General features: G+C 41.5%; 7 protein-coding genes across 8 annotated transcripts; 3 read left to right on the forward strand and 4 right to left on the reverse strand.

The window, feature by feature from the left end:
* The first annotated feature begins 9,994 nt into the window (after window positions 1–9,994).
* On the forward strand, window positions 9,995–11,819 carry LOC306960288 (keratin, type I cytoskeletal 13-like). Its single transcript, XM_079552667.1, has 7 exons — window positions 9,995–10,458; window positions 10,530–10,612; window positions 10,682–10,838; window positions 10,918–11,079; window positions 11,166–11,291; window positions 11,383–11,597; window positions 11,675–11,819. Exons 1-7 carry the CDS (start codon window positions 10,033–10,035, stop codon window positions 11,793–11,795), a joined length of 1,290 nt encoding a protein of 429 aa, XP_079408793.1. The 5' UTR covers window positions 9,995–10,032; the 3' UTR covers window positions 11,796–11,819.
* A 7,186-nt stretch (window positions 11,820–19,005) lies between these two features.
* LOC306960287 (keratin, type I cytoskeletal 13-like) lies at window positions 19,006–20,848 on the forward strand. Its single transcript, XM_079552666.1, has 7 exons — window positions 19,006–19,493; window positions 19,566–19,648; window positions 19,718–19,874; window positions 19,955–20,116; window positions 20,203–20,328; window positions 20,416–20,630; window positions 20,708–20,848. The coding sequence occupies exons 1-7, from the start codon at window positions 19,044–19,046 to the stop codon at window positions 20,817–20,819; spliced, it is 1,305 nt and encodes a 434-aa protein (XP_079408792.1). The 5' UTR covers window positions 19,006–19,043; the 3' UTR covers window positions 20,820–20,848.
* A 3,121-nt stretch (window positions 20,849–23,969) lies between these two features.
* On the forward strand, window positions 23,970–29,891 carry LOC306960286 (keratin, type I cytoskeletal 50 kDa-like). Of its 2 annotated transcripts, XM_079552665.1 has the most exons (8): window positions 23,970–24,225; window positions 28,292–28,515; window positions 28,588–28,670; window positions 28,740–28,896; window positions 28,976–29,137; window positions 29,224–29,349; window positions 29,437–29,651; window positions 29,729–29,891. In XM_079552665.1, exons 1-8 carry the CDS (start codon window positions 24,009–24,011, stop codon window positions 29,844–29,846), a joined length of 1,302 nt encoding a protein of 433 aa, XP_079408791.1. In that variant the 5' UTR covers window positions 23,970–24,008; the 3' UTR covers window positions 29,847–29,891. The 2 variants fall into 2 exon arrangements, with proteins under 2 accessions (XP_079408791.1, XP_079408790.1); XM_079552664.1 differs by lacking the exons at window positions 28,292–28,515; window positions 28,588–28,670; window positions 28,740–28,896; ... (2 more) ...; window positions 29,437–29,651; window positions 29,729–29,891 and adding exons at window positions 24,540–24,622; window positions 24,692–24,848; window positions 24,929–25,090; ... (1 more) ...; window positions 25,390–25,604; window positions 25,682–25,838 and having other exon boundaries at window positions 23,970–24,467.
* A 23,554-nt stretch (window positions 29,892–53,445) lies between these two features.
* Window positions 53,446–80,156, reverse strand: LOC306960489 (uncharacterized protein). The gene is made up of 14 exons (XM_079552919.1): window positions 79,599–80,156; window positions 79,445–79,527; window positions 79,219–79,375; window positions 78,972–79,133; window positions 78,768–78,893; window positions 78,457–78,674; window positions 78,309–78,385; window positions 54,804–55,405; window positions 54,649–54,731; window positions 54,420–54,576; window positions 54,177–54,338; window positions 53,973–54,098; window positions 53,662–53,879; window positions 53,446–53,590 (listed from the first exon to the last, which is right to left on the reverse strand). Exons 1-14 carry the CDS (start codon window positions 80,109–80,111, stop codon window positions 53,530–53,532), a joined length of 2,745 nt encoding a protein of 914 aa, XP_079409045.1. The 5' UTR covers window positions 80,112–80,156; the 3' UTR covers window positions 53,446–53,529.
* Window positions 64,942–68,101, reverse strand: LOC306960285 (keratin, type I cytoskeletal 50 kDa-like). Its single transcript, XM_079552663.1, has 7 exons — window positions 67,535–68,101; window positions 67,381–67,463; window positions 67,155–67,311; window positions 65,677–65,838; window positions 65,478–65,603; window positions 65,167–65,384; window positions 64,942–65,095 (listed from the first exon to the last, which is right to left on the reverse strand). The coding sequence occupies exons 1-7, from the start codon at window positions 68,027–68,029 to the stop codon at window positions 64,996–64,998; spliced, it is 1,341 nt and encodes a 446-aa protein (XP_079408789.1). The 5' UTR covers window positions 68,030–68,101; the 3' UTR covers window positions 64,942–64,995.
* Window positions 80,157–96,213: 16,057 nt separating the features above from the next.
* On the reverse strand, window positions 96,214–98,188 carry LOC306960284 (keratin, type I cytoskeletal 13-like). Its single transcript, XM_079552662.1, has 7 exons — window positions 97,604–98,188; window positions 97,450–97,532; window positions 97,224–97,380; window positions 96,977–97,138; window positions 96,773–96,898; window positions 96,462–96,679; window positions 96,214–96,390 (listed from the first exon to the last, which is right to left on the reverse strand). Exons 1-7 carry the CDS (start codon window positions 98,132–98,134, stop codon window positions 96,279–96,281), a joined length of 1,389 nt encoding a protein of 462 aa, XP_079408788.1. The 5' UTR covers window positions 98,135–98,188; the 3' UTR covers window positions 96,214–96,278.
* Window positions 98,189–103,161: 4,973 nt separating this feature from the next.
* Window positions 103,162–106,712, reverse strand: LOC306961076 (keratin, type I cytoskeletal 50 kDa-like; the record flags this gene model as incomplete). The annotated part of the gene is made up of 8 exons (XM_079553687.1): window positions 106,336–106,712; window positions 106,019–106,101; window positions 105,741–105,897; window positions 105,058–105,219; window positions 104,849–104,974; window positions 103,697–103,917; window positions 103,592–103,602; window positions 103,162–103,259 (listed from the first exon to the last, which is right to left on the reverse strand). The coding sequence occupies exons 1-8, from the start codon at window positions 106,672–106,674 to the stop codon at window positions 103,162–103,164; spliced, it is 1,197 nt and encodes a 398-aa protein (XP_079409813.1). The 5' UTR covers window positions 106,675–106,712.
* Between the last annotated feature and the right edge of the window lie 12,343 nt (window positions 106,713–119,055).

The raw sequence follows: 119,055 nt of genomic DNA on the forward strand, positions 1-119,055 counted from the left end.
CTGAGTTGCCGGACAACATCTTCTACGGTGGCTTTTTCAGATGAAATGAACACACCTGTAAAACTATTAAATGCATTCCTCCCTTGCACCACTGCATGTTCCTCAGAAAGTCTGGTCTGGTGATTTTTCATATTATACTGAGTTGCCGGACAAGATCTTCAGCGGTGGCTTATTCCGATGAAATGAACACACCTTTAAAACTATTAGATGCATTCCTTCCTTGCACCACTGCATCTTCCTCCACCTATAAAAGTCGCGTGTCCACTGGTCCACATCAGTCTCCTCCAGACGTTGGCCTTGTCACCACATGGCTGTTGCCTTGTCATCGGACCTGTGTAGTTTCAGCGCGCGAAGGAGCATCATGTCCTCCTCCACTGGGACCCTGGGTTTGTGGGCCCAAAGCAAAACCCCCAGTGTGTACGGAGGAGCAGGGGGGTATGGGACCCGTGTGTCCCGGGCCTCAACATCTGCTTCGCGAGTGGAGGACGTCCTCACCAGTCCCAAGGAGACCATGAAGAGCCTCAATGACCGCCTGGCCTTCTACCTGGGGCAGGTAGCCTACACTCGGGTGATACACATTTAGGGACAACACACACTACTTAACATTGGTGAACGTAGTAAAGTGTCTGAAAGTCCAGTCAGTCCTGAGTATCATGTGGTTGTATCGGTCTCATCGGGATACAAATTAGGTATATTATTATTATTGTTATCATTGTTATTATTATTATTATTATTATTATTATTATTATTATTATTATTATTATTATTATTATTATTATTATTATTATCATTATCATTATTATTATTATTAATTAATTAATTAATTAATTAATTTTATTTTTTTCTTCTGAGTGAAGTTTACTGGCCTATAGTCTAGCGGGGTCTGTAATAACCTCCAATGTGAAAATATACATATGATCCTATTTAAAGCCAAATGAAAATGGTAGATCAGCAATACGCAAATGATAAAGACTTAAAACATTTTTATTGACAATTAAGTAAATCAAAGGTAATTGAAAACGCAAACCAATAATTTGTCACTGAATGAATTCATATAAGATGTAGCCTTGGATTTTAGCAGAGTAACGGCCTATAACTATATATTTTCTCAGCACAATCTTTAAACAGCCAACAGAGTTATATATATATATATATATATATATATATATATATGGCTCTTGAGATAGGCCTAGCGTCAAAGGCATACACAAACATAGCAGCCTAACTTTACATTTTCATCAACATTTGTCGCTTATGTAGGCCTACTCATTTTCATCTTGAAGCCAAGATGTTGTAAGTATTGGAATAACTGGTGCTTTTCCATTGAGAGTCTCTTGGTAAAGGTGATAATGGCGCCATCGTGTGGTTGTTTTTACAGGTGCGCGCTCTGGAATCTTCAAACAGAAAGCTGGAGTTACAGATCCGGGAGCACTGTGAAAAGATGGGTCTCTCGTACCATGAAGCAAGGGACTACACTGCTTACTTGACCCTCATTGCTGATCTGAGAAACAAGGTTCACAAATTCTAATTTGTATAGTGTACTTATAATGACATTTATCCTATAGTCTAAGAACATGCTATTATAGGCACTTAACAGACTGTTTCCTCGCAGATTTCCAACCAACAGCTGGAAAATCAGAGCATAATATTTCGGATGAACGATGTTCAGCTGTCAGCAGACAACTTTAAACTCCAGTAGGTTCTCTCACTGAAGAGTTTAAATAGACCATCAATTTAAATCTTACACACAGTTTTAGTTACTTCTGGCTAACTTGATGTTATAGTAGCCTCTGTGTCTTTACCCTAGACTGTAGATCTTTACAGAATTATATAGATTCAAACATTGATATTTACACTAAAAAATAGTGTACCAACAATTGTTGAACAGCAGCAGTGAAATAGAGGGTATGCACATGATGTAAAGTTTTGTAGGAACTATTTTAGAACAAACAGTGAGTAAAAACCCTGTAAAGCATGTTGCTGTGTACAGGGTCGATAAAGAGATGAACCAGCGGAGCTCAATGGTGGCGGATGTGTCCCATCTGTGTAAAGTCCGGGATGGCCTCGATCTGACCAGGTCTGGCCTCGAGCTGCAGATCCAGGGTCTGAAAGAGGAGCTGGTCTATATGAAGAAAAGCCACGAGGAGGCGAGTATCACTAACTGTCATTTGGCCCTGGGAGCCAGCTTAAGTTTGTCTGGAGAAGTTCTCATACCTGGCAAGATACTTTTATGCAACAAAAACCTTTAAAAAACAATTTATGCTTCAGAGATGAGATAGAAATGGAGAGAAAATCATTAAAGTTTTGTCCGTACTTTATCACATTAACTCAAAGGTTTGCAGATTGTGCCCAACATGTTCAGAACAAAAATAAGAGGGATCTAAAATGTGAGTCATCAATTGTTTGGTAAGCTGCTTAGAAAGGGCTGAAGAGCCACTGGAAGTATCTCCCGAGCAACTGGAGATCTCTGTATATAGTAAAAAAGTGCCATCTAGTGGTGTATTTCAAAACTACAATAGAATTATGTTGTATATTGCAGGAGATGCGTCTGCTACGTGAGCAACAAGGCGGGTCTGTGAATGTGGAGGTGGACAGTGCTCAGTGCATGGACTTGACAAAAGCCCTGAGTGAAGTGAGGCTGCAGTATGAGAGGCTGATGGAGAAGAACAAGTCCGAACTGCAAAGATGGTTTCTGACAAAGGTCAGGCAACAAAGCAAAAAATAATAAGAGGGATTATGTGCAAATAAATACGCTTTTGTGTTGTAGGTTGACACCTTCAACATAGTGAGCACAACCACCACAGTGGAAGAAAAGAGTTTTCACACCGAACTCTCAGAGCTGAAGAAGACCTACCAGAGTTATGAAATATCACGAGAAAGCCTTCTTAGCGAGGTAAAGACCTTATTGTTTTCTATTGCGGGCTCCGCTAGCGGCATTTTCAAATCAAATGGAAGCTCAGGATAAGATCCACAGCCAAACTATTACAGAAATACACACAATTGTTTAAGTAAGTGATAAAAATAAAATCCCGTCTCCAACATAGTGTTTTTAATGCCAAAGCAAGTAAGCGCACATACTGTAACTAAATGGCATAGCACTTTTCTACCTTCATCATAGGGTCTCTGTAATACTGGGACCTGAGCTTTCTGGACAATTCTACTTTCGAAAAGTAAGTTTTCCCCTCTGGTTATGATAAGATCCCAAAGATAATATTGAATCCCACTGTTAAGATGGGACACCGGCAGCAGACCCTGGAGGAGGTGCAGAGGCGCTTCGGTGTGCAGCTCACGCAGTTACAGATGAACATCGATGCTCTGGAGGCGGAGCTTCAGCAGCTCAGGGTCTCCATGGAGACGCAGAGGGTTGAATACACCGCTCTGCTTGACCTGAAGATGAGACTGGAGCTGGAGATCGAGGAGTACAGGAGGCTGCTCGGGTTAGAGCTGGAGAAGCAGTGAGAGAATTTTTTATTTCTACATTTCAATTGAGAGCTTTACCGTGATTGCCAAATTAAATCAGGCTGCTTAACACGGTAGCGCAGCGGTTAGTGCTCACGCTTCACAGCTAGAAGGTCCGGGTTAGATTCCCACCAGGGAAGGGGCCTTTCTCTGTGGAGTTTGCATGTTCTCCCTGTGTCTGCGTGTGTTTCCTCCAGGTACTCCGGTTCCCCCTACCACTAAAAAACATGTACAATAGGCCAGGATGAATGAGGGTTGAGAGTGCGCATGGGGGCCCAAGGCTACAATCTGGTGTGGCTTGTTGACATGCATGAGACCCATACATGTATATGCTCATTAACATACACTGTCCCGACCAAATAAACCAATAAATAAAATAAATAAAGATTCTATTCCTTTGGTAGCACTTTATTTTCAACAGAGTAGCCATATTTCATAGCGACATGATGGAAATGCCATACATAACAGTGAAATAAAATTGTAATCATGTGAATTCCATGGAAACAGGACACACTGTGTTTCATGGTAATACGCCTAATCATAACCCCGCTCTAACCCAGATGAAAATACGTCATCCATCCCATTACCTTGTTATTGCTGTGCTATTATTCAAAGTGCAACAATGCCTTTTATTTCTTTGTATTATTTGTATTTAGTATCGTTTTCAGCATTTTAGAGAGTAAAGAAAGTTTTATAATTAGTACAATTTGAGAAAGTTAACCATTTGGTAAAAGATGTTTTTATTGTAGGTTTTTTATGCAAGATGTACTTTTTAGAGTAGTTTTACCGTACTTTTTACTTCTACTTGAGTAATATGCTTCACGTGACACATACAATAGATGTAGTTTGTGTTTCATGTACTTCATTCTTCAGAATTCTTTTGTTGTATATTTGTTGGGCTTTTCTTTTTGAAATAATAGGATTTTTACATAATTTCATGTTTTGTTTCTCATAATTTATGCCATTATACTGAATCACTCAAACAGTTACTCAGTTCTCACAGTATTTTACTATTACTTGAGTAATTATTTGGGTCACTATTTTTCACTTCTCCTTGAGTAAAATGATTTCAAAGTAAAGTTACTCTTACTTGAGTAAATGTTTTAGCTCTATCCGCCTCTGGGTGGAACACAAAGTAATGAGGACAAAGTAATGAGGACAAAGTAATGAGGACACTGGTTGGATAGTGAGAGTCCTTGTAATGAAAATACTTTCTCTCTTCTCAGGGTGGTCATTATCAGCAAAGTGGAAGAAAAAGTGGACGGTATGGATTATTAATGTTGACATTGTGCTGTACTGACCTTCAGATCCTTCTGTACTTTTATTTCTTCTGTCCACAGAGCATAAGCCCCACATCGAGAGACGCACCAGGACCATCATTGAGGAGATTGTTGATGGAGTGGTCGTCAAGCATAAAGTTGATACACAGGTTGAAGACATACAGTAATAAACCAATACTTTGCTGTTTTTGCAAGTTTTTAACATAACATTACTCAAAACAAGATTATTTTAGAGAGCGACACAATGGAAGTGGCTCTCTGCTGCAATAATAAAGCTGTCCACTGGAGATTTTTTCTGGTCTGTGTTTTATTTGTTTAATCAGTTTTTTTTTTTTTAGCAAAATGTATGACATTTCAGTTTCATCCATAACAGTTGTTATCCAGACTTTTTAAATATTTTTTTTAATTTGAGCATACATTTTGCTCAAAAGGGGTGGGCCAAAGCAAGAAGCTTATGAGCGCCTACTCAATATGATAAAACATTTCATTTCACAATAGTACAATCAATGTAAAAGGGAACAAAAACAACAACAAGGAACAAGGATGAAGTGCACAGTCTGGTCATGGTTGGCGAGATGGCATTTACGTTAGGGGCTAGATGCAAGTTTGCCATTTTATACTCACAACTGTCATCTCAGGCCATATGTGTAACTGCACCTTTTATATTAAGCTCGTGCATGATGGCACTTCGGACCAAATTAACCACCTTTTTGAGTTACAGTTCATGATTTTAGAGGCAGTTGTGGTGAACAGGTCTGAGCTCATTCTACACATTAGGACATGACTGGAACATGTAGGGGGAGGAAAATACATATATATTTTTTTACATCTTTAAACTCTGTATAGTGCCTTTAAGTTTATGTCTGAAATTACATGTCTGTCATGTACTACACACCTTCCCCAAACAAGTATTACTAATTACAGCAATAACAATTCTATGTAATGAAGTCATGATCACTCTCGACCCCTGAAGCTTCAGTTTCCACAGCAATAATAAGAAAATAAGTTCACACGTTTGGTCATGCATTTAGCCGCATCATTTTGTGATTAGTCTCATTGACTGAAAATAAGAACTTGTTGCCTTTCAGAACAGCTTATTAACACAGACCAAACTCACAACCATTGTTTGAACTGTTCATATAATTAACAGAATGAAACACTATTACAAGAACGGTCTTGTTTCATGTAAGATCCCTACAAAGAAAGTAACAAAAGGTTACTAAATACTGATCTGGTTGCTCCACTTGTCATTACCATGCTCAACACCATACTAATCTATGCATTTTTGTTTTATTTTATGTTTTGTTTTATAATATGTACAGTGTATGATGTAAGCCCTTGTTTGTAGATTGTTTGTAGATTGATTGAAAAAGAGAGGTTTTCATCAGTTTTGGAATATGGCTTTAACATAAGTGGGGCGACATTGCTTTCCGGATGCGCTGTACGTAACAAATGGACCTCCAGGTGTCACTGTTGCGTGGTTCTAGAAGTTACAAACTGCGCACTGCTGTTGCAAGGTTTGGTGGAAAAAGCATTATGACACAGCAGCTACACATTAAAACCACTTCTATTCAGTGAAAGTGTGTGGAAGTTCTTTGTGATTCAGTTCATAATGAAGTCCAAGTGAAATAGAAATACGTTTTAAATTGTGGGCCACAAAACAAAGCCACCTACCCGATGATGATGATGATAACCAGGGGTCTCCAATCTTTTCAATATAAATATTCATCGTAAATAAACTCTTGGTTGGTTATATTGAAAGTGCAATTTGCAGCTTGGCGTGTGTTAAAATGATGCGATGCTTTATAACCCGCAGCCACTCATGTAGCTTTGGCTGAAAGTGAGGTTGCAATCTGATTATATGACCGCTGGAGTTTTATTTTATTGTAAGCGAATTAGCCACACTTTAATGATCTGTGAAACCACAAGCTGGAAGCCTGGATGCTACAAGATCTGCTGTTTGACAGACAGCAATTGGCTCAGCTGCATATTAATGCTTTTTATAACTTTTAACCCAAGGCCATTGCATTTCTGTGTGTGGATTCAAAATGATGAATGCACTTTTTCCTCATTTCTACTTCTCTGTAAATTATGACAAAACATCTTGCCCGACTAGCAATCCATATTCTTGTCCAAAGTCTTAAAGTCAGCGATGTTAGGACATATGTTGGAGCGCGACCTCATTGGGTTAAAATAAAAAATAAAAATAACGTGCCCCCTTCCTGTAGATTGGGCTCTAGACGGCCGCCTGATTTGTCTATGCCCTGGGCTGGAGACCCACTGCTGCTTTGCCATAGGTTGGAGATTCATGCTGTAGGCTTCGCTTGAAAAGTTTGTACTTTTCCTCTGAAAGTGAAGTTTCTTTTTTGGGTGAGGCTCAACGTGAACTTGTCAAGTGAATGCAACTTGTCAAACCTCTTTCTGGTCCAAGATTACACAACATTTGGAATGTACCTAAATGAGAAATTAATTACTGTTTATGAATCAAACTTTAGCAAGCACCTTCAATTCACTTTCTTGACAACTGTTCAAGACCAGACTTGAAACTGCAGATTTATTCATATGTATCATGGCCCAGAATCAAAGGCACATCAAATATTGCCTGTATTATTCACTGTGTTGACTGAACATTGGGCTGTATGCGGTTTTAACAAATTCTCTTCCTGGTGTCAAACCTCATGCCTTCTTGTAAAGGTCATGTGAGATCAGCGTTTCAAGATCTGCTGCTCTTTGCTCAGAATTAAATAAGTCCGCTTTTCTGAAGAAACAGAGTTATACGTTTTTTAAGTAAATATATCAAAGAAAACAAAATAAAATGGTATGTTATTTCAGGTGAAGGAATGTATAATGGCACAATGCTGCAGGGTGCGGCCTCTACCTCCAGGATATAACAGCAATAGAAACCAGTCTGGGCTTGAACTTACTCACACAAAGAAGTTGGAACGTTTTCAAAAATGCTGCCCTCCATTGAGTCATGACAGGTAGAACTCTCGTTAATTCTTTACGAGTGAAGAAGAGGCATTGTCTTAACTTGAGCTCATGTTGTGCATGACAGAGAAAGTAGATACGCCCAGATAAAACATCCCTGGGACATTTCTCAAGGCAGGACCGACCCATCTCAAAACACACTCTTCCTGTTTTAGTGCCTGCGAGGCACTTCGAACTTGGACCTGAAAGTGCTCTGCTCTAAATGAAAAGTAGATAGTGCGTGTGACACAGTTAAACTGTCAGGAGGATTTATATAGATTTTGCTTTGGCAAAAGCTCAGCAAATTCAGATGTTGCCTGCTGCACCCCACACTTGTGCAAGTCATTAGTCATGTAAAGCATATGTGAAACTACAGAATAGCCCAACATCATGATTTCAGTGGCAATCACTGGATTATCATCGAAATGTCAAGTATGCTGCATATTCAACTCAGTGATGTTGTCTGAATAAAAACTCAAATGTTTGATATGGCCTCATACACTAAAACAGTTAGAAAAGGCTTAAAAACAGTACCATCAGCAATAATTTTTCATCATTATGGAACTGATTTCTATTTAGATTTGGTAGATTTATAACTAACTAAAAAGTGTGATCGTGGCCCGACAGCAGCCACACCTTAATACTGCACATACCAGTTCTGGAGGGATAGGATTACAAAGTTAATCTGAAACTTATTAAACAATTTATAAACCTTATAGTAGAAATAAAATCTAAATGTTAATAAAACCCAGTAGCAACTTGCAGTTTGACTTGGGTTAAAATAATGCAATACTTTACAATCCGCTGCCACTATATAAACACATTTTACTTACTTACTAACTGTCAAAGTGACGTTGCAATCTGATTAATTGACCGCTGGGGTTTTGTCTTTGTTTTGTTTCAAATTAATGAACTTTTTTGATCCGTGAAACCAAACCAAAAGGCTGGAAGCCTGAATGCATGATCTGCAGGAGCTGTTTGACTGACAGCAATTGGCGCAGCGGCTCATTAATGCTTTTTATAATTTTTAACCCAAGGCCATTGAATTTGGGTGTACTCTGGCAAACGATGACTGACTTTCTCTTATTTCAACCTCTCTGGAAGTTATGACAACACATCTTCCAAAAAGTAAAAAAAAAAAAAGGAAAGAAAATGTTTTCTGTTTCCTGCGTGACTCTGAGTCCCCTATTCTTTAAATGATCGACACTCACTTGTACTTAAAATGTACTGTGCATTCATTTTGAGTGAGCAGCGGATGTGAAAAATGTATCTCATGGAAGAACCAGATATGCTTCATACTCCACTGCTGCGGTTTCAGTGCGTGAGCCAGGACCACATTGCAAATGTGTGGGACAGATCTTGCAACAACCTAATGGAAAACAGATTAAGGAAAGCTAATCTGTTGTTATTTTTGACACAATTATATGAATACTTGTTTATTTAAAGCACTCTTAATAGAAGTTACAACATTGCATTTGGCAGTTGTGTAATGAAAAATGTTTTTTTGAAAGAAAAACATTTACAAGCACCACTACTCTTTTTCGTGTTTTTAATTGATTAATAGTTGCACGGAAACAAATATAAGCAAAAAAAAAGTTGTTTCTCAAAGGGGATTGCATTTTTGTAAGCATATTAGACAAACACAGTCAACTCAGTGTAGTGTGTTTTACTGTGTTTGGGAAAAGTGTGAAAACTGTGAACAGAAATTATATACAAACAGGCAATCAAACAATGCGAGGAAGAGACCAGAACCAGGTTTGAATCACTGTACGAAACCTAAAATAACATACTTGACCTTTGTAAAACAGGTGTGGCTGTGACTGCAGTATCAGAACACTAAGTGCATCAGTCACTAAAAACATGTGCAATAGGTGAATCCTCTAGCCAGGTGATTCTGACCATCATCCTGCCGCCCACTGCTCTTTACATGTCATCCCAGTGGCGTCATAGGATGGGTCAAATGCAGAGGACAAATTTTGTTGCACAGTTGTTGTATAATGACAAATAAAGCACCTTTACCTTAACCTGAAGTACATGAACAAGATGGGAAGTAGTGTTGAAAGTGGAGTGTAGAGTTACGGGTAAGTGCATTGCTGCTGGGAATTGTAAAACAAAATAAAAAAATACAGTACAAAAAACCTGCTTGGGTGGGTTGGACACAGCCCGAGTATTGGCTAGTGCCCCTCCCCAAAAGTGGTTCTACCAGCTCCAGCCCACAAAGGAGGCAGCTTTGAAGGAGAGCGTATAAAAAGGACAGAGGCGACACTGTCAGCATCAGTCACAGTCTACTCTTCAAGACAGGCAGATCTCTGAGCAACATTCAGCAATGGCATCATCCTTCAAACAGTCCTTTTCCATGAGCAGTGGCAGGTCAGGGAGCGGGGGCGGCTATGCCAGAAGTGTCAGTGGTACACCAGGTAGTTTGAGAGTGTCCACCGCAAGTCGCAACTTCAGTGCAGGAGGTGGTGGCAGCTATGGTGGAAGCTATGGCGGAGGCTTTGGAAGTGGTGCTGGGGGTGCATATGGCGGTGGATTCGGCGGTGGAGATAACATGCAAATCAGCACCAACGAGAAAGCCACCATGCAGAACCTGAACGACCGTCTGGCCAGCTACTTAGACAAGGTACGCAAACTGGAAAGCGCCAATGCTGAACTGGAGCTCAAGATCCGCCAGTTCTTGGAGGGGAAAACCTCTCCTGATGCCCGAGACTACACTGCATATTATGCTACCATCGCCGATTTGCAGGGAAAGGTATGTGTCATCAAAATTATACAAATTATTTCTCGGATTTTTTTTTACTGAAACATTCAAACTTATTGCAGATCCAGGATGCCACTCGTATCAACGGAGGCATCTATCTGGCCATTGACAACGCAAAACTGGCAGCAGACGACTTCAGAACAAAGTAAGTTGGAGCCTTTGATATTTAAGCCGATCTACATTCGAGCATGAACAAACAGTTTTATTTTTCCAGATATGAGAACGAGCTTGCCATGCGCCAGTCAGTGGAGGCAGACATCGCAGGGTTGAAGAGGATGCTGGATGAACTGACCTTAGCCAGATCTGACCTTGAAATGCAGATTGAGGGTCTCAAGGAGGAGCTGATCTTCCTCAAGAAGAACCATGAAGAGGTGCGTAGAAAACATCCTGTGTGTGTTAATATAGATTGATCACTTAAAAAATAATTTATTTTGCTTTATGGATGTGCAGGAAATGTTAGCCATGAGGGGTCAAGTGGGAGGACAGGTGAACGTGGAGGTTGATTCTCAACCTCAGCAGGACCTCTGCGCCATCATGGCTGAAATCCGTGACCAGTACGAAGCTGCGGCTGCCAAAAACCAGAAAGAACTTGAACTGTGGTTCAAGAACAAAGTAAGATTTTAGCTGCAATATTTCTATCCTATGCAATGGTGTAGATTATGAAATATGACCATGCTCTGAACTGTGCTCTATAACAGACAGAAGAACTTAATAAAGAAGTAGTATCGACCGAGCAAACCATACAATCATCCAAATCAGAAATTTCCGAACTTCGTCGCACACTTCAAGGCCTGGAGATTGAACTTCAGTCACAACTCAGCATGGTAAATTCAATGTTTGTGTTGAATGTACAGTAGTATATAAAAAGTAGTTGACCAGCTCTTATTTTATTCTAATGTTTCTTTCTTTGTTTAGAAATCGGCCCTTGAGACAACTTTAGCAGAAACAGAAGGACGGTACTCCATGCAGCTCTCGAGTATGCAGAATATGGTGACCTCTCTGGAAGCTCAGCTCACAGACCTGCGCGCCAGCATCGAGCAACAAACCCAGGAGTACAACATGCTGCTGGACATCAAGACCAGACTCGAGATGGAAATCGCAGAGTACAGAAGGCTGTTGGATGGAGAGGGGTGAGAATAATCAGATTGGTTTATGGGCTTTGGTTGCAAATAAAATATCTGACTATATTTTTCATTCACTTCTGCAGCGGTGGCTCTTCTTCTTCTTCTTCTTCAACGTCCGTCAAGTACATCGTGGTTCAAGAGGAAGTTGTGGATGGCAAAGTGGTTTCATCATCAACTTCATCAACATCCAAAATCACAAGCTAAAGCTAAATGCAGTACACAGCACATGCAAATGTCAAATAAAGTTCAGTGCTGAAAATCTGGTTGTTCTTGATTATTTCAGTGACAGTCTGCAGCCAAAAATGATGACATGAAAAGTTAATTGTAAGAAATGTTTTTCAAAAGCAATCATGATTAAAGGATTGAAGCTATAACAAGATTAAGACCAAAATCTAGACGGGGTGCCTGGGAGTTCCTCTGTGGTCGTCCCTGGCTCCTAACAAATTGTCCCTATATACAGTATAATAATGTAACACGTATAGTGTGTTGATCGGTGTTACAGGTCTGAAGAAGTTCGTGGATAAAGTAGCACACGGAGAGGCTCTTCAGGAAACTTTATTTGAAGACATGTAATATTATTAATTTAACAGCCAGTAACAATTGACAGTGAGTTTTCTATGTGGACTCATATCCCTCTGCCAAGAATAAGATAGTTCCTGACAAGTAGTACCAACACAGTAATAAAGGCAATGACAGATTAATATTAGATAAATTGGGGAAAATAAATAATCTTACAACAACAGCACCATGAATAAACTACTACTATACACGGCATTCCAAATTATTATGCAAATGATATTTTTCTAAGATTTTCAAAATTATCCACTCAAATGCAATTTCAAGCCTTTAACTGTTCGAAGATACTATAATGTGATTGAATAATATAAACAACACAAAATCTACTGTTCCAAATTATTATGCAACTCATCGTTTCAATACATTTTAATGCTTGTAATTAACTGAAAATTGTCATTTGTTGAATTTGTAGCATTAGGAGGTCATATTTACTGATATCAAAAGCTATTTCAATCAAAAATATCTTTCAAGGTCAAGATATATTTTAACATAGGAGCCCTTGTGTGATAGCAGGAAATCCATTAAACTTGTGAGTTTTTGTAGAGTTTCTGCTTGGATTTGTTTGCAAGATGTTAGAATAGCCTCCCAGAGCTGCCGTTTGGATGAAAACTGCCTCCCACCCTCATAGATGTTTTGCTTGTTGATGCTCCAAAGGTTCTCAATAGGGTTGAGGTCAGGATGGGGTCCACATCATGAGTTTCTCTCCTTTTATGCCCATAGCAGCCAGTGATGCTATTCTTTACAGTTTGACATGGTGCGTTGTCATGCAAGAAGATGATTTTGTTAGGGAAAAGCACGGCTCTTCTTTTTGTACCATAGAAGACAGTGGTCAGTCAGAAACTCATGATTCCAGACCAAAACATGACTCTGCCACCTCCTTGCTGATGTCACAGCCTTGTTGGGACATGGTGGCCATTCACCAACTATCCACGACAAGACTGTTTGAAAATGAGTCTTCATGTATTTCTGGGCCACTGCAGCCGTTTCTGCTCGATAGCAACCAGCAACTTCAAATACCTGTTTGCTGCTTTGTAGCAGCTGTTCTATTAATCTGATGTATTTGTCTGGCAGAAACTGTCCTCATTGTGCCTTTATTTGCACAAACCCGTGTGTGCTCTGAATCAGCCACAAATCTCTTAACAGTACAGTGATTACGCTTTTCATACCTAGTCCAAGACATTCAGCTATTTCAAGTTTTTCATCAGCAGGGAGATAGTTTTTCTTTCCCATATTGCTTGAAAATGGTGGTCTGCTTAATGTAGAACGTCCTTTTTCCTTAACTGGGTTTACCTGACAACTAATCATCACAGGCGTCTGAGATTGATATCAATGATTCAAAGAGCACTGAGACACAACACCATCCATGAGTTTCATTGAAAAACTTTTTTACCTTTATAACACTGAAATACAATTTGCATAATAATTTGGAATGCAGTGTATTAATTGCTGTAATGAATTAAATGTTTAGATAGTCTACTGTGCATTTTTATTGGCTGTTACTGACTGGTGCTGGTTGTATCACGTTTCCACTGCTCATCAGTGTTGGGGAGAAATTGTATGTAGATACGCTCGTCTCAGAAGATGGTGAAAGACAGTTGTGCTTTTATATGCACTGAGACTTGGCTCAACTGTACTGTATCGGACAGTGGAATCCAGCTTGAGGGGCTTTCCTGCTGCAGAGCGGACAGAGTGATCTCCGAGGGAAGTAAGACCCGCGGCGGTGGACTCTGTGTCCACAGCAATGATGCCTGGTGCCGTGATGTCGCTGTGGTCTGTTACTGCCAGCATACAGGCCACTGGTTAGAGTCACTAAACCAGTTCGGAAACAGATTCAAGTACGGGGGAAAGACTCCTAGAAACTCGTTGTATGAAACTTTCATACAATGAACAGGCCCAAGGATATACTACCTAAGTGTGGCCAGGAGAGCGCAGAACATCTCAGCACATCACATGACGCATGGTGCACATGCACATTGTTGAATGAAGCTGAAATAAAATGATTGAGTACTGCAAAGTCTTCCTTTGATTTTAGGAAAATGTCTGTATTCTAAATACACTCAAAGGAAAGAGTAACTGTACCTGAATATAGTTATTCAAAATGAGTATTCTAAATACAGGTACAAGTATTAAATCAGTATACTACCCAACCCTCATCAACAGAACATCCTGGAAGAATTGATGCCATGCTATATCAATGAGCCAAATCAGCATTGTCAGTACACATGCGCGGTAATGTTCCGGTCAAAGTTCACAACTACCCACAGTGTCAACAAAGCCTATTCAAACCATACTATCATAGTTGAACAACCAGCTGCTTAGTGACTATTACGTCGCTTAGTAAGTTGTTTTACGGCGATATACCAGGTTTGCATTCATCCTCCATTGCAGTGCGAATGTCCACGTGGGCTTAAGGGGCCTGTCACAATTGTCGCATTGTCCGCAGCGAGTTTGTCCCCCATTTTTTCTGCGCCAAAATTTGAAATTGCCATCAGCCCCAACGATCGCAAAGTAGATTTTAAGAAATCGCAGTCATGGTCACAATAGAGTACGGGCTGCGACTGGATGCGGTTGATTTGGATAGTGTCCAAATGCGAGCGGTGCAAGGTAGAACGCGAATGGTGAGAGGCTGGTGAACGAATGTTTCACGGGCCACAGACACAGATTGTGGACAGTGGTGCGGACTAGAGAGAACTTATTTTCGGGCTTGGACGGATCAGCGCGTTTACAAATGAAAGTTGTGTAAAATTAAAATGGGCCTGTTTAGTTGAGCGACTTAGTGTTTGTTTTTCTGGAAAAAAATCAATAAATAAACTGAGCCTGCGGTGCACGATGTTGGCCGCCCCACACATGGCTGGAGGCATTAGCGCATCACTGCTTTTACGCACCAAGCTCAGCAAGACCCTGAGCTCAGGCCCTGCTCAGGGGAAGTGATCAGCTTCTGTCTGACTTATTCCTGACAGAGCCTTCGAGGGAACATTTACAAGTTATGACGAATAAAGGACAGACGTCCACAATCAATAATGATCACTTTTTAATAAAAAAAAATAAAAAAACGAATCATCATTATCGCAAATAAATACTCTTGGCTTTAAAGAAATAGCCTATAGATACTGCCTGTGATTTGATTGAAAAAACTAATTAACAACTCCAAGCCCTCCACGCGCTCATCCAGCGGACTCCACGCGCTGGTCTAAGGACGTCACTTGCTTCAGTACGCAGCACAGGCCACAGTCAAATCGGGGATGGAAACTAGCAGGAAACAGCTCAGCTGCTGTTTGTCAGAGGTTTTTAATATGGACTCTTCAAAAGGGCAGCACCGTAGTACAGGGGTTAGCGCTCGTGCTTCACAGCTACAAGGTCCTGGGTTCGATTTCCACCAGGACGGGGCCTTTCTGTGTGGAGTTTGCATGTTCTCCCCGTGTCTGCGTAGGTTTCCTCCGGGTACTCCGGTTTCCCCTACCACTAAAAACATGTACAATAGGCCAGGATGAATGTGAGTGTGTTGGAGTGTGCGCATGGGGGACGACGGATGGAAATTAGCCCAAGGCTACAATCCGGTGTGGCTTGTTTACATGCATGAGACCCATGTATGTTCATTAACATGCACTGTCCCGACCAAACATAAACCAAACCAAAAGCAGAGGATATTGATCCAGTAGGAAAACACGCGCGCACTTTGGAGACGCGCGGGGACGAGCGGCAGGTGAACAGCGAACATACGGCTCATGTCTCCTCATGTAACCATCATCAACACGCCGTCCCCGCGGATTTCGTAAGGATTAAGGACTTTAAATGGACGTGGGACAGACTATTGGAGCCTTTTTAATTTGTGGAGCCTTTTGTTTGGACAGCGGTTGTGAACTGCAAGTCGAGCCAAGGGAAACCTTTGTAAATGAGCCGGATATAAATTCTTGTAAACGTTTAGAACACCACATTGGTTCACAAACTGCATTATATTGTTCTGCGTGAAGGTTTGCAGGTACCTCTCCCACGTATTCATTTCTTTACTTCACTTAGTCGAGATAAATACGACATTTCCCTGCATCAAATTTTTCGCACTGCCTTTGTTTGCATAATCACGAGGACCCGTGCGCTAAGTTTGCTCCACGCTCTAGACCAAACTGAGGAAGAGGAAACAGTGTCTAGCCATATATCTACAGCAGCAATCGCACAAGACTAATAGTGGCGCTCACCAGTGTCTCATCAGTGACTCACCAGTGTCTCACCATCTGCGCGACTGAGACGATTTATCTCTCACCATTCTCACGACCGTAGCGGCCATTCAGTCGCAATCGAGCGCCACTGAATTTTGTGCATGCATGACATTCAGCTGCGCCACATTATCCAACTGACTGCGATCCACACCTTTTCATGCGGTCAATAGCGGTCGCTCGTGCAGATGCTCGTGCGCCAAAAGTGAGTGTTCGCACGACATTCATATTTTGAGGCCGCAAATGATCGCATAGTGTCCGTACACCAATTGTGACAGGCCCCTAATCAGTCTATGGAAGAGTTTTGCCCTATTCTCGAGCACAATAAAGGAACCTCACAGCGTTGTATATAACGTATGTGTATAACCCTTGAACGCCTCAGCCTCTCCTCTGGTGCTGCTTTACTTTGTGATCATGAGGAGAAAAAAGAACTGACAGCTCCTGTAGATATTGGATTATTAAACAAACGGACATTTCACAAGGATTTCAGCTGCATCAGAGCAGGTCGGTTAGATGTTTGTCTGTTTTTGTAAACTTTTATCATAATGCTAAACTGTTAGCTGCTAATTGTTGCTGCTCTTCTGCTTCAAACATTTGTGACCAGTCACTAGAACCATGGACACAAGTGGGGGCATTTTGAGATTTTCACAGATTGTTAGTGTAGTCTCCAAGCTTTCTAACAATGTGTAACACATGGAGCTCTGATAATATTTGACCATTTTGTAGACACTTGAATTTAGGACTTCATCGAAGGTTGAAGTGAGTAAACGGCTTTCAAAGAAAGAGCAGTTCTCACCACTCTCTGCAGCTGAGGTGACAATAGGGCTCATTTACATCTCATTTAGGTAAGCCATACCCCATAAATAAATGTCTCTTGTCTTGCACAAATGAAGTTGGTTGGATAGTGGATATTCCTCTCACAAACACACGCACACACACACACACACACACACACACACACACACACACACACACACACACACACACACACACACACACACACACACACACACACACACACACACACACACACACACACACACACACACACACACACACACACACACTAGTGATGCGTGGGTTCACATGCGGTCTCCGCGGCGCTGTACGCACATTCATTGTACACAGCCACGACTTATCATCTTTACAGCTGTTTTTTTTTTTACATAAATATGCGTCGGATTTTCACAAAACAAGCAGCATTTTGCAGCTTGTGATCCAATGTCTCCTATTTTCCACATAATGTGTGTCTCTGTGTGAGTTTGCGTTACGTCCTCGAGAGAGAGAGAGAGAGAGAGAGAGAGAGAGAGAGAGAGAGAGAGAGAGAGAGAGAGAGAGAGAGAGAGAGAGGTATACACGCCAGTCCCGTTCATTTTTGCACGGAATTAAAGTCCGTGGGGAAAAGAAAGCACTTTACCAACGTGCACTACATCACAAGAGAAAAGAAGCAAGCCGAAATATGACACAGAGGGCTGAAGGAGCACAGAACAGAGTGGCACTACGCAGGCCCAGGGTTGAGGCGTGTTGGGGGTGTGCTATGAGGTGAGGGAGGTGCGCTGCCGGCCCTCTTCTGCTGTTAGCGAGTGTGGCGCACATGGGGGTACACATGGGTGCACATGGTGGCACACATGGTGGCGCATCTAGTGGCACTTGATGGGAATGCAACGGCAAAATGGGATTGCTGAGAGTAGCTTTAACATCTTATGTTAGGATTTTTTATTTTTTTTTGTTAACGTATATTTAGGGGGAAAAAAGTCATACATGAATCTAACTCTCTGCAGTTAAGCAAAAGCTAAAAATATGACTTGTTGGACACATCTGCTAAAACAACTCCATAATAAGCTCTGTCAGGATAAACATTTTTCCGTTTTTGATGTTACTTCTGCCACAATGACATAAATACTTATTCATTTAAAGAAACAAAAGATAAGTTACAACATTGCATTTGGAAGTTGTGTAACCCTTGGGGACGCCTAATAAATGATGGCAAGAAGCGAACAAGTATCAGCTCGTTCTAGATTTGACTTGATTCAAATGTTAAACAAATGTTGTTGTGCCAAGAAAAAAAACTAAAAATGTTTTATGAAGGAAAAACATTTACAAGCATTCTTTTTTGTGTTTTGATTGATTAATAGTTGCATGGAAACAAATACAGTAACAAAATAATGTTTCTCAAAGCGTTTTTATGAGTACAAATAAAAGTCAACTCAGTGTAGTGTGTTTTACTGTGTTTGAGAAAAGTGTGAAAACTGTGAACAGACATAATCAAGCAATGTGAAGAAGAGACCAGAATCAGGTTTGAATCACTGTGTGAAACCCAAAATGACCTTTGTGAAACAGGTGTGGCTATGACTGCAGTGTCAGGACATGAACGAGATGGGGAGTTAAAAGTGGAGTGGAGTAATAACCAGGTTATGAGTAAGTGCTTTGCTGAAGCGGCTTGTAAAAAAATAAATAAGAATAATCAAGAATAACAGTGAGAAATCATGGGTGGGATACAGCCAAAGTATTGGCTAGTGCCCCTCCCCAAAAGTGGGTCTACCAGCACCAGCCCACAAAGGAGGCAGTTTTGAAGGAGAGCGTATAAAAATGACAGAGGAGACACTGTCAGCATCAGTCACCGTCTACTCTTCGAGACAGGCAGATCTTTGAGCAACATTCAGCAATGGCATCATTCTACAGAAAGTCCTTTTCCGTCAGCGGTGGCAGGGCAGGGGGCGGCTATGGCTCTAGTGCCAGTGTCAGTGGTTTAGGCAGTGGTTTGAGAGTGTCCACCGCGAAGAGCACCTTCAGTTCAGGAGGTGGCAGCTATGGTGGTTTTAGTGGAGGTTACGCCGGAGGTTTTGCAGCTGGGGGTGGAGGTGGATTTGGCGGTGGAGCTGGGGGTGGAGGTGGATTTGGCGGTGGAGATGGCATGCAAATCAGCACCAACGAGAAAGCCGCCATGCAGAACCTGAACGACCGTCTGGCCAGCTACTTAGAGAAGGTACGCAAACTGGAAAGTGCCAATGCTGAACTGGAGCTCAAGATCCGCCAGTTCTTGGAGGGGAAAACCTCTCCTGATGCCCGAGACTACTCTGCATATTTTGCTACCATCGCCGATTTGCAGGGAAGGGTATGTGTCATCAAAATTATACAAATTATTTCTAGGATTTTCTTCTTGCTGAAAAATCCAAACTTATTGCAGATCCAGGATGCCATTTGTGTCAATGGAGGCATCTATCTGGCCATTGACAACGCAAAACTGGCAGCAGACGACTTCAGAACTAAGTAAGTAGGAACCTTTGGTATTTAAGCCGATCTACATTCGAGCATGAACAAATGGTTTTATTTTTCCAGATATGAGAACGAGCTTGCCATGCGCCAGTCAGTGGAGGCAGACATCGCAGGGTTGAAGAGGATGCTGGATGAAATGACCATGGCCAGATCTGACCTTGAAATGCAGATTGAGGGTCTCAAGGAGGAGCTGATCTTCCTCAAGAAGAACCACGAAGAGGTGCGTAGAAAACATCCTGTGTGTCTTTAATATAGATGGATCCCTTAAAAGTGTATTTATTTTGCTTTATGGATGTGCAGGAAATGTTAGCCATGAGGGGTCAAGTGGGAGGACAGGTGAACGTGGAGGTTGATTCTCAACCTCAGCAGGACCTCTGCGCCGTCATGGAAGAAATCCGTAACCAGTACGAAGCTGCAGCTGCCAAAAGCCAGAAAGAACTTCAAGTGTGGTTCCAGGCCAAAGTAAGACTTTAGCTGCAATATTTCTATCCTATGCAATGGTGTAGATTATGAAAAATGACCATGCTCTGAACTGTGCTCTATAACAGACAGAAGAACTTAATAAAGAAGTAGTATCGACCGAGCAAACCCTACAAACGTCCAAATCAGAAATTTCCGAACTTCGTCGCACACTTCAAGGCCTGGAGATTGAACTTCAGTCACAACTCAGCATGGTAAATTCAATGTTTGTGTTGAATGTACAGTAGTATATAGCAGTTGACCAGCTCTTATTTTATTCTAATGATTCTTTCTTTGTTTAGAAATCGGCCCTTGAGGGAACTTTAGCAGAAACAGAAGGACGGTACTCCATGCAGCTCTCGGGTATGCAGAATATGGTGACCTCTCTGGAAGCTCAGCTCACAGACCTGCGCGGCAGCATCGAGCAACAAACCCAGGAGTACAACATGCTGCTGGACATCAAGACCAGACTCGAGTTGGAAATCGCAGAGTACAGAAGGCTGTTGGATGGAGAGGGGTGAGAATAATCAGATTGGTTTATGGGCTTTGGTTGCAAATCAAATATCTGACTATATTTTTCTGTCACTTCTGCAGCGGTGGCTCTTCTTCTTCTTCTTCTTCTTCTTCAAAGGTCGTCAAGTACATCATGGTTCAAGAGGAAGTTGTGGATGGCCAAGTGGTTTCATCAACCACAACCACAAGCTAAAGCTAAATGCAGTACACAGCACATGCAAATGTCAAATAAAGTTCAGTGCTGAAAATCTGGTTGTTCTTGATTATTTAAGTGACAGTCTGCCGCCAAAAATAATGACATGAAAAGTTAATTGTAACAAATGTAAAAAAAAACAGTCAGAATAACTAACGTACAGTATATTATGCGTAATGGTCAATTTTTTATCATAAGAGGCCAGTTGTTTAAAGGTAAACTGAATTACATGAGTTCAGTGGTGTAATTCTCCATAATGTAAATGCCAGTGACATGAGCAGATTGTGCATATAATCCATAGTTTTTTCCTTGTTGGTTCCTTTTACATTGTAAAATGTGAAATGCAATTGCTATTTTGATTTGGAGGTAGGTGCTAATAAAAACCTTTGCTTCAACACACCTCTTTTGAGCAGAATGTATACTGCTCAAATAAACTAAACTAAACTAATTGGACTTTGGTTTTCAGATTGGATGAAATCTTGAAAATGGGTTGTTCAAAAGGGAAAGAAAGATTCTGAAATCGGATTATTGCACTGACCCTGAATGTTTTTAATGTCTTAGGGAGACTATTTACATCTGTCCAGGGACTACGGATGAAAAAAAGCCTTTTGGCTAATTCTGGTACATTTACAGGAATGCTAAGGAGTGTACAGTGTCCCTGTCAAATAAATGAATAGATTAGATCATGTAATCCAATCCTAGTTTTAATCTGGATCAAACCTTCACTTTGTGTTGTTCAAAATATTTCAGTTAGATCTGGATAACTTTGATCCAAAACACAGTGTTATTTTGATCCCAATAGGGGTAGGATTTCAGGGTGGATTTTTGGAAGAAAATGTTTAGATTTAAAAATGGTCAAATAATAATTTTCTATCAATTCGCATATATACTTTTATTTATATATATATATAAAAAAAATGTTTTATTTATATTTAAATAAAAACATAGCATATAGCAGAGCCCAATCTTGTGTTTCTAAACCTTGACTGCAGACCAGTTGGGGTGCACTCTGTGGTGCAGTAAGTGGCTGGACAGGGTCTGGACAGACTCCCATGGCAATGTTTTGCAACCATGATCAAAACATACCACAGCTGAAGCAAGATATTAAACTTAATATCAAGTCACAGCACCCCCTTGTGTAAAAAGCAACCAAACAAGTAGGACGACCAACTACTGTCTCCCCTACATTATCATTATTATTTTTTTTTTTTACAACAATAAGTTATTTTTGAAGGGTTGACCCACAAGGATTGGGGCCCTTACCTTACCAGCTTACCTTTGCCTAAATCTTCTACTAAATGAAAATGACAAACAATATCAGCATAAATGACCTCATCATACAGTGGGAACCAGATGTTTAAAGACACATTTGCATTTTTTTTCTCATTGTCTGACTTTTACTTTTTTAGGTAAAAAAAAAAGTTCTAAATTATTTCTATTTGTCAAATGCCAGAAGAATGAGAGATAAGAATTTACTACACCGTTTTATTTTACTTTTTACAAAACCAAAAGTTAGCATACATTTAATTCATATTTGGTAGCATTGCCTTTAAACTGTATAACTTGGGTCAAACGTTTTGGATTTCCTTCCACAAGCTTCTCACAATAGTTGGAATTTTGGTCCAAACATTCCTCCAAACAGAACTGGTGTAACTGAGCCAAATTTGTAGGCCACCTTACGTGCATATGCCTTTTCAGCTTTTTCAACTGGATTGAGAGCAGGACATTGTGATAGCCACTTCAAGACACTGACTTTGTTATCGTTATAACTTTGTAACCAGTATTGGCCATATGCTTTGGGTCATTGACCTTCTGACCCATCTGCACCCAAGCTTTAACTGCCTGGCTGATGTCTTCAGATGTTGCTCCAATATTTCCACATAGTTTTCTTTCTTCATGATGTCATCTGTTTTGTTAAGGGCACCAGTCCCTCCCACAGCTAAACAACCCCACAGCATGATGGGTGCAAATGCGCATTGTTAGATGAAGCTGAAATGAAGTACTGCAAAGTCTTCCTTTCATTCTAGGAAAATGTCTGTATTCTAAATACACTCAAAGGAAAGAGTAACTGTACTTGAATATAGTTATTCAAAATTAGTATTCTAAATGCAGGTATAAGTATTAAATTACTAAATAGTTATTACCCGTCAAAAACAAGGAAATTTATTGCAACAGTGTGTCCCATGTGTGGATCAGTTTGACACAGTTTGGTTGGTTGTCCCTATTATTTGGATTTTGGGTGTTAATATATATTTAGGGAAAAAAATCATACGTGAATCTTTCTCTCTGCAGTAAAGCACAAGCTAAAATATGACTTGTTGGACACATCTGCTAAAACAACTCCAAAATAAGCTGTGACAGGATTAACATCTTTCCTTTTTTGATGTTTCTTCTACTACAGTGACATAAATACTTATTTATTTAAAGAACTCTTAATAGACGTTACAACATTGCATTTGGCAGTTGTGTAACCCTTGGGGACGCCTAAAAAACGATGGCAAGAAGCGAACAAGTATCAGCTTGTTCTAGATTTGACTTGATGGAAATGTTAAACAAAATGTCGTGCCAAGAAAAAAATATTTTGTTTCATGAAGGAAAAACATTTACAAGCATCACTACCCCTTGTTTGTGTTTTGATTGATTAATAGTTGCACAGAAACAAATACAAGTGACAAAATAATGTTTCTTAAAGCATTTTAATAAGTACAAATAAAACATTAGACAAATAAAGTAACCTCAGTGTACTGTGTTTTATTGTGTTTGAGAGAAGTGTGAAAACTGTGAACAAACATAATCAAGCAATGTGAAGAAGAGACCAGAATCAGGTTTGAATCACTGTGTGAAACCCAAAATGACCTTTGTGAAACAGGTGTGGCTATGACTGCAGTGTCAGGACATGAACGAGATGGGGAGTTATGTTAAAAGTGGAGGGTAGTAATAACCAGGTTATGGGTAAGTGCTTTGCTGAAGGGGCTTGTAAAAAAAGAAATAAAAAATCCAGTGAGAAATCATGGGTGGGACACAGCCCGAGTATTGGTTAGTGCCGCTCCCCAAAAGTGGTTCTACCAGCACCAGCCCACAAAGGAGGCAGTTTTGAAGGAGAGCGTATAAAAATGACAGAGGAGACACTGTCAGCATCAGTCACCGTCTACTCTTCAAGACAGGCAGATCTCTGAGCAACATTCAGCAATGGCATCATCCTTCAAACAGTCCTTTTCCATGAGCAGTGGCAGGTCAGGGAGCGGGGGCGGCTATGCCAGAAGTGTCAGTGGTACACCAGGTAGTTTGAGAGTGTCCACCGTTAGTCGCAACTTCAGTGCAGGAGGAGGTGGTGGCAGCTATGGTGGAAGCTATGGCGGAGGCTTTGGAAGTGGTGCTGGCAGTGGTTTTGGCAGTGGATTTGGTGGTGGAGCTGGGGGTGGAAGTGGATTTGGCGGTGGAGATGGCATGCAAATCAGCACCAACGAGAAAGCCACCATGCAGAACCTGAACGACCGTCTGGCCAGCTACTTAGAGAAGGTACGCAAACTGGAAAGCGCCAATGCTGAACTGGAGCTCAAGATCCGCCAGTTCTTGGAGGGGAAAACCTCTCCTGATGCCCGAGACTACACTGCATATTATGCTACCATCGCCGATTTGCAGGGAAAGGTATGTGTCATCAAAATTATACAAATTATTTCTAGTATTTTCTTCTTGCTAAAACATCCAAACTTATTGCAGATCCAGGATGCCATTTGTGTCAACGGAGGCATCTATCTGGCCATTGACAATGCAAAACTGGCAGCAGACGACTTCAGAACTAAGTAAGTAGGAACCTTTGGTATTTAAGCCGATCTACATTCGAGCATGAACAAATGGTTTTATTTTTCCAGATATGAGAACGAGCTTGCCATGCGCCAGTCAGTGGAGGCAGACATCGCAGGGTTGAAGAGGATGCTGGATGAAATGACCATGGCCAGATCTGACCTTGAAATGCAGATTGAGGGTCTCAAGGAGGAGCTGATCTTCCTCAAGAAGAACCATGAAGAGGTGCGTAGAAAACATCCTGTGTGTCTTTAATATAGATGGATCCCTTAAAAGTGTATTTATTTTGCTTTATGGATGTGCAGGAAATGTTAGCCATGAGGGGTCAAGTGGGAGGACAGGTGAACGTGGAGGTTGATTCTCAACCTCAGCAGGACCTCTGCGCCGTCATGGAAGAAATCCGTAACCAGTACGAAGCTGCAGCTGCCAAAAGCCAGAAAGAACTTCAAGTGTGGTTCCAGGCCAAAGTAAGACTTTAGCTGCAATATTTCTATCCTATGCAATGGTGTAGATTATGAAAAATGACCATGCTCTGAACTGTGCTCTATAACAGACAGAAGAACTTAATAAAGAAGTAGTATCGACCGAGCAAACCCTACAAACGTCCAAATCAGAAATTTCCGAACTTCGTCGCACACTTCAAGGCCTGGAGATTGAACTTCAGTCACAACTCAGCATGGTAAATTCAATGTTTGTGTTGAATGTACAGTGGTATATAGCAGTTGACCAGCTCTTATTTTATTCTAATGATTCTTTCTTTGTTTAGAAATCGGCCCTTGAGGGAACTTTAGCAGAAACAGAAGGACGGTACTCCATGCAGCTCTCGGGTATGCAGAATATGGTGACCTCTCTGGAAGCTCAGCTCACAGACCTGCGCGGCAGCATCGAGCAACAAACCCAGGAGTACAACATGCTGCTGGACATCAAGACCAGACTCGAGTTGGAAATCGCAGAGTACAGAAGGCTGTTGGATGGAGAGGGGTGAGAATAATCAGATTGGTTTATGGGCTTTGGTTGCAAATCAAATATCTGACTATATTTTTCTGTCACTTCTGCAGCGGTGGCTCTTCTTCTTCTTCTTCTTCTTCTTCAAAGCTCGTCAAGTACATCGTGGTTCAAGAGGAAGTTGTGGATGGCAAAGTGGTTTCATCATCTTCATCAACTTCCACAACCACAAGCTAAAGCTAAATGCAGTACACAGCACATGCAAATGTCAAATAAAGTTCAGTGCTGAAAATCAGGTTGTTCTTGATTATTTAAGTGACAGTCTGCAGCCAAAAATAATATCACCGCAGAAGCAAGATATTAAACTTAATATCAAGTCACAGCACCCCCTTGTGTAAAAAGCAACCAAACAAGTAGGACGACCAACTACTGTCTCCCCTACATTATCATTATTTTTTTTTTTTTTTACAACAATAAGTTATTTTTGAAGGGCTTGACCCACAAGGATTGGGGCCCTTACCTTACCAGCTTACCTTTGGCTAAATCTTCTACTAAATGAAAATGACAAACAATATCAGCATAAATGACCTCATCATACAGTGGGAACCAGATGTTTAAATACGCTTCATAAAAAGACATATTTGTATTTTTTTTTCTCATTGTCTGACTTTTACTTTTTTAGGTCAAATAGAATTTTCTAAATTATTTCTATTTGTCAAATGCCAGAAGAATGAGAGATAAGAATTTACTACACCGTTTTATATTACTTTTTACAAAACCAAAAGTTAGCATACATTTAATTCATATTTGGTAGCATTGCCATTAAACTGTATAACTTGGGTCAAACGTTTTGGATTTCCTTCCACAAGCTTCTCACAATAGTTGGAATTTTGGTCCAAACATTCCTCCAAACAGAACTGGTGTAACTGAGCCAAATTTGTAGGCCACCTTACGTGCATATGCCTTTTCAGCTTTTTCAACTGGATTGAGAGCAGGACATTGTGATAGCCACTTCAAGACACTGACTTTGTTATCGTTATAACTTTGTAACCAGTATTGGCCATATGCTTTGGGTCATTGACCTTCTGACCCATCTGCACCCAAGCTTTAACTGCCTGGCTGATGTCTTCAGATGTTGCTCCAATATTTCCACATAGTTTTCTTTCTTCATGATGTCATCTGTTTTGTTAAGGGCACCAGTCCCTCCCACAGCTAAACAACCCCACAGCATGATGGGTGCACATGCGCATTGTTAGATGAAGCTGAAATGAAATGATTAAGTACTGCAAAGTCTTCCTTTCATTTTAGGAAAATGTCTGTATTCTAAATACACTCAAAGGAAAGAGTAACTGTACTTGAATATAGTTATTCAAAAGTAGTATTCTAAATGCAGGTATAAGTATTAAATTACTAAATAGTTATTACCCGTCAAAAACAAGGAAATTTATTGCAACAGTGTGTCCCATGTGTGGATCAGTTTGACACAGTTTGGTTGGTTGTCCCTATTATTAGGATTTTGGGTGTTAATATATATTTAGGGGAAAAAAATCATACGTGAATCTTTCTCTCTGCAGTAAAGCACAAGCTAAAATATGACTTGTTGGACACATCTGCTAAAACAACTCCAAAATAAGCTGTGACAGGATTAACATCTTTCCTTTTTTGATGTTTCTTCTGCTACAGTGACATAAATACTTATTTATTTAAAGAACTCTTAATAGACGTTACAACATTGCATTTGGCAGTTGTGTAACCCTTGGGGACGCCTAGTAAACGATGGCAAGAAGCGAACAAGTATCAGCTTGTTCTAGATTTGACTTGATGGAAATGTTAAACAAAATGTTGTGCCAAGAAAAAAATATTTTGTTTCATGAAGGAAAAACATTTACAAGCATCACTACCCCTTGTTTGTGTTTTGATTGATTAATAGTTGCACAGAAACAAATACAAGTAACAAAATAATGTTTCTTAAAGCATTTTAATGAGTACGAATAAAACATTAGACAAATAAAGTAACCTCAGTGTACTGTGTTTTACTGTGTTTGAGAGAAGTGTGAAAACTGTGAATAGACATAATCAAGCAATGTGAAGAAGAGACCAGAATCAGGTTTGAATCACTGTGTGAAACTTAAATAACATACCTGACCTTTGTAAAACAGGTGTGGCTGTGACTGCAGTGTCAGAACATGAACGAGATGGGGAGTTATGCAGTGGAGTGTATATAATTGTAATAACCAGGTTATGGGTAAGTGTTTTGCTGAAGGGGCTTGTAAAAAAAAAAAAAAAAAGAAAAAAAAAATGTACAGTGAGAAATCATGGGTGGGACACAGCTCGAGTATTGGCTAGTGCCCCTCCCCAAAAGTGGGTCTACCAGCACCAGCCCACAAAGGAGGCAGCTTTGCAGGACAGCGTATAAAAATGACAGAGGAGACACTGTCAGCATCAGTCACCGTCTACTCTTCAAGACAGGCAGATCTTTGAGCAGCATTCAGCAATGGCATCATCCTATAGAAAGTCCTTTTCCATCAGCGGTGGCAGCAGGGCAGGGGGCGGCTATGGCTCCAGTGCCAGTGTCAGTGGTTCAGGCAGGAGTTTGAGAGTGTCCACCGCTCAGGGCACCTTCAGTTCAGGAGGTGGCAGCTATGGTGGTTTTGGTGGAGGTTTTGCAGCTGGGGGTGGGGGTGGATTTGCCAGTGGATTTGGTGGTGGAGCTGGGGGTGGAGGTGGATTTGGCGGTGGAGATGGCATGCAAATCAGCACCAACGAGAAGGCCGCCATGCAGAACCTGAACGACCGTCTGGCCAGCTACTTAGAGAAGGTACGCAAACTGGAAAGCGCCAATGCTGAACTGGAGCTCAAGATCCGCCAGTTCTTGGAGGGGAAAACCTCTCCTGATGCCCGAGACTACACTGCATATTATGCTACCATCGCCGATTTGCAGGGAAAGGTAAGTGTCATCAAAATTATACAAATTATTTCTAGTATTTTCTTCTTGCTAAAACATCCAAACTTATTGAAGATCCAGGATGCCATTTGTGTCAATGGAGGCATCTATCTGGCCATTGACAACGCAAAACTGGCAGCAGACGACTTCAGAACTAAGTAAGTCAGAGCCTTTGGTATTTAAGCCGATCTACATTCGAGCATGAACAAATGGTTTTATTTTTCCAGGTATGAGAACGAGCTTGCCATGCGCCAGTCAGTGGAGGCAGACATCGCAGGGTTGAAGAGGATGCTGGATGAAATGACCATGGCCAGATCTGACCTTGAAATGCAGATTGAGGGTCTCAAGGAGGAGCTGATCTTCCTCAAGAAGAACCACGAAGAGGTGCGTAGAAAACATCCTGTGTGTGTTAATATAGATTGATCACTTAAAAAATAATTTATTTTGCTTAATGGATGTGCAGGAAATGCTAGCCATGAGGAGTCAAGTGGGAGGACAGGTGAACGTGGAGGTTGATTCTCAACCTCAGCAGGACCTCTGCGCCGTCATGGCTGAAATCCGTGACCAGTACGAAGCTGCAGCTGCCAAAAGCCAGAAAGAACTTCAAGTGTGGTTCCAGGCCAAAGTAAGACTTTAGCTGCAATATTTCTATCCTATGCAATGGTGTAGATTATGAAAAATGACCATGCTCTGAACTGTGCTCTATAACAGACAGAAGAACTTAATAAAGAAGTAGTATCGACCGAGCAAACCCTACAAACGTCCAAATCAGAAAGTTCCGAACTTCGTCGCACACTCCAAGGCCTGGAGATTGAACTTCAGTCACAACTCAGCATGGTAAATTCAATGTTTGTGTTGAATGTACAGTGGTATATAGCAGTTGACCAGCTCTTATTTTATTCTAATGATTCTTTCTTTGTTCAGAAATCGGCCCTTGAGGGAACTTTAGCAGAAACAGAAGGACGGTACTCCATGCAGCTCTCGGGTATGCAGAATATGGTGACCTCTCTGGAAGCTCAGCTCACAGACCTGCGCGGCAGCATCGAGCAACAGACCCAGGAGTACAACATGCTGCTGGACATCAAGACCAGACTCGAGTTGGAAATCGCAGAGTACAGAAGGCTGTTGGATGGAGAGGGGTGAGAATAATCAGATTGGTTTATGGGCTTTGGTTGCAAATCAAATATCTGACTATATTTTTCTGTCACTTCTGCAGCGGTGGCTCTTCTTCTTCTTCTTCTTCAACGACCGTCAAGTACATCGTGGTTCAAGAGGAAGTTGTGGATGGCAAAGTGGTTTCATCATCTTCATCAACTTCCACAACCACAAGCTAAAGCTAAATGCAGTACACAGCACATGCAAATGTCAAATAAAGTTCAGTGCTGAAAATCTGGTTGTTCTTGATTATTTAAGTGACAGTCTGCCGCCAAAAATAATGACATGAAAAGTTAATTGTAACAAATGTAAAAAAAAACAGTCAGAATAACTAACGTACAGTATATTATGCGTAATGGTCAATTTTTTATCATAAGAGGCCAGTTGTTTAAAGGTAAACTGAATTACATGAGTTCAGTGGTGTAATTCTTCATAATGTAAATGCCAGTGACATGAGCAGATTGTGCATATAATCCATAGTTTTTTCCTTGTTGGTTCCTTTTACATTGTAAAATGTGAAATGCAATTGCTATTTTGATTTGGAGGTAGGTGCTAATAAACTTTTGCTTCAACACACCTCTTTTGAGCAGAATGTATACTGCTCAAATAAACTAAACTAAACTAAACTAATTGGACTTTGGTTATCAGATTGGATGAAATCTTGAAAATGGGTTGTTCAAAAGGGAAAGAAAGTTTCTGAAATTGGATTATTGCACTGACCCTGAATGTTTTTAATGTCTTAGAGAGACTATTTACATCTGTCCAGGGACAACGGATGAAAAAAAGCCTTTTGGCTAATTCTGGTACATTTACAGGAATGCTAATGAATGTCCCTGTCAAATAAATACATAAAAAAATTAAATCATGTAATCCAATCCTAGTTTTAATCTGGATCAAACCTTCACTTTGTGTTGTTCAAAATATTTCAGTTGGATCTGGATGACTTTGATCCAAAACACAGTGTTACAGTGCCTCTCGAAAGTATTCATACACCTTGAACTTTTGCACATTTTGTCATGTTTACAACCCTAAACATGAAGATTTTATTTCGATTTTTTTACTGAATGTTCACACACAAGTAACAGACAACTGTGAAGTGGAAGCAAAATGATACATGATTCTGTTATTTTTCAAAAAATAGAAAAGTGAAAAGTGGGGCGTGCATAAGTATTCATACAGCATTTTCTGAGTGCATTAAATTGCCTTTATAACATTCATAATGACTCCAGAATGTTCACATCTTGGCCTCACCATTAAATAGAGGCCACCTGTGTGTAATCTACTCTCAGTATAATTTCAGATGTTCTTTTAGGCCCTCAGAGCTGTGGTCGGAGTGTATCGGTCACTAAACTGCATCATGAAGGTCAAGGAGCACCAGAGAGGTCAGGGATAAAGCTGTGGAGAAGTTTAAAGGAGCGTTAAGTTACACAAAGATTTCCACAGATTTAAACATCTCCCAGAGCACTGTTCAATCCATCATTCAGAAATGGAAAGAGTAAAGCACCACTGCCAACTTACCAAGACACGGTCACCCATCTAAAATATTAGATCAAACAAGGAGAACACTGGTCAGAAAGGCAACCAAGTGCCCCATGATAACTCTGGAGGAACTGCGAAGTGCTGCCGCTGAGCTGGGGGAATCTGTACATGGGACAACTATAAGTCGTATCTACACAAATCTGGCCTTCATGAACGAGTGGAAGAAGAAAGCCATTATTGAAAGGAGGCCATAAAAAAATCCCGTTTGAAGTTTGCTAGAAGTCATATGGAGGACACAGCTCCATGTGGAAGAAGGAGCTTTCGTCAGATGAGACAAAAATTTAACTTTTTGGCCCAAATGCAAAACGTTATGTATGGAGCAAACCTGACACTGCTGAGTGCACCATCCCCAATGTCAAATATACGGGGGGGGGATCATGCTGTGGGGCTGCTTTTCCTCAGCGGGGACTGGGGAGATTGTAAGAATAGTTGGGAACATGGATGGAGCCAAATATGGGGAAATTTTAGAGGAAAACCTGCTGGAGTCAGCAAGAGAACTGAGGCTGGGGCAGTGATTCACCTTCCAGCAGGACAATGACCCGGAGCACAAAGCTGAATCTACAATAGAATGGTTCAATAAAAACATATTAATGTGTTAGAATGGCCCAGTCAAAGTCCTGACCTAAATCCTATTGAAAATCTGTGGAATAATCTGAAAATCTCTGTTCACAAACATTCTCCTTCTAATGTGACAGAGCTTGAGTTGTTTTGTAAAGAGGAATGGGCTAAAATGTCAGTCTCTACATGTGCAAATCTTGTAGAGTCAGACCCCAAGACTTGCTGCTGTTATTGCAGCAAAAGGGGGTTCCACAAAGTATTCATGCATGCTGTATGAATACTTATGCACACCCCACTTTTCACTTTTCTATTTTTTGAAAAATAACAGAATCATGTATCATTTCACTTTCACTTCACAGTTGTCGGTTACTTGTGTGTGAACGTTCAGTAAAAATATCAAAATAAAATCTTTATGTTTAGGGTTGTAAACATGACAAAATGTGCAAAAGTTCAAGGTGTATGAATGCTTTCGAGAGGCACTGTATTTTGATCCCAATAGGGGTAGGATTTCAGGTTGGATTTTTGGAAGAAAATGTAGCAAAACTTTAAAATTGGTCAAATAATCATTTTCTATCAATTTGCATATATACTTTTATTTATATACATAAATATAAACATAGCATATAACAGGGCCCGATCTTGTGTTTCTAAACCCTGACTGTAGACCAGATTGGGGTGCGCTCTGTGATGCCTTCAGCTACCTGGTGCAGTAAGTGGCTGGACAGGGTCTGGACAGACTCCCATGGAAATGTTATGCAACCATGATCAAATCATACCACAGCAGAAGTAAGATATTTAACTTAATATCAAGTCACAGCCTATATACCCTTCATTGGGTGCTCGAGGGTTTGTGGGAGTTTGCCCAACCAGTCCACATGTGTTTGGTGGATCTGGATCGTTCGACCGGATCCCTCGTGGTGCCCTTTGGGGGGTGCTCCGGGAGTATGGGATCCGGGCCCTTTTCTAAGGACTGTCCATTCCCTGTATGACCGCAGCAGGAGTTTGGTAACTGCTCATTAATGTTGAAAGGAGCCAGCTTAAGTGGCTTGGACATCTGTTTCGGATGCCTCCTGGTCGCCTCCCGCGGGAGTTGTTCCAGGCATGTCCTATTGGGAGGAGGCCTCGTGGAAGGCCCAGGACACACTGGTGGGACTATGTCTCACTATGACTATGAGCTGGCCTGGTCTCGCCTCGGGGTCCCCCCAGAACAGCTGGAGGAGGTGTGTGTGGATCGGGAAGTCTGGGCATCTCTGCTGAGACTGCTGCCCCCGCGACCCGGCCCCGGATAAAAGAGGAAGAAAATGGAAGGAATGGACGGATCAAGTCACAGCACCCCCTTATGTAAAAAGCAACCAAACAAGTAGGATGACCGACTACTGTCTCCACTGCATTATTCTATTTTTTATGACAAAAAATAATTTTTGAAGGGCCTGACCCACAATTCGATTGGGGCCCCTACCTTTCCAGCTAACCTTAATCTGCTACTGAATGAAAATGACATTATCAGCATAAATGACCTCATCATACAGTGGGAACCAGATGTTTAAATATGCGTTATGAAAAGATACATTTGTATTTTTTTTCCTAATTTTTTTATCAGAATTTTCTAAATTATTTCTATTTGTCAAATGCCAGAAGAATGAGAGATAGAATTTACTACACGGTTTTATATTACTTTTTACAAAACCAAAAGCTTACTATGGTCACTATGGCCAAACAATGAGTACATTTTTTGTCAGGCCACAAAATACATCTAAACATGTTTTTGTCTTTAAGGGCTTCTTCCTGACAGAGGAGCCCATGTCGGATTAAGCATCTTCACCAGGTCTTTTGCATTTGTTCTTGGGTTGATATTCACATTTCAGACCACAACACGTTCATCTCTGGGACACAGAACCCGCCTTCTTTCTGATCTGTATCAAATCAAATCAAATCAATTTTATTTGTATAGCGCTTTTCATACATGTCATGTAACACAACGTGCTTTACAGATTTAAAAACATTCTCTCACACCCACCTCCTTCCAAAAATACAGACACATTGTCGCATTCACACTCCCCCCACCCACCTCCCCAGAGACACACCACACAAGCACACAATACACACTGAAGGTAAAACAGTGAAGACGATGGACAAAAGGCTAAGATAAGGCTGGGTGCAGATAAACCAGGTAAGGGAACACCATCCAAGGAGCCGTCTGCATCGGGAGCGGCACCTCGGCTGCAGCCGCAGGGACCAACACAGGGTTCCCGGACAACACCACACCTCCATCCAGACACCCACAAGACAGCACCCCAGCAGCCACAGCCAATCACCGCTTCCGAGGCAGAGGGCTCCTCCAGAGGAAACTGGAAGAGCATAAAAATTGTTAAAATAAATAAAAGTACGTAAGTAAAATCGAATAATAGGATAATAAAAAATAAGACAGAGAGGTAAAATGCATAAATACAAAATAAATATTAATAACTATTAAATGTCAATTTAATTAATTATAAGGTGCTGATAAATAATAATAAATAGGCCTAGCAAAAATAAATATCAGTTAAAGGCTAAACTAAAAAGGTGGGTCTTGAGCCTGCTCTTAAAAACATGAACGTTCTCTGCAGCCCGGAGCTCCTCCGGCAGGTCGTTCCAGAGGCGAGGGCCGCAACACTGGAAAGGCGCCTCACCATGAGTCTTTTTGTTGACTTTAGGAATAACTAGGAGACCCCTGCCGGAGGAGCGAAGGGGCCGTGAAGGTTCGTAAGGTAAAAGCAGTTCTGAAAGATAAGAAGGACCAAGACCATTAAGACATTTAAAAACCATTAAAAGAACTTTAAAATCGATCCTGAAACACACGGGAGCCAATGCAGCGATTCTAAAACCGTTGTAATGTGGTCCCGCCTCCTGCTCTTCGTCAGGACACGAGCTGCTGAATTTTGTAAAAGTTGTAAACCTGAGATACTCTTTTTGGGAAGACCAGAAAGCAGGGCATTACAGTAGTCGATACGACTGGTGATAAAAGCATGCATTAGCGTCTCTGTGTTGGCCCGAGAGAGAATGGGGCGGACTCTGGCTATGTTCTTTAGATGGTAAAAACCTATCTTTGTGATATTCTTAATGTGTGGAATAAAAGTCAGCTCAGAGTCAAAAATCAGGTTCTTCACCTGTGAGGAAGGATTAAAAGACAGTGACTGTAAAAGTCTCTCTCTCTGGGCCTCAGGACCGATAACTAAAACTTCAGTTTTGTCCTGGTTAAGCTGGAGAAAGTTTTCTGCCATCCAGGATTTGATATCTAAAATGCAGTTAAAAAGTGCATCTATTGGCCTGGTGTCATCAGGAGACATGGAGATGTATAACTGTGTATCATCAGCATAACTGTGAAAGTTGACTCCATGTCTCCTGATGACACCACCAAGAGGGAGCATATACAGATTAAAAAGCACTGGGCCTAAAATTGAACCCTGGGGCACACGGCACGTAATTTTATGGACCCTCGAGGAGAAGGTATCCACACTTACCATGAATGTCCTGTCTGTGAGGTAGGAAGTAAACCATTTGTGTACAGCACTAGAGAGGCCGATGTATTTTGAACGAGTTAAAATAATAGTGTGGTCGACTGTATCAAAGGCAGCGCTCAGATCCAGATGAACCAACACTGTCAACTTTTTAGAATCATAATTTAATCTAAAGGCAGCAGGGAAGACCCCCATCTGAAGAGAGCAATTCATCATGTTTAAAAGCTCGTCTCTAAAAGATCCATAAAATGTTTTTAAAAACGGCGTTGGGACCGGGTCTAAAAGACATGTAGTGGGCCTCACTGTATGATGACTGGTCATTTCCATTATTGTTTGGATCAATGAACCTGGCACCTTTTCAAGTGTCTTGAAATTGCACATTCCAAGGACATGACATCGCCATCTGGGCTTTTCCAAATTGTTAAAAGTGTACTTTAAGTGTAGTGTATGTAAACTTCTGACTTTGTTAAAAGTAACACAAAAATTCAAAAAAATATATATAACACATTCTTCTGGCATTTAGCAAATAGAAATATTTTTTTTAAATTTGAATTGCCCTGTAAAAGTCAAAGTTAATTCTGGTTTCATGTCAGAAACTGAGACAAAACATGCAAAAGTATCTTTTTTACAAAGTGTAGCATATTCCTCTTTTACCTGATGATAGGCTACAGTATATACAGTAGCTCTGTGGTTCCCAACCTTTTAACCTGAAAGCCCGCCCTAATCGTGCTGCACACTGACTGAGTCCCCATCCCAAAACCAGAGCCCTCACAAATGTATCTAACAAAAAAAATATGGCCAAGCATTTATCAAAGCCAAACAAACAGACATTTAGCTGTTTGGTGCACTTATGCGTCTTTTCTAATCATCTTTGTGGATTTATTACAGTTCCTTCATTGATTTAAGATGTTATCAAGGACACAAAAACATGGTCCATAGGGTTGAAATCAAGAAGAATACAACTAAAGAAATACAAAGCACATACTTGGATATACAGTATATCACACAAATAGGCACGATCTGCAGTGTAGCCACCATTATGTGAACCTGACAGAGCTATAAGTCGACTACAAGAGACCACAGCTTGAATTATGGGATAGGTTAGGTTAGGTTAGGTTAGGTTAATTTATTTGTACCCGTGGGTAAATTCGTTTTGCAATTCTGAGAACTAGTCGACACATTAAAACACATTATACAAAGATAAAACATCACACATATAAAATATAAAACTTGTAAGTGCTCCACATACTAACAGGATGTGCCTTTGGTACAAAAACAACTGAAATCTAAGCCACTTGACAGAAACAAAGATAAAAAAAACCCGTGTCAGGGGAAATTTGATCCCGACTTGTTCATAAAGGAAAGGGCAGCGGGAACAAAGCTTTTCTTAAAACGGTTTGTGTGGCTCATTGGCATCAAAAACCGACGCCCAGACGGAAGCAATCGAAACTCTGAATGCAAAGGATGCTCTGTGTCTTTTGCGATGCTTCGTGCCATCCTCTCTAACTGTCTATCATGCAGAAAGTCCAAACTGGTCTGAGGCTGGCCAATGACTTTACTTGACCACTTGACCAGCTGATTCAAGGCGTTTTTGTTTCTAACAGAAGAGCTCCCGTACCAGGCGACCAGGCAAAAAGCTAGGGTCGCTAGGGATTTGAAAGTGTGAGAACCACTGGCCTAGTCCATGCCTGTTTTTAGCCTCGGTAAGGCAGGTTTATTTGCTCGGTAAGTAAAAGTGCTTCACAGCTACATAAACTTACAAGAAATCAGCCATCAATATAAAAAATGATTAAATACATTACATTAAAAGCAAAGAAAGGAGATAAAATGCGTTCAGTTGTCATATGCACGGCTAAAAAGAACTGTTTTCAGCCTGAAATTGAACATTGTCAGAGTTGAGGCCTGTCTCACATCCTCATGAAGACTGTTCCTGATTTTAGCTGCATAAAACTGAAATGCAGCCTCACTGAAAAGACTTGTACACAAGCAGAGCTGTTTTAAATTCTATTCTCTGAGCGACAGGAAGCCAGTGCAGAGACCGGAGCACTGGACTAATATGATCGTATTTCCTGGTTCTTGTCAGGACTCGAGCAGCAGCGTTCTGGATGTACTGCAGCATGTCTGGTTTAGATATGATCTTAGTGATGTTGTTTAGATTGTAGAAAGCTGCTGATATGCAGTTGTTTAAGTTCGGGTTTGAGTTAATGATGTCTGCAAGATTTCTAACCAGATTTTTCTGTTTTAGAGAGAGAGACTGAAGGGGACTGATAACACTTTCTCTTTGTTTTGTCTCTTCTAGGTAATGCCTTCACGAAGGAGACTGCGCAATCCACAGGGCTGGTCCAATCGACCGAAGAACAGTTTTATTCACCATATCAGGAAGCTGAACTTCTTCCCTTCCCTTCCCCACACACTATTGTGAGGATGCCCACTGTCAAAGTATACCTCCTACTCATATCTTACACACATTTCTCTAATATTAATAACCTACCTTACATACATTTAACTTAAATCTAAATTACAGAACATTCTACATTTTCTTTTGAAACATAGACCACAAGATGGCTCTGTAACACTAAGTTCTTGTTTTAATCCTTCCCTGTTCGACACACTTTGCTGCAGTTGTTGCAGCAAAGTGGAGACATCAGGGTCTCTTGGTGGTCCGCACCCATCACCCAGTCTCTTCAAGGTTATGCCTTCAGGGAGGAGACTGCGGAAAAAAATGACAGAACAGTCCATTTCTGTGGCGATTGTTTTTAGATCCCTGCTTCATTCAGAATTCCCACAACACAGCCTTCTAAGGAGAAGGCTGCTACTGGTACATCTTTGGACTGATTAACCACATTAAATGTTGCAACATTAAATATTTTCAAATATTATCAGAGGAAGAGTGTGTTTTCATGAATCCTGTCTGATTGGGATGTATAATGCTATTCAAAACTCTTTGTAAACGCAGGGCCAGCACTTTGGTAAGTATTTTACAGTCTCAATTCAACAGGCTAATTGGCCTATAATTTGATGGGTCTGTATTATCTTTGTCCTTTTTTGGTATCAGAGATATCAATGCTTCATTAAATGTGGGAGGAATCTGTTCTCTTACAAAAGCTTCATGTAATACTTTCTGTAAAACAGGAGCAAGGATGTCCATGTAAGTTTTGTAGTACTCTGTGGGAAATCTGTCATAGCCGGGGGATTTACCAAATTTCATCAGTGAAACTGCTTTCCTGATTCCACCTCGGTTTTTGGGGATTCAAGCAGATTTACATTCTCCTCAAGCAATTTAGGCAGATTGAGTTTGGAGAAGAATAACTCACTCTCCTTCTGGAAGTCGCTTTCAGATATTGTAGAAGTATATAAAGTTTCATTATACTGTTTAAATACCCTATTTATGCCTGTGTGATCTGAAGTGATCAGATTATCTCCTTGTTTCATGGCATGGGATACTATTCAAAAAATTCTGTTTTTTAATTTGTCTTGCTAATGCTTTTCCAGTCTTTCCCCCTTGCTCATTAAATGTGTTTTTAAGCAAAACAAAGAGTATGCCACTTTTTTATTATAAATTTAATACAAGTGAACAAGGACATATTTTTCTGACAACTTATTTTCTTTAAATTTAATTTCCTTCTCCAATTCTTGTATTTTTCTTATTATTATTCTTGTAAGTTTTCTCTTTTCTTTTTTGTTCCATATGCTCTAAGCTTCCCCCTTATATAGGCTTTGGAGGCCTCCCAAACACTTTCCATATGTTTATGTATGATGTTTTTATTAATTTTTTTGTATATTGCTGTTTTTATTCTATTGTAATTGACACAATTCAGGTTAAACATTTTGTTCTTTCCTGCAATGTCAAATTTAATAAACCTAAACCTAAACCTATATACTTTGTGCTACCCAAATTCACTTCAAAAAAGTTTTTTAAATCCTCCCCGAGTGATGTGTTTAACGACCCATCCATCCATCCATTTTCTTCCGCTTTATCCGGGGTCGGGTCGCGGGGGCAGCAGTCTCAGCAGAGATGCCCAAACTTCCCGATCCACACACACCTCCTCCAGCTGTTCTGGGGGGACCCCGAGGCGACACCAGGCCAGCTCGGAGACATAGTCCCACCACCGTGTCCTGGGCCTTCCACGAGGCCTTGTCCCACTAGGACATGCCTGGAACACCTCCCGCGGGAGGCGACCAGGAGGCATCCGAAACAGATGCCCGAGCCACCTCAGCTGGCTCCTTTCGACGTGAAGGAGCAGCGACTCTACTCCGAGCTCCTCCCGGGTAACTGAGCTCCTCACCCGATCTCGGAGGGTGCGCCCAGCCACCCTGCGAAGGAAACTCATTTCGGCCGCTTGTATTCGCGATCTTGTCCTTTCGGTCATGACCCAAATCTCATGACCATAGGTGAGGGTGGGAACGTAGATCGATCGGTAAATCGAGAGCTTTGCCCTCCGACTCAGCTCCCTCTTCACCACGACAGACCGATACAGCGACCGCATCACTGCTGACGCCGCACCGATCCGTCTATCGATCTCACGCTCCATCCGTCCCCCACTCGTGAACAAGACCCCGAGATACTTGAACTCCTCCACTTGAGGCAAGGACTCCCCACCGACCTGAAGAGGGGAAGCCACCTTTTTCCGGTGGAGAACCATGGCCTCGGATTTGGAGGTGCTGATCCTCATCCCGGCCGCTACACACTCGGCTGCAAACCGCCCCAGTGCGTGCTGAAGGTCCTGGTTCGTTGAAGCCATCAGAACAACATCGTCCGCAAACAGCAGAGATGAGACTCTGAGGCTCCCAAACCGGACACCCTCCGGCCCCTGGCTGCGCCTAGAAATTCTGTCCATAAAAGTAATGAACAGAACCGGTGACAAAGGGCAGCCCTGGCGGAGACCAACACGCACCGGGAACAGGTCTGACTTACTGCCGGCAATGCGAACCAAGCTCCTGCTGCGGTCATACAGGGAACGGACAGCCCTTAGCAGAGGGCCCCGGACCCCATACTCCCGGAGCACCCCCCACAGGGCACCACGAGGGACGCGGTCGAACGCTTTCTCCAGATCCACAAAACACATGTGGACTGGTTGGGCGAACTCCCACGAACCCTCGAGTACCCGATGAAGGGTATAGAGTTGGTCCAGTGTGCCACGACCAGGACGAAAACCGCATTGTTCCTCCTGGATCCGAGGTTCAACTATCGGACGGATCCTCCTCTCCAGCACCCCGGAATAGACCTTACCGGGGAGGCTAAGGAGGGTGACTTGTCTTGTAAAAGTGAGACATTCATTCTTCACCCAAACCCTTTTCTATTCTCCACACCTAAGTGAAGGCAGTGTTCAACAGGTGCGTGTTCAGTAAGTGCAATAGTTTTTATGTAACAACTTATTACATTATTAATCAAAGAGTTTGAAACCACACAAAGTGAGAATAAAATGTATATTCCCTTTCAGACGGATTAATTAACCTCCATGCATCAGTCAAACCTACATCATCTTTAAACATGTGAACCACTGCTCTTTTATGTAAGAGGTCTTTTATAGGTACTCCTGTCGAGAGTCCATAACTTCATTAAAGTCCCCTGCTAACAATACTTGTTCCTCCATCTCACCCAGAATTCTGTTTACCTCATGAAAAAAATGTGGGTCTTCCTTATTTGGAGCATAGATATTACAGAGTGTCATCAGTAAGCTCTCAGTCATAGCCTAAACACATATAGTCTTCCTTCTGTAAATTCTTTCTTTAGCACAAAATGAATATTTCTCTTGATTAATCATTACTTCATCATGAGCACTTGAAAAGGAGCTATAAAACATGTGACCTGGCCATCCTGTTCTAAATGTTGACTCCTCCCCCGGATTCAGGTGGGTCTCCTGGAGAAAAAACTATGTCTGCTTGATTTGCCTTTAAATAAGCCCAAATTTGACGTCTTTTAGCTGGATTCCCACTTCCATTAATGTTCCAGGAGATTAACTTAACGCATTTCCCAGTCACTGCAGGGGAAACTATATTGTGTTCAGAAGAACCTATAACTTCACAATCTAGACAACTTTATTCACATACACCCCCAAACCTGCACCCCCAAAAAGTGTGCCAAAACCAGCCATACGAACGTTTGACATGGAAAAAGAACATTTCCAACATTTGTAACAAAAACATAGAAACCGCTTTTACAGCTTAAAAAAAAAAGTATAAATCAAAGTAAAACTTTATCGGGTCCATGGAAAACCATTCCCTCTGTCTCTCTCCATCCTAGATGACAGGTGGCTCGGTAAGCCTACCACCGCCACCACACATAAACATATTTTTGGGATAATGAATGAGAACTTCATTATCATCAATGCTTGAATAGAATAGAAATGGCCTAAACACAATAGTTGTATTATATTCCAGCATTTTAAGGCTTTATAAACATTGCAATAACATATAGAGTAATAAAGAGCCAATAAGAAACTAGAACTACTCAGAACAAAACCAGGATTAAACCATGGCAAAACATGATAAATCAGGGCAATGGCAGGACTAAATCCCATAAACCAGACCAAAGGCCCAATACACAATAGATGGTTTTCCGTTTCTCGATCCACGGGGTGGCCGCCATGTTGTGTGGCATTTGACAATGTTTATGCAAGCACATTTAATGAATAATTGTGTCTACTACGGGCGTTCTGTAGTCGCTCTGTAGAAAATGATGATGTGTTTTTTTCACTCACACTGAGCCGTGTGATGCACAGTGGCGCAAACGTGCCAAAAATATAGATATTTTCATGGAAAATAAGCACCCTAGGCAGGAGGTCGATGATCGACTTTGTAGTTGTGTCGTCTGACCTCCGGCCGCGTGTCTCGGACACTCGGGGGAAGAGAGGGACTGAGCTGTCAACTGATCACCACCTGGTGGTGAGCTGGATCCGCTGGCAGGGGAGGAAGCCGGTCAGACCTGGCAAGCCCAAGCGTGTTGTGAGGGTCTGCTGGGAACGACTGGCGGATCCCTCTGTCAGTGGGGTCTTCAACTCCCACCTCCGGAAGAGCTTCACCCAGATTCCGAGGGAGGCTGGGGACATGGAGTCCGAGTGGACCCTATTCTCCTCCTCCATTGTCGATGCGGCTGCTCGTAGTTGTGGCCATAAGGTCTCTGGTGCCTGTCGCGGCGGCAATCCCCGAACCCGGTGGTGGCGCCCGGAAGTAAGGGATGCCGTCAAGCTGAAGAAGGAGTCCTACCTGGCCTTGTTGGCTTGTGGGACTCCTGAGGCAGCTGAGAGGTACCGGCAGGCCAAGCGTGCTGCAGCTCGTACGGTCGCAGAGGCAAAAACTCGTGTCTGGGAGGAGTTCGGAGAAGCCATGGAGGAAGACTATCGGTCGGCCTCGAAGAGATTCTGGCAAACCATCCGGCGCCTCGGGAGGGGGAAGCGGTGCTTCACCAGCACTGTTTACAGTGCGGTTGGGGAGCTGCTGACCTCGACTGGGGATGTCGTCGGGCGGTGGAAGGAGTACTTCGAGGACCTCCTCAATCCCGTCGTCACGTCTTCCAATGAGGAAGCAGAGGCTGGGGACTCGGAGGTGGGCTCGCCCATCACCGGGGCTGAAGTCACCGAGGTGGTGAGAAAGCTCCTCGGTGGCAAGGCTCCGGGGGTGGATGAGATTCGCCCTGAGTACCTTAAGTCTCTGGATGTTGTAGGACTGTCTTGGCTGACACGTCTTTGCAACATCGCATGGCGGTCGGGGACAGTGCCCCTGGATTGGCAGACCGGGGTGGTGGTCCCTCTCTTTAAAAAGGGGGATCGGAGGGTGTGTTCCAATTACAGAGGGATCACCCTCCTTAGCCTCCCCGGTAAGGTCTACTCCAGGGTGCTGAAGAGGAGGATCCGGCCGATAGTCGAACCTTGGATCCAGGAGGAACAATGCGGTTTTCGTCCTAGTCGTGGCACACTGGACCAGCTCTATACCCTCCGTCGGGTGCTTGAGGGTTCGTGGGAGTTCGCCCAACCAGTCCACATGTGTTTTGTGGACTTGGAGAAAGCGTTCGACCGCGTCCCTCGTGGTGCCCTGTGGGGGGTGCTCCGGGAGTATGGGGTCCGGGGCCCTCTGCTAAGGGCTGTCCGTTCCCTGTATGACTGCAGCAGGAGCTTGGTTCGCATTGCCGGCAGTAAGTCAGACCTGTTCCCGCTGCGTGTTGGTCTCCGCCAGGGCTGCCCTTTATCACCGGTTCTGTTCATTACCTTTATGGACAGAATTTCTAGGCGCAGCCAGGGGCCGGAGGGTGTCCGGTTTGGGAGCCTCAGGATCTCATCTCTGCTGTTTGCGGATGATGTTGTTCTGTTGGCTTCAACGAACCAGGACCTTCAGCACGCTCTGGGGCGGTTTGCAGCCGAGTGTGTAGCGGCCGGGATGAGGATCAGCACCTCCAAATCCGAGGCCATGGTTCTGGCCCGCGGTCCGCTTATTGAGGCCTGGCATAGTTGTTAGTGGCAGTGTGAACAACTTTGGCTCATTACAAATCAAGGCAAGAAAGGGCTAGCTAAGAAACTCAATACCTTCGATATAGCTGGCGGATACTATTTTCCATCAACATTACGAGTAGTAATTCAGCTGTGTTGTGCTCATATTGTGCTGCTGTTGCCGCCTGTCGGTCGGAATTAGAGCAACTGTTGATGACCCGCCTTCTGATTGAATCAACCAATCAGAGCTCACCATTTCTCAGCGACGAAGCTATGCTGAGAGTGAATTTGAAATCAGCGCTCACCTGACTTTCTCCAATGACTTTGCTGCTCTACAAGCTTTGAACCAACCGTTGTGTGAAAAGAAATAAAGATAAAGATAACTGTATCCATTAGTTATTATTTTAAAGTTAATCCTCACTGAACAAGTTCATACTTTATGATAACACACAATTCCACGAATTTCCTTCCTTCTCCAACTAAGTATTCTTCTGATAAGTACTGTAGTGAACTTAATAGGCGTGTTTAAGATGAGCCAGGTGGGCTCAGGCTGCTGGTGCATGTCGCAATAGACACACACGGCCACGAGAGCAAGGGGCCAGCAGCGCCAATACGCTGTGTCCGAAACAAGCAGATTGGTAAGAGCTCTTACGCCAAACCGGATGTGCGTCAGCGTCCGCCATGACAAGATGCTTCCGAAATGTGCTGTCAGTTAGGAAGTAGTTAGGAAAAGGAGCCTCAATGCTAACTATCATAGCCACTTTAGCATAGAGAAGAAAAACAGCTGTTGGGATGTCACTTCCCTTTCCCCTGTTTAAGGACAGACGGGCTGCGTCTGAAACCATCAAATTATAGCCTCTAAGCACTAACACTAGCAACTAACTCCTTAACCTTTCATAGGGTCAACTGTTAGATCTCTATGCAGTTAGTGAACTAGAGCTTCAGCAGCATTTGCACAATCCGTCCATCCTTAAACAGGGAAAAGGGAAGTGACATCGACATCATCAACAGCTGTTTTTCTTCTTCTTTAAAGTTATTGGTGGAGTGCAGGTCAAACAAAACTGCATGTCGCCCCCTACTGTATAGTGCCAAACAACAACATAGTGTCCAAACAAAGACATTTAAGGAGAACAAAAAATCCAAATGATCCATACATTTCCCTTTAGTCTTATTTTATTTCAACAGCTGTTTCATAAAGCTACTGTAGCAAAGGATCCATGTGGCTTAAGTTTCTACTAAATGAAAACAAAAAATTAATCCGTTTCCTGAGTTTACGCTTTAACACTGACATGTGACTGAGCTGTGGGGACGACAACATGGATTTTGTCACTTTTATAAAGTTTGGCTTGAGCAGAATCATATTTTTTTTTAATTATTATTATTTTTATTATTAAACGTGCTCTTGCCAATCAACAGTGGTTGCGCATGAATCACTCGAGGGTGGGGCTGAGGGGGGTGGGGGGATTGGCGCAGTGGCTTATGGGATGGCACATAGCTCCTAATCACCGGTTAGTTAGCATCAGAGGTCCCTGTCCTTACTGACAGACCAATTCGGAAGCATCTTGTCATGGCGGACGCTGACGCAAAACCGGTTTGGCGTAAGAGCTCTTACCAATCTGCTCGTTTCGGACGCAGCCACGGATTGTTCAACTGCATAGAGATCTAACAGTTGACCCCATGAAAGGTTAAGGAGTTAGTTGCTAGTGTTAGTGCTTAGAGGCTACAATTTGATGGTTTCAGACGCAGCCTTAGTTTTCCTGGCTCATCTTAAACAGACCTAATATTTTGAAGTACTTCCTGTCCTATGACATCACTTCCTGTGGGCAGAGCCAGGAACTGTTTAAATTTGTTTGTACCAATGGCCGCTGGCTCGCATACCCAAGGCGCTCCAGCCGCCTCGGTCTCACGAGAATACGGGCACCGTCGCACAGGTGGCGTCAGAGCGAGGCGTGGCCATCTTGGACACGAATCTGACTGTAGGTTTGTTCGAGATGCGGTTGTGGCCATAGACTGTAAAAAAAAATGGACGTCTTATGCTCACTCCTCCCCGTTTACCATAATGACTACGGTCGTGGGGGAATTCATGGCGGATTTACAGACTCCCCCTCCCCAGCTCTGACGAAGCATGTTCCTAAAAAGGGCATACAGGCGGGATTTTCACCGTAGACTCGGCCCTTGCGTGACGTGTAGCTCGCGCTGCTCCAATGCTGACAGTCCGACCCTCATTAAGTACGAGATTTCAAAAATTCATATTACGAAAACCAGCCTGGTTTCATATATTGTGACTAACCCCGCGTTAACTCAGGAGGAATATCTAGCCTAGTCTAGTGTTGAAACAATTGAAACCAGGCTTTAAAGTAGTTTTTAACGTGTCTAAAGTCCAATGCTTTTCAATGGGGGCCTAGCGGCGATATGGAGGTACTACAGCACTGGCGGAGCAATGGCAGCCCCCACGTTTGTGGTCAAAAAGCAGGGCAGCCAGCGGCCATTGGTTGTGGCTCGCCTGGATGATCGGCGAGAGGAGCCGAAGCAACAGGGGCGGAGAAAAAAGTCTGAAGCCCATCCGACCGCTCCACATGCAGAGAACGAGAGCGGCCTCAGATCACGCAGCGTCTCGTTCAGATATCGCGTTAATTTAAAGTTTATCCAAAATAAAAGTCATTTGCCTCCTGCTCTGTTTCCTTTACTCCAGAGACATCATTCTTCATCAGAGGAAACTTTCCCATTTGTTTTTGTTCAAGTTTGTGAGATAAAATACGTCCTTTTAAATCACAAGTTGTTCTGTAAGAGCATCAAACAATTTTTAACTTTAATAGTTTCAGTCTAGTTTATTTGTTCAGATCTAAAGAGGAGAGAGGAGGGGGCGAGGAGCAGTTTCTGATCACAGCAGACTCGTATCCAATCACCTGAGCGTGAGCCGCGGACAGGTGGGCGTTTTCCCGTCATGCACGGGGCCGAGGAGTCGCTGCAGTTGCCTTTGGAGAGATGCCGCGGCTGATCAAGTCGGCTGGTCTCGTTGGGGTCTCACGATCTTTCTGTGCCCCACGTGCCCGTGACATTAGAGCCTGTCTGGAGCAAGTCGGACAGAAATCTAACCGGCATGCAGCGTGCGTCTGCAGTCGGCTGTCAAAACTGCGTCCGTCTGGCTCACCTCGAACACACCTTGTCTTGCACCGCTCCCCTGCAGCCACGTGCAGCGCCTCACTCATCTGAAACACACCTATTGGCTGTTTCTCAATTGCCAGGATCCTCGGCGTCTCGACCACTTCGAACGTCATTCAGGTCAGCGCTGCCAAGTGGTGTTCCATTTCACCTGGACCCCTCGCCCCCTCGAAGCTCGACTCCTCCATTTGGCTCATTTACAAAGGGTACAGCTGTGGATCCTCCGCTGCCTCGGAGAGCAGATATTACCCATGATGCACTGCAACATTGTTTTTATTTCCTCGCAAAACTTTATTAGTTTGAAATCACTTTAAAAAGAGTTTTGTTCCACATTTGTGCAAAAAAATTATTGTAATAATATAATAATTGGTAGAAGTGTTGTAAGCAAGTAAAGATGTAAAAAAAGGTTTATATAAAGTTCATGAAAGGCCTAATAAATAGGCCTTATTGAGAAAATAGGCCTGTGATTATTTATGTAAGTCTGCAGTTGTAGCTATGGCCGATAAACTGGACCTGCCAAATATATTTCATATTTGAATTGAATTTCTTACAAATCCTTGCAGAAATGTTATTATTTTATTCAGGCCAAAATGTTAAAACAGAAAGACATCCAACTAAAACCAATATATAAACATTTCCTGGTTCCTCTTATTCATAAAACAGTTGTTTTTGTAAGCATAGATTGACATTTTAATATTCGTTCCATTTGAGCTCAAATGCGGCAGTGAGAGGACACTCCGTTCCGTTTCGGAGGAGCCATCACCGAGGACGTCGCCAAACGGAGGACAGAACCCTGCAAATGAGAAACAGCCATTGTGGGGAGGAACATGGTACTTCAGGCCCTGATTTTAGCTCCCAGATTGAAGGGGGAAAAAGGTAATACTTAAGTAACTTTATGCAATATGCTTACTTGTTTATGGTTTGTTATATTGTACATTGTTTATTTTTTTAGCTCTTACGGTGGAACTTGTGTAGCCTACATATGGAAAATAAAAGACGGAACCAAACACAAGACCCACTTGTACGCTTCATATATTAATCTGGGACGCTACAAGCACATGAAAAGTAAACTGGAAGTATTCTATCTTCAATTTTAGTATACTTCAAATAACTAAAATGCAGTGGCGTGGGGTGACTTTTTGAGTTAGGCAAGCAGTGGCCTGGGACTTAAGGAAGGAGACCCCCACCCCCTAGGAAACTTTTACAAATCATATTTGATTTACTGCATTCTGACGCATTTTAAGTGCACCCGCGGGAAAATAAAAACAATATCATTTTTAGATGATGCGATCATTACCAAATTACTACTCAATGATGCTACTGCATGACATGAACTGTAGGCCTATGTTTGTTTACTTTCCAAGATACTAAGACACCCCATCAATGTGTCTCCAGTCCATAAAGATTTATATTATTGCTGGACATTTCGACTCTATGCTGCTTCATGGCACTTCACGTGCACAAATTCACTCACTCAACAGCCTCGCCAACACTCACCTTTAGCGTCCTGGTCCATCCTCATTGGTCTTGTATGGAGAAAAGGTCCCGTTTTCCCAAAAACTGGCACTTTGAATGTCCACTCGGTGTAGTAGTCCGTACTTTCCATTTTCTGCCCCTGCTCCTACTGCGTCATGGACCCTCACAAACCTGTCCTAGCCTATTTGAGTATAATTACTCAAACATTTTCTTGAGGAAACACCACACTATTTTCTCTGCTTGAGTTTCGCGGGATCCTCCGGTGCCTCCTATCACTCACGCATGCGCAGAGAGGCCATAGTCGGGACAACGCTCCGCTTACTCATTTGCTGCGTCCGAAACGAGCAGATTGGTAACGCCGGGCTCACACCAAGCGGCAAAAAGTCAATTTTGCATAATACCCCCCCTTTAAAGTGGGGGTATTATTCTATCAATCTTACATAGCTCTTTTAATATGATAATTCTAACCGGTGATTTTAACCTACACATAGACAACCTCTTAGACCCCATTTCAACCGAGTTTCTGAATGTTCTTGATATTATGGACTTCACACAACACGTCACGCAGCCAACTCGTGAAAAAGGACTGAGTCTGGACCTGGTCATCACGTATGGCCTGTCCACTACTGTGTCCTCTGTCGTCCACTTGGCTGTCTCTGACCATTACTGCGTGTTTTTTAATGTCACTGGTTTGATTCAGCGAAAGTCCTCAGCAAAAACTGTGAGGAAACATAATTTCACCCCTGAAGTGGCTGCAAAATGTATTGCTTTACAACAAATTCCTGCCTACTAACTGTGATTTTATTGTTGACAACTTTAACAGTAAACTACTCATTGCCCTTGATATAGTTGCACCACTCAAACTTAAAAAGGTTAATCCTACACCCCTTTCCCCTTGGAGAAACAGGGAGCTAAAACAACTTAAGAGAAATTGCAGGAAGGCCGAGAAGAGATGGAGGAAAAGCAAAATAACGATAAATTATCAAATATTCCCTGCCCAACAAAATACCTACAATACAGCAATAAGAAATGCAAGAAACAAATATTTTTCCACAAAACAAATTCTTTTCCACAATAATCACCAATCATAAAAATAACCCAAAAGTCTTTCTCAACGATAGAAAATGTTTTAAACCCTAATTTAGACAAAACTCCTTTTCACCCCACAGATGCCCTCTGTGAGGAGTTTGCAGACCACTTCAGAGGAAAGATTGACAATATCAGATGCAATATTTTATTTAGACGAGCTTCTAAACATGATGAATTGCTCTCTTCAGACAGGGGTCCCTGCTGCGTTTAAAGGGCCGGCAATTTGGACTGTAAAGATTTTAACAATTTCAGACCAGTATCCTACTTACCATTAAGCAAAATCTTAGAAAAACTTGTCTTTATCCAACTTAATGAATTTATTACTGCATATAATGTCCATGAGAAATTCCAGTCCGGCTTTAGGGTAAACCACAGCACCGAGACCGCCCTCTTAAAGATTTTAAATGACCTTAGATTAAATTATGACTCACAGAAGGTCACAGTGTTGGTTCCTCTGGATCTGAGTGCTGCGACCACACTATTCTTTTAACTCGTTTAAAACACATCGGCCTCTCTGGTGCTGTACACAAATACCTCACAGACAGGACGTTCATGGTAAGTGTGAATACCTGCTCCTCTAAGGTGCATGGAATTACATGTGGTGTGCCCCAGGGTTCAATTTTAGTGAAGTGCTTTTTAATCTGTATATGCTCCCTCTTGGTGATGTCATCAGGAGACACGGGGTCAATTTTCACAGTTATGCTGATGATACACAGTTATACATCTCCATGTCTCCTGATGACACCAGGCCTATAGATGCACTTCTTAACTGTATTTTAGATATCAAATCCTGGATGGCAGAAAACTTTCTCCAGCTTAACCAGGACAAAACTGAAATGTTAATCATCGGCCCTGAGGCCCAGAGAGAGAGACTTTTACCCAAACTACAGTCACTGTCTATTAATCCTTCCTCACAGGTGAAGAACCTGGGTGTGATCTTTGACTCTGAGCTGGCGTTTATTCCACACATTAAGAATATCACAAAGATAGGTTTTTACCATCTAAAGAACATAGCCAGAGTCCACCCCATTCTCTCTCAAGCCAACACGGAGACGCTAACGCCTCTTTCACACTGCACGCGGATTCGTCAACAAATTGATGAGCGAACCAGCCAGCGCCATCATTCGCAAGCCGCGCTTCAAGTCGCGCTTCAAGTCGCGCTTCAAGTCGCGCTTCAAGTCGCGCTTCAAGTCGCGCTTCAAGTCGCGCTTCAAGTCGCGCTTCAAGACGCGCTTCAAGTCGCGCTTCAAGTCGCGCTTCAAGTCGCGCTTCAAGTCGCGCTTCAAGTCGCGCTTCAAGTCGCGCTTCAAGACGCGCTTCAAGTCGCGCTTCAAGTCGCGCTTCAAGTCGCGCTTCAAGACGCGCTTCAAGTCGCGCTTCAAGTCGCGCTTCAAGTCGCGCTTCAAGTCGCGCTTCAAGTCGCGCTTCAAGTCGCGCTTCAAGTCGCGCTTCAAGTCGCGTCCTGTTGTGCAGATGGGAAAGCTCTTGTGTGTACAGACAGCACGCGGAGGCGGCGCAGAGAGAATCGGCTCGGGCCGCTGCCGCCTCCGCTCCCAAAACCAAAAATGGAACTCGAGCGCATTTCTTTTGCGTATCGGCTGCGCAGCGAAGCGGCTTTCAACACCAAAATGAACTAAATGCACTTTTATAAAGCAATTTCACGTCTATCCAATTGTGTACTTGGAATACATAAGGAAATATACTTAAATATAACTTTAGGCGTATAAATAACATAATTTTCCATGCCTACTTTTAATTTTTTTTTTAATTGTGCTTAAGACATATTTTATACGTTAAGGAGACATATCAGTTGTATTCCTTATAATTACTATAGTGTTGCTTTAGAATGAACCATGAGAAGTTGTTTTGAGTCCAATGCTACTCTAGGCGCTTTGCTCCGCTCCGTGGCGGTATGAATACATGCCACTCCCCGCGAGGTAGTTCGGCCGCAAAGGGCGCTCGGCTCTGAGCTCGGCGTGCGGTGTGAAAGAGGCCTAATGCATGCTTTTATCACCAGTCGTATCGACTACTGTAATGCCCTGCTTTGTGGTCTTCCCAAAAAGAGGATCTCAGGTCTACAACTTTTACAAAATTCAGCGGCTCGTGTCCTGACGAAGACCAGGAGGCGGGACCACATTACACCGGTTTTAGAATCGCTGCATTGGCTCCCCGTGTGTTTCAGGATCGATTTTAAGGTTCTTTTAATGGTTTTTAAATGTCTTAATGGTCTTGGTCCTTCTTATCTTTCAGAACTGCTTTTACCTTACGAACCTTCACGGCCCCTTCGCTCCTCTGGCAGGGGTCTCCTAGTTATTCCTAAAGTCAATAAAAAGACTCATGGTGAAGCGTCTTTCCAATATTACGGCCCTCGCCTCTGGAACGACCTGAGGAGGAGCTCAGGTGCAGAGAACGTTCATGTTTTTAAGAGCAGGCTCAAGACCCACCTTTTTAGCTTAGCCTTTAACTGACTAATCTATTTATAATTAGCTATTAGCTAATCTACTTATAATTAGTGTTTAACTGACTAATCTATTTATAATCCTAATATATAAAATATATATATGGGAGGTTGTGCCAGGCGTATTGTTTTAAATGTTGTAATCTGTAAATACCTTTTGGTATGAAAAGCGCATTGATTGATTGATTGATTGATTGATTGATTGATTGAATCACCACTTACTATTGGTCTCAGGGACTTTTGGTATTTAGTGTTGAACAGAAATGTATGCTTATATTTTATCATGATATTGTTGAAAGGTAATTTGAAATCAGAATTGACTTAATTGGTGCACAGGGCACAAAAAGTGATGGATGTGACAGAATATTAAGATAAGATAATTTAAGATAAGAGAGCCTTTATTGATCTCACAATTGAGAAATGTACTTGTTACATTCATCACTTAAGCACATATTTGAGGAGATTGTCATCAAACAGGCAGGGAAATGTATCTCAGATCCATTCTATGCACTGCACTCTCTGTTTGAGCTCCCATCAGGACAACACTATAGAGTTGCTACGAAAAAGAGATGCCTAAACAGGTATAAGAACTAACTGTGGTGGCAATTGTGTTGGAATCTTTGATTGTATGGTCCATTGTCCTTGCCATCATGTCATTGTATTTTACATGAGGAGTGTCCAAGACAAATGTCCTTTGGGACAAATAAACTAAATCTTGATCTTAATCAGTGCACTACACGGCTGATGTGCAACAGGCTGCTCACATAGGAAGGTGCAAGTCTATGAATAGATTTGAAAACAAACATTAAAGCTACAAATTAACCATAAGGGAGGGCAGCACAGAAGTGATGTCACTGCGTTGGTGAGTGTTTGTGAGCAGATGAGCTGTAGTGTTTTGCACCATTTGCAGCCGATTTAAAGTGCACTGGTTCACACCCACATCGAGTGCATGCTAGCCTTAACAACACTGTTAAACTGTTAACACATTTCTTAATCTCCTGATTTCTCACCACTGGTCCAGCACAGAGTCCATGAATTTTGGCCCAGACAGAATGTAAAAAATTCTACATGAGCATGATGTCAGGGATTGGGCGTGGACTGGAGTGCCACTCGGCAGTAAATGAACTTTTGACCAGTTTAAGACATGCAAAACTAGCATATACTTATTTTCATGGCGGCACGGTAGCGCAGCGGTTAGTGCTCTCGCTTCACAGCTCGAGGGTCCGGGTTCGATTCCCACCTGCACGGGGCCTTTCTGTGTGGAGTTTGCATGTCTGCGTCGGTTTCCCCTACCACTAAAAACATGCACAATAAGCTCGGATGAATGATGTGTGTGAGTGATTGTATGGTGGTGGTCAGAGGGTCCATTAGTCCATTAGTCCATTAGTCGCGAAAGCGCTTCTGACAGTCTACCCCAGGAGAACTGAAGCTACAAACGTAGCTTAACCACCACCAAGTATGGAGTGAATGTACAATTGTCTCATGTAAAGTGCTTTGTGACCATGTCTGTGAAAGGCGCTATATAAATATATATATCTTCTTCTTCATAATAATAATAATAACAAGACAACGGACATCAGCTCTAAACATGAATCTTTATTACACATTTGCATGTGGTTATGCTGGTTGTGCTGAGTTAGGCTGAATTAGTTGCTGTCAGCTAATTCCTAATCATCGTCACCATCGTCTGGCTTATTGCAGTGCCACCGCCAAGGATGTCGCTGTGAAAAGAAACAGTACTCAGTATTTTTGGTTTATGATCAAAGTCCAAGTTTCATCTGATTAGTCTCACCTTCCCCCTGCATCCAACAGCCTTCTGTACTCTGCAATTTCCATCTCGAGCTTGGTCTTGATGTCCAGCAGCATGTTGTACTCCTGGGTCTGTTGCTTGATGCTTTCGTGCAGCATTGAGAGCTGCTCTTCCAGAGAGAGCACCATGTTCTGCATACCCGAGAGCTGCATGGCAAACCGTGACTGTGTCTCTGCTAAAGTTCCCTCAAGAGCTGCTTTCTGAACAAAGAAACAAACAAGTAGGGGCAATAATGTAAGTACAAGCCAAAAAGCTCAAAGTGATTCTGTCTACAGCACAAACATTGAATTTACCATGCTGAGTTGAGACTGAAGTTCAATCTCCAGACCTTGAAGCGTGCTGCGAAGTTCATTTAGTTCAGTTTTGAATGTTTGGACGCTTGCTTCACTTGTTGCTACTTCTTGCTTCAGTGGTTCTGACTGCAATTACAAAATATACATTAACATTTTATGTATAAAAAGCAATAAAAAGGTGGGTCTTTACAGCAGAAGCCTTACTTGGGTCTGGTACCACGCTTCAAGTTCTTTCTGTCTTTTGGCAGCTGCGGCCTCGTACTGGTTACGGATTTCTTCCATCTGGGCGCAGAGGTCCGGCTGAGGTTGAGAATCAAGCTCCACGTTCACCTGTCCTCCCACTTGACCCCTCATGGCTAACATTTCCTGCACAGACAAACATCCATAATGCAAAATAATTACAAGAGATCAATCTATATTAGCACACACAGGATGTTTTCTACGCACCTCTTCGTGGTTCTTCTTGAGGAAGATCAGCTCCTCCTTGAGACCCTCAATCTGCATTTCAAGGTCAGATCTGGCCATGGTCATTTCATCCAGCATCCTCTTCAACCCTGCGATGTCTGCCTCCACTGACTGGCGCATGGCAAGCTCGTTCTCATATCTGGAAAGATAACAAAACTATTTGTTCATGCTCGAATGTAGATCGGCTTAAATACCAAAGGTTCCTACTTACTTAGTTCTGAAGTCGTCTGCTGCCAGTTTTGCGTTGTCAATGGCCAGATAGATGCCTCCATTGACACAAATGGCATTCTGGATCTGCAATAAGTTTGGATGTTTCAGTAAGAAGAAAATCCTAGAAATAATTTGTATAATTTTGATGACACTTACCTTTCCCTGCAAATCGGCGATGGTAACAAAATATGCAGAGTAGTCTCGGGCATCAGGAGAGGTTTTACCCTCCAAGAACTGGCGGATCTTGAGCTCCAGTTCAGCATTGGCACTTTCCAGTTTGCGTACCTTGTCTAAGAAGCTGGCCAGACGGTCGTTCAGGTTCTGCATGGTGGCTTTCTCGTTGGTGCTGATTTGCATGCCATCACCACCGCCAAATCCGCCACCACCCCCAGCACCACCGCCAAATCCACCACCACCCCCAGCACCACTGCCAAATCCACCGCCAAATCCACCTCCAGTGGCATAACCTCCACCGAAACCACTATAGCCGCCACCTCCTCCTGCACTGAAGGTGCTCTTTGCGGTGGACACTCTCAAACCACTGCCATAACCACTGACACTGACACTGGAGCCATAGCCGCCCCCTGCCCTGCCACCACCGCTGGTAAAGGACTTTCTGTAGGCTGCTGCCATTGCTGAATGCTGCTCAAAGATCGGCCTGTCTTGAAGAGTAGACGTTGACTGATACAGAGAGTGGCCTTTGCCCTTTTTTATATCCTGCTCTCCTCCAAAGCACCCCACCCATCCCGAGGTGGATTCTGGTGATAAAATGTATGATGATGTAATGCCAAATCTCACAGTCATTATAAAATCAGATGCCAAGCTTTGGCAACTAAAGTGCTTTTTATTCCCAACTGCCTGTGGCAAAACAGTGAAATCAAACCTGAGTACAAGACTTTCACACACACAATATTAGCTATGTTTCCTCTTGGAAAGGATCAAGACCCACTGAAAATGGTTCTGCGATCCACTTTTGGGTCCCAACTCATCAGTGAAGAACCACTGCTCTAAAGAAATTGCTTTTGTCATCTTAACCTCTTACCCCCCACCTGAACTGAGCACATTTTCTCCAGTTTGGCTTTACCCAAATCTAAAAGCTTAAAAAAAAGCATTAAAATAGCGACAAAAACAGGATGGAAATGCAACAAAAATGTTAAAAGAAATGAAAAATAGAGGATGAAAACCCAAGAAATTTGTGACAACAACGCGTCAAGAACGTGACAAAAACACAAATAAGAGCAACAGAAACCAACAAAAAAATGCGCTTGGTTCAGGTGAGGGTTAAGAGGTTAAATTTGTGGAACTATGGATGCAGGTTTAGGCCACATATCTGTTATGATTTGCAATAAATAAATGTATATATTTCCTGAGGCACTGAAATAGTAACTTGAAACGTCTTTGCTGTTGATACTGATCCCAAACACAGAAATACAGGAATGTTTCTGTTATTTTTTCCCTCCCCCAGAACAAAGACATGCTTTCACTTGTCAGCTTCTATCCATGATTTCATAGTTTAAGCACTATTATGAGTAAGCAGTAAATAGGAACACAAGCTAAAAGCATTCAGTTATTCAGTCCCTCTTCAGAACTTTAATTTATACCTGAGCACGAGCTGTGGACACCCAAGTTAACACTGTGAGAACTAATAAGCTTCATATAGACATTACAACTGGAAACAAAAAATGAGCAAGCAATTGTATTCGGGCAGGACTTGCAGCTTGGTCACAAATACCCTCTAGCCCTACAATTGTTCTGGCTAATGTACTGGAGAAAGACGGATGATATGTTCTGCTACACTCCTCCCAGAAGACGGTGAAAGACTGTTGTGTTTTTATATTCAGTCCTGGCTCACCGGTAAGGTGGAGTTTCACAGGTGAGCTTCAGGTGAAGAATAGTGTCAGAGCCAGAGGAGAAGGAGGAAGACAGAGATGAAGATGAGGAAGAGGAAATAGGAGGTGGAGGAGCTGAAGTAGGGCTGGGTGATATATTGATATTTAGGATACATCTATATATTTTTATATCGATATGAGATATGGAATTAGACTGTAATATCTTCACTTTACTGCACAGAGGTCGAAGTACTCCTGGTGTTTTTACGCCTTGCAATGTAGTTCCCCTTTTTATCCGCTTTTGTGTAACTATACTTTATCGTGTAACACTTCACGTAACCGTATTTAAATAGGGAAAACGTGGAAGAGCTTGGTAGCTTCTATCCTCACCTTGTTTGGAGCGATAGAGGAGAGGAGGAGAGGCTAAATGCTAACGCTGTCTGTGCTGTGTTTACGTGACTGAGGGCATGTGTGAAGGTCAGACAGGTACAAATGAACTCGTCTAAGCTCAGGTAAGAACATATCTCAGTATGTAAAAACTGTGACCTATTCCTTTAGCCAGTGAATTGTAAGTTTGATCTTCTTTGATGCTTAAAAATGCGCCATTTACGACAAGTATTTACGACAAGTTGTTTGCGTCTCACTCTTTAAGTCGTGGCTTTGTGAGGCTCTGAAGCCAAGCCATGCGCCAATTCTCGCTTCTGACATTCTTCAAACATTTCACTTTTTTGCGTTTCCATTGCAGATGTGTGGGCGTTGCTTGGGCACTGGGCAGGTGAGGGAATGTTGTACTGTGAGGCTAGAAGTGTGGAGCTTGTTTTTGCTGATGAGTTAGCTGCAGTTTTCCGTTTGGCGCTGCATCTGTTTACTTGCAAGTCCAGGAAAGGCCAAATTTATTTTATTTTTTTCGCTAAAACAAAATCGAATTGAAAATCGAGATCGATCAATATGGGGAACATAATCTTATTTTCTGTTCTGTTTTATTGCCTTAATGTTTAGTGCTGCCCTGTGAGGCCACATCTGTTGTGATTGGGCTAAAACCATTTTGATACGTCTTATATTCTGAACACATTTTTTTTTATTACTATTTATATTCCTTGACTCAAGCTGAAGGTATCAATTAGAATAAATGTACTGTCTAGTCAGATACATGTTTGGGCCAATCAACTTCACTTCCAGGCAAAAGGAATGATAAATCTGTTTATGCTGCAGGCACAACAGATTATGTTACCTCAGCAGTAATCAGTTAGTTAACCTGCTCATTGCCGTAGTTTTCCACTAGAAGTTTTAACTCACTCATAATGAGTGTTGCATTTTAGAGAATATAACATAATCAAAGGACAAATTACGGCTGGCCAAAACACCAACTTTGGGATGCAACTGCAAGATCTTTATTGAATGTTAGTTTAGGAACTTCACTCGATCTGATCCACGTCCACTGTCTTGCTGCTCTCCACCACTCTTCCATCCACAACGGTCTCCACAACAGTTATGACCTTGTAGGCTACCACTGAAGGCAAGAGGAAAGGCCAAACATGAGTCTTTTTATTTAGGAGGCTAAAATATGTGAAATAGAGCAACAGTTTCTGCCAAGTTGAACCCTGACAGCAAGTTTAGGCAATTTAGGCCCAAGTGGGTTGCCAACCGTCCCATGAAATACGGAGACTCTCCCCAAGCTTTAGCCCGCTTTTTACTCCACATCAATCGGCCTCATAATTTCGGTTTTAGAGACTAATTTAGGAAGCATAATGAAAAGAAAAGGCGGTGCGGACAGTGCAGAGTGGCACGGGATTACAGCATGATGTCGGCCTTTTCCACACAACCTTTCCTCTGATCGGATCCTCTTAATCTGTCCGGTTTAAAAGCAACAAAAACGTCTGGAATCCTGGTTAAAGTTGAGTGTTAAGTGTTGTCTGGAGCCTGTGACTCCTCTCAGCTCAGCACGATGAGCAGCTACAGACAGCGCAGGGGCGGAGCGGATACGGGCAGCAGAGGGACTGGGGCCCCACTGGGAAACACTCACACAGGATTTTGACAGTACATAAAATAATCCAGAAATTAAATTAGAATAAATAATAAAAGTAGTCTAATTGCAGCTATAAAAATCCACGTTGCTTTTCTTTTCTTTTCTTTTTTTACAATAGGAAAGTAAATGTAGTTATCATAATGTCGACAGTTCAGTTTCATCAGTGTATAGGGCTAATTTAAACAGCAGATGTTTGCCTAAAATACACCAGATTGCACAAAATTGTATCTGATTAATCAAGATTATTTCCTCGGGAGGACTGGCTGTTGCTGTAACTTTCTTAAGAGTATTTAAAACAAGAGCACATATAAAGAAGAGTTATTCTGTAAAATGGTTTAAAACTTATTTCTAAAATAAATAAATTAAAAGTAACATAAAACACCTTCTGTTACATGTAATCTATACACAGCCTATATCGACCTAATGTAGCGTTCTGAGTCTTCTAGATTAGAGTTCCACCACCTCCCAAAGTCCATTTTAACCACTGCTAATAAGCCTGCAATACATAACCTTATAGAAAGTGCTTAACCGGCCAATTATATAACTAAATATTATAACTAACTAAAGAAATAAAAGATCCAAGATTGTTTGAATGCATATAATACTATGTTTCCTGGTTTCATACCGAGTGTCCTGTTTGGAACATATGTTGAGACCCTTTTTGTCAACTGCAATGAAGTTATTCTTACTTCTACATTCCTTTACTTACTGGTTTATTTGGTCGAGGCAGTGCATGTTAATGAACGCACATGGGACTCATGCATGGAAACACGCCATGCAGGATGGCTCTAAATGGAAACCTTTAATGAATAATATGCTTTGAGGGCACAGTAAAAATCAGACTATGATCTTTGGCTCATTTCTGTTCAGCAAACTTTTATCCATTATTCTTTTGAAATAAGACAATAACTATAACTAACTGTTAGCAGTGCACTCAAAGAATAGGTTTTGTGCAGTTCCACAAAATCCTGTACTGTTCTTATATTGCATATACAGGGGAAACTCTCAAAATTAGAAAATCGTGGAAAAAGTTTATTTCTGTAATTCAACTTAAAATGTGAAACTAATATATGATATAGACTCGTTACATGCAAAGTGACATATGCCAAGCCTTTACTTATAATAATTGTGATGATTATGGCTTACAGTCCATTTTCAAAATAATTTTCTGAGATTTTTAATTTGGGGTTTTTACTAGGTGAGCCATAGTAATCAAAATGATGATAACAAATAAAGGCTATACATATCTCACTTTGCACTGTGGAATGAGTCTATCATATACACCGTGTTCCAAATTATTATGCAAATGACATTTTTCGCTGATTTCCTAAACTGTCAACTCAAATGAGAGTCAGCGTAATTTTCAAGTCTTTAACAGGTAGAGGATCATTTCAATGTGGTTGAAAAAATCTCCCAGTGATAGCAGTATTTTTTTCAAACATAAATATAGTGAAAAACTGCAAATCTACTGTTCCAAATTATTACGCAACTCAGGGTTTCAATACATTGTAAAGCTTATAATTAACTGAAAATGGTCATTTGTTGAATTTGTAGAATTAAGAGGTCATATTTACTGAAATCAAAAGCTGTTTGAAAATGAGTCTTCATGTATTTCTGAGCCCATTGCAGCCGTTTCTGTTCATGAACATTCAATTAACAGTTTAGGGGAGGCTGGATAGACGGTTTATGCACAACTGCAGCCTCTGGAGGGTTCTACACCTTTTTTTTTTTTACTTTTTAGACACTGAAATACAATTTGTATAATAATTTGGAACGCGGTGTAGTTTCACCTGTAGCCTAAGCTTTTTTTAAAATATCTCTTTCTCCTGGAATGTGCTTGCCGTTAGAGGGGGTAGATGAAGTCATTGTGAGCAAAATACTGATAGTGATGTGCAGGGTAGAGCACCGTGGGTCGTGTGTGGGCTTTGTGTGGGTGCAAGCACATGTGGGGGTCAAGGGGAATGAGGTGGCTGATGTAGCAGCTAAAGAGGCGCTAAAGCTGCGGGATGTGAGTGTTAGGGTGGCACCATTGACAGTATATTGCAGTCTGAGGGGCGCAGCTTGGTTAGTGAGTGTATTAATAGGAAGAGAACTTTTCCTCTCCCAATAAAATCATATTAAAGCAGTACTAAGTAACTCTTCCCCCTAGAGGCCATAAGCGCAACTGCAGGTGTAGTAGCAAGTTACGATTTTTTAACTTATTAATTGTCTTGGAGAGTAAATACGACGCTGACAGGAAAGGCGAAGGGAGAGAGGGTTACTGTGCATCCAATTATACAACGGAAATATTTTTTTTTCACTCAAACTTGGCTGTAAATACTGTTTAAAGTGACGTTAGCCCGCAGTTAGCTTTGCCCGTTAGCATGTTAGCTTCTTCTTCGTGATTCCATTAGTGTGTATTGCTTTCTTCGCACCGGTGGCAGTCAAGTTGCAAACATGGTTTTCTGGCCAGAGACACCAGGGTGAGATGAAAGACCCTCCAATCATCCCATAAACACTTGTATTACCCCCACAGGGACTACGAAAAGGATTTATTAAGGTAAACATGTTACTTAGTGCTGCTTTAAGTCTCACTGTCGCTTTCTTTTTCATTAATAGATGTCTATATGACGATAAAGTTGTTAAAATGAACACTTAGGTGCTCCTAAATAAACACAACTGAAGTTGTTTGGTGTGTTGCTCGTGGGACTGCTCTCTGGTGTAACACACACCTGTTAAGTGTGGTGTCGATGCAGACTCGCTGAGAAGGAGCTTTTCTCCCACTCCCCCTCACTGAGGAGTCCATTTCGGACAGAACTCCACTCCGCGGGCACGCGCAAATTGAGTGTTAGGGGGTAGGGTGAGGGAGGAGGAAGCGGATTCGGAAAGGCCCTAGGTGTAGGCCTATTTAAGATGAAGTGCGCCTCGCCTCGATTCCAGACGAGACCAGGCGGTGGCGTCCGAGGGCAGAGAAAGGCGCCTCTAATCAAGTCAGACACATCTCAGCCCCGAGAACAGAGAGGAGCCGCAGATCACGCAGCATCTTGCGCTTGTTAGAAAGAGTTTGTGAATAAAACTATTTTTAAAGTTTGTGAACACATTTCTGCTTCTCTCACACATCAGACAAATCGCCCCATCACTAGAGCAAAATAATAGACTCTCCTCTTACAGTTTAGGATTAGAATAATAAACTTATGCATATTTAAATGTAGGTTATATGTTGAACACACAGGCACTTTCTGTCAAATATGAAGCCTGTGAAGCATTTCTGCAGATTTAAGTAGATCTGTGATGACAAAAGATAAGGCAGGAGCTGCGGAGCAACATGGCAACACGTTTCTCATCTAAACACAACTCAGATCCAATCATCTGTCAGTCTGCTGTCAGCGTACGTGTTTACAGCACTTCGCTTCCCACAATAGGTGTGTTTAAGATGAGCGAGGCGCCGCAGGCGGCTGCAGGTGAGCGGTGCATGCCGGTCAGATTCGTGTCCAAGATGGCCCCGCCTCGCTCTGACGCCACCTGTGCGACGGTGCCCGTATTCTCGTGAGACCGAGGCGGCTGGAGCGCCTTGGGTAGGCGAGCAAAGTTGCTTTTCTCCGCCTCGCTCGGCTGCCTGAACTACAAAGGCCAAAGGGATTGTGGGAAATGAAGTGCTGTAAACATGTTCGCTGACAGAGGACTGACAGATGATTGGATATGAGTTGTGTTTAGATCAGAAACGTGTTGCTCTGACGCTCCGCAGCCTCCTCATCACCAAGATCTACAGAAATGCTTCAGTGTCTTCATTTTTGACAGAAAGTGCCAGTGTGTTCAACATATGGCCTACATTTCAATAAGAATAAGTTTATTATTCTAATCCTAAACTGTAAGAGGAGAGTCTGTTATTTTAGCTGTAGTGATGGGGCGATTTGTCTGGTGTGTGAGAGAAGCAGAAATGTGTTCACAAGCTTTTAAAATAGTTTTATTCCCAAACTTTCTAACAAGCGCGAGATGCTGTGTGATCTGAGGCTCCTCTCTGTTCTCGGGGCTGAGATGTGTCTGCCTTGATTACGCCAGGCTCACACCAAGCGGCAAAAAAACGCTTTCCGTCGCTCAGCTTGCTCTACTTCCTTCGCCAGCCCCCCTTGTGCAGGAGCGCGTGGAGGTGGGTTTGAGATGCAGCTTTTGCGCATGAGCCAATTACGCACAGGTGTCTGTCAGCGCTTGTTCTGTGGTTGGTAGCCGCCGGCGGAAATGGCTCTGTATTTGCATAGCGTTGAAATTTTTTTAACGCTAGTCTCCGCTCCGGCCGCCCGTATCTCGCCGCTCTCCTGTGGATTTCCGGAGGCTTCTTTCCGGTCGCCAGGCAGCAGAGGGAATGAATGGAAGCTCGCCGCTCTCCTCTCTTCCGCCGCTCTAGGTCTGAGCCCGGCGTTAGAGGCGCCTTTCTCCGCCCTCGGACGCCACCGCCTGGTCTCGTCTGGAATTGAGGCGAGGCGCACTTCATCTTAAACACACCTAATCTCTTTGGCCTTTGTAGTTCAGGCAGCCGAGCGAGGCGGAGAAAAGCAAGTTCGCTCCTCGCCTACCCAAGGCGCTCCAGCCACCTCGCTCTCACGAGAATACGGCACCGTCGCACAGGTGGCGTCAGTGCAAGGCGGGGCCATCTTGAACACGAATCTGACCAGCATGCACCGCTCGCCTGCAGCCGCCTGCAGCGCCTCGCTCAAAGTTTGCCATTTTATACTCACTACTGCCATCTCAGGCCATATGTGTAACTGCACCTTCTATATTAAGCTTGTGCATGATGGCACTTCGGACCCAAAGTGACACCTTTCTGAGTGACAGTGCAGGATTTTAGAGGCAGTTGTGGTGAACAGGTCTGAGCTCCTTCTACACATTAGGATATGGCTGGAACATGTAGGGGGAGGAAAATACATAATTTTAACATTTTTGAACTCCCTTTAAGAATGAAAAACTTAATATGAGAGTTTTGTTTGTATTTAAGGCCTTTCCCCAAATCTTTGTTATAGTTGTTTGGTGATACAGTATGTGGCAAGTTAAATTTAACTGGTCTTTTGTCATGTTTTGCTCACTTTTTAATCACATTTTTTCTTGTAGATTTTTTTGTTGCATATTTGTCAAATTTTTGTCACTTTTTTGTTGCTCTTTCATCACTCTTTAGTCGTGTCATTGTCACTTCTTATTTATTTTAGTATTGTTGCTTTTCTAGGACATTTTTGTCGCTCATTTGCCACGTTGTTGCCCTTAGATTTGGTTAATGCCAAACTATAGGAACCTTTTTTTTTTTTACATAAAAATGTTTGCATAGTGCCCCTTAAAGGTGCATATGCAACTTGTTATGCAAAAAGAATGTATACCTCATAAATGACTGAATCCTTAACAAAAACATTTTGAACGAGCTGAAAACATGGTTAGCCCCAATTACAGTCTTGTCCAATTATTACTTTCATACAGTCAACAATGAACCTGCAATGCCTTAATACAACATACCATTATTTTAGCGCTTTACAACAGCACCTACTCAACCAAAGTGCTTTCAATGAATATAGCATGCTAAAAACATTTTCTACTCAAAACAGAATAGAAAATACACATAAATTACCTATGTGCAATTAGCAGCCAAAAGCAGATCTAAAGAGGTAAGTTTTCAATCTTTAAACTGTGTCAGGTTAGTGATGACTTGTAACTCAACAGGAAGAATGCTCCAGAGCCGAGCACCAGCCAATGAAAAAGAACAATCACCACTTGATGTTGGTCTTAGGGACCTTTGGTATTTGGTGTTGAACAAAAAATTATGCTTTTTTGTTTTGTTTTTCAAGCTGTTATTGAACGTGTAATCAGATGTGGTATGCATGGTTTGATAATTTGACAGTCAGAATAAAATCAGAATTGATGCACAACACGGCACAAAAAGTGATGGGAGTAAAATAATATTCATCACTACAGCACATATTTGAGGAGACTGTGTTTGTGAGCAGACGAGCTGCAACGTTTTGCACCATTTGGAGCCGATTTAAAGTGCACTGGTTCACACCCACATCAAGTGCATTACAGTCATCAGTGCGGGAGCTAATGAAAGCATTAGACCAAGATGGTAAAAGCTAGCCTGAAAAAAACACTTTTAACCTGTTAACACATTTCAGATGGTCATCGACCTTAACCTCTTAATTTCTCATCACTGGTCCAGGACAGAGTCCATGAATTTGTGCCCAAACAGAATGCACTCACTTTTACTCTTGTTTAGTGTAAAAAAAAATTCTGCAAGAGCCACACCTTGATGTCAGTCAGGGTATTGGGAATGGAATGAAGTTGTGGCTGGCTGAGGGCACACATTAAAGGTCACGAATTGAAATTGTGGCAAATATGAACTTTTGACCAATTTAATATATGCAGAACTATATGCATATACTCATTTTCATAAAAACAAGACAATGGACAAGAAATGATCAGCACTAAAAATGAATCTTTATTACACATTTCCATGTGGTTGTGCTGGTTGTGCTGAGCTTTATGAAGTACTTGTTGAGACCACTTTGCCGTCAACTGATTCCTCTGTGTAAACAATGAGCTTGGCTTTTGAAGAGCCACTGCTACCGCCAATGATGTCGCTGTGAAAAGAAACAGCACTCAGTATTTTTGGTTTATGATCAAAGTCCAAGTTTCATCTGATTAGTCTCACCTTCCCCCTGCATCCAACAGCCTTCTGTACTCTGCAATTTCCATCTCGAGCTTGGTCTTGATGTCCAGCAGCATGTTGTACTCCTGGGTCTGCTGCTCGATGCTGGCGCGCAGGTCTGTGAGCTGAGCTTCCAGAGAGAGCACCATGTTCTGCATACCCGAGAGCTGCATGGCAAACCGTGACTGTGTCTCTGCTAAAGTTCCCTCAAGAGCTGCTTTCTGAACAAAGAAACAAACAAGTGGGTGAAATAAAATAAGTACAAGCCAAAAAGCTCAAAGTGATTCTGTATACAACACAAACATTGAATTTACCATGCTGAGTTGAGACTGAAGTTCAATCTCCAGACCTTGAAGCGTGCTGCGAAGATCATTTATTTCAGTTTTGAATGTTTGGATGCTTGCTTCATTTGTTGCTACTTCTTGCTTCAGTGGTTCTGACTGCAATTGCAAAATATACTTTAACATTTCATGTATTAAAAAAAAAAGTGGGGGTTTACAGCTGAAACCTTACCTTGGTCTGGAACCACACTTCAAGTTCTTTCTGTCTTTTGGCAGCTGCGGTCTCGTACTGGTCACGTATTTCTTCCATCATGGCGCAGAGGTCTGGCTGAGGTTGAGAATCAACCTCCACGTTCACCTGTCCTCCCACTTGACCCCTCATGGCTGCCATTTCCTGCACAGAGACAAACATCCATAAGGTAAAAAATATATACAAGAGATCAATCTACAGGTGAAACTCAGAAAATTTGAATATCGTGAAAGAGTTCATTTATTTATGTAATTCAGTTTAAAATGTGAAACTAATATATGATATCGACTCATGGCATGCAAAGTCACATATTATGTCAAGCCTTTGTGTGTTTTAATTTTGAAAATGTTGTCTCACAGCTTGTATAAACCCCAAAATGAAAATTTCAGAAAATTAGAATATCACATCACATGAAATCAATGAAAAAAATATGTGGGGCCTCTGAAAACTATAATCATGTATAAGTACTTAGTACTTGATTTGAGCCCCTTTGACTTGTATTATTGCCTTAATGCGGCGTGGCATGGATGCCGTCAGCCTGTGGCGCTGCTGAGGTGTTATGGAAGACCAGGATGCTTCAACCAGAGGAATATGACGTTTGAAGCCCATGTCCAGGATCCGTCTGTGTGTGGCGGCTCTAGATGCACTGACTCCAGCCTCAGTCCACTCCGTGTGAAGGTCCTCCACACTTTTGAATGGCCTTTTCCTGACAGTCCTCTCCAGACTGCGGCCATCCTGAGATGTTGCTGAGATGTTTTATTTGGGGTTTATACAAGCCGTGAGCCATAATTTTTTACTTTTACTTATTATTTTTTATTTCACTGGGTGTAAAAAAAAAAAAGTTAAAATATATGTATATATATATATTGTGTTTATTCTGACATGCTAATTGTGTAATTGTAATATGAAATTTATGGCACAATAAAGCAACAAAAAAAAGCTGTGGGCCATAATTATCAAAATTGTAATTAATAAAGGCTTGATACATCTCACTTTGCATGATTATTTTGGCTCACAGCTTGTTCAAAACACAAATTAAATATTTCAGAAAATTAGAATGTTGTGAAAAGGGACTATTATTGTTGCTAAAAGTGTCTCCTTTCATCAGCTAATGAATCCACCTGCAAAGGGTCCCTTAGACTATAAATGGTCTCTGAGTCTAGTTCAGTATAATTTACCATCATGAGGAAGACTGTTGTAAAAAGACCCAAACCAAGTAGTAAGTACTTATGCATGATTATAGTTTTCAGAGGGCCCACACTTCTTTGTTTAAAATCATTTTTGCATGATACAAGCTGTGAGACAAAATGTTCAAAATTAAAACAAACAAAGGCTTGACTATGTCACTTTGCATGCAATTAGTTTATATCAATTACAGAAATAAATGTTTTTTTTCACGGTATTCTAATTTTCTGAGTTTAACCTGTATTTTAAAGACACACAGGATGTTTTCTACACACCTCTTCATGGTTCTTCTTGAGGAAGATCAGCTCCTCCTTGAGACCCTCAATCTGCATTTCAAGGTCAGATCTGGCCATGGTCATTTCATCCAGCATCCTCTTCAACCCTGCGATGTCTGCCTCCACTGACTGGCGCATGGCAAGCTCGTTCTCATATCTGGAAAAATAAAACCATTTGTTCATGCTCGAATGTAGATCGGCTTAAATACCAAAGGCTCCGACTTACTTTGTTCTAAAGTCGTCTGCTGCCAGTTTTGCATTGTCAATGGCCAGATAGACGCCTCCGTTGACACAAATGGCATCCTGGATCTGCAATAAGTATGAATGTAGTAAGATAATGAAGAACTGGAACTGATTTGTATAATTTTGATGACACTTACCTTTCCCTGCAAATCGGCGATGGTAGCAAAATATGCAGTGTAGTCTCGGGCATCAGGAGAGGTTTTACCCTCCAAGAACTGGCGGATCTTGAGCTCCAGTTCAGCATTGGCGCTTTCCAGTTTGCGTACCTTGTCTAAGTAGCTGGCCAGACGGTCGTTCAGGTTCTGCATGGTGGCTTTTTCATTGGTGCTGATTTGCATGCCATCTCCACCGCCAAATCCACCACCAAATCCACCTCCACCCCCAGAACCACTGCCAAATCCACCTCCACCCCCAGCTCCACCGCCAAATCCACTGCCAAATCCACCTCCACCCCCAATGGCATAACCTCCACCAAAACCACCATAGCCGCCACCTCCTCCTGCACTGAAGGTGCTCTTCGCGGTGGACACTCTCAAACCACTGCCTAAACCACTGACACTGGCACTGGAGCCATAGCCGCCCCCTGCCCTGCCGCCGCCGATGGAATAGGACTTTCTGTAGGTTAATGCCATTGCTGAATGCTGCTCAAAGATCGGCCTGTCTTGAGGAGTAGACGTTGACTGATACAGACAGAGCTGCCTTTGTCCTTTTTATATCCTGCTCTCCTCCAAAGCACCCCACCCATCCCGATGTGGATTGTGGAGATAAACTGTATGATGAGGGGCACCTCCCAAAGTGATGTCTCACAGTCAGCATAAAATCAGATGCCAAGCTTTGACATCTAAAGCTTTTTAATCCCACCTGCCTGCAGCTAAACAGTAAAATCAAGCCTGAGTACAAGACTTTCACACACAATGTTAGCTATTTATCCAAGCTGCATGGCTTATGGACCCAACGTTACCATACGATGACACGGCCTAAATAACAATCGGATTTGTAATATATAATGCAAAATACTGTATTTTCAGAACAATTTAAATATTTATTAATTTAATCTTAAGTGCCCCTTTGTGGAACTATGGATGCAGGTGTAGCCCACATATCTCAATCTGTTAATCTTTGCAATAAATAAATAAATATGCACTTCCAGAGGCACTGAAAAAGTAACTTGAATTGTCTTTGGTCTTGATACTGTTCCCAAGCACAGAAATACAGGAATGTTTCTGTTATTATTCCCCCTGTCAAATCAATCCGAATCAAGCCAGAACAAGGACCTGCTTTTACTTGTCAGGTTCTTTCCATGGTTTCAAGTTTAAGCACTATTATGAGTAAGCAGCAAAAAGGAACAGAGATTAAAAGCTTAAGTATTCAGTTATTCAGTCCCTCCTCAGAACTTTCATTTATACCTGAGCTCAAGCTGTGAACGCCCAAGTTAATACTGTGTAGTGAGAACTAACAAACTTCATATAGACATTGCAACTGGAAACAGAAAAGGGGCAAACGAGGAGGTATTTGGGCAAGACATGCAGCTCACATAAGCCCTCTGCAAGAAATTACCGTAAAAATATGGTAATTTTTTACAGTAATAAACCGTTTTAAGAAACAGCTGATTCCCGTAAATTCCCACAGAAAAGGACACAAATATATGTTCAGGAAGTCCAAGTTTAAATTTTACACTATAATACAATATTTATCCAACTCAGAACATACACTTCTCTTGGTAAAACAAGCAAACAGACACAGAAAAGCTCCTCGGCCTACTGTGCCGCCCAAACGGATAACAGTTTTTTTTAATAATGATTAAATAACAATAATAATCATAAATAATATAAGACAAATTGAAAAAATATGTTTAAAAAGTTGAAATAGTAGGAGGAAGAAGAGAAAGTGGGGTTTCATGGTGTCAATGACAACACACACTCCTTTTATTTAGTTCTGTTAGTTTTACTTATTCATCCAATCACACTATCTTCCTTCCACATATGTACTCCATGTGTCTCTTCTATTGTGTTTATTCACCCTCCTCACTTATAAATATGCACTTCATGTCTTATATGTCCATCACTTTTTGTCTGTGTAATATGTATCACCTAAATAAAAAATAAATAAATAACGGATGGATGGTGGCTTGAACTCCATTAGTAGACAGGAGCATTGCCTATCGGTTGAATATAGATTTTATATTATCACTCTTATTTCAGTCCCTGCGAGTGGAGTCTTGAGGGTCAAGTGATTTGCCAAGGCGAAGCTTCCAGTGTGGTCTTTCTGCATATCTTTTCAGCCTTGAATACCAAGAGGAAATCTCTGTGACCTTGATATTCATTCAGAGTTATTCAAAAAATATCAAAATCTAAATGCATAGTGGTACTGTGATAAAACACAATTAACAACATTAACATGTGTTGCTCATTATTGTGTTTACTTGTCTCCAGACGTTTCATCTGTATCAATACCGAAAACAGCTCCAAGGCAGGTCGAGGTCATTTTGAAGAAGACTGGGAAACTGGTAATAAAAAAGGGACTGTCAATACCAATGTGGCAACCCTGATTAAAAACTTTGTTGACTATAGATGGGGATTTATCTAACTAGAGACAAACATGTTTTACTCACTTTCTGTCAATTAATAAAGCACTGATACTTGGAATTGCATTTGAAGTCTTATTTTGAAAAGCCCAGTTACTTCTATCAGTATAGATACAAACGGCATCTCTGGAATCGCCCATATATGGTCAAGGGGGAAAACTATTTTGAAAAAATGTATATTTTCACTAATTATTCAACACCTACTGTAACAAATGCTGAAATATGAACATAGTTTCTACTAAATAATGATACAAAGACATGGGGAGGAGCAAAGTGGTTCAACATCCCATAAATACATGAATAACGGAGAATGCTAACTTGATGCTACATGTTAGCATCGGGCTAATGCTAACGGTTAGCTAGTGCTAGCTACAACTGCCGTTTTTTTCACTTCTACTGAACAATCTGCTGTGAGAAAATATCCAAATGGGCCCGATTTACACTTGACTTTACTTATGTGTGATAAATAAGTTCATATTCCACCAGAAAACGGCAAAAAATAGTGAAAAATTGTGTTTCTCTAAAGATTCTATTTTCCCCCTCGGCGAAGCCACGCCCCCTTCTATGACGAGATGCCGTCTGTATCTATACGAGTGATCGTGATGTCGTCACATCCGGGGGCCGTGGTAGGCATTTTATGTTTTTTTATGCAAAAAACAATGTTCATAAACGGGACATTGCTTCTCTTGCGCTGTAACAGATCGATCATTTTATAAAACCGTGTTAGAGGCCTGGAGGCATCAGCTGTTGCCTAACATTCATCCACCATAGTATGGCAAAATGTTGAAAAGTTAAATGGGGCCAATATTTATGCATACAACTGTATTCATGACGATCAGCAGCTGTGATTTGAAATGCCTTTCCTCAGCCTAGACATTAGGATCAGAGGAATCATATGCTTCAATAAACTTGTGAAAACACGTCATGGGTGCATTTAACAAGGCACTGGATTACAACATGTTTACATTTTATCGTGATATGATCGCTGGACAGACAGGTACAACACTCAAACCCACTCATATTGAAATAACGTCTGAGAGAGAGGAAACAGATGAGATTTGCCTCAATTGTCAGAGAAATGTAGCTAAACTACTCACTGTAGTTTTAGTCTACAACACTGTCACCAAAGTACAAACAAAGAATCAGGCCTGTGAGCAGGCCGTTACAGTAGTCTAACCTGCTGGAGACAAATGCATGGATAAGTCTCTCTAAGTCTGGTTTTGACACTATTCCTCTGATCTTAGCAATGTTTTTCAGATGGACACGTCTTCTTAACACATTTTTAGTTTATTACAATTTATTTATTATTTATTATTCCTTAACTCAAGCTGAAGGCATCTCAATCAGAATAAATGTACTGTTTAGTCAGATACATGTTTGGGCCGATCAACTTCAATTCAAACATGAACAGGTAAAAGGAATGATACAAGAGCATTAAAAATCTGTTTATGCTGCAGGCACAACAGATTATGTTACCTCAGGAGTAATCCCTGAGCTAACCTGCCCATTGCTGTAGTTTTCCGCAAGCAGTTTTAACTCCCTCAAAATGAGTGTTGCATTTTAGAGAATATAACTTATTCAAAGGACCAACCACAACTGGCCAAAACACCAACTTTGGTATGCAATTGCAAGATCTTTATTGAATGTTAGCTTCAGAACTTCACTCGATCTGATCCACGTCCACCGTCTTGCTGCTTTCCACCACTCTTCCGTCCACAACAGTCTCCACAACAGTTATGACCTTGGTAACCACTGAAGGCAAAAGGAAAGGCCAAACATGAGTCTTTTTATTTAGTAAAATATGAAAACAAGAGCAACAGTTTCCACCAAGTTGAACCCTCAAAGCATGTTTAGACACTGTCAGGCCCGAGATAATAAGTCCTCCGCACCCTCTTTTCTAGAGTGATATTGGTTGCTATATACTAACACATGTTGGACAAAACGCTTAAGTTTGAAGGCAGTCTTTGTTTTCAGAATGTGATTAACTTTTGATTAACTTAACAAAAATCTTGACCATGAAAGATTTTGTTACAATTAAAACATAGCTATGTAAGTAGACCAGAGAAAAAAACTGGCCAACCACCAAGGACACAGGCCTGCTCCTGCCTTTGAGTTAACAAACTAACAATCCTAAAATTGCTGCATTTCTATTATTTCCATAACAAAAGATACACAGTGTACAGCAAATGGAGCTCAAACCCACCTCTGATTCTGATTATCAGTAATTAACTATTGAACTCCATTGACTAAACAGGGAAAGGACTTTTAATTGATCTTGATTTGGGCATAATCTGAAAACAATGCTTACCTTTTTTGGAGCAGGTGATGAGAAAGAGCTAAGAAAAAACAGGAGAGTAGTCAATGCTTTTTGGTCCAACCTGTTTACATTTTCCTAAAGGTTGTGTCACAAGTTTGAGTCCCTTCGCTGGAGATCTTTGCGGTGTAGCCAATAATTTAAACAAGGTTAAAAGGATTAAAAATACAATTCAATGTATGAATAAAACGTCGACAAAAATACAATAAAAAAAAAACAAGATAAAACATACATTAAAAGGGGACTGAAATGGGCCGCATCCGGATCCTCGTACGTTCCATGGGGTATCGTTGTCGTCGTTAGCTGTCGTAGTCCTCGTCCGGTCAGTGGCGGCCCGCGCCTCCAGGTGTCCCGTGTCTCCGCTGTCTGTCTCTCCTGTCCGCCAATCCACTTCCACCTTTTGAAGGCTCAAGGCCTATTCACACAAGTGTGGACTGTCGTCAGTTAAAAAACGTTTCCATGGCTACAAGGCAAAAGTGACTTAATTTTGTTCTGCAGCTCAGGGTGCAAGAACAAGAAGTTCTTGCGTCTTGTGAAGTATGAATGAGCCCCAAGTCTCTCTTTCATGCCACAGCACAGGTGCACTAATTGAGCTCTGCAAGGGAGTTGGGCAGCCAAAGTCATGTGGTGGATGGTAAACAGTTATAATCAATAAAACCATGCAAAGAAAACCACAAATTAAAACACTAACTGGCACTATGACCCCCTGGCACCAAGATTCGAGTTCTTTGCAAGAGCATCTGAATGCAGCAAGTGGAGGGGCACGTGATCAGTGAAACTCCAATAAACCGAATGCCCATCTCGACTGTGCATGCGTCGGTCAATCAGGTTCCTAATTAAGGCAACCAAACAAACCACTCCTCCATTGAAATATGTGAGCGAGTCCAGGTAGCAGAGCGTGAACACTAAAGTATATTGCGCCATAACCGTGAACGGGCATTGGTTTAAAGACTATAAGTCTCAAGTGACATTTCTTATAAATATTTATGTTGTCAATATCTTGAAAGCGAGGGAAAAGTCAGGACGGCGGCTCCATAGGCCGGAGCGGACCATAGCGGACCATAGCGGACCATAGCAAACCATAGCGGACCATAGAGGACCATAGCGGACCATAGTGGACAGGGGGACGACAGGACCTGGGATCAGCCCGACACAGACACCGTCACTTTTTAAATCATTTAAATTTGTTTTGGAATCACAGGGAAAAGTTTCAAACGGTGTTGATGTTAAATATAGTGGGCAAATTTCCGTCTGTCAAATTAGCGATCGATTAGCTATGTTGTACACTATCTGATCGCTCATTTAACAATACCAATAAACTAGTACACATATGGCATACAAATAAACTATACACATATGGCATAGCCTATACACTATGTTCCAAGTTATTATGCAAATTGTATTTTTGTTTTTTTCTCTATGAATCACTGACATTAATCTCAGAGACCTGGGAAAATTAGTTGTCAGGTTAAGCCCAGTTAAGGTAAAAACTACTGCAAAAGGGTGTTCCACTTTATTAAGCAGATCATCATTTTCAAGCAATATGGGAAAGAAAAAGGGTCTGTCTGCTGATGAAAAGCGTGAAATAGTTGAATGCCTTGGTCTAGATATGAAAATCTTCGATATTTCATGAAAGATGAAGCGTAATCATCGTACTGATAAGAGATTTGTGGATGATTCAGAGCACACTCCGGTTTGTGCAGATAATGGCACAATATGGACGGTTTCTGCCAGACAAACACATCAGATTAAGAGAACAGATGCTACAAAGCAGCATGCAGGTATTTGAAGCTGCTGGTGACTCTGGAGTCTCCCGAACATCAAGGTGTAGGACCCTCCAGAGGCTGCAGTTGTGCATAAACCTTCTATCCGGGCCTCCCCTAAATGGTTAATTGAATGCTGAAGAACAGAAACAGCTGCAATGGGCTCAGAAATACATGAAGACTCATTTTCAAACAGTCTTGTTCACTGATGAGGCCGTGTAGCCCTGGATGGTCAAATCGATGTAGTAGTGGTGGTGAATGGCCACAATGTCCCAACAAGGCTGTGACGTCAGTAAGGAGGTGGCGGAGTTATGTTTTGGGCCAGAATCACCCTTCACCCTTCTCTACTGTTGAACAATTTTTGGGTGTTTCTAGGTAGAAGATTTCGGCTTGCTTTATACATTACAACAAGAGTTTTAAATGTAATTAAGTCTTCAATTTTCATTACATGAGACGTTAAAAACAACACATTTGTATGGTCCCTAAAACCAACGTTATGAACGATTCGTATGGCTTTTTTCTGCAGTTTGTAGAGTGGATCTAGATAAGTTTTATAAGTGTTTCCCCAAACCTCCGTGCAGTAGCTGATGTATGGGAGAATTAATGAATTATATATGATATGTAAGGCTCTATATTTTAGCAGATGTCTAGCTCGGTGCATTACTAATATACTCCTTGCCATTTTTGATTGTATGCTTGTTATATGAGGTTTCCAGCTTCCATTATGACTTAAAATCACACCCAGAAATTTGCATTCATAAACTCTCTCTACTTCCATATTATTGATATTAAGTTTTACTTCAGTATCTTTCATTCATTTACCAAAAATCATAATTTTAGTTTTCATAATATTCATAGACAATTTGTTATTATCGAACCATTGTTTCAGTTTATTTATTTCTGTTGAGATTTCCGTCATAAGAAGCTGTAAATCCTTTCCTGAACCCAGGATTGTTGTATCATCATCAAATAGTACGAATTTCAATTTAGAAGAGGTATAACAAAGATCATTTATAAATAGTAAGAAAAAAATTGATCCTTGTGGCACCCCACAAGTAATATGCTGCATCTCAGACGTGCATTCCTCGAGTTGAACATACTGTTTCCGATCTGAGAGGTATGATTTGACCCAGTTCAGTGCAACTCCACGAATGCCATTTTTTTTTCCATTTTCTGCAGTAGTATTTGATGATTCATTGTGTCAAATGCCTTTTTAAGGTCTATAAATATTCCTTGTATAACTTTTTGTCAATGATATTAGTTATTTCCTCAAATACTTCTGTTAATGCTAGGGCAGTTCCTCTATTTTTTTCTGAAACCATACTGACATTCACCGAGTAGATTGTGTTGTTCTATAAACTTATCAAGACGATTTGAGAAAAGTTTTTCAAGGATCTTGGAGAACTGAGGTAGAATCGATACCGGTCTGTAATTTGGCACCTCATGGCTATCACCATTCTTAAATACAGGCACAACTTTTGCAATTTTCATTTGACTTGGAAATTTCCCAGACTAATATCTATGATAACTAATATCTATGATTTCATTTTTATCTGTAGGAGTCACAAACAATGAATCTTTGCTTTCCAGTACATTTTCTTGAACATTTACATTGTCCAATTTGTTAATTTGATTTGCGATTTCGGGCCCAATGCTGACAAAATAGTCATATTTACAATGTTGCTCAGTTTGGCTTCTTTTTTCCCACTATGCGTGATATAATCTGGAACAGGGTTTTTCCCGGTGTTCCTTCTTATAACACTATTTAATGTACTCCAGAGGCCTCTCATACTATTTTTATTTTTCTCAAGCTGATTTGTATAGTAATCAATATTTAACCAGGTCTCCTAAATAGCAATAATATTAAAAGTAAAGCTAAGGTTGTCAAGATATTCCTTTATGTTGTCAAAGTTGGCCTGTGCGCTCCGACTATTAAAGTGTATAATCGACAAAGTATCTTCCACATTATCCAATGAAGACAGTTTTTTATCTTGAAAATATGTACATTTTTTAGTCAGATTGTTATAAAACTGAATATCTGGATCAATGTCATGCAAACCAGTTTGCGACTCATAGTTTTCATAAGTAAATGTGTCAAATTCTTTTACCAAGCTTGTGTCCTCGTCTTCATCTCCTGATGAGGAAGAATCACTGGACATGTTGTTCATGAGTGAAAAAAAGTTACTTTGCATTACCTTACTCAGTCACTTGTAATCGTCCAGATCTCCTTCCTCCCTGATCCCTATTACCTTTGCCACTTCAGGAGTTCCTTTGAGTTTGATAAAAACTTTACAATTTGTCGTCCAGGTGGATTGTATCTTGTCTTGTTTCCTCAGAGCACGAGCTTGTTTTGCGATGTCCGCGTCTTTTTTTGTTAGATGCTCATTTATGTAATCATTTGTCCCCTTGAGCTTTCGTCCTTGTTTGAGCACCTCTGCTTTCCGTTTTCTGTTTGTGAACCGCATTATTATCGCCGGTTTCGTCTGTTTGTCCTTTCTGGTTAAGGGATGACAGGCCTCTATGTCCTGAGTTGCCATGGTGATTCCTTTGCTTTGCATGTATTTAATCACCTGCTGCTCCGTTGACTCCCAGTCCTGTTCATTGTGCTCGGCGTTTTCTGAGGACGCGGCTCTGGCATAGCTTCTGTTTTTTTTTTTTTGTAATTTATATTTTTATTGATTTTTTCTTTATACCAATATGACCGTGAGGTCAAAATTCAATCAAGGCGTCACATAAGTCGTACAAGTCACAAATTGAGGTGCAAAACATAAAAACAAAACAAACCTCCCCCCTCCCCTCCCTCCCCTCCCACCCCATACACCCATCCCACCCCTCCCTCCACCCATTCATACAATTGATGCTGTAAAGATAAAAAACAGAGATAGATGAAATAAATAAGATGAAACAATACATAAAGGAAAAAATAAATAAATAAAATAAAATAAAAGAATAAGAAAAATAATTTAAAACAAAAAACAAAAAACAAAAAAAAACAGAACAGTAACATCTCAACCTCCCCCTTAGGCAGGGACATCATCCCCAGTTCGTTTCTATCTTTTCTCTTTTTTTTTTTTCTTTTTTTTTCCTTTTCTTAGCTTCTGGGTTTAATGTCCAAACCAGTGATGATGATGTCATTTAATCTTGAGTACTGCTCCAAGTCTGCTACTCGCCTTTCCAGCGCTATGATCTTACAATCTTTTTCGTCATTTAGTTTCCTTAAAACCCTGACTTCCTCCACAAGGTCCACAATAGCCTGTTGTTGCTGTGACACTCTATCCACTTGTACAGACATAGATTGCAATGTCATTTTTAATCCCTCTAGTTCTTCCTCCATCTTGATTGATTGATTGATTGATTGATTGATTGATTGATTGATTGATTGATTGATTGATTGATTGATTGATTGATTGATTGATTGATTGATTGATTGATTGAAAAATAGAATAATAAAAACAACAAAATGTTATTATTATTGCAAAAGCCATAGTGTCCTCATTCTCCCCCGTGAAAGAAACACTACTGAAGCAAATCCTTACAAAACGTATAAAAACAACTAAAGTGCAGCATTAAAATAGCAAAAATAAAACAGTATAATTGAAGTTAAGACTAATAGAAATGCAACATCAAAACATAGCTGTTAAGCATAGTTGTTTGAAGTTACTTAAAAAGGAAACTTAAAAAAAGGATACCATAACATACAACATTACATTTTTTTCAGATCTAAAATACTGTGCACTGCTGTCAGCCATTTGTTGTGACAGCCAGGGCACACACTTTTGCTGCAACCAGCCTGTGTCATGACGTCCAGGAAATGCCCTGGACATGCACCAGTAAAAAGGGGCGAGGGGAGGCACCAGCGTATCTAGGGAGGCATGGGAAAGGGAGTGCGAGCCGAGGCGCAGACACGCACCTGAGAGACGATGTGACCCTGACATGCCCCTACAGAGGTGAAAGGGGGGAGATGTCTGGACATGCACCCGCAGAGGTGTGAGGGGAGGCGCCAGTGGGTCTAGGATGCTGCGTGGGATGGGAGGTGCGAACTAATTTTAACACGCTAATAAGTAAATAACTGAGTAACTTTTGACCAGTTTAAGACATGCAGAACTAGCACATACTCATTTTCATAAAAAACAAGACAACAGACAAGAAATTATCAGCACTAGAAATTAATCTTTATTTCACATTTGCATGTGGTTGTGCTGGTTGCGCTGAGCTTTATGAAGTAATTTCACTTGATGAGACCACTTGACCGTCAACTGATTCCTCTGTGTAAACAATGACCTTGGTTTTTGAAGAGCTACTGCTGCTGCTACCGCTAAGGAGGTCGCTGTGAAAAGAAACAGCACTCAGTATTTTTGGTTTATGATCAAAGTCCAAGTTTCATCTGATTAGTCTCACCTTCCCCCTGCATCCAACAGCCTTCTGTACTCTGCAATTTCCATCTCGAGCTTGGTCTTGATGTCCAGCAGCATGTTGTACTCCTGGGTCTGTTGCTTGATGCTTTCGTGCAGCATTGAGACCTGCTCTTCCAGAGAGAGCACCATGTTCTGCATACCCGAGAGCTGCATGGCAAACCGTGACTGTGTCTCTGCTAAAGTTCCCTCAAGAGCTGCTTTCTGAACAAAGAAACAAACAAGTGGGGGCAATAATATAAGTACAAGCCAAAAAGCTCAAAGTGATTCTGTATACAACACAAACATTGAATTTACCATGCTGAGTTGAGACTGAAGTTCAATCTCCAGACCTTGAAGCGTGCTGCGAAGTTCATTTAGTTCAGTTTTGAATGTTTGGACGCTTGCTTCACTTGTTGCTACTTCTTGCTTCAGTGGTTCTGACTGCAATTACAAAATATACATTAACATTTTATATATAAAAAGCAATAAAAAGGTGGGTGTTTACAGCAGAAACCTTACTTGGGTCTGGTACCACGATTCAAGTTCTTTCTGTCTTTTGGCAGCTGCGGCCTCGTACTGGTTACGGATTTCTTCCATTATGGCGCCGAGGTCCGGCTGAGGTTGAGAATCAACCTCCACGTTCACCTGTCCTCCCACTTGACCCCTCATGGCTAACATTTCCTGCACAGAGACAAACATCCATAAGGCAAAGTAATTACAAGAGATCAATCTATATTAACACACACACAGGATGTTTTCTACGCACCTCTTCGTGGTTCTTCTTGAGGAAGATCAGCTCCTCCTTGAGACCCTCAATCTGCATTTCAAGGTCAGATCTGGCCATGGTCATTTCATCCAGCATCCTCTTCAACCCTGCGATGTCTGCCTCCACTGACTGGCGCATGGCAAGCTCGTTCTCATATCTGGAAAAATAAAACTATTTGTTCATGCTCGAATGTAGATAGGCTTAAATACCAAAGGCTCCGACTTACTTTGTTCTGAAGTCGTCTGCTGCCAGTTTTGCGTTGTCAATGGCCAAATAGACTCCTCCGTTGACGCAAATGGCATCCTGGATCTGCAATAAGTATGAATGTAGTAAGATAATGAAGAACTGGAACTGATTTGTATAATTTTGATGACACATACCTTTCCCTGCAAATCGGCGATGGTAACAAAATATGCAGAGTAGTCTCGGGCATCAGGAGAGGTTTTACCCTCCAAGAACTGGCGGATCTTGAGCTCCAGTTCAGCATTGGCACTTTCCAGTTTGCGTACCTTGTCTAAGAAGCTGGCCAGACGGTCGTTCAGGTTCTGCATGGTGGCTTTCTCGTTGGTGCTGATTTGCATGCCATCACCACCGCCAAATCCGCCACCACCGCCACCACCGCCACCACCGCCACCACCGCCAAATCCACCAGCGCCAAATCCACCAGCGCCAAATCCACCACCACCAGCGCTAAATCCACCGCCAGATCCACCTCCACCTCCAATGGCATAACCTCCACCAAAACCAGCATAGCCTCCTCCGGAACTGAAGGTGCTCTTCGCGGTGGACACTCTCAAACCACTGCCATAACCACTGACACTGGCACTGGAGCCATAGCCGCCCCCTGCCCTGCCACCACCGCTGGTAAAGGACTTTCTGAAGACTGATGCCATTGCTGAATGCTGCTCAAAGATCGGCCTGTCTCGAGGAGTAGACGTTGACTGATACAGACAGAGCTGCCTTTGTCCTTTTTATATCCTGCTCTCCTCCAAAGCACCCCACCCATCCCGATGTGGATTGTGGAGATAAAATGTATGATGAGGGGCACCTCCCAAAGTGATGTCTCACAGTCAGCATAAAATCAGATGCCAAGCTTTGACATCTAAAGTGCTTTTTATTCCCAACTGCCTGCAGCTAAACAGTGAAATCAAACCTGAGTACAAGACTTTCACACACAGTGTTAGCTACTTATCCAAGCCGCATGGCTTATGGGCCCAATGTTACCCTCGGATGACACGGCCCAAAAAAACAATCTGATTTGTAAAATATAATGCAAAATACAGTATTTTAAGAACAATTTAAATGATCAAAATGCTAATAAAGCTGAAATCAAAACAACTAAACAGTCATTTTAACAGACTCCTGGTGTTTAAATTAGAAGGAAATGTTTTTTGTTGGAAAGGCAAGACCCACTGAAAATGGTTCTGCGATCGACTTTTGGGTCCCAATCCATCAGCTGAGAACCACAGAAACAGCTTTTGTCATCTTAAATGCCCCTTTGTAGAACTATGGATGCAGACGTAAGCCACATATCTCAATCTGTTGCGATTTGCAATAAATAAATGCATACATTTCCTGAGGCACTGAAATAGTAACTTGAAACGTCTTTGCTTTTGATACTGATCCCAAGCACAGAAACACAGGAATGTTTCTGTTATTTTTTTTCCTCAGCAAATCAATCCAGATCAAGCCAGAACAAAGACATGCTTTTACTTGTCAGGTTCTAGCCATGATTTCATGTTTAAGCACTAGCAGCAAAAAGGAACAGAGCCTAAAAGTATTCAGTTATTCATTCCTCCTCATTCCTCCTCAGAATTTTAATTTATACCCGAGCACAAGCTGTGAACGCCCAAGCTAATACTGTGTAGTGAGAACTAATACACTTCATATAGACATTACAACTGGAAACAAAAAAAGGTCAAATGAGGACGTATTCGTATTCGTCACAAAAGACCTCTATCCCTACAAGAGTTCTGGCTAATGTACGTTCACTGGAGAAAGAGGATAATATTCGTCTGCTACACTCTTCTCATAAGACTGCTGGGTTTTTATATTCACAGAGTCCTGGTAAGGCGGAGTTTCACAGCTGACCTTCAGGTGAAGAATAGCATCAGAGCCGGAGGAGAAGGAGGAAGACCGATGAAGATGAGAAGGAGCAAGAGGAGGTGGCGTGGAGGGAGCTGCGCATGAGGAAGAGGAAGGAGGAGGTGGAGGTAGAGGAGCTACTTCCAAAAACATGCTGGTCAGGTTGACCCACAATGACGGCGCACAGTTGATGTGGCTCCAGACAAACCCAACATCTGATTTACGCAATTTAGTTGTACAATTGTATAATGATAAACAAAGCACTTACTTAATTACTTACAATAAGGAGAGACTGGCAAAACTTGCATATTTTACACTGATCAAACTTGGTAGAATGGTGATGATGATTTCAAGAAACATGTTTTTAAATCTACAACATTATATATGGTTATTGTTGACTGAAAACAGTATATTTTAGTGGAATTGGAACAAATATGAAAATATATGATTCAAACAAGCATTAAAGAGGGGGTATTATGCTTTTTTCAGCCACATAGCACCTGTCTATGGCACACTACAATGATGACGAAACCTTCTGTTGGTCTGTAAATGCAGTAAATTAGAATAACTGCCTTGTATAAAATTGCTCTTTCAAAATGGCGGTAGCGAAAGACTTGAAATAGGCCCCTGTCTCTTTAAGAACCTCTGACCCTTTCCGACACGCCCCCTCCACACGCTGTCTGTGGCATCACAACAACACTGCGCTCGTTGTCTCAACTGTATTGAAACTACGATCGGTGCATTTTAATTTTTATTGTTGGAAAGGAGCTACTGTTTATCACTTTGTGAACAATGGCCACACAGGATATTATTTGGAGACAAACCTTCCACACCGGACGCTTGGAAGGGGCTCTTGCCTGAAAAATAACTGGTTTGGAGGCCATCTCTTTGCATCTGCCATGCCCTATGGATCTCTAACTATACCCCCATGGACGACACCAGGATCTGCAGGAGCCCATACGATTCAAAGACGGACATTATCTGTGCAGGTGGACAGTGGTTTTTCGAGGTTACCCGTTAGCTTGTTATAATCGACTACAGCTCATTGTTGATGAAAAGTCTGCAATAAACCACAAATGTGTAAAGCCAGGCTCATTGTGTGATCATCGTAAAGGCTGCTTCAAGTAGTTGCCTGCTTTATTGACGTTATTTGTGCATAATATGCTGCCTGTTTTCAATGAATGTTGTGAAGGTGAAGGTTGTTAGCTTGTCGTGGCTAATAGTGCCTTAGCTCCGGGAGAAAACCACTCGGCTACGACTCACTGTAGATGAAATGTGAGCAATAAACTACAAAATCAACAAGCCAGGCTCCGTGTGTGATCATCATAAAGGCTGCTTCAAGCAGTTGCCTGTTTTAGTGACGTTTTCAATGCATAATATGCTGCTAGTATTCAGTGAATTTTCCCGTTAGCTTGTCGCGGCTAGCTTGTTAGCTCCGGGAGAAAACCACTCGGCTATGACCCATTGTAGATGAAATGTGAGCAATAAACTTCCAAATCAACAAGCCTGGCTCCGTGTGTGATCATTGTTAAACGGTTCTTTATGTGTGTGGTGGTTTTATTGACTTTATGTGTGCATATTTCTCGTTTTCACGTGATGACTCGAGGTTTAGCTTAGCATTAGCTTTCTCCGGAGGCTCTGTGCATCATCAAGGCCCAGCGCAGAACCAGACACTGAAATAAGTGTTCTTGTCACCGGTTTGAATCCTGGGTGTTTCGGTAACAGAAACACTGATGTGTGTCTTTGTAAAAGTCTGCTGTGGCTCCGGTTCACAACACATGAAGCTAATCCTCCATGATGACTCTGTTTACATCTTAGGGCTAGACACTGCGGGGAGGGGGTTCTGCTGAGGAGCAGTGGTTGGTTACTCGGCTGGTGACGAAAGGTTGGAGGCGTATCCTGGAGGTCGGAGGCGTTTCCTGAAGGAATCAGGCGTTTTATCCCTAAAATGGCTGCCATCGGAGTTTTTACAGATTACTCGAAAATACGTGAATGTGCTAAGGCAACACTTCAGGCATGTTTTTAATGAGGGAATGACTTAATAACATGATGTAAAGCTTGAAAAAGTCGATTTTGCATAATAGGCCCCCTTTAACAAATTAGTGCATGCAAAGATTAATAAAACTGATCCAAGGATTGACCGAGAGGACAGATCAGTGCCATTTGACTGAGACACCAATTTGACCAAAAGACAGACAGACAGACAGACAGACAGACAGACAGACAGACAGACAGACAGACAGACAGACAGACAGACAGAGCTATTTTAAAATCTATTCTCTGAGTGACTGGAAGCCAGTGTAGAGACCGGAGCACTGGACTAATGTGGTCGTATTTCCTGGTTCTGGTCAGAGCTCGAGCAGCAGCGTTTTGAATATACTGAAGAACAGCTCGTTTAGAAAGGCCAGTGAACAAGCCGTTACAATAGTCCAGCCGACTAGCCGAGACAAAAGCATGAATTAATCTTTCCAAGTCCAGTTTAGACACTATGGGCCAGATCTTGTGGTTCATAGCGCAGGCTGTAGAGAACACGAGTGCGCAGACGGGTGGCGCTCCTTGCAATCTTCAGTGTCATACCTGGCGCAAAAAGTGGGCAGGACAGGAGGGGGGACAGACTCGAATTGCGATGTTGTGGTGCCGCCCCCTCCCCATGCTTTCCCCAGACCTGCGGAAGCCGGTGGGTTGCGAGGGGGGGTTCTCCTGTAAACGCGTAACATGCGTGATGCAGCGCAATGTTTAATAAAGATTAAAGAAATAAAACTGTCCCTCCGCTGCTGCAGCCACTCGCTGCAGATCCAAGGTGAGCGGGCGGGACAGAGATGCAGCAGCCTCGCGTTGGACACCTTTCGAATGCGCAAAGTTACGAAATGTACAGGATTTAATTGATCAGAAACTGTCATATCGGCTGCGGAGGAGTTGCAGAGTTATGCAGTAGTTGCAAGAAAACTTATTGGAACATTTGCGCTACAGCTGCAGGATTCTTGGAACAGCTGAATTGGGAAAAAAAAAAAAGTTGCTATGCGCCCTGTAAAACGCGCTTCTTTCTTTTGGACTGAGCTGTGGCTACACAAGGAGCACAGATTAGACGTGGTGTTGTGGCACTTGAAGGCATGTGTGGTTTATTTATGGAAAACTGTTGTTGTTTTGGTGTTAGGGGTGTGCACGTTGATCTACAGTATCAAAGTAAGCCCGTGCGTAACCTATGCTCAAACAGACTTTTCAAGGCAATTTCGCTTCTGTTTTCAATTGTGCTGCTTGTAATAAACCACGCCTCAGTCGGCCTCTTTTTTTAAAATAACGCCCTCTCCCTAGTGGCGCAGCCTTTAGCGCAAAACCTGCGCCACATGCAAGATCGCGCGTGCACCACGTTGCGTTTAGAGTTGCGCACGGACTGCGCCAGTCACAAGATCTGGCCCTATGTTTTTTTATTTTAGCAATGTTTTTTGAGGTGGTAATAGGCCGCTGATGTAATGGACTTAATATGACTGTTAAAATTCAGGTCTGAGTCCGTAATTACCCCGAGATTTCTACCTTGATTTTTAGGTTCTAGTGAAAGAGCTTCGAGATGACCAATGACAACCTGTGTTTTTGTGGGCCAAAGACAATTGTCTCAGATAATAATTTAAATCATAATGAAAAAAGAAAATACCAAAATGACCCAGATCCAAAGTTTACAAACACCAGTTCTGTGTATGGCCCCCTTCAGCGTTATCATCAGTAAAACCAAATATAAAATAAAAACAACACCACGTCCCAAACTACACCTCTTTGTAAAGAATTTTAAAGCAGTCTGGCTGGCCAAGCTGCTGAGGACTGTGTTTGGGCAGGACTCCTTTAAAAGGTCCTATATCGTGCAAAATCGACTTTTTGGAGCTTTTAGCCATGTTGTTATGCTATTTCCTTATCAAAAACACCCCCAGAGTGGTTTGTGGCTTCATTCACGCAGCTCTCCGCAATCTTCCTGAATCCTGCTCTCTCAGCAGCTGCTCCTCCCTCTCCTGGTGAACGACTGAGTGTTCAGTTGTATCGTAACAGCGGAACGGAAGTGCTCGACGTCTGTAATGTAATGTCTTACAGCGTGATTTTAATATGTAAAATAGCTTTTTCATTATTTCTGTTGTAAGAGAGAAACAAAGAGAAACATAAATAAACAAATAAATAATTAAAAAAATAAAAAGGATGTGCCTGAGGTGCTTCCAGGTCAGCTGTGGCCAAAACAAACACATCCCCTGAGCTTCTGAACAGATCAGTCATGTTTGCGCTGCAGCTGTGAAGATGGAGCTCATTGTCATCTATTCTGGACACACATGTTCTTTATTCTTACCTAACGATAATGTCACGGAGAAAAAGAAGCGCGTTTGGCTACGAGGACGGGAGTTTATTCAACCTTTCTCAAGGAGAGGCCACTCGTCTAGCTGTTTTTTTTTCTCCGGGATTCAGCGACTATCAGCCAAAATAGTGTTTTTCTGTGACTGTCTCTGATGGATGTTTGGTGAACCTTCGCCTGAATCAAAGTGGATTAACTTTTATAACTAACGCGAGTCCCATAATGTAAACAGCGATGGACCGGAGCGGTGAGTCAATCCAAACGCGGATTAGCTTGTGTGTTAGCCATTTATGAAGCTGTGTTGCAGTTGTCAACTCCGTATAACTGCATTGTGAATTATCTTCACTTGTTGCTGTTTATTTATATTACGGTAAAGTATGTGCGGAGAGAGGGGGCGGGGCTAACTGAATCGAAGCATATAAAAGCGTTGTGTCTTCCGGGTTCGAAAAATACCTCCAGAAAACACTTATATTTATCACAAAAATGAGTGCTCAATAGTGGTAGAGGTACAATATATCATATAAATGCCTATACTTAACTTTGGAATGGCTAAAATAGCATGATATAGATCCTTTAAAGTCTTAATTGTCATAAATTTAAAGAGTCTACTTTACATAACTTCTTTGCACAACCACATGCAATAATCTCTATATTCAAAGACACTTCATCAATCACCTGCACTGAGTATAAGCTTTTTGACACGTGTTATATTCTGAACACATTTTTTGTTTATTACTATTTATATTCCTTGACTCCATCTTAAGGTAACTCAATCAGAATAAATGTACTGTTTAGTCAGATACATGTTCAGGCCGATCAATTTCACTTCAAACATGAACAGGTAAAAGGAATGATACAATAGCATAAAAATCTGTTTATGCTGCAGGCACAACAGATTATGTTACCTCAGCAGTAATCCCTGAGCTAACCTGCTCATTGCTGTAGTTTTCCGCAAGCAGTTTTAACTCCCTCAAAATGAGAGTTGCATTTTAGAGAATATAACTTATTCAAAGGACCAACCACAACTGGCCAAAACACCAACTTTGGTATGCAACTGCAAGATCTTTATTGAATGTTAGCTTCAGAACTTCACTCGATCTGATCCACGTCCACAGTCTTGCTGCTTTCCACCACTCTTCCGTCCACAACAGTCTCCACAACAGTTATGACCTTGGTAACCACTGAAGGCAAAAGGAAAGGCCAAACATGAGTATTTTTATTTAGTAAAATATGAAAACAAGAGCAACAGTTTCCACCAAGTTGAACCCTCAAAGCATGTTTAGACACTGTCAGGCCCGAGATAATAAGTCCTCCGCACCCTCTTTTCTAGAGTGATATTGGTTGCTATATACTAACACATGTTGGACAAAACGCTTAAGTTTGAAGGCAGTCTTTGTTTTCAGAATGTGATTAACTTTTGATTAACTTAACAAAAATCTTGACCATGAAAGATTTTGTTACAATTAAAACATAGCTATGTAAGTAGACCAGAGAAAAAAACTGGCCAACCACCAAGGACACAGGCCTGCTCCTGCCTTTGAGTTAACAAACTAACATTCCTAAAATTGCTGCATTTCTATTATTTCCATAACAAAAGATACACAGTGTACAGCAAATGGAGCTCAAACCCACCTCTGATTCTGATTATCAGTAATTAACTATTGAACTCCATTGACTAAACAGGGAAAGGACTTTTAATTGATCTTGATTTGGGCATAATCTGAAAACAATGCTTACCTTGTTTGGAGCAGGTGATGAGAAAGAGCTAAGAAAAAACAGGAGATTAGTCAATGCTTTTTGGTCCAACCTGTTTACATTTTCCTTAAGGTTGTGTCACAAGTTTGAGTCCCTTTGCTGGAGATCTTTGCGGTGTGGTGTAGCCAATAATTTAAACAAGGTTAAAAGGATTAAAAATACAATTCAATGTATGAATAAAACGTTGACAAAAATACAATAAAAAAACCCCAAGATAAAACATACATTAAAAGGGGACTGAAATGGGCCGCATCCGGATCCTCGTACGTTCCATGGGGTATCGTTGTCGTCGTTAGCTGTCGTAGTCCTCGTCCGGTCAGTGGCGGCCCGCGCCTCCAGGTGTCCCGTGTCTCCGCTGTCTGTCTCTCCTGTCCGCCAATCCACTTCCACCTTTTGAAGGCTCAAGGCCTATTCACACAAGTGTGGACTGTCGTCAGTTAAAAAACGTTTCCATGGCTACAAGGCAAAAGTGACTTAATTTTGTTCTGCAGCTCAGGGTGCAAGAACAAGAAGTTCTTGCGTCTTGTGAAGTATGAATGAGCCCCAAGTCTCTCTTTCATGCCACAGCACAGGTGCACTAATTGAGCTCTGCAAGGGAGTTGGGCAGCCAAAGTCATGTGGTGGATGGTAAACAGTTATAATCAATAAAACCATGCAAAGAAAACCACAAATTAAAACACTAACTGGCATATGACCCCCTGGCACCAAGATTAGAGTTCTTTGCAAGAGCATCTGAATGCAGCAAGTGGAGGGGCACGTGATCAGTGAAACTCCAATAAACCGAATGCCCATCTCGACTGTGCATGCGTTGGTCAATCAGGTTCCTAATTTAGGCAACCAAACAAACCACTCCGCCATTGAAATATGTGAGCGAGTCCAGGTAGCAGAGCGTGAACACTAAAGTATATTGCGCCATAACCGTGAACGGGCATTGGTTTAAAGACTATAAGTCTCAAGTGACATTTCTTATAAATATTTATGTTGTCAATATCTTGAAAGCGAGGGAAAAGTCAGGACGGCGGCTCCATAGGCCGGAGCGGACCATAGCGGACCATAGCGGACCATAGCGAACCATAGCGGACCATAGCGGACCATAGCGGACCATAGCGGACCATAGCGGACCATAGCGGACCATAGCGGACCATAGCGGACCATAGCGGACCATAGCGGACCATAGCGAACCATAGCGGACCATAGCGGACCATAGCGGACCATAGCGGACCATAGCGGACCATAGTGGACCAAAGTGGACAGGGGGACGACAGGACCTGGGATCAGCCCGACACAGACACCGTCACTTTTTAAATCATTTAAATTTGTTTTGGAATCACAGGGAAAAGTTTCAAACGGTGTTGATGTTAAATATAGCGGGCAAATTTCCGTCTGTCAAATTAGCGATCGATTAGCTATGTTGTACACTATCTGATCGCTCATTTAACAATACCAATAAACTAGTACACATATGGCATACAAATAAACTATACACATATGGCATAGCCTATACACTATGTTCCAAGTTATTATGCAAATTGTATTTTTGTGTCAAAAAGGTAAAGAAAAATAATAATAATAATGAAGCTCATGGATGGGATTGTGTCTCGGGGCTCTATGAATCACTGACATTAATCTCAGAGACCTGGCAAAATTAGTTGTCAGGTTAAGCCCAGTTAAGGTAAAAACTACTGCAAAAGGGTGTTCCACTTTATTAAGCAGATCATCATTTTCAAGCAATATGGGAAAGAAAAAGGGTCTCTCTGCTGATGAAAAGCGTGAAATAGTTGAATGCCTTGGTCTAGGTATGAAAATCTTCGAACTTTCATGAAAGATTAAGCATAATCATCGTACTGATAAGAGATTTGTGGATGATTCAGAGCACACTCCGGTTTGTGCAGATAATGGCACAATATGGACGGTTTCTGCCAGACAAACACATCAGATTAAGAGAACAGATGCTACAAAGCAGCATGCAGGTATTTGAAGCTGCTGGTGACTCTGGAGTCTCCCGAACATCAAGGTGTAGGACCCTCCAGAGGCTGCAGTTGTGCATAAAACTTCTATCCGGGCCTCCCCTAAACTGTTAATTGAATGCTGAAGAACAGAAACGGCTGCAACGGGCTCAGAAATACATGAGGACTCATTTTCAAACAGTCTTGTTCACTGATAAGGCCGTGTAGCCCTGGATGGTCAAATCGATGGAGTAGTGGTGGTGAATGGCCACAATGTCCCAACAAGGCTGTGACGTCAGTAAAGACGTGGCGGAGTTATGTTTTGGGCCAGAATCATGGGGAGGGATCTTGTCAGCCCCTTTAGGATCCCTGAAGGTGTGAAAATGACCTCTGAAAAATATGTGGTTTCTGACTGACCACTGTCGTCTATGCTACAAAAAGAAAAGCCGTGCTTTCCCGAACAAAATCATTGTCACCATGTCATACTGTAAAGAATACCTCTGCATCATTGGCTGCTATGGGCATAAAAGGAGAGAAACTCATTATGTGGATCCCATTCTCCCCTGACCTCAACCCTGTTGAGAACCTTTGGAGCCTCAACAAAACAACTTCTATGAGGGTGGGAGGCAGTTTTCATCCAAACGGCAGCTCTGGGAGGCTATTCTAACATCCTGCAAAGAAATCCAAGCAGAAACTGTCCAAAAACTCACAAATTTAATAGATATAAGAAGGGCTCCTATGTTAAAATATAACTGGACCTGTTAATATTTTTTTGGTTGAAATAGCTTTTTATTTCAGTAAATATGACCTCCTAATGCTGCAAATTCAACAAATGACCATTTTCAGTTAATTACAAGCTTCAAAATGTATTGAAACGATGAGTTGCATAATAATTTGGAACTGTGGATTTTATTATTTATTTATTTATTTTCATTTATTCATTCATTTGAGTCCAAAAAAAAAAAGTCAACATTTTACAGAAAGAAAAAATACAAAACAAGACTTTGTGCTCAAAAGGAGTAGGAAGAACTTATAGTAAACCTACCCCTTATCTCTCATTCAAGTAATCATCACATAAACTTTCCGCTATACTCATGCAGGAAACCGATGCATGAATTTGTGCTTACATATTGATATAAATCGTTTATCGTACAAAATGTCAAAGAATTTCATCTTTTACAGTTGCCAATAAATAAAAATAAAGGATTTATCATTTACAGTCGTAAATAAATAAATACACCATATGGTACATAAGAGTTATACCAAGGCACATCTCTCTTTCGTTCTGATCACACAAAAATATATATAATATCGCTCAGCCCTGCTATACCAACTATACCCAAATGTACAAGCTCCGTATAACCATGTAGAAATAGAAACTATCTGTCCATAGTCATTCACTTAAGATTGACAGAGAAAGGGAGAGAGAAAAAAAGACTTGTATACATCCTTGAAGTATACATATGTACAGTATATGTAATCCATGAACATATTGGAAACATGTGTTTTGTCCATTGTCATGTAAACTTGAACAAACAAGCTGACCTCACTGAGTTCACACAAAATGATTTCTTAACGCACACAAACTTACTGTTGTCAATGCAAAATAATGCTTTAGGGTCTTAACTTTCTTTATATTTTGATATTCATATCCAGGCAAATACACACAAAAACGCAAGTGTGTGCCTGTAATTATGATAATTATGATACTTCGCTAGCATACTTTTTAAAGATAATGTCTTTACATGTTCTTTTAAAGTGTCCGAGTGTTTTGCTCCGTTTAGCCTCTTTGTCTAACTCATTCCACAGTGTTATTCCTGCTTGGGAGACACACATACTTTTAAAGGTGATGTGAACACAGTGTTTTCTCATCACAAATTCTCCTCTTAAATTATAATGCCCTTCTCTACTGTTGAACAATTTTTTGGGTGTTTCTAGGTAGAAGATTTCGGCTTGCTTTATACATTACAACAAGAGTTTTAAATGTAATTAAGTCTTCAATTTTCATTACATGAGACGTTAAAAACAACACATTTGTATGGTCCCTAAAACCAACGTTATGAACGATTCTTATGGCTTTTTTCTGCAGTTTGTAGAGTGGATCTAGATAAGTTTTATAAGTGTTTCCCCAAACCTCCGTGCAGTAGCTGATGTATGGGAGAATTAATGAATTATATATGATATGTAAGGCTCTATATTTTAGCAGATGTCTAGCTCGGTGCATTACTAATATACTCCTTGCCATTTTTGATTGTATGCTTGTTATATGGGGTTTCCAGCTTCCATTATGACTTAAAATCACACCCAGAAATTTGCATTCATAAACTCTCTCTACTTCCATATTATTGATATTAAGTTTTACTTCAGTATCTTTCATTCATTTACCAAAAATCATAATTTTAGTTTTCATAATATTCATAGACAATTTGTTATTATCGAACCATTGTTTCAGTTTATTTATTTCTGTTGAGATTTCCGTCATAAGAAGCTGTAAATCCTTTCCTGAACCCAGGATTGTTGTATCATCATCAAATAGTACGAATTTCAATTTAGAAGAGGTATAACAAAGATCATTTATAAATAGTAAGAAAAAAATTGATCCTTGTGGCACCCCACAAGTAATATGCTGCATCTCAGACGTGCATTCCTCAAGTTGAACATACTGTTTCTGATCTGAGAGGTATGATTTGACCCAGTTCAGTGCAACTCCACGAATGCCTTTTTTTTTTCCATTTTCTGCAGTAGTATTTGATGATTCATTGTGTCAAATGCCTTTTTAAGGTCTATAAATATTCCTTGTATAACTTTTTGTCAATGATATTAGTTATTTCCTCAAATACTTCTGTTAATGCTAGGGCAGTTCCTCTATTTTTTTCTGAAACCATACTGACATTCACCAAGTAGATTGTGTTGTTCAATAAACTTATCAAGACGATTTGAGAAAAGTTTTTCAAGGATCTTGGAGAACTGAGGTAGAATCGATACCGGTCTGTAATTTGGCACCTCATGGCTATCACCATTTTTTAAATACAGGCACAACTTTTGCAATTTTAATTTGACTTGGAAATTTCCCAGACTGGAGAGAAAGAATAGAGAGGTTATGGGCACTACAATTTCATGTATGACCCTTTTGATAAGAGTCATATCAACGTCATTGTAGTCCCTAGATTTTTTGCTCTTGCATTGATTAACAATATCTACAATTTCATTTTTATCTGTAGGAGTCACAAACAATGAATCTTTGCTTTCCAGTACATTTTCTAGAACATTTACATTGTCCAATTTGTTAATTTGATTTGCCATTTCGGGCCCAATGCTGACAAAATAGTCATATTTACAATGTTGCTCAGTTTGGCTTCTTTTTCCCCACTATGCGTGATATAATCTGGAACAGGGTTTTTCCCGGTGTTCCTTCTTATAACACTATTTAATGTACTCCAGAGGCCTCTCATACTATTTTTATTTTTCTCAAGCTGATTTGTATAGTAATCACTATTTAACCAGGTCTCCGAAATAGCAATAATATTAAAAGTAAAGCTAAGGTTGTCAAGATATTCCTTTATGTTGTCAAAGTTGGCCTGTGCGCTCCGACTATTAAAGTGTATAATCGACAAAGTATCTTCCACATTATCCAATGAAGACAGTTTTTTATCTTGAAAATATGTACATTTTTTAGTCAGATTGTTATAAAACTGAATATCTGGATCAATGTCATGCAAACCAGTTTGCGACTCATAGTTTTCATAAGTAAATGTGTCAAATTCTTTTACCAAGCTTGTGTCCTCGTCTTCATCTCCTGATGAGGAAGAATCACTGGACATGTTGTTCATGAGTGAAAAAAAGTTACTTTGCATTACCTTACAGTCACTTGTAATCGTCCAGATCTCCTTCCTCCCTGATCCATATTACCTTTGCCTCTTCAGGAGTTCCTTTGAGTTTGATAAAAACTTTACAATTTGTCGTCCAGGTGGATTGTATCTTGTCTTGTTTCCTCAGAGCACAAGCTTGTTTTGCGATGTCCGCGTTTTTTTTTGTTAGATGCTCATTTATGTAATCATTTGTCCCCTTGAGCTTTCGTCCTTGTTTGAGCACCTCTGCTTTCCGTTTTCTGTTTGTGAACCGCATTATTATCGCCGGTTTCATCTGTTTGTCCTTTCTGGTTAAGGGATGACAGGCCTCTATGTCCTGAGTTGCCATGGTGATTCCTTTGCTTTGCATGTACAGTGCCTCTCGAAAGTATTCATACACCTTGAACTTTTGCACATTTTGTCATGTTTACAAGCCTAAACATAAAGATTTTATTTAGATTTTTTAACTGAACGTTCACACACAAGTAACAGACAACTGTGAAGTGAAAGCAAAATGATACATGATTCCGTTATTTTTCAAAAAATAGAAAAGTGAAAAGTGGGGCGTGCATAAGTATTCATACAGCATTTTCTAAGTGCATTAAATTGCCTTTATAACATTCCTAATGACTACAGAATGTTAACTCCTTGGCCTAACCATTAAATAGAGGCCACCTGTGTGTAATCTACTCTCAGTATAATTTCAGCTGTTCTTTTAGGCCCTCAGAGCTGTGGTCGGAGTGTATTGGTCACTAAACAACATCATGAAGGTCAAGGAGCACCAGAAAGGTCAGGGATAAAGCTGTGGAGAAGTTTAAAGCAGCATTAAGTTATACAAAGATTTCCCAAGATTTAAACATCTCCCGGAGCACTGTTCAATCCATCATTCAGAAATGGAAAGAGTGTAGCACCACTGCCAACTTACCAAGACACGGTCGCCCATCTAAAATATTAGATCAAACAAGGAGGACACTGGTCAGAAATACAACCAAGTGCCCCAAGATAACTCTGGAGGAGCTGTGAAGTCCTGCCGCTGAGCTGGGGGAATCTGTACATGGGACAACTATAAGTCGTATCTACACAAATCTGGCCTTCATGAACGAGTGGAAGAAGAAAGCCATTATTGAAAGGAGGCCATAAAATATAGGACACAGCTCCATGTGGAAGAAGGAGCTTTGGTCAGATGAGACAAAAATTGAACTTTTTGGCCCAAATGCAAAACGTTATGTATGGAGCAAACCTAACACTGCTCATCGTCCTGAGTGCACCATCCCCAGTGTCAAATATACGGGGGGGAGCATCAAGCTGTGGGGCTGCTTTTCCTCAGCGGGGACTGGGGAGATTGTAAGAATAGTTGTGAACATGGATGGAGCCAAATACAGAGACATTTTGGAGGAAAACCTGCTGGAGTCAGCAAGAGAACTGAGGCTGGGGCAGTGATTCACCTTCCAGCAGGACAATGACCCGGAGCACAAAGCTAAATCTACAATGGAATGGTTCAATAAAAACATATTAATGTGCTGGAATGGCCCAGTCAAAGTCCTGACCTAAATCCTATTGAAAATCTGTGGAATAATCTGAAAACTGCTGTTCACAAACGTTCTCCTTCTTATTTGACAGAACTTGGGTTGTTTTGTAAAGAGGAATGGGCTAAAATGTCAGTCTCTACATGTGCAAATCTTGTAGAGTCAAACCCCAAAAGACTTGTGCTGTTATTACAGCAAAAGGGGGTTCCACAAAGTATTCATTCATGCTGTATGAATACTTATGCACGCCCCTCTTTTCGGTTTTCTATTTTTTGAAAAATAACAGAATCATGTATCATTTCACTTTCACTTCACAGTTGTCTGTTACTTTTGTGTGAATGTTCAGTAAAAAAATCAAAATAAAATCTTGATGTTTAGGGTTGTAAACATGACAAAATGTGCCAAAGTTCAAGGTGTATGAATACTTTCGAGAGGCACTGTATTTAATCACCTGCTGCTCCGTTGACTCCCAGTCCTGTTCATTGTGCTCGGCGTTTTCTGAGGACGCGGCTCTGGGTTTAATGTCCAAACCAGTGATGATGATGTCATTTAATCTTGAGTACTGCTCCAAGTCTGCTACTCGCCTTTCCAGCGCTATGATCTTACAATCTTTTTCGTCATTTAGTTTCCTTAAAACCCTGACTTCCTCCACAAGGTCCACAATAGCCTGTTGTTGCTGTGACAATCCACTTGTACAGACAAAGATTACAATGTCATTTTTATTCCCTCTAGTTCTTCCTCCATCTTGATTGATTGATTGATTGATTGATTGATTGATTGATTGATTGATTGAAAAATAGAATAATAAAAACAACAAAATGTTATTATTATTGCAAAAGCCATAGTGTCCTCATTCTCCCCCGTGAAAGAAACACTACTGAAGCAAATCCTTACAAAACGTATAAAAACAACTAAAGTGCAGCATTAAAATAGCAAAAATAAAACAGTATAATTGAAGTTAAGACTAATAGAAATGCAACATCAAAACATAGCTGTTAAGCATAGTTGTTTGAAGTTACTTAAAAAGGAAACTTAAAAAAAGGATACCATAACATACAACATTACATTTTTTTTAGATCTAAAATACTGTGCACTGCTGTCAGCCATTTGTTGTGACAGCCAGGGCACACACTTTTGCTGCAACCAGCCTGTGTCATGACGTCCAGGAAATGCCCTGGACATGCACCAGTAAAAAGGGGCGAGGGGAGGCACCAGCGTATCTAGGGAGGCATGGGAAAGGGAGTGCGAGCCGAGGCGCAGACACGCACCTGAGAGACGATGTGACCCTGACATGCCCCTACAGAGGTGAAAGGGGGGAGATGTCTGGACATGCACCCGCAGAGGTGTGAGGGGAGGCGCCAGTGGGTCTAGGATGCTGCGTGGGATGGGAGGTGCGAACTCATTTTAACACGCTAATAAGTAAATAACTGAGTAACTTTTGACCAGTTTAAGACATGCAGAACTAGCACATACTCATTTTCATAAAAAACAAGACAACAGACAAGAAATTATCAGCACTAGAAATTAATCTTTATTTCACATTTGCATGTGGTTGTGCTGGTTGCGCTGAGCTTTATGAAGTAATTTCACTTGATGAGACCACTTGACCGTCAACTGATTCCTCTGTGTAAACAATGAGCTTGGTTTTTGAAGAGCTACTGCTGCTGCTACCGCTAAGGAGGTCGCTGTGAAAAGAAACAGCACTCAGTATTTTTGGTTTATGATCAAAGTCCAAGTTTCATCTGATTAGTCTCACCTTCCCCCTGCATCCAACAGCCTTCTGTACTCAGCAATTTCCATCTCGAGCTTGGTCTTGATGTCCAGCAGCATGTTGTACTCCTGGGTCTGTTGCTTGATGCTTTCGTGCAGCATTGAGACCTGCTCTTCCAGAGAGAGCACCATGTTCTGCATACCCGAGAGCTGCATGGCAAACCGTGACTGTGTCTCTGCTAAAGTTCCCTCAAGAGCTGCTTTCTGAACAAAGAAACAAACAAGTGGGGGCAATAATATAAGTACAAGCCAAAAAGCTCAAAGTGATTCTGTCTACAACACAAACATTGAATTTACCATGCTGAGTTGAGACTGAAGTTCAATCTCCAGACTTTGAAGCGTGCTGCGAAGATCATTTATTTCCGTTTTGAATGTTTGGACGCTTGCTTCACTTGTTGCTACTTCTTGCTTCAGTGGTTCTGACTGCAATTACAAAATATACATTAACATTTTATATATAAAAAGCAATAAAAAGGTGGGTGTTTACAGCAGAAACCTTACTTGGGTCTGGTACCACGATTCAAGTTCTTTCTGTCTTTTGGCAGCTGCGGCCTCGTACTGGTTACGGATTTCTTCCATTATGGCGCCGAGGTCCGGCTGAGGTGGAGAATCAACCTCCACGTTCACCTGTCCTCCCACTTGACCCCTCATGGCTAACATTTCCTGCACAGAGACAAACATCCATAAGGCAAAGTAATTACAAGAGATCAATCTATATTAACACACACACAGGATGTTTTCTACGCACCTCTTCGTGGTTCTTCTTGAGGAAGATCAGCTCCTCCTTGAGACCCTCAATCTGCATTTCAAGGTCAGATCTGGCCATGGTCATTTCATCCAGCATCCTCTTCAATCCTGCGATGTCTGCCTCCACTGACTGGCGCATGGCAAGCTCGTTCTCATATCTGGAAAAATAAAACTATTTGTTCATGCTCGAATGTAGATTGGCTTAAATACCAAAGGCTCCGACTTACTTAGTTCTGAAGTCGTCTGCTGCCAGTTTTGCGTTGTCAATGGCCAGATAGACGCCTCCGTTGACACAAATGGCATCCTGGATCTGCAATAAGTATGAATGTAGTAAGATAATGAAGAACTGGAACTGATTTGTATAATTCTGATGACACTTACCTTTCCCTGCAAATCGGCGATGGTAACAAAATATGCAGAGTAGTCTCGGGCATCAGGAGAGGTTTTACCCTCCAAGAACTGGCGGATCTTGAGCTCCAGTTCAGCATTGGCGCTTTCCAGTTTGCGTACCTTGTCTAAGAAGCTGGCCAGACGGTCGTTCAGGTTCTGCATGGTGGCTTTCTCGTTTGTGCTGATTTGCATGTCATCTCCACCGCCAAATCCGCCACCACCGCCACCACCGCCAAATCCGCCAAATCCGCCACCACCGCCACCACCGCCACCACCGCCAAATCCACCACCACCAGCGCCAAATCCACCACCACCGCCGCCAAATCCACCGCCAGATCCACCTCCACCTCCAACGGCATAACCTCCACCAAAACCACCATAGCCTCCTCCTGCACTGAAGGTGCTCTTCGCGGTGGACACTCTCAAACCACTGCCATAACCACTGACACTGGCACTGGAGCCATAGCCGCCCCCTGCCCTGCCACCACCGCTGGTAAAGGACTTTCTGAAGACTGATGCCATTGCTGAATGCTGCTCAAAGATCGGCCTGTCTTGAGGAGTAGACGTTGACTGATACAGACAGAGCTGCCTTTGTCCTTTTTATATCCTGCTCTCCTCCAAAGCACCCCACCCATCCCGATGTGGATTGTGGAGATAAAATGTATGATGAGGGGCACCTCCCAAAGTGATGTCTCACAGTCAGCATAAAATCAGATGCCAAGCTTTGACATCTAAAGTGCTTTTTATTCCCAACTGCCTGCAGCTAAACAGTGAAATCAAACCTGAGTACAAGACTTTCACACACAGTGTTAGCTACTTATCCAAGCCGCATGGCTTATGGGCCCAATGTTACCCTCGGATGACACAGCCCAAAAAAACAATCTGATTTGTAAAATATAATGCAAAATACAGTATTTTAAGAACAATTTAAATGATCAAAATGCTAATAAAGCTGAAATCAAAACAACTAAACAGTCATTTTAACAGACTCCTGGTGTTTAAGTTAGAAGGAAATGTTTTCGTTGGAAAGGCAAGACCCACTGAAAATGGTTCTGCGATCGACTTTTGGGTCCCAATCCATCAGCTGAGAACCACAGAAACAGCTTTTGTCATCTTAAATGCCCCTTTGTAGAACTATGGATGCAGACGTAAGCCACATATCTCAATCTGTTGCGATTTGCAATAAATAAATGCATACATTTCCTGAGGCACTGAAATAGTAACTTGAAACGTCTTTGCTTTTGATACTGATCCCAAGCACAGAAACACAGGAATGTTTCTGTTATTTTTTTCCCTCAGCAAATCAATCCAGATCAAGCCAGAACAAAGACATGCTTTTACTTGTCAGGTTCTAGCCATGATTTCATGTTTAAGCACTAGCAGCAAAAAGGAACAGAGCCTAAAAGTATTCAGTTATTCATTCCCTCCTCAGAATTTTAATTTATACCCGAGCACAAACTGTGAACGCCCAAGCTAATACTGTGTAGTGAGAACTAATACACTTCATATAGACATTACAACTGGAAACATAAAAAGGTCAAATGAGGACGTATTCGTATACGTCACAAAAGACCTCTATCCCTACAAGAGTTCTGGCTAATGTACGTTCACTGGAGAAAGAGGATAATATTCGTCTGCTACACTCTTCTCATAAGACTGCTGGGTTTTTATATTCACAGAGTCCTGGTAAGGCGGAGTTTCACAGCTGACCTTCAGGTGAAGAATAGCATCAGAGCCGGAGGAGAAGGAGGAAGACCGATGAAGATGAGAAGGAGCAAGAGGAGGTGGCGTGGAGGGAGCTGCGCATGAGGAAGAGGAAGGAGGAGGTGGAGGTAGAGGAGCTACTTCCAAAAACATGCTGGTCAGGTTGACCCACAATGACGGCGCACAGTTGATGTGGCTCCAGACAAACCCAACATCTGATTTACGCAATTTAGTTGTACAATTGTATAATGATAAACAAAGCACTTACTTAATTATTTACAATAAGGAGAGACTGGCAAAACTTGCATATTTTACACTGATCAAACTTGGTAGAATGGAGCCACTGGACACTGAGGTGGGGGTCACGCGATGATTTCAAGAAACATGTTTTTAAATCTACAACATTATATATGGTTATTGTTGATTGAAAACAGTATATTTTAGTGGAATTGGAACGAATATGAAAATTTATGATTCAAACAAGCATTAACAAATTAGTGCATGCAAAGATTAATAAAACTGATCGAAGGATTGACCGAGAGGACAGATCAGTGCCATTTGACTGAGACACCAATTTGACCAAAGTACTTCCTGTCTTCAAGATACATAGATAGATGGATGGATGGATGGATGGATGATGGACGGACGGACGGACGGACGGACGGACGGACGGACGGACGGACGGACGGACGGACGGACGGACGGACGGACGGACGGACGGACGGACGGACGGACGGACGGACGGACGGACGGACGGACGGACGGACGGACGGACAGACAGACAGACAGGCAGGCAGGCAGGCAGGCAGGCAGGCAGGCAGGCAGGCAGGCAGGCAGGCAGGCAGGCAGGCAGACAGACAGACAGACAGACAGACAGACAGACAGACAGACAGACAGACAGACACTGCTGTACCACGTCACCTATATATTTTGGTGCCCAACCATGAAGAGACTTGTAAACTAGCAGAGCTATTTCAAAATCTATTCTCTGAGTGACTGGAAGCCAGTGTAGATACCGGAGCACTGGACTAATGTGGTCGTATTTCCTGGTTCTGGTCAGAGCTCGAACAGCAGCATTTTGAATATACTGCAGTTGTTGAACAGCTCGTTTAGAAAGGCCAGTGAACAAGCCGTTACAATGGTCCAGCCGACTAGCCAAGACAAAAGCATGAATTAATCTTTCCAAGTCCAGTTTAGACACTATGGGCCAGATCTTGTGGTTCATAGCGCAGTAAAAGCCCTGTAAAATGCGCTTCTTTCTTTTGGACTGAGCTGTGGCTACACAAGGAGCACAGATTAGACGTGGTGTTGTGGCACTTGAAGGCATGTGTGGTTTATTTATGGAAAACTGTTGTTGTTTTGGTGTTAGGGGTGTGCATGTTGATCTACAGTATCAAAGTAAGCCCGTGCTTAACCTACGCTCAAACAGACTTTTCAAGGCAATTTCGCTTTTGTTTTCAATTGTGCTGCTTGTAATAAACCACGCCTCAGTCGGCCTCTTTTTTTAAAATAACGCCCACTCCCTAGTGGCGCAGCCTTTAGCGCAAAACCTGCGCCACATGCAAGATCGCGCGTGCACCACGTTGCGTTTAGAGTTGCGCACGGACTGCGCCAGTCACAAGATCTGGCCCTATGTTTTTTATTTTAGCAATGTTTTTTGAGGTGGTAATAGGCCGCTGATGTAATGGACTTAATATGACTGTTAAAATTCAGGTCTGAGTCCATAATTCCCTCGAGATTTCTATCTTGATTTTTAGGTTCTAGTGAAAGAGCTTCGAGATGACCAATGACAACCTGTGTTTTTGTGGGCCAAAGACAATTGTCTCAGATAATAATTTAAATCATAATGAAAAAAGAAAATACCAAAATGACCCAGATCCAAAGTTTACACCAGTTCTGTGTATGGCCCCCTTCAGCGTTATCATCAGTAAAACCAAATATAAAATAAAAACAACACCAGGTCCCAAACTACACCTCTTTGTAAAGAATTTTAAAGCAGTCTGGCTGGCCAAGCTGCTGAGGACTGTGTTTGGGCAGGACTCCTTTTAAAGGTCCTATATCGTGCAAAATCGACTTTTTGGAGCTTTTAGCCATGTTGTTATGCTATTTCCTTATCAAAAACACCCCCAGAGTGGTTTGTGGCTTCATTCACGCAGCTCTCAGTAATCCTCCTGAATCCTGCTCTCTGAGCAGCTGCTCCTCCCTCTCCTGGTGAACGACTGAGTGTTCAGTTGTGTCGTAACAGCGGAACGGAAGTGCTCGACGTCTGTAAAGTAATGTCTTACAGCGTGATTTTAATTTGTAAAATAGCTTTTTCATTATTTCTGTCGTAAGAGAGAAACAAAGAGAAACATAAATAAACAAATAAATAATTAAAAAAATAAAAAGGATGTGCCTGAGGTGCTTCCAGGTCAGCTGAGGCCAAAACAAACAAACACGTCTGAACAGATCAGTCATGTTTGCGCTGCAGCTGAAGATGGAGCTCGTTGTCATCTTTTCTGGACACACATGTTCTTTATTCTTACCTAACGATAATCTGTGACTGTCACTGATGGATGTTTGGTGAACCTTCGCCAGAATCAAAGTGGATTAACTTTTATAACCAACGCGAGTCCCACAATGTAAACAGCGATGGAGCAGAGGGTGAGTCAGTTCAAACGCGTGTTAGCTTGTGTGTTAGCATATTAGCATGTGTGTTAGCCATTTGTTTGTTTGTTTGTTTGTTTGTTTGTATACTTTATTTGTCCTCTGCATTTAACCCATCCTTCGATGCCACTGGGGCGACCCGTAAGGAGCAGTGGTCGACGGCCGTGCCGCGCCCGGGGACCCATCTCCATGATGTGGAGCCAGGCTGATGGTCAGAATCACCTGGCTGGAGGATTCACCTATTGCACATGTTTTTAGTGGTAGGGGAAACCGGAGTACCCGGAGGAAACCTACGCAGACACGGGGAGAACATGCAAACTCCACACAGAAAGGCCCCGTCCTGGTGGGAATCGAACCCGGGACCTTCTAGCTGTGAAGCGGAGGCGCTAACCGCTGCGCTACCGTGCCGCCCGAAGCTGTGTTGCAGATGTCAACTCCGTATAACTGCATTGTGAAGTATCTTCACTTGTTGCTGTTTATTTATATTACGTTAAAGTATGTGCGGAGAGAGGGGGCGGAGTTAACTGAATCGAAGCGTTGTGTCTTCCGGGTTAGAAAAATACCTCCAGAAAACACTTATATTTATCACAAAAATGAGTGCTCAATAGTGGTAGAGGTACAATATATCATATAAATGCATATACTTAACTTTGGAATGGCTAAAATAGCATGATATAGATCCTTTAAAGTCTTAATTGTCATAAATTTAAAGAGTCTACTTTACATAACTTCTTTGCACAACCACATGCAATAATCTCTATATTCAAAGACACTTCATCAATCACCTGCACTGAGTATAAACTTTTTGACACGTTTTATATTCTGAACACATTTTTTGTTTATTACTATTTATATTCCTTGACTCCATCTTAAGGTAACTCAATCAGAATAAATGTACTGTTTAGACAGATACATGTTCAGGCCGATCAATTTCACTTCAAACATGAACAGGTAAAAGGAATGATACAATAGCATAAAAATCTGTTTATGCTGCAGGCACAACAGATTATGTTACCTCAGCAGTAATCCCTGAGCTAACCTGCTCATTGCTGTAGTTTTCCGCAAGCAGTTTTAACTCCCTCAAAATGAGTGTTGCATTTTAGAGAATATAACATATTCAAAGGACAAACCACAACCGGCCAAAACACCAACTTTGGGATGCAACTGCAAGATCTTTATTGAATGTTAGTTTAGGAACTTCACTCGATCTGATCCACGTCCACGTCCACCGTCTTGCTGCTTTCCACCACTCTTCCGTCCACAACAGTCTCCACAACAGTTATGACCTTGGTAACCACTGAATGCAAAAGGAAAGGCCAAACATGAGTCTTTTTATTTAGTAAAATATGAACACATAGCTATGTAATTCTAAGTAGACCAGAGAAAAAAACTGGCCAACTACCAAGGAAACGGGCCTGCTTAGAGTTAACAAACTAACGTTCCCAAAATGACTGCATTTCTATTATTTCCATAACAAAAGATACACAGTATGAATGTGTAAGTAGACCAAATGGAGCTCAAACCCAGCTCTGATTCTGATAATTAATTAACTATTGAACACCATTGACTAAACAGGGAACAAACTTTTAATTGATCATGATTTGGGCATAATATGAAAACAATGCTTACCTTGTTTGGAGCTAGTGATGAGAAAGAGCAAAGAAAAGACAGGAGAAGATTAGTCAAATGCTTTTTGGTCTAACCTGTTTACATTTTCCCAAAAGTGTCTCTCACCTCTCATCCTCTCCGTCCAGCAGCCTCCTGTACTCTGCGATCTCCAGCTCCAGCCGGGTCTTGAGGTCCAGCAGCATGTCATATTCTTGTTTGTTGGAGGTGATGTTTGCATGGAGCTGGGCGAGCTGAGCCTCCAAAGAAGTCACTGCTTGCTGGAGTGAGGCCAACTGAGCCGCGTAACGGGCCTGTGTCTCCGCCAGCGTGTTCTCCAAAGATGCTTTCTGCACGCACAAAGTAAGGGTGTACTGTAGCTATTGATGGTGAAGACACACTTTGCTTTAGAGCACATTAATAACAGTCTTCATACCAAGTGTCTTGTTTGGAAAATAGGTTGAGACCCTATTTGTCAACTGCAATGAAGTTATTCTTACTTCTACATTTATTTACTTATTGGTTTATTTGGTAGGGGCAGTACAACGCACATGGAAACACGCCATGCACCTTTAATGAATGTGCTTTGAGGGCACAGTAAAAATCAGACTACGATCTTTGGCTCATTTCTGTTCAGCAAACTTTTATCCATTATTCTTTTGAAATAAGACAATAATAATAATAATAATAATAATAATAATAATAATAATAATAATAATAATAATAATAATAATAATAATAATAATAATAATAATAATAATAATGATAATAATAATGCATCGGTTTTAAATAGCGCTTTTCTGGACACTCGAAGACGCTTTACATTGCACTATTCATTCATTCCATACTTGGAATTCCATACTTGGAGGTAAGCTACTATTGTAGCCACAGCTGCCCTGGGGTAGACTGACGGAAGCAAGGCAACCAGTCTGCGCCATCGGCCCCTCCGACCACCACCAACCACTCACTCCCTCACTACATTCGCTAGGCTTCCTGGTGTTACTAAAAGGTCTCCCATCCAAGTACCGACCAGGCCCTTCCCAGCTTCCAAGGTCTGACGGGATTGGGCAGAGCAAAGGCGGTATGGCCCCGCCAATAACTATTACTAAATGCTAGCAGTGCATTCAAAGAATAGGTTTTGTGATTGTGCAGTTCCACAAAATCCTCTACTGTTCTTAATATACAGGTGAAACTCGGAAAATTAGAATATTGTGGAAAAGTATCTTTCTCCTGAAATGTGTTTGCCTTGTCCTTGCAGAAGGGGACTTGCTGCTGACTTACCATGCTGATGTGCGACTGCAGTTCAATCTGGAGCCTCTGGAGGGTGCTCTTCAGGTCTTTGATTTCTGTGCGGGTAACAGAAAGTGTCTCTGTTTGTGTGATCACTTCCTGCTCCACTGCAGCAATCTGGAAAGTAAACATCCACACAATGTTACAGTAGTTGAAATACACTTATTATGATATTGCTCATATGTGGCTGTGAGTCTCACCTTGCCCTGGTACCAAGACTCGAGTTCTTTGCGGTTTTTGGCGATGACCCCCTCGTAGTGTTCACGGATTTCAGACATAGCGCCGTTTAGGTCAGCGGATGGAGTGGCGTCAACTGTGACATGGACGTCTGATCCGGCATTGGCCCTCAGCAGAATCAGCTCCTGCAAGAGTCAATCACAGCAATATTTGGTCAATAATAGCATTATTGGTGCTTGTGTGTTATGCTGCCTGCCTATTTAAACTATGATGCACTTTGCATTCATATTCAATCCAGCAATATTTTTACACTTACCCATTCTGTCTGTTTTTTAAAACTTAAAACTTAATTTGAGAGTTTTGTGTGTATAAGACCTTTCCGGGGGTGGCCTTTGCCCCGCTAACTGCTATCTAGGCGCTGCCCTGTATGAAGAGTGTTAATCATACCACCATCTGAACTTAATGTATTATAACTGTATTGTAATTCAAGTTTGACAAAAGGAGGTGAGGTCAGTGTAGTAATGTGATGTGTGGCAGACCTGCTTTTGCTTGCTTTGCCTTACCTCATCTGTCAACAATGAATGGTGCTCTCCTCTGAATGGATGTGTTTCATTCATCTTCAGCGCTTGCAGTATGTATGCTCAGGGTGTTGCGCTTCAGTGTGTGTAGTGACAAATGTAAACTCATTAGTCGTCATAAACCTCACCTCCTCGTGGTTCCTCTTGAGCATGATCAGCTCATCCTTCAGTCCCTCGTACTGACTCTCCAGATCCATCCTGGCCAGGTTCATCTCATCGATGACCCTCTTCAGCCCAGCAATGTCCGCCTCCACTGCCAGACGCATGGCCAGCTCGTTCTCATACCTGTCAATGGCAGGACAGGTCAACAGAGTTTCACTGGGCCATGGAAGGTGTTAGGGAGATGCATGTTTTGGGGCACTTAAAGTAAAGTTTCATTTGTGCACTGACGCAGAAAGATACTCACTTCATTTTGAAGTCATCAGCTGCCAGTTTAGCATTGTCGATGTCCAGGACGATTTTGGCATTGATCCTGGAGGCCACACGGATCTAGACAGAAAAAGATCAATTATGAAACTACAGAGTGTTCCTTGACACATATTTGGGAACTTGCTGCAACAGTAAGTGTGTCAAGTGATTTTCACTGTGATTTTTTTCCCCCATCCATCAGACACCTTCAACCAAGCCAATTTGAAACCAAAAGCAAAATTGATCATTCATTCATCAAAAGTCATTTTGACCTACATATCAGTGTCTTTGTCATACTGTGTCTCTGGGTCTTACCTTGTCCTTCAGGTCTTCGATGGTGGCAAAGTAGTGGGTGTAGTCGTGGGTGATGACAGTGCGGCTCTGGTACCAGTCCCTGATCAACTTCTCCAGGCGGTCATTCTCCTTCTCCAGGGTTCTCACTTTCTCCAGGTAGGAGGCAAGACGGTCATTCAGGTTCTGCATGGTGGCCTTCTCGTTGGCCCCAACATGGAGGTCCAGGCCATCAGTCAAGTCAAAGCCTCTTGAAGAGTAGCCCCCACCAGAGGAGTAGTTCAGCTGGGCTGAGGAGATGCGGGTGGCTCTGCCTCCGGCTCCTCCATAGACGCTGGAGGCCTTGTTGTATCTCAGAGACATATTGGAGGTTGTTTGCTGTGGACCAGGTAGGATGACTGGAGTGGATCTGCAGTTGAAAGAGTCCCCTAGTTTCCTTGGTTATATAGCAGACTTGCACAGTGGAAGTGGGAGTGGCCAGAGTTTGTTGAAAGAGAAAAATGCCACCGTACTGGATACCCACCTACCCCCTTTGCAATCAGTCCATCAGTAAGGGTGGGTGCGCCTTTGTACAAGTCAGACCTGTGATTTGAGATGCTGTGATTAGCTAATGACAGGGCGTGCAACAAACACTCACCCGGTCACTTTTTTTCAAATCTCCCTTATCTCTTCAGGTATTTTCATTCCATAGTATTGAGTTTTTGCTCAGTAGATTTTCTTATTACTATGCTAATTAGGACAGAAATGGCATGCGGCAGTGACAATTCCACCAAGATGAAACTTTGGGTCAGGGGTGAGCCCAGGCATCTCTGCCACTAAGCTGGGTATTTTTGACACCAGCCTGCAAGTAGCTTCTCGCCTTCATTCTGCTCCCTCCCTGAGAAATCACTTGCATGTGTCCAAATTAAAGCACATTTCAACACATGTTAGGCTTAACTACTGAGCTCATCTGAGGATAATAAGATGTTGCTTTGAGCAAAATGTACAATGCCTCTTCAAGCCATTCATTAATTCGGCTGTGATGCAACTCAAACACCTGTCAGGGACGCTACAGGAAATATTTTTCATAAAGGTCATGAAAGATTTGCAGGAAGAGATGTTTTTCATTCTTGAGCTTGTTTGAATTGCTCATGTTAAACGTACCGTCTTAAAAATGTCGACTACACTACTGTTAGCTTAACAGTTGACAAAAGGGAGACCCAATGCAAGCTACTTGTAGTGCTTCAGAGGATCAGCAGTTATTTTATATAGCAAAGGATGTATTGTCTTCCAAGAATGGACAATCAAGACCAACGGATGTTGGGATGAAGCATATATATATTAAAATGCAACTTATTTAATTGAAACAAAATAAATGTTAAGTGAAAATTCAAACAAATTTATAACAATGAATTATGAAATCATTATGTAAAATAAATCAAAATCTATCACAATAAAGCCTGTTGATTTTACTGCTGACAATACTGTAACATCTCGATGGACTCGTGCTTTCTCAGTGCAACTGATACTTATCTAAAACCTTGCATTTACATGTGCTTATCTCTATAGTGCAGCCAAACTTGTTTTTCGAGTATTGCCCCATTTATTTATCTGCACAATGGGAAACACAACTGTGGCTTTACTTCACTGGAAACACAACTCACCTTTATAGGGCTATAAACTACAACTAAGTCATTAGTTTGGATGTGGAGGTTACAGTAGTAGTGGTTCATAGCAATGTCCTAGACAAACATGCCTGAGCTGCCTGTGTCACTTCACGGGGCCTTCAGCCATGTATAGAGATAAGAAAGGTGTGGCACAGACACAGATGATGGATCCTTGATCATATCTCAAACACTGTCAATCAAACTCTTTAAATTTACCACGTACGGTATAAAAACAGGAAAATCATTTTGTGCCATCTATGTATGTGTGACAAAAATGATTTAGTGAGGATTCCTCACAGCTACGTTGGTTATTGGTTAGAGGTTAAAGCTATCTGTTTGTCTGAATGTGTGTTTTGACAGTGCTGTTAGATGCAATTTGTTTTCTGACTGTATTTCGTCTAACAAAATTGTTGTTGAACACTCAAGTTAATTAATGGGAAGTTATTTTTCTTGGACATTTTTATAAGAGTCATCTTATTGGTACCAATAATCGTCAATAATCATGTTATACTAAACTAGTTAATAGTGATTGCAGTGGTAGTGATTATACTAACTACAGATTTATTTTTAGAATGTAATTAATTTATGCAAACTTTACAATCAATATAATTTGTTTTTACATCTATATTTCACATATTTTACAGTACAACGTCACCCACAACAGAAAGTCAGACACAGAAAGCATGTGATTTATCACAATTTAGCAAACCACAAAAAAGCTAAAAATATTTAATCCCTTTCTTCCTCCAAGGCCCAGGTTGACGCCTCAGGTCAAACCGCCCAGGATCAGTGAAACATGATCGATGAGATAAGTTCATAAATGGTCTGTCTCAGTTTCTTTCAGGCCTGTTCAACACGTATCTGACTCTAATTCATGTCAAAGCTTAACCCCAAAGACAAAAATGTTGCCTGACTCGCTCTTCATTCATTTGACACCCTCCAGTTCTGAGACATGTCCCAATGTGAGAGAGCCTTTCACGGCTTTAACACCTTTATTTACTCTGTACTGGGAGAGCTGTCCTGTCAGTGAGTTATTATCTGAGTGCATTGTGCTGTCCATACATTAAAGATGCATGTAGCAACATGTAGAAGTGGTTTATGATCTTTGTATGTACAAAGCAACAATGTTATGTTACAGCTGTAATTAATAGTAATAAAAGTACATTTCATCTTCCTCTTTTCTCAACAGTGACTCATCTGACTGGCATGGATTTTCAAAAGGTCAATAAAAGGCTTCGGACAACATGACCTTGCTACTGCAGTTTTTGCCTCTATTCCAGTCTCCCCAAAACATGTGTGAAACATCTTCAATTAGAAAAAAATAAATAACTGAGATTAAATTACATTTTTTTTGCATGTATATATACTTTTAAATACAAGTTGACAAATAGATTTTGTAATTTCCATAAAAAATGGTTCTGCATCAGTTACAGTAAAATGAATTCTCAAATCTTTCCTTTCAATTAATTCAAAAGAAGAGTTAAAAACCCAACAAAAGGCAATATTCTAATACCTTAAGGTGTAAGGTATTTTAACTGGAACAAGGAGGATGTACCAGTTCATACTTCAGGAAGGCGATGCCGATGTTCCCCTCCACTGAAAATCAAATCAAATTCACTTTATTTATCCATTAGGAACTTCATTTGCAGAGGAAGTGCCAGTACAGGCCCAATAAAAACAGTACCTCCACAGTCACACAACACAATCAACATGTGCTATAATAATAAACAATACAGTGGGCCTGTGATAGACCATGGTCCACACAGTCGTTCATTCAGCAGGCGGATGGAGGTGGGGAGGAAAGTGGAGGTCGCCCTCTTTGTCCCCGGATGGAGGGACCTCTCTTCTCTAAGTTTAGGAATCAGTTACTTTCGTTTAATGCGAGTAGCCCTCAATGACAAAGATGATTGTGCCTTTCAGGGAGTCTCTTCAGTATTTCTTGTTTGTCCTTGTTAGTTCAAGCAGAATAGATCTTGGTCATCCAGTAGTCATTTCAAAATCTGATGTCCTTTCAAATTCAAAATGTTTTGGTTCTATCAAAAAGAGGAAGGGAGAAGCCCTTCCTGGATCTCCTCCAGTGTGATTAAAAAACAGAGGTGCTCTTTGGAGCAGCAAGAAAGGCATTCAAAAAACAGAGAAACCAAGGCACTCTCTGGTGAAGTTAAAATGCCTTTACAGTTTCTTTATGGCATGTCCAAATGAACAAACCTATAGCCCCTGAAACACGTTGGGGGAATGTTTGTCCATTTTCTCTATTTTTTGAAAAATAATGGTTCTATTCTAAGATGCTCTAGAAAAAGTTTCTTTACCTTTGACATCAATCACAATGTAATTTTTTTCTAAATTTTTATCCATGTAATCCAGTTTAGTTAAGCTGTTCAAAGAAGCTTGGTATTCACCAAGACGTTCTGCAATGGTTGATGTTATTTAGCCATCCTGTTTGATTTAGCTTTTATTTCATCTACTGGGAAAACTGGAGGCTTGTTTTCAGGTCCTGAATGTATTTAGTCACACTTTGAACATCTTTAAATAAATTGTCCATACAAACATACAGAGAGTCCACAATCACTTGAACACATGATTGGAAACTATTCTCTTGTTGATCAAGAAGTTTGTTTTAAAATGCCTTTTGCTGTTCAAGCATCTTCTGGAGCATAGGCAATATGCAGCATAGCCTTTACTTTCACGGGGGTTGCTGCTCCAGGATCAATTGTTTTAGGTTTTCTGTTTTTTATAGGTTTTCTGCAGTGAAAACCTTCCAAACAATTGATCCTATAGAGACCAATGTGACGGAAAGTAAAGGTGCCAAGCTGCCCACTCTATAGCTGCTGGGTCACTATAAGATCAAATACACACTAATAAAAACGTTTTGGGGTTTTATCCCTTTTTTTCCACATAAAAGGTTGCACAATGCACCTTTACATAAGTGATGGAAAAGTTAAACACTCATTTCACCAACTAATTGGACAAGACACATGGATGTTTTCTTGAAATGAGACATTTTATCCTGCATTTGTTTTTGCCTGTGTGTCCGTCCTCTTTCACTTTTCAACATTTTGCCATGTTATGGACCACAAACATAAATATATTAAATTGAAATTTTACATGAAAGACACTTTATGTGACACACAATCGTGAAGTGAATTGAATAAATAACATAAAAGTGGGGGTTTCCTTTAGTGCAACCAATTGCCTTGAGAAGTTGCCTGATGATTTCTGAAGGATCACATGTTGACCTTATCACTAAATAGAGTCTAGAAAGATGTAAAAACAGTGGTTCACAGGCACTCTCCATCTATCTAACTGAGCTTGTGCTGTTTTGCAAAGAGGAATGGGAAAATATAAATCTAGTCTCAAGATGTGCAGGACTGGTAGAGGCATGCCCCAAAAGACTTGCAGCTGTAATTGCAGCAAAAGGCGGTTTCACAAAGTATTAACTCAGGGGGGTAGAGATACTTTTGCAAACCCCACTTTTTTTAGTTTTTATTTATAGAAAAAGTTCCAAATCATGTATCAATTTCATTTCACTTCACAACTGTGCGTCACTTAGTGTGTGTCTTTTACATAACATTTCAATTAAATATATTTATGATCTATAGCATGGCAAAATGTTGAAAAGTTAAAGGGGGGCGGATACTTACGCAACCCACTGTAATAATAGATACTTTCTCCCAAAATGTTTATTACAGTTTTTCTTCTTTCTTACCTACCAAATGCAGAATGAACACACCCCAGCACAACCGCATGTGGTATGTATTTGCCCCGTATTATGCAATACAAAGCAACTGAACTGGCCAATCACAGCCCAGCGTCAGACCTCACCCCTTTGTGAGCTCCTCAAGATTCACAGCTGAAAAAAAAAACCCTCACCTCTCACATAGCTTCTCATACAAACCGACAGTATTTAGTACTTAAGAAAGTGCCATGAAACCTTTTGGGGGTAATGACTTAAACATTTGTAGGAGGCACATTTGTACATGAAAAATATGTTATTATAGGTTTATTTCCATCTGTAGAGCCTTTTGTAGGTTAATGGTACAGAGAAACAAATAGAGCAACCAGGACAGATGCAAAGACAAAATAATAAATACATAATACATCAGGATGAGAGCCGACTATTGAACATCAAAACAAGTGAACAGTGACAACGATGTTTTCAGAGCTCATCTAAACTGCATCACACATACACATCTTTGCAAGACATCCGGGGTCCGTGTGTGAGTTAACGTGAATACAATATTACAAACGTCTCATTGTAAAATATGAGCCACCTTTCTGAAGCCACAAATGGTTCTTAAAGGTAACAAAACTAACAATTCCTCGCTCACTGTGGGATGCGCTTTAAAAAGGTGAGGTTCAAAATGACATAAACTTGTATGGAAGAATATCAATTGCCTGAAGGAAGTTCACACTCCAGTCTTTGCTTGAGTTTCTCCTCGTAAAAAGTCACAGAATGAAGACAGCAGTAGGCTTCTTTGGGTGTGGTCTGTGATACTCAGTGCTGTCAGACGCGTGTGCCTGTTATTTCACAGTTTCACTAGATGGGGCACTTGCACCGCATTACTGTTCAACACATAGGCCGGTTCAGAAGCAAGAAGAAAGGTGTGGCATGGAAGATCAGAGACACAGAACAACTCTGCATGCTACAGAGTTGTTAAAAGTTAAACTTGAAATCACGCCACTTGATCGTGAAATAGTTTGCCGTTTTAAGCTCAAGGGAAATCATGTGGTAGCTTGCCTGCACATTAACACACACACATAACAAAACACAAATAATTCATAGAAAAAGAGAAGCAAGAGACTTAGAACAGGCAAACAAGTTATGCATAAGAGTACAGCAGCTGAATTAGGAAGGGCCTCAAATGGTCATGTTTTAAGTTTCACCTTCATCCCTATAGCAGTGGTTCTCAGCTGTTTTTCTACAGTCTATGTTTTGGACCCACCATCACCCTGGGATGACAAGCTGCGACTGAAATACAACTTATACTTAAAATATCGTCTTTTCCTCCAAAATGTTGTTGGATAAGCATTAAATAAGTCAAAAAGGTTGAAATTACGATCAAAACAACCCAATAACAGTCATTTTAACAGACTCAAGTAGTGATTATGTTCAAAAATATTAAAGTAAATGTTTTCTGGGAAAGGCTAGTGAACCACTGAAAACCTTTCCACGACCCACCAGTTGAGAACCTGTGCCCTTTTGGCCCACAGCATGTGTTTTGACCCGAGCTTTGAGTGTGCTTGACTTTCACCTGACACAATATTGATTTTATTAGCCTGTGACTAATTATTGAGTGAAAACTTTAAGGCGGGTGTGTTGATATAACCTGCTGCTGCTAGTGGAGATCTAGGAAAGTATTAACATATTGATGTACAGCTGGTGTGTATCATAGGTGTACAGTATGGTGATGGTATGTTTCGATTTGTCCACACATGTGCAGGGTGCAGCAGAGGTAGCCGCAGATGGCACAGGCTGTTGTGGAGGGGCGTGGCACGCTCAAATGAGCCTCACAGCCACAGCACTGAGTCACACTTAGCAACCGCACACACAGCCAGCGCACACCCTGTAATCAGCTATTTATCATGATATACCACAGTGCAGTTGCAGTGTATATTTTCTTTAGGAGAGCTTGAAGCATCAGTGCTTGTTGGCTCTCAGTCTTCCAGGAATTATCCATCATGGTAGAGATGTCGAGAAATCATAAGCAATATAGAAATGCGTAATTATTAATATTTCTGCCATTGTGTGTAACTGATGCAGGGTCATTTTCTTCTGTAGTTCCTGGAGATGAACTGTACCATATAGACCGACATTTTGCATATTATAAGTACAGTATCAGCTTGCCCTGAGGAAGGCCTAGAGCCGAAACGCGTTGGCAATTTTATCTCATCTAGCCATGTTTAAATAGAGGCTTTTTATTATCTCTACTTTTGGAGTTCCTCAGTTTGCTTGATTTTCTTTTTTGCTGAAACAGATCCCTGCACTGAAGAGCACCCAAAAGACCAAGTTTAAACTGATATACATCCAAGTAGCACTCCAGCCTCCCAATTTTTTCAACTACAAATACAGTATGCTGCCTTTACATTAATCTACCTTAGGGTTGGGGCACAACACACTCATGCGCCACCCTGTATGGTTAAACAAAGTTGCAAGAACATCGAAAGGAGAACAGATTTTACTCTTTTTTCCCCCCCAGAGAACAGAACCCACAATCTTCTTGCAAAGAGGCAAGAGACTCCACTCCCTACTGTTGATTCCCTTTTCTAAAGTAGTGTATAGAAGGGCTATATGACATGCATGCAAAATCAGAAAACATTTGAACAAGACATGTGAACTAGAGACAGCATTCATTCCCAGAGTTGCACAAATGGCCCAGATACGGCCAGAGGCTTTACTCAGGTGAGGAATCTCGATTGCCAAGAAAAGACAATGGATAGTGAGGTAGCGAGAGCCGCTTTTCTGGTTGCCATGCAAACAAATAGCAGTTTATTATTGTTGAATTTTGAGGTGGACTCCCTCATCCTTCCTCCTGAATGGCCTCATACTTTTCATTATTCTCAGATCTTTGTTTTGTCTGCAATTAAAATGCATGAACGGACTCCATTTACAAATAACATAAAAGCCTTTAGAAGAAACCTTTTATTCAACGTACTGCTGGATAAATGTTTTTGCCTCTGTGCGACTTGTTCAACTCAGCCTGTCAATCTTTACAACTGTTTCGCCTGCAGCTGTTCGGTTATAAGGCATCAGAAGCCAACAATGCACAACTTAAGTATTCATGCAGTACATCAGTATCTGTCAAAGGTGTCAAAAGAAGTCAGGTGCGCCAAAAGAAGATATCTTGCATATTATTATTGAGTGAGATTCAGTTTAAATGAACAGAGAAAAGGCCTTATCTTTGTGTTTCAGTGGTGCCAGTCGGTGTGCGATGTGTGTGGTGTGATGTGAAGGGAGTGGGAGAATCTTATCTGAGTCATGAAGATTATAACTGGCTCCAGATTCACTTGAAGTCAAACAGTCGAAGTTTACTGTGGGTTTAGAGAGAGAGACAGTAGTGGAGGCACTTTTTCATGTTGTTGATTTTAGTAGGTTTTTGTCTGTCTGGAAACAGTTAGAGGGAGAAGGGACAGCATTGTTCTTTGTAATTAAGACTGTGGAGGTAATGCAGTTACTATGTTGGTAAAAATCGGTGTACTTCTCATATTTCACACACCTTCATTAACTTTTACTTTTATTGACAGGCATATTTCTCATGTGAGCAATGGGTGGCACCGTGACTCATGCTCTTGACACATAGGGAGAAGATTCCAGGTTCAATTCCTGGACCATGTGAACTTGTGTGGAGTTTGCATATTCTACTCAATGGCAGAATTGGTTCCCTCCATGTGGTCCGGTTTCCTCCGATCAACCCTCAAACGTCCTGGCTAAATCCTCCAGCTATAGACAGTCTTGCCTATAGATCTGTGGATGGACCCTTGAGCGCTGCAGTCACGCACCGCTTCTGACAGGATGGGTCAAATGTAGCAGACAAATAAAGCACACATTAACCCGAGTGAGACAGGAACATTGGAACGATTGCACCTTTTAATATACTCGACATGTTTTGCTCTGCATTTTTCAGTCACTCTGCACATTTGGTGGTAAGCAATTTGACTGTCAGAGCTGTAAGCAATCTGCGGCAGCTGTCACACCGACCACCACTAATAGTTCCCTCACGTGTGACTTCACTCATGGGCCAAGTAGGGGAAATGTGCCCAAAAACACAACAACATTATGCAGCTGGGATCGAACAGTCATCTTTGGGGTTATGTTTGCTGTATTTTCACTTTAATGCAGATATTTATTCATACTGTATGGAATCAGAGTGTGACTACAGTCAGTTTATTGCAGCACATTTTATCAAGTGCTGTCTGTCATTGTTGTCTATGTTTATCTTGACGACCAGTTTGCATTAGTCACGCTGAAGGCTTGGCTCAGCTGCAGCTCTCAGACGTGAACTCACTGTCTTTGCAGTGACTTGTTGATCATTTGTCACCTGTCGTTAAGGCACAAGACCAAGGAAACAGTGGGTTTCAGAGTTTACGTTACCCCATCTGGAAGGTATTCACTGCTCCCTGCCCTTTCTCATTACAAGTGCCATCATCAGTTCGCAATGCCCTGAAATAAAACAGAGGTATGTTATCAGCATTTAAAACCCATATTATAAAGTCTGCAGCTTCCCAAGCCAGATGCAGTGACAATAAACTGCATGGCGTTGTGCTTTTGCATGTTTAGGCCTATGCAAATGATAGCTACTTGTGAATAGATGCATCAGCACTAACTAGCTGCAAGTTTGTGAACAGGAGTTTTCAGAACAGCCCCCTGTATAGAGGGATGAGATTACACAGACTACTTCAGACTTGACCATGTTTAGAGAAGTAGTCTCACCATGTAATCCCTGTATCAATCTTTTTTGATATCCTCAGGTCACGGGCAATAAATCACTGGTTAGTTTAGTTAAGGTAAACAGGGCTTTTCCTGTCTTTACTCCCACTCACTTTCAGCAGCACCTCTGAGAGCTCAGTGTACTTTTCCTCTCCTCTCTCTAGCGCTTTTGTTCTGGTCCTAACAGTGGGGTTGGAGACCATTTCTTATCCTTGTTATTACAATATGGGTGTTGACATCTTACAGCACTAAGGCCTGTACAAATAAACTTGCCTCGACGTGACTCCTGTGGTGACAGCAATATGGGAGAAACGAGTCGCAGAGCAGAAATGTACTTGTAGACAGGGCCCACTCCCATATTTGTTTTTCTAACAGTAAGAAGATAGGGAAATCATTATATCAATCCTGGCTGACTGGGTTTATCTTCAACTGCTGCTCCTGACAGGTCGGTTTAGGCTTAGGTCAAGTGCAGATAAGAGCAGGCTATGGATTTCCTCATAGGGGAAGACACACATTTACAAATGTAAACACACATAGTTTAATAATTTATAATGTAAACTCAAGTGTTAGACATACTGGTGAAATCCATATCACACTTGATGAAGCATTTGTTATGCACTAAGGGCTGCCTATGACAGAAGACGTGTGAGTATAATGGCCGTGTCTTTCCAAGGCAATTGCAACAATGTTTGAAAAATATATCTGGAGTATTAGAGCTCAACAGTCCCACCCACTTCCGGTCACGTGCCATGCGTAAAAAATCCCATTAATTTTTAGCATTGATTTTTTTTTTCTCTAAAAATATTGACAGTTTTAAAGCACAACGCCAGCTATTTAGCTATGTGCTAACTTGCGAGAGTATTTTACAAGAAAGAAAACGCTCAATACTTGACAATACAGCGAAATGATTTTATAACTTCAGTTTATAACGTTTTAGACACATCTTCAACTTAACTTTGTGTGTTTTATATCCATGAGTTAGTACATATCTGATTAGCCGCTGTTGCGCTTTTAATAAACTCTTAATATTTAAATCTTTCAAAAAATCTGTTCTAAACTTGAATGGGATATTGACTGGAAGTGGGCGGGACTAATGAACTCTACTGTGTAATAACATCTTAAAATCTTTATTGTGTTAAAGTTGCTGTAATCGTTCCACTGTTGTCTTATTGTTAACTGTTATTTACCTTGTTTGTTTTAACAGGTCTCTCTTGCAAATGAGACATTGAATCTCAAGAGACCACCTGTATAAATAAAAGAATAATGAAATGCTTGAAAATTGTATTATGCACAACATGTGGAGAAGAGCAGTGTTTTTCAAATTGTAGTACATTGGCGGTATGCAAACTGCTTCAGCCTCCCAAGCTGCTTTTTAGGTTCAGACTTTGAATATATTTTTCTTTTTTTTTAATCCATTCATTATAAGGACCGTGCATATAAACCAACAGTGCAACTGTATAATATGCAACAAGTAACCAGACTGCTAGTTAAGTGCCAGAAAGCATAATTGAGAGACCTAATCTCTCAATGATGAGATTAGGCCATCATTGAGATTAGATGACCTAATCTCAATGATGATTAGGTCATCATTGAGACAATTTCAGTGATGGTCTAATCTTCTCTGAGGTTGGACCTGATAAAGCTGTTGCCCAGACCTCATTCATTCATGAATCGTGGCAGGTGCTAGTTGGTGTGAAAATTTTTAGAATCAGTAATGAAGTAGGGTATAAAAACAAAATACCAAGCACAAAACAAAAAGCTTTTAATCAGGTTTTTGTGCATTAGCTGTGTTCATTGTCATCGGTTTTCTTCCAATTTGTACTTGTGTAAATTGTACACAAAATACTTTTCAGCATTCTCAAAAAGGTACTGTAACACACGGTACGACAACATACAGTAAGGGCTACATCTGATTCCCCAGCATTCATCCACAACCCCCCAAGTTGATTTTGAGAGACATGATTACATACAGCAGAGACCTGAACAACAACACACACCCAGTTTCGTCTATGTGATGAACAACACTAAACACTAAACGTCTCTTGGGTTAGGGCAACTGTGAGTGGTTTAAACCCCCCTCCCCCTTCTTAACAGAAAACAAACCGGCCCACAAAAAACTTGCCTGCCCCCGACATATGTAATGTAACAGTATAAGAATGCACCCTCCGTGGCTTACGTAACGCACTGAGGAAAGTTAAGCCCTTTTCATACGCTTTTCATAAGAGGGTGATTCACTTCTCCCGCTGACTGCAGTTTGACCCAGTGCCCCCCTCTCCCTCTGCACCCCTGTAAGCCCACTCCAGATGTTATTGAGCACAGAGCACAGAGCGGCAGAAGCAAAACCGGCACACAATTGAAACCGCACACACACACTCCCTGGAGGCATTTCCCCTTCCCTCTGTTAGGATGATTTCGAGTAGTATATATCCATTTGAGTAGTTTAATAGTACAAATACCCTGAGGAGCACACATGCAAAGTTCTGACTACACTGTGCTGCTGTCACAATGATTTCAGCAGCTCTTAGTCTCTCTATCGAGGAGTGTAAAGGTCACACACTGATGTTTTCTGATTGGACTGAGCGGCTCAATGACAAACGCAGCACTTTTTAAACTAAATCTAATCATTTTACCACAAAACAAAGAACAAAGGTATAACATTAGCATACAGTGTCT

Source organism: Gobius niger, assembly GCF_951799975.1.
Source record: "Gobius niger genome assembly, chromosome: 3".
Taxonomy (NCBI): domain Eukaryota; kingdom Metazoa; phylum Chordata; class Actinopteri; order Gobiiformes; family Gobiidae; genus Gobius; species Gobius niger.

What these genes read in the sequence shown, in the direction of transcription:
- LOC306960287 (XM_079552666.1), top strand. Translation starts at nt 19,044, where the DNA reads ATGGCATCATTCTACAGAAAGTCCTTTTCCGTCAGCGGTGGCAGGGCA. An exon ending in TCAAGAAGAACCACGAAGAG is followed by an intron (nt 19,875 to 19,954) that starts GTGCGTAGAAAA and finishes ATGGATGTGCAG; the next exon opens with GAAATGTTAGCCATGAGGGG. An exon ending in AGGCTGTTGGATGGAGAGGG is followed by an intron (nt 20,631 to 20,707) that starts GTGAGAATAATC and finishes TCACTTCTGCAG; the next exon opens with CGGTGGCTCTTCTTCTTCTT.
- LOC306960285 (XM_079552663.1), bottom strand. Translation starts at nt 68,029, where the DNA reads ATGGCATTAACCTACAGAAAGTCCTATTCCATCGGCGGCGGCAGGGCA. An exon ending in TCGCCGATTTGCAGGGAAAG is followed by an intron (nt 67,464 to 67,534) that starts GTAAGTGTCATC and finishes TACTTATTGCAG; the next exon opens with ATCCAGGATGCCATTTGTGT. An exon ending in TTCAGTCTCAACTCAGCATG is followed by an intron (nt 65,385 to 65,477) that starts GTAAATTCAATG and finishes TTCTTTGTTCAG; the next exon opens with AAAGCAGCTCTTGAGGGAAC.
- LOC306960284 (XM_079552662.1), bottom strand. Translation starts at nt 98,134, where the DNA reads ATGGCATCAGTCTTCAGAAAGTCCTTTACCAGCGGTGGTGGCAGGGCA. An exon ending in GCAGACGACTTCAGAACTAA is followed by an intron (nt 97,381 to 97,449) that starts GTAAGTCGGAGC and finishes TTATTTTTCCAG; the next exon opens with ATATGAGAACGAGCTTGCCA. An exon ending in TTCAGTCTCAACTCAGCATG is followed by an intron (nt 96,680 to 96,772) that starts GTAAATTCAATG and finishes TTCTTTGTTCAG; the next exon opens with AAAGCAGCTCTTGAGGGAAC.
- LOC306960489 (XM_079552919.1), bottom strand. Translation starts at nt 80,111, where the DNA reads ATGGCATCAGTCTTCAGAAAGTCCTTTACCAGCGGTGGTGGCAGGGCA. An exon ending in TCGCCGATTTGCAGGGAAAG is followed by an intron (nt 79,528 to 79,598) that starts GTATGTGTCATC and finishes TACTTATTGCAG; the next exon opens with ATCCAGGATGCCATTTGCGT. An exon ending in GCAGACGACTTCAGAACTAA is followed by an intron (nt 54,577 to 54,648) that starts GTAAGTAGGAAC and finishes TTATCTTTCCAG; the next exon opens with ATATGAGAACGAGCTTGCCA.
- LOC306960288 (XM_079552667.1), top strand. Translation starts at nt 10,033, where the DNA reads ATGGCATCATCCTTCAAACAGTCCTTTTCCATGAGCAGTGGCAGGTCA. An exon ending in GCAGACGACTTCAGAACAAA is followed by an intron (nt 10,613 to 10,681) that starts GTAAGTTGGAGC and finishes TTATTTTTCCAG; the next exon opens with ATATGAGAACGAGCTTGCCA. An exon ending in TTCAGTCACAACTCAGCATG is followed by an intron (nt 11,292 to 11,382) that starts GTAAATTCAATG and finishes TTCTTTGTTTAG; the next exon opens with AAATCGGCCCTTGAGACAAC.
- LOC306960286 (XM_079552664.1), top strand. Translation starts at nt 24,009, where the DNA reads ATGGCATCATCCTTCAAACAGTCCTTTTCCATGAGCAGTGGCAGGTCA. An exon ending in TCGCCGATTTGCAGGGAAAG is followed by an intron (nt 24,468 to 24,539) that starts GTATGTGTCATC and finishes AACTTATTGCAG; the next exon opens with ATCCAGGATGCCATTTGTGT. An exon ending in TCAAGAAGAACCATGAAGAG is followed by an intron (nt 24,849 to 24,928) that starts GTGCGTAGAAAA and finishes ATGGATGTGCAG; the next exon opens with GAAATGTTAGCCATGAGGGG.